This window comes from Falco biarmicus, chromosome W (genome assembly GCF_023638135.1).
Source record: "Falco biarmicus isolate bFalBia1 chromosome W, bFalBia1.pri, whole genome shotgun sequence".
In the NCBI taxonomy this organism is placed as follows: Eukaryota; Metazoa; Chordata; class Aves; order Falconiformes; family Falconidae; genus Falco; species Falco biarmicus.
The window spans coordinates 17,058,503-17,202,681 of record NC_079310.1 but is presented as its reverse complement, the minus strand read 5'-3'; the positions used below and the strand labels follow the sequence as shown (position 1 = coordinate 17,202,681).

The 144,179-nt window shown below is 41.2% G+C and overlaps 1 protein-coding gene across 5 annotated transcripts; it reads left to right on the top strand.

Annotated features, from left to right (window-relative positions):
- The first annotated feature begins 47,335 nt into the window (after positions 1-47,335).
- Positions 47,336-134,839, top strand: LOC130141970 (kinesin-like protein KIF2A). Of its 5 annotated transcripts, none has more exons than XM_056323335.1 (21): positions 47,337-48,113; positions 82,444-82,538; positions 83,832-83,951; positions 84,392-84,446; positions 86,477-86,599; positions 87,180-87,280; positions 89,681-89,776; positions 92,909-92,963; positions 96,503-96,665; positions 99,815-99,905; positions 100,053-100,116; positions 100,511-100,602; positions 100,847-100,989; positions 101,675-101,879; positions 106,333-106,443; positions 119,061-119,128; positions 120,697-120,810; positions 121,921-122,071; positions 124,313-124,414; positions 126,769-126,904; positions 133,072-134,839. In XM_056323335.1, the coding sequence occupies exons 1-21, from the start codon at positions 48,050-48,052 to the stop codon at positions 133,155-133,157; spliced, it is 2,235 nt and encodes a 744-aa protein (XP_056179310.1). In that variant the 5' UTR covers positions 47,337-48,049; the 3' UTR covers positions 133,158-134,839. The 5 variants fall into 5 exon arrangements, 4 of the variants coding, with proteins under 4 accessions (XP_056179310.1, XP_056179307.1, XP_056179308.1 ...); XM_056323332.1 differs by lacking the exon at positions 120,697-120,810 and adding an exon at positions 102,449-102,483 and having other exon boundaries at positions 47,340-48,113; positions 101,675-101,844; XM_056323333.1 differs by lacking the exon at positions 120,697-120,810 and adding an exon at positions 66,577-66,689 and having other exon boundaries at positions 47,344-48,113.
- Positions 134,840-144,179: the final 9,340 nt, after the last annotated feature.

Genomic DNA, 144,179 nt, shown 5'->3' with positions numbered 1-144,179 from the left:
TACTTCCCAGTGACTGTCTGCATTTTTACCTAAAATAATTGAAGAAATGTAAAAAAAAATAATCCCTTTTCCGATAGCATTATTTTTCCCAAATGCAGACATGAGGAAAAAATAATGCTTAGAAGTTGGATACCATAAAATTTAAAGGGTGGGGGGAGTCATACATGAGAAACATTCATAGATACATTGACCACTACAAAGCATGAAGGATTAGTTCTTTAAAAAAAGGTAGCAAGCTTTAATTCTCCCAGATGTTAGGAATTTCTTTTTTTCCTGAAAAAAAGTTCTTTTTGCATTTGAAGAACCAAGTCCTGCTCTCTACTTAAATGTCCATACAAGCAGCATTTAATTTACCTCAGTTTATATATATTCAGAGAGTTTAGTGCCATGAAAACCAATTAGAAATATAAAACTGACTCAAATTCTTAGTCACTGAATCAGTAACGATTTGTAGAAATGAAGGACTACAGGCCTGGGGCACAAAATTCTATAAAATTTATAACAAATAATTCTTTTATTATGTAAAGACTCATCTTAAATTCACTCCTTCTGGTGGCCCTTCTGGTAATCCACAGATAATCTCATAAATATGAAGGTACTATTGTAGTCTTGTTCATACCGTTGTTGAACTTTGATTTTTATCTGCCATGAATCATATAACTGTGCAATTTAGTGTGCTCTTCACTCTATCTGTGTAATAAGAATACATGCTGAAATTATGGGATGCACCTAACTACACACCATTGCAACCTACATCCATGAATGGCTCATAGTCTTTTTTAGCTGAGACAGTGTTATAAATTGAGACCACAACGGATCATAATCCAATTAAAATTTTATTAATTATAGCAAGTAGAATATGAGCAAAAACAGCGCTGGACGACAGGGGAGTCTGCGCTCCACCAACTGCCGTCCTGAGCAGTTCAAACAGTCCCTTTTTATACATCTTTACTCCCATGTTCATGAGGTAGTGGAGGTACTCTGCGCATGCTTCAGTTGTTGTTAGGGGGTCGTTTTCTGCCTTCTGGTGGTCGTTGAGGCCGAAGTAAGAAGTCTTCCTCCTTTGTCCCATAGTTGACCCCTCACTCATATGTCCTTATATGGGGTAGTTTGTCCTGTTTCTGTCGGTTCCTGGACATCTGGTGGTTATCTTATCTTGCACAAGCGGTATCTTGTGGCTGTTTATATCTTTTGCTGTCTGACCTTTACATTGGGCCTAACATAAATCTTTATAAACAATACCCTAGTCCATAGTTTCTCACACTGTCTGACCTTTACATTGGGCTTAACATAAATCTTAATAAACAATACCCTAGTCCATAGTTTCTCACAACAGCAAGGCTCATACATTTTTATTTTCTAAGTTGTCTGTGGGTTTCTAGAAAAACAAAAATAATAATTTCTAATGCTTATACAAAAAAAAAAAGCATAGAGTATTTCTATCTTTCTAGGCTGTTAATATTTTCTTGGAATAGTAATCAATATAACCTTGGAACAGCAGCAATGATTCATATGTTATTTATTTTAAAAATCCACTTTTTTTGGCAGTCAACAATAAAATACATAACTTGGTTCACTGAGCTTAGTTTCTTTCCTGTGTTGCTTTTGCCCAGCAAGATACAATGTCTGCAAGGATGGATCAGGATATTATCCGTGGCATGGCAAGTTACCCCAGCTGTTAACCATTAGGGTTGTAATACTACCAGTACAACATTACTATTTCAGGTAGAATTACCTGCAGTTGGAGACGTTGTGTGTCTATTAAAAAAAAATTACATATTACCAAGAATGCTGGAAAAGCATAAAAAGGTCAGTGAAAACCATTCCCTTTTCTTAGCATACTAACCACCAAAGATGGCCTGACACGAGATGTAGCAGATGATCCCCCCTTTTGCAAGATGGGCACTTAATGCACAATGGCTCATGGATTTCTGCTATGTTGAGGTTACTCTATAGTATTTGTATATTCTGAAAGTATCTTATAGACAAGCAGCTTATTCATATATATTTCACTTAAATGAAGGAATATATTTACAGCACAGCCAGCTATTTTGGCCTTCAGTAAAGCTATATTATGACAGTGCAGCTACACTATATTCTAGTCTATATATTCTAGCTTCAAGATGATCATTAAAAATTTAGAGTATATACAGATACACTGAGACAATCCTGATATGTGGTATTTATCCTGTAGCTCTGTGAGTAATTTTGCCTCCTTTCCAGCATATGAGTGAATAGTTTACAATACAATCCATGACAGAAAGAAAGCAGAGTTTCTTCCTGGCAAATCCCTGTCAAATTTATGCCACTGGTTGTTATTAACACCAAATTATGTAAAAGACATATCAAACAGTAGTAGAAGTCAGGTCAGACAACACCCTCAAAAGCTGTAATCACAAATAACATCATGAAAAGACTGCAGCTAAAAGTAATTAAACTCTAAATTGTTAGGGTTTAAAGGCTTGCAACAGAAGCTCCACATGCACCTCAGAAACCAGTAGTTTTCACATGTTATTTCCCTCAGATACAACTTCAACAGAAATCACAACTGCAATTTAACAAAGGTAAATCATGCAGTTGGGCATGAATCCATCATTCTTAATGCCTCCTTGTTAATCCAGTTTATAATCAGCAACAGAATTAATCTCCTAATTACAAAAGTCACCATGTAGTAACAATAGTTACAACTAAAGCAAAAGCAAAGATAGACAACCTTTGGCTCAGAAGCTCCTCATATCTAAGATTTCTCCCCTCCATGTATTAGCTAGTTAAATAAAGATATTGCCTCTGTCTTGTAATCACATAGCCCTGTAATGCAGTATTGCCACTGCTAGGAACAGTCACAAGCTTTGTACTGAACTTGCAAGGCCTCAGGGCTGAGGCTTGTCAGGCTTGCTCCAGCTGAACTTTCCTTGCCCTGCCTGCTTTACTAAATTTAGCTGTGACAGCAATTTCTCTAACTGACCAGATGTCTCTGTCTAATTTGTTTTACTTTCATTATCTTTGTATGGTACAACCAGATAGCAGTTATTTAATGTAGAAAGAGGTATTTACAACTCTAATATAATGATGTAGTGTAATGAAACACAGGCCTTGAGAAGTGGAGACCCAGGATGCAACACAGAGGAGTACAGGCATGGGATTACATGAGATGGGGCACTGGCTTGACACTGGAGACCCCAGCAGCTATGAACAACTCCCCAGAGGTCTGTTAAAGAAATGCAGGCTTGGGCCTGGACAAAGTTGGTTTTAAGGGTAACAAACAGAACAAAGAAAATGTATCTTACATACATAAAAGGCACCACATAGAGTTAATTCAGATGTAGCATGAAGCTGAAGGATTGCAACAGACAAGCATATATATTTCCCAATGGGCAGGTGCACAGCAGTGGCAGCATGGTGACCACCTGGCAAAAAGCAGTGTTCTCTGCTTCTCCTGAGCTTTTAGTACCTGGTAGAACCAATGCAACCACACAGACAGAGCTCCTGTTCAAGCATGAGACCACCCAGGTTTCTGGCTGTGGGATATGTGAAGGGATATTCCTAGAGGTGGACAGCAACTGCAAGCAAACCTGTAGGACATGACCAGATAGATGAACTGCTCTGCTTGGTGGTCAATCTGCAGGAGGAGGTGAGCAGACTGAGGAATACTCGAGAGTCTGAGAGGGAGACTGATCAATGGAGCCATACTCTGCCATCTCTGATGCATGCAAGCCAACTCAGCATGGCCACTACAGAGGCAGGTCCAGGATCTGTTTTGTGCCAGGAGGAAGGCAGTGTCACAAGGGATAAGAAGGGATGTAAGAAGATTACAGCATGGAGCAGTAAAAGAAACCCCTTCTTACCCTCTAAGATAGTGTTACAGAATAGGTACAAGGCCCTGGGTATGGTAGATGAAGCACATGAGATAGAGGAGGAACCTGCACAAGCAGTCTTGCCAAGGTCATAGAGACCAACTGCTAACAACAAAACATGCATCAAGACCAGTGACGAGAAGAACCAATGGTGAGTTATGGTTACTGGTGTTTCCCTCCTGTGTGGAATGGAAGCACCCATTTGCAAACCAGATCCTTTTTTCAGCGAAGTTTGCTGCCTCCCTGGGGCCCGAATTAGGGACATCACCACAAGACCGAAGAGTCTAGTACAACTTTCAAACTACTATCCATTCCTACTCTTTCACGTGGGTACTAATGATGTTGCAACAAAAAGTCTGAGATTAATTAAAAGAGATTTCAGAGCCCTGGGAAGAAAGCTAAAAAATTCAGGAGCACAGGTAGTGTTTTCCTCAGTCCTCCCAGTAATGGGGGAGACTTTGGAAGAAACAGACGAGCCCAGGATATCAATACCTGGCTCCAGGACTGGTGCCTCCACCAAAACTTTGGTTTTTTAAACCATGGAAGAGCCTTTGAGATACAAGGTATACTGGGGCCTGATGGGATCCACCTGTCCCAATGGGGAAAACATGTCTTTGGGCATAAGCTGGTGGAACTGATTGAGAGAGCTTTAAACTAGAATTGATAAGGGAAGGGGATACCAACAGGACTGCAGTAAATAAGCAAAGGGTTGGCATGGAATTGCCTGAGGGTTCCTAGTGGGAACATTTACACTGCTCCTGGGAGCACGGAGGGCTTAGGAGTGTATCTGAAATGCTTGTACACCAATGCACACAGTATGAGAAACAAACAGGATGAACTGGAAGTGATGGTCATTTCCCAGACCTATGATGTCATTGCTATTAGTGAGACTTGATGTAATGTCCCACAACTGGAGTGCTGGAATGGAGGGCTACAGACTGCTCAGGAGAGATAGGCAGGGCAGGCAAGATGGAGGTGTCACAGTTAGTGATGATGTGTCTGAGAGCCTTTGGGTGAGGATTAGGGGGATGGAAAACAAAGGAGATGTTGTAGTGGGTGTCTACTACTGGTTGCCCAACCAGGATGTAAGCACCAATGAGTTATTCTATAGGCAATTAGGAGAAATCTCAGGAGCAGTAGCCCTTGTCCCCATGGGAGATTTCAACTTCCCAGACATCAACTGGGAATACCATACTGCTGTGACGAGCAGGTCATGGAAATTCTTGAAGTTTGTAGGAGATAACTTCTTGTCACAAGTACTCAGTGAGCCAACTAGGAAAAATGCCCTCCTAGACTTGCTCTTTGTGAATAGAGGACTAGTGGGAGATGTGATGGTAGGTGGCTGTCTTGGCTACAGCTACCTTGAAATGGTTGAGTTTAAACTTTTCAGTATAATGAGAAAAAAGGACAGCAGAGTTCCTACCTTGGACATCAAGAGAGCAAACCTTAAGCTATTCAGGCAGCTACTTAGCAGAGTACCCTGGGAATCCACTTTTGAGGGCTTAGGAGTCTACAAGTGCTGGTCAGTCTTTAAGAACCACCTTTTAGAAGCACAGGAACAGGCAATTCCACTGTGTCATATGTTGGGGTCTGCAGCGGGTCTGCAGACAAGTTAGTTGACTTCAAAGACTTAGCCGTGTACATTTAAGACAGCCACAAATTGTCAGGTATGTAAACAGGATGTGAAGAATAGGAACTTAGAACCACAGCATACGGGCACCTACAGCAACAGCAAATAGCAAGCAAGAAGAAGGACACAAAACCTATCAGGGCCTGACACATGTACTGTCTAATATATATAGATAATTTGTATAAACAATAAAGGCCATTTTGTCCGAACCCAGCCATGCAGACAGTGTTTTTTCAGTCTGCCTCGACCTGCGTCACCACATTTGGTGACCCCGATGTACCTATATGATCCCAGTAAAGGGTATCAAAAAGAGACCCTGAGACTGTGCCGATGTGACCCCGGTAAGGGGTGTCAGGAGCAGATCCTGAGACTGACCAGAGGGTTGCTGGGGAGGCGGAGCCTGGTGAAGCGGAGTAGCGCAGCTAGCGGCTGCCAGATCCTGGGAGAACTGACACCGGTAAGGTGAGACACCAGGGACAGTATGGGGAGTAAGTTATCTAAAGAAGATACCATGGTGCTATCAATGTGGAAATTAGTATTAGAAAAGCGTGGAATTACTTTAGATGGGCTCCGGTTAAAAAATATGTTATTGTGGGCCAGAACACATGGAGTGGAAGCGTCCCCCGCGACTGCTCTTAGTGTGTGGACCTGGGACAATTTAGGATCAACACTGTCAGAAGCTCTGGAGAAAGGGGACAAAAAGGCGCCGGGGCTTTTGCTTACCTAGGGACTGCTTAGACATGCTGTAGGGGGCTTCAAAAATCATCAAGGCGCAAGTGGGAGCTTGTAAAATCAGCAAAACGCGAGTGGGGGCTTGCAAAATCAGCAAAATGCGAGTGAGGGCTTGAAAAGTCAGCAAAATGCGAGTGGGGGCTTGAAAAGTCAGCACAATGCGAATGAGGGTACATCGTTCAAACCTCCCCTGTATCCCCCTCCAGAATACAGACAAGAGGATGAGGGGGTGGGGGAGGGGGAGAGTCTGTGTCCCTTACCAGACGCCACTCCCCAATGCCCCGAATCCCCTAAATCTCTCTAACTGCATCAACTTATACTCGATACCGATTCCAAGGACGACAAGCAGAAATCTTGGCGGACCGAACCCCACCCCCCCTGACACCCCCAACATTTGTGCCAGCCCACACTCCTTCCTCCTCAGGCTGCTCCGCCCGTGCTCCGGCTCCGGCCCTGCCTGCGCAGGATGGAAATGCCAAAAATCCGGATTCGGATCCAGCTACCACAACGTTATCAGTCACAGGCAATGAAGAAGGTGGAGGTGGTAAAAATCCAGTTTCCAGTGGTACAGTAATGACGCGCGACCCTCGGCGATTTTGGCAGGCTGTAAGAGATGGGGCATTAAAAGAGGGAAACTGGGATTTAGTAGAACAGATAGGCAGACCACTCCTTGATTCTACTACTCCTTCCACCGATGCACCGCACGCATATCCTATTGTATTGGGAGATGCGGCTGCTGGTAATCCTCACGTTCATACACCATTTGCTTGGAAAGTAGTGCAGGACTTGCAAAAAACTGTTTCTCAATACGAGGTGAATTCGCCACCTACAATGCAGTTGCTGCGTTTGCTAACCATGGATGCTTTGACTCCTTTTGATATTTCTCAGCTGGCGCAGATTATGTTCCAACCTGTGCAACTAGCCGTCTTCCACGCCACCTGGCGGACACCTGCGGAACACCAGGGTCTGCAGAATATAAAACTTCCACAAGATGATCCCCGGTTTCGTAATGGGCCTGATATGTTGATGGGTCTTGGGCAGTATGCCAACCCTCAAGATCAGGCTCAGTGGCCCACCGTAGTATTAGATAAAGTAAAAAATACAGGCATGCAAGCAATATTGAAAACTGCACAATTAGCAGAGCCAAAACAGCATTAAGTAAGGTCCAAAAGAACCATTTTTGCCATTTGTGGAAAACTTGCAACATGCTATTGCCTCTCAAGTGTTTGACCCTCACCTGCGTGACATGCTAGTAAGGCAATTAGCCAAAGATAATGCTAATGCTGATTGTCAAAAAATAATAGAAAGATTGCCAGGTGAACCCAATTTAGAAGCTATGATATCAGCCTGTGCCAAGATAGGCACCTTGGAACACAAACTAGCAGTAATGGCTGCTATGCAAATGAAATGTTATTCTTGTGGTAAGTCAGGACACCGTAAACAGGACTGCCCCTCCAAAAAACAACAAGCGCCACAACCTAAACTGTCCTCGGCGATAATTCCGTGTTTCCGCTGTGGAAAGAAAGGGCATTTTGCAAAACAATGTCATTCTCATTATGATAAAGAAAGATTTCACCTACCGCTCCAGGGAAACGCTCACAAGAGCGTGAGGAGGCGCATGATGACACAAGTACCTCAGGTTGTTATACCAACCGGCCAGCCTTATGTGACCAATTATCAGGGAGGACCCAGGGATCAGCAGGGATGGATGTATACACTAGTGAATCAGTAACTCTAACCAACCATGGAGTGTTTAAGGTCCCTTTGAATGCTCAGGGGCCAATAGGTAAGGGCCTTAGTGCCTTACTAATAGGTCAATCTAGTACTACTTTGCAAAATAACCAAGTACATGTCGGTGTTATTGATGCAGACTTTACAGGTCAAATATGTGCCTTAGTTTCTACAACTGTGTCTCCTGTTACAATTCCAAAAAATACACGCCTTGCTCAACTTGTGCCTTTTGTGAGTTGTGTTCCCAGAACAGAGCCTAGGTGGCGGGGTGATGAAGGATTCAGCTCCACAGGAATACCTCAAGTGTGTTGGACACAAGAACTATCTTCACAACGACCTAACCTGACTTGCACCTTGGCGTTATCGGGAGGCACTCCTGCACAAGTGAGATTGAGTGGTCTTCTGGATACCGGAGCAGACGTAACTGTCATATCGAGCAAAGACTGGGCACCTCAATGGCCTTTGGTAAATAATGCAGCAGGAGTTGTAGGTCTGGGGGGCATGACTACTAGCTACTTGTCTGTAAAACCTATACAGATCAAAACACAAGAAGGACAGACTGCCACCGTCCGGCCATACGTTGCCACTGCACCATTCACTTTGTGGAGACGAGATTGTTTAGGACAATGGGGAGTTCGTATCACCACGGATTTTTAACTGGGGCCACTGTACTGCAGGGAGTGAAACAGCCTACCCTTGGTCTCACTTGGTTAACTGACAAACCAGTATGGGTAGATCAGTGCCCCCTGCCCCAAGAAAAGCTGTGTGCCCTGCATGAATTATTTAAGGAACAGTTAGACGCGGGCCACATTGAAGAATCACATAGCCCATGGAACACCCCTGTATTTGTGATAAAAAAAAAGTCTGGTAAATGGCGATTATTGCATGACCTGCGTAAAGTCAATGCAGTGATGGCCCCTATGGGGGCCTTACAGCCAGGATTGCCATCTGCCACCATGATACCAATGGACTGGGACATTTTAGTTATTGATCTGAAAGACTGTTTTTTTACCATTTCTTTAGATCCAAAAGAAAAAGCAAAGTTTGCTTTTACAGTACCAAATAGAAATAATTCTGAGCCCACAAAACGGTACCACTGGACCGTGCTGCCTCAGGGCATGAGAAACTCGCCAACCATTTGTCAATGGTTTGTGGCCCAAGCCCTGAGCTCTGTGAGAGACAAATACAAGGACGTTTACTGTTATCATTACATGGATGACATTCTGCTGGCAGCACCGTCAACAGAACTGCTGGGCGTAGTTGGAAAAGCTGCCAGACATAGCTTAGCAGAGTTTGGATTGGTTGTATCTCCTGAAAAATTTCAGAGACAAAAGCCTTGGAAATATCTGGGCGTGAATGTGCTGAAGAGAACTGTGTCTCCACAACCTATCAAATTGAAACTGGTCATAAAAACTTTGAATGGTGTCCAAAAACTTGCAGGAATGCTAAATTGGCTACGGCCTTATTTAGGCCTTACTAATGAACAAATGCAACCTCTTTTGCAACCTTTAAAAGGAGACACAGATCTTTTAGCCCCAAGGTATTTAACACCTGCAGCCTTGGCACTTGTGAAAGAAGTCGAACAGTTAATCTTTTCACTACGTGTGGCGTGTAGATATCACACTTCCTTTAAGTGGTTTTATTTTAATGGACCAATCTTCCCCTTATGCTATGTTGGCCCCGTGGAACCAGGCTTGGGAAGATCCACTGCATGTACTTGAATGGTTGTTTTTGCCTTTGCAGCCTAAGAAAACTGCTGTTGAATGGTATGAACCTGTTGCCAATTTGATCATAAAAATCCGAAAAAGATGTTTAGAGTTGACTGGAGCTGATCCAGCAGTTGTAATTATCCCTGTACAACAATTCCATGTTGAATGGGCGCTATTAAACTCTACTGCCCTTCAAGTGGCTCTTGCCAATTTTTAAGGGCAAGTTCAGTACCATCATTCACCTCATCCACTTCTGAAAATGACTGTAAATATAACTTTGCAGCCATGGTAACTAAGTCAGAGACGACCAGTCAAAGGTGACACAGTATTTACAAACGGCTCAGGAAAAATGGGAAAACTGCAGTCGCTTGGAAAAAAAATGAGCAATGGCATTCCCAAATTGTATATCAGGAAAGATCCCCACAAGTCGTAGAGTTACAGGCTGTGGCTTTGGCATTTCAATATTTTCCAGGCTCTCTTAATCTTGTTACTGATTCGGCATATGTGGCATCCCTCCTTCCCAAGTTAGACAGGGCTGTCCTTGGCCATGTCAACAATCCCAAGCTTTTTGCAATTTTGACTTTAGTTTGGGAAGAGATTCAGAAATGCCATTCTCCATATTATGTTATGCATGTTAATAGCCATACTTCCCTACCTGGTTTTATAATTGAAGGCAATGCTAGAGTTGATGCTCTAGTTTCTGTGGCTCTGTCAGTGCCTGTTCCTGATGTCCATCAGCAAGCCGTGTTAGCCCACCAATTCTATCATCAGATTGGTGATCCTTATATCACCAGTTTGGCCAAAAGGGTCTCTCTCAGGCTGCTGCACGCAGTATTATTGCAGCCTGTCCAGACTGTCAAAATGTTACTTCTGTGCCAAATTATGGAGTTAATCCTGGAGGCCTTCAAGCTTTACAACTTTGGCAAACAGATGTAACTCATTACAATTAGTTTGGCAGACAAAAATATGTCCATTTTAAAATATATACATATTCTACTGCAATGATTGCTACTGCCCACACAGGTGAGAGGAGTCGTGACGTCATTCGGCACTGGCAACGTGCTTTTTCTGTGCTCGGTGTCCCTTTTGAAATCAAAACAGACCGTGGACCTGCCTATAGTTCCAGGCCCATCAGTCAGTTCCTTTCTCAATGGGGGATCTCCCACAAATTTGGTATTCCCCAGTCCCCTATGGGCCAAGCCATCGTTGAACGCATGAATGGTACTCTTAAACACCAGCTTGAAAAATAAAGAGAGGGAATGAAGGGAATGACCCCAGAGGCACGATTAAAGAAAGCATGCTATGTTTTGAACTTTCTGAAAATCTCTGCCGACCATGCGGTGCCTCCCATTGTGCAGCATTTTGGTCAATTGGTGACAAGCAGCAAAAGCACAAAGGCATCTTAGTATGCATGAAAGACCCTCGTACCGGGCACTGATCGGGACCGCATGAATTGTTAACTTGGGGGAGAGCTTATGCTTGTGTTTCTACAGATGAAGGTCCGCGATGGATACCTGCTTGCTGTGTGCAGCCTGAGCTTAGCGTGCCAGACCGTGGGAGCACTGCTGCCGCCAGTCAACCCAACAACTAATGTGTGGCCTCCTTACTGAACCAGTCCTTGTTTGGTGTGCCCTTCCTGACTTGCAGACATTGTTGCAAAAAAGTGAATGTATGTGGGGAATAAAGAATCTTACTGAAAGCCTTGATATTTGGGATAATTGATTACCTCTGTATAATGTTAACCCAAAAGAAGTCAATATTGTTTGCACTTTGAATGTCGATAGTTGTCTTTATGTAGATGCTAATGTAGTAGGAAGCTATGATGGGACCATGACACCCATATAAATCAACACGTGAACATGCTGATAAGCATAATGCCCTTAAACGCAATATAACTTTGGATGAAGCATGTAATGATGTAGATGATTTATGGAACTGATGGGAACGTATTGCAGTGGTTCTTCTCTTATCCGGAGCAGCAGCAGGGAAAGCATTAAAGAGTTAAATCACCTTGTTTGTTAGGCAGTTAAGAATGTGAGTCAAATTTGCCACTATTACATATGAAACAGAGCAACTATTGGCATTTTGTTGTTGGCTCAAGGATATGGCTGTGAGGATTTTGATGGTATGTGCTGCGTGGATTTTAGGCGCCCCATTGCAGCAACATGTTACCAAAATCTGAGAAAATGTCAGCCTTTTTGGCATCAATTCACTCAATTGGCAGTATTGTTTGTTTGCTATTGCCTTGGTTGCTGTCATGTTTGCAAGGGCCCTACAGAACATGGCAAACCTGGTACTAGCTGTTCAAAAAACAAAAAGGGGGAATTGTTGGGGTCTGCAGCGGGTCTGCAGACAAGTTAGTTGACTTCAAAGACTTAGCCATGTACCTTTAAGACAGCCACAAATTGTCAGGTATGTAAACAGGATGTGAAGAACCGGAACTTAGAACTGCAGCATACGGGCACCTACAGCAACAGCAAATAGCAAGCAAGAAGGACACAAAACCTATCAGGGCCTGACACATGTACTGTCTAATATATATAAATAATTTGTATAAACAATAAAGGCCATTTTGTTTGAACCCAGCCATGCAGACGTAGTATTTTTTCAGTCTGCCTTGACCTGCGTCACCACAGTCATAAGTTAAGCAAACGTAGCAGAAGAAAAACTTGGCTGAACAGGGAACTCCTCATAGAACTCAAGAGGAAAAAGAAATTGTATGATCTCTGGAAGTGAGGTCAGGCTTTACAGGAAGATCACAGAGTTGTGGTTTGTATATGCAGGGAGAAGACATGAAAGGCCAAAGCTCAATTAGAGTTGAAACTGGACAGTTTTGTGTCAGATAACAAGAAGGGCTTTTTTTTTTTAAAGTACGTTAATAGCAAAAGGAGGTCTAAAGAAAACACTGGAGTTATACTTGATGCTGGTCACCTGACTAATAGGGACGAAAAAAAAGCAGAGGCATTCAATGCATTTTTTACCTCAGTCTTTAATAATACTGACAGACCTTGGGCTGCCCAGTCCCCTGAGTCAGAGGACCAAGAGTGTGGAAACAATGACTTTCCATTAGTGGACACTGAAATTGTAAGGGACCAGCTGTATCAGCTGAATGTTCACAAGTCCATGGGGCCTGATGGGATTCATCCCAGAGTTCTGAAGGAGCTAGCAGATGTTATTGCAGGACCCTTCTCAATCATCTACCAAAGGTCTTGGGAGTCTGGGGAGGCCCCTGCTGACTGCAAGCTAGCCAATGTTATTCACAAATGGGCGTGAGGGAAGGCCCAGGGAACTACAGACCTGTTAGTTTAACCTCAGTTCCTGGAAAAATTATGGACAAGATTATACTGGGTACTATAGAAAAGGTATTTAAAGAACAACACAATCATCAGGCACAGTCAACGTGTTCACAAAGGGAAAGTCCTGTTTAAATAATTTGATATCTTTCTATGATAAGGTCACCTGCCTAGTGGATGAGGGAAAGGCAGTGGAGGTAGTTTTTCTGGATTTTAGTAAGGCTTTTGATACTGACCCTCACAGCATCCTTCTGGACAAGTTGTCCAACTGTGGGATGAGCAGGTTCACAGTATGCTGGGTGAAGAACTGGCTGAACAGCAGGGTTCAAAGGGTTGTAGTGAATGTGGCTACATCTGGCTGGCGACCAGTCACCAGCGGTGTTCCGCTGGGCTCAGTTCTAGAGCCAGTTCTGTTCAATATATTTATCAATGATCTGGATGCAGGAGTTGAATGCACCATTAGCAAGTCTGCTGATGATACCCAACTTGGAGGTGCTGTTGACTCTCTTGAGGGACAAGAGGCCTTGCAGAGGCATCTAGATAAATTGGAGCATTGGGCTATGATTAATGGGATGAAATTTAACAAGTCCAAATGCCAAATTCAACACCTAGGATGGAGTAATGCCAGAAACAAGTATAAACTGGGAGAAGAGTGGCTGGAGAGCAGCCCTGCAGAAAGGGATCTGGGGGTGCTGGTTGACAGCAGGCTCAATATGAGTCAGCAGTGTGCCCTGGCAGCCAAGAGGGCAAACCGCATCCTGAGGTGCATCAAGCACAGTATAACCAGCCAGTCAAAAGAGGTGATTATCCTTCTATTCATCATTGGCGTGGCCTCACCTTGAGTACTGTGTGCAGTTCTGGGCCCCACAATTTAAGAAGGATGTTAAGGGACTCAAATGCATCCAGAGGAGGGCAACAAAGCTGGTGAAAGGGCTGGAAGGCATTTCCTATGAGGAGCAGCTAAGGACTCTGGGGTTATCTAGTTTGGAGAAAAGGAGGCTGAGGGGTGACCTCATTGCTCTCTGCAGCTTCCTGAGGAGGGGAAGTGGAGAGGGAGGTGCTGATCTCTTCTCCCTGGTGTCCACTGATAGGATGCATGGGAATGGTTCATAGATTGCCAATGAAGGTTTAGACTGGCCATTAGGAAGCATTTATGTACCAAGGGGGTGGTCAAGCACTGGAACAGGCTTCCTAGAGAGGTGGTCAATGCCCCAAGCCTGTCAGTGTTTAAGAGACATTTGGACAATGCCCTTAATAAAATGCTTTAACTTTTGGTCAGCCCTGAATTGGTCAGGCAGTTGGACTAGATGATCATTCTAAGTCCCTTCCACTGAAATATTCTAATTCTATTCTATTCTATTCTATTCTATTCTATTCTATTCTATTCTATTCTATTCTATTCCAAAGTTAAGAAAGAGCAGAGGTGTAAAAGTGTGTTACCAAACAAATAAAAATTACTCCAAGTAGATCCTGGAATAAAGAAAAAGAAACCATCAACATGAACATCATATTCTTCCCAGTGAAGGGCTCCATATACTGGCAACTTGCAGTAACCCGCTGTGCTGGTTTTGGCTGGGGTAGAGTTCATTCTCTTCATAGTAGCTAGTATGGGACTATGTTTTGGATTTTTGCTGGCGTTGTGAAATTGCTTGGAGGGGGGGAATTACAGATCTAATATTATAACAACCCTTTAGGGAAAAATACAATTGCCACTTTTTAATGGTTGGCATGCACAGAATCTACATCACCACAGTTCCCTAAAATCATACAAAATGCTATCCTAGAGGAGTAGTGGAGGGTGGAGTGGAGACACTGCAGCCAGTACTCTCTGCAGTACTGGGAAATTGATGGTACCATACAGCCAATAAGCTGCACAGTGGCTGCAAAATATATGAGATGTCTGTTGCTGGGCAAATAACTGTGGCGAAGACCAAGCAAGAGGCTCATTATCTGTGAGAGAGGGTGTCCTGGTTTCAGTTGAGATAGAGTTAATTTTCTTCTTAGTAGCTAGTACAGTGCTGTGTTTTGGCTCTGATGTGAGAACAATGTTGATAGGACACTGATGTTTTTAGTTGTTGCTTGGTAATGTTTATACTAAATCAAGGACTTTTCAGTTCCTTGGGCCCTGCTAGCCAGAGGGCTGGAGGGGCACAGGAAATCGGGAGGGGACACAGCCAGGACAGCTGACCTGAACTAGCCAAAGAGGTATTCCATACCATATGTTGTCATGTTGAGTATATAAACTGGGGGAAGAAGAAGGAAGGGGGGGACATCTGGCATTATGGTGTTTGTCTTCCCGAGTGACCGTTACGCATGATGGAGCCATGATGTCCAGGGAGTGGCCGGACACCTATCTGCCCATGGGAAGTGGTGAATGAATTCCTTGCTTTGCTTTGCTTGCATGCACAGCTTTTGCTTTACCCTTTCTCCCCACCTTTCCATTTTGTTATTATTATTGTTATTATTGTCGTTCTTACCTCTTCATTCTGTTTAAATTATTAAATTGTTCTTATCTCAACCCTTGACTTTTACATTCCTTTCTGATTCTCCTCCCCATCCCTTTGAGTGAGGGATGCTGCGTGGTGCTTGGCTGCTAGAAACATTGCTTTAAGTCTGAGACAGGTAGAGAACAAGTAGCATGAATTAGACAGACACCATTGGTGAACATGTGCAAAAAGCAAAATATTTCACAAGGATCACTTTCTCAAGAGGAGGGGAAAAAAAAGTTTGTATTCACTGTTCTGTAGCTATGCTGATGTACGGAATTAAACTCTATAACTTGAAAGTTATAAAGTAGGTATGTTTATTGTGTGCAGATGAATGGGGGATCACTCCACCACAAGCGTGCAGGCCTGAAGTGACAAACCATCTCATATTTATACAATAAAACAAATGAATGTTCAGTTGACACCTATACATATTCGTTACGTAAAACCACACTCTCACTTCCTATGTTGATTAGCTTATCAGTCCTTTTCCTGGAATGTGGTGGTCTTGCAAGTTTGCAGCTAATTCATGTCCTTGTCGATCATCTGGTTTTCTTTAGCAAGGAGATCTCTAGATAACATCGGAATGTTTCTCATCCTTTTTATAAATAGCCCCTTTGTTAGAGGAAGAAGAGTAGGCATTTCATTAAAACTATATGGTTATGTGACCAATCACCACACCTATACTCCTTGAGCAGGTATTTCCTTAAAACTATATGGTTACGTGACCAATCACCACACCTACACTCTGTTATAGTTGAAATTGAAATAACTAGAGTCCGAAATAAATTCACTAAGTATTTATTAAGGCAGGAAAGCAAAACCAGCGCTGGACGGCCGGGGAGTCGCAGCTCCATCCAGGCTCGCAAATTCCGACAAGTAACACAGCCCTTTTATTCTCAACTTCAAGGCCGGTTTAAGCAAACAGTTATGCTCTCAGTCCCGTAGCAAGAAGCTGTGTGTTACAAAACTAAACTCTTTTTACACTAAAGTCTAGACGAAGGCAAATGTTGTCATAGTAACATGAGATTATGGTTTAACATTGGCCTTGAGAAGGTACATCTTGCAACCTCTTGGTTAACAGCTAATTATTTTCTTGCCAGACAGAACGTTCTCAAATCTGTTGCAGCAAGATCATTCCTTTTGTTAAAAGCCCATTTGATCAGCAAATTACCCTTAGTTACTTATTACAATTCCCCCCCTTCTTTTATTTATAAGTGATTTGCTGATTAAATCTAGACAATACCTCACAAGCCGCATCTAATTCAGGACTTTCATTTGTTATAATTTTCATTTCCATTTCTGATTGTTTCATTACCATTAGCTGCACTTTTTCCAACCTGCTTTTAACAAAAGTTACAAATTTATTGATGATACAGGGTCCAAAAGTCAGAGTCAATAACAACATTATAAGGAAAATTACAATAACTTTTTCCTGGGTTTGAGTTTGGACAAAAGTAATGAGCCCTCTGGTTAAGACATGGTTGTGTGGGCACTAAATCACAGAGATATACTAAGAAACTTGGAGCACCGGCCGTAACATTAGTTTTCAATATAACAGGACCTTCCCATCGACCTAAGGTCCAATTGAAGGGTTGATGTTCATTTTCTAAAGTCGTGGTAATTAATATCATTATCAGGATAACAGCCTTCATTTTCCCCACTGTTAGTACCTCTCTGCCTTTCCTCATCTACTCTTTTGCAGAGAGCAACGGGATATCAATATCTTCTCAGCAGCAGCAGGTAGTCTTCAGGGGAATTTGCTGTTATCCTGTCAATAATTTTCAAGATCTAAAGAGTTAGTTATCTCTCAAATATATTTCCACCTGTTTGGTTGTTGTGCCCATTTCCAGGATCTTATAGTACACTGTCCTAAAACTCTATACCAGTCTGTTTCATATACTTCCCAAAGTTCAGGTATTGACAGTTCCCATCCACAAAATAATTTACAAATTTCTGTTTGAGCCCGTTGTTCCCTGGTAGGTGTCAGATTATTGCAACATTTCATACAATAAGGTTGTCTCTTAATTGAAACACAAGACCACTTCTTATCACAATTTAAATACTGGCAAACAACCCAACATAAGTGTCCGGAAGTAGGGTGTTTTAAACAGGGTATTCCACGGATGTCTCCTGTACCGGGTGATTCAGGTATATCTGTCTCTGTCTCACAGCAAAAGGGAAAAACCTGAGGAGTTCCTGTCAATTTGTATAGTCCAGCTCCCCCCGTTTGGTCAGGTATTTGTTCTTCACTCCAGGGTGCAAAATGTACCTTTCATAGGGTAATTCCAGGTGGTATTTAGAACCATTGATATCTCTGGGAAGATAGGTCCCTTAATTCTGCTGGCGTGAGTCCATCTTTTTTCCACTGTTCGTACAGCTGTATCTGTGGTAAGTAAAACAACAAAAGGTCCTTCCCGATGGGGTGTTAGAGAAGTTTCTTTCCAAGTTTTTATCAATACCTGGTCTCCAGGTTGAATTCGGTGTATGGAAGTATCCAAAGGAGGTCTTTGTACTACCAAACCCTTCTTTCTTAATTCCTGTCTCCTTTTTGTGAGTTCTAAAATATATTCTGTTACACTTCATGCTGAGGACTCCATTTTAATTTTATCAAGGGCTCGGAAACCTTAGGGGTCCCCAGCAAATAGAGCCCCTGACCCTCCTCATCTTCTTTAAAGACTTTTTCATCCATTATCCTTTTTTGACAATTTCTTTGCAAATGCCCACCTCTTGTGGCAATAGAAACACTCTACATCTTGTGAGCCAAATCCCTTTCTTTTAGGATTTTCAGGGCCCTTCCGGGGCCTTTCTCCTCTCCTGTCCTGACTTTGTCCTTCTCTTAGAGCTGCCACCAAGATTATAGCCTGTCTCTTCTGACTCTCTAACTTTTTCCTTATATCGATCCAAGATTTAGCCACAAACTGAGTTTTCAGCAGGGCTTGACCCACTTGACTATCAGGGTCTAGTCCAGAATATATCTGTAAACTCTTTCTCAGCCTTTCTAGCCATTCGGTGGGGGTTTCATTTTTTTTCTGTTGTTCATTGAAGGCTTTATTAATATTTTGTCCTCTGGGTACAGAGTCCCTAATTCCCTGAATTATCATATCCCAGAGATCGACCATATTATTTCTATGTGCGGGATCTTGATTGTCCCAATTGGGCCACTGTAAGGGCCATTTTAAATCTCCAGCTGGGCCATGTTGATGTCTCTGATTCCAACGTCTCATGCCTGCCGTTCTGATCATCCCTCGTTCTTCATTTGTAAACAAAATCGTTAAAATAGCCTCCATCTCTTCCCAAGTATAAATGTTAGGGCCGAGGAATTGATCAAAAAGTTCTGCTACCCCTAATGGGTCTTCTAACAAGCGTCCCATTTCTTTCTTAAATTCTCTCACATCCCCAGAGTTGAGGGGTACAGATACAAATCCAACTCCGGGTTGTGGTCCCCCCATAGCAGTCTCCCTTAATGGATACAATAGATTTTCCTCCCTTCTTTCTCTAGTTTGACTTCTAGTCATTCTTTGATTGGGAGGGGCCTCTTCCTCAGATTGGGGGGGTGCTGTTGGAGGAGGATCAGGACGCTGTGGTGGCAGAGGAGGGGGAATATAGGGTGGGGGAGATACTGGAAGTTCGTCTTCCTCCCGCCTTTTCTTCCTATCCTTTTTCTTTTCTTTTAATGGGAACAAATTAGCGGTCTGGGCTGTACCCAGGATCCATGAAAAGGCATATTCACTCTCCTCCTTGTTAAATGGCTGTTTATTGTTAACGTATATATTCAGTTGTTGACATATCCAATCTTCAAGGGATCCAAAAATAGGCCAATATAAATCCTTTCTTATTTGTTTTCCTCCCGATACTTCCATACAATAATAGATCATTTTTTCCCTGGACTTCCCCTTTCGAGAAGGGGAGGCGTCCCAATATTGAATCATTAGGCCTAACGGGCTATCTTGGGGTATATCAGGGAGCCCACCTCTGCCCCGTACCTCCTGCATGGAACCAGAAGCCTTACTGTTCTTCTGGCCCATCTTCCGAGAATGCCTTCTTTCACACAAAATTCACTCGCTTCCCTCCATTCATGGCCCACGCCCTCGCGGACAATGGGAACTGCACTACAAGGAGGTCCACACTCGCTTCGCCCAGTGGACTACTAAGTCTGGTGGACGTCTCAGTCACTCGCACTCTGGGTACCCAATCCCCGACCGAATGGAATCGCAATATACTCACTCACTCCCGAGTCTTCGTCCGGCTCTTCGTGCACAAAAATTACAGGGAACTCACCGAGAACTGCAGTATCTCCTTTCTCTTTTCCTTTTGCTTTCCTATCTCAGTTTGGAAAATCCAGGTGAGCTAAGTCAGAATCTCCTCTGGGACCATCCGAAGATGGGGCGCCCTCCCAGAGTTGAAGTCCGAGTCGGCTGTCTGAATCTGAGTCACGGCACCAAATTTGTTACAGATGAATTGAAATAATTAAAGTCCAAAATAAATTCACTAAGTATTTATTAAGGCAGGAAAGCAAAACCAGCGCTGGACGGCCGGGGAGTCGCAGCTCCATCCAGGCTCGCAAATTCCGACAAGTAACACAGCCCTTTTATTCTCAACTTCAAGGCCGGTTTAAGCAAACAGTTATGCTCTCAGTCCCGTAGCAAGAAGCTGTATGTTACAAAACTAAACTCTTTTTACACTAAAGTCTAGACGAAGGCAAATGTTGTCATAGTAACATGAGATTATGGTTTAACATTGGCCTTGAGAAGGTACATCTTGCAACCTCTTGGTTAACAGCTAATTATTTTCTTGCCAGACAGAACGTTCTCAAATCTGTTGCAGCAAGATCATTCCTTTTGTTAAAAGCCCATTTGATCAGCAAATTACCCTTAGTTACTTATTACACACTCCTTGAGCAGACATATACAATCACAATCGATGTTTATTGTCCCTATTTCACACTATTTCTTCATATCAATCCCCCCTTTTCTATCAAACTAAATAAATTCTTTTACTTAAGTAGTCTTCCTGAATTATATAAAGCATCATACATAAGCGTTACCCTTTTAAACATTCTCCAAACCAACAAATAATACGTGAGGAAATTCCTAAACTGATTAATAAGATCACAATGGGGTGTACCATAGTGTTAAGAATTCCTGTTGCAGAAGGTGACCAGCCAAAGAGAGTATCCCACCACTTATGGTTTCCATCCTGTTCTACCTTTTTAAAACTTTCTTGATCCCCTCTACATCATGATGGATCATAAGAAGAGTTTCGTGTCCCTTTTCTTTGGTTTCTTCCAGTATACATTGTAAATCTGCATGTTTTAATAGTTCTTTTATACTACTTATATTTAGTCCTATGGGGGTAGGAATTATCATCTGTGATAGGGTAAAGTTGGATTTTAAGAATTGATGAGACACTACTGGGGCTGAGTAACTAAAATCGCATCCCGTGATAGTAGTAAAATTACAGATACAGTAATTTTAATATTGTGCAGTTTCCTTTACCTCCCCACCTACGGTTATTGTGTTACACTTAGTTCTTAAACACGCACAACCCTTCCCTGCATATATGATTACTGTTTTCAAGTTTGCATTTGGTCGAGACTCGAAATGACATATTTTCTGATCCGTACCTAAACAAGTATCCTGAGCTATTATGGTATTGCTTTCACAGAGGAAGTCTTGCTGTTCTCACATAATAACAGATCCTAAATCTACTGTTTGCCACTTATTGCCTGTCTTCCTGGCCCATGTTCTATGTTCAAAAGGATATAGGAACACCCCATTATGGTTAATTCCAAGGGCTACAATGGGGTGTATGGTAACTGTTACTACATTATGTATGGTTAATACAAAAGCTGTGATGGTGTGTGTGTTGGGGTCGTAGGTAAAGTTCACCATATTCCACCATGACTGGAGTTTTCTTTCTACCTCTGTAGCATTGTCCCAAACCATCTTTCAAATTTCCGTAGGAAACATGCCTTCCTCTCCTTCTCTTATTATGGATGCAGCTATTGATTGCATCCACATTTGGGCTTGGATACAACTTAGAGCCAGGGCGACGTCATCCTGTAAACCACCGAACACCTTAGTGATAAGTTGATGATCTTCCATGTTTATTTGTTCCCACCTGGGTAGTACCTTCGATATCAACCATTGGTGTGCCCCTAATGCTAATAATGAGGATCTTAGCAGTTGTTGTAGCTTTGATAGATCAGCTGTGGTGGCTGCCAGTTTATTCATTATCACCTCTGAGTCTATGGAATTTAATACTCCGAGTCCTGTTCCCAACATTCCAGTTACATCTCTCACTATTCTGTTCCGATAAATATTTCCCCTTTTTCTTAACCAAGTTGTCCATCCCTCGTAAGAGGTCTGTAAGAAGGGGGAACAAGATGGCTTAACATCAGAAACATTGACTTGTATCTGTAACTCTATTCTTTTGAGAGACCATTCTGGGTTAAACAACATTTGTTGCTGACCTGTATTTCTGATTACATATGGGCCAATTTAAAAAATTTTTTGATTGGGTTTAGTTAATTTAAGATCAAGTGTTAATGGGGTTGTTGTAACTGTGGTGGTGGTAGGAACAGTGGTTAGCATGATTGTTACTTTAATCTTATAAGTCAGAGCTGTTCTTGGGGATTCCTTTCCTAGGCATATTATAAAGATGGGCTCGGTTAAGGTAAAATTGTGCCAACATTCCCGTGAATTAAAGCACATGGTTGTATTTAGAAGGGTAAATTCCTTATCTACCTTTCTGACATTAATCAGGGTGTCTCCCGAAATCTTGGTGTTATCCTTTTCATTATATGTTTGACACCCTACTTTTATCCTATCTGCTAATTTTCCCCATAATCGGTCGACTTTGTATACATCCTCCCGATCCCATTGATTCCTTTGGTACACGTCATTTTCAGAAAAAAACACCATAGCTAGTTTTGTCTTTGAGTCCACCTTTCCCATTATTCCAGTGTGTTTTTTCTGGGCATGATTCCAAGGCCAGTTATCAGGCACTTGGTTGTAGGCAAGAGAGAGGGTACAAAAAAACACAAATGGTTTAAACCCACTATTGATCATTTTAAGAATCTAAACGTTCCTCATATATACATATAAAATCTGTTTTGATCAAAAATATCTTTGTTTGAGTTGGGGCTTACTGATAACAAGTTGGGCAAGACTGGCCACTGGCTCAGTCCCAGACTCTTTTGTTCTATATTGTTTGTTGTGGTGCCCTTCCCATATGGTGGATCCGCAACCGCTCAGGTTCACTTACTTGCCACCCACATTGTTCCCATTTGTCCGAGTAAATTTGAGTTTCAGTTCTTTTTTATCTGGGGTTACTTTCCACAAAGTTGCAGGGGCTTTCTTAATCCGGGTATGGTGAATCCAAGAATTCTGTCCCTCAACCTTGATTGCAGTGTAGGTGGTGAGTAGGACTTGAAAAGGTCCGGTCCACTGTGGTTCCAGGGTTTTATCTGCAAAGCACTTAACATATACATAGTCTCCTTGTTGTATATCGTGAACAGGTCCATCCAGACCCCTACTGCGTGTTCCCATCACATGCTTCTCAATTCTTATTAATTTTTTGTTTAGTGCCACCATATAGGAAGTCATTGTTTCTTCACCAATCTGTGAAGACGTCCCCTTTTGTACCCCATAGGGTCGTCCATATAAAATTTCAAATGGGCTAAGCCCCTCTTTTGCTCTTGGTCTAGTTCGAATTCATGTAAGAGCTAATGGCAAAGACTGGGGCCAAGTTAGATTTGTTTCTTGGCCTAACTTGACAATCTGTTGTTTGATTAGATGATTCATCTTTTCTACCTGGCCACTCGATTGTGGTCAGTATGGGGTATGTAACTGCCAATCTATTCCTAGATGGTGGCTGATCTGTTGTACTATTCTGGACACAAAATGTGGTCCTCTATCCGAGGACATTACCGCTGGGACTCCAAACCTAGGTATTATCTCTTGGAGTAGTATTTTGGTCACTTCCCGGGCTTTAGCAGTTCTGCACGGGAAGGCTTCTGGCCAACCTGAAAAGGTATCTGTTAGTACCAATAAATATAGATACCCCCCTTTTCTAGGAAGTTCCAAAAAATCGATCTGCCAATGTTGCCCTAGAACATTCCCTCTACTAATGTTCCCTAGTTTTATTTTATTTGCTGTATTGGGATTATTGCGTAAAGACATTTCACATTGCTGAGTCACCTGTTTTATTACAGTATACAAGTTTCGCCCTTTCAATTTCTGATTTAGACTTTTATATAAAGTATCAGCTCCCCAATGCGTCTCATTAATAATAGGGCTGTGGTCCATATTAAATTGGATGGTACCACTATACAACCATCCCTTAAATAAATCCACTTATTTATTTTTATTTTATCATTCATGTCCTGAATTACCTTTAAGTTTTCTTTAGAATAGTTTGGCTCTTACAGTTTGGATTTTATCATCTGGTATTAAGGATAATTCCTCCTTTCCTACCTCCTCTGTTACTCGTCTGGCCTCATGGTCGGCCAGGCAGTTTCCAATTTCCAAATCAGTGCCTCAGAGTGGGCCATGCCTCACATCAAGGTCTGGCATGGCATATGTTCCCACCGCTCAACGCCTACTGGGTTGCAGCCAACAGCAGAGCTCAAGATTCTTCTTGGTGGCAAACACAGAGGCCAACCCAGTCTTGCCCTTGACTATGGTAGGAGGCACCTGACCAACCTTATTCCTTGTACTTTGTTGTCAATGCAGAGTTTCATCTGCACATCCCATAAGAAGTCACTGTCATGGCAAAACACACAGATTTACATCAGTAGAACTACTACAGAGTGTATTTTATTTCACTTTTTCTGCCAATATCCCCACAGCCTTGCTGACCAAGGAATATTGTTTTTATCTGAACTGAGCAAGCCTCCCCCTTATCATTTTACTGTAACAGGTAAAGCATTTTTCACCTTTCCTGGAATTTATTTTCAGATACACCTGGTTAAAAATTTCTTTTACTTCAGGGAGGTCCTCTTCTCCTCTTTTCTGTTGAATTAAAGATAAGCTCAGTATTTCAATTACTTGATCATATTTAGCTTTTACTTTCATTTCCCCTTCTTTAAACGTCTAGATGTTCTAATAAATCTCATCCCAACAAACATTTTAGTGAATTTGGCATTCTTATTTGTTTTTTTTAGTTTGTACTTTAAAGGTTTCAGGATGTTTTCCTGGTGGCCAGCAGCTCCCACACCTGTAACAAATTTATTTATTTATTTATTTTTTACTGAAGTTTAACAAATAAGTTGGTTTTGTATTCACTAAAATTCCACCTCATACCCATTCCCTGCCCTAAAGGGGCCGTTACCGGTCCTGTTGTACTGCAAATGCTGCAGCAATTGGGGTGACATTGTCAGGTCCTTCTGCTCAATTGTCAGCAACAGCAACCCCCTCCTCCTTACCATCAGAAGGGTTCGGGGCAGGAGATGCTCTTCCTGCTCTGCAGGTTACACAAGCCTGCCTCTGCAGCAGCACTTCTGTTTTAACTCTTTCTTACCCTGAATGCAAATCTGCTACTTGTTGCTTTAAGTCTGTGTTATTACATATCATGCCTTTGCAGGCAAACAGAAAACATCCTGCCATGCATCCCAGCATGATTCAGTCGCACCTTGGAGGGGGTACTAATCCACAGTCCTTTTGCCACTCAGGTTTGTCCTGGAGGGCGAAGAACATGTCTGCATACGATACTTCGTCCCATTTTCCTTCTCTTCTCAGACACAACATTAATTACAGGAGAGTGTTATAATCAAACATTCCTCCCTCCTGAGGCCATTTCGCATCACTCCAATTTATACAAAGGCCACCACTGATTACAATATTTAATCCATTTCCTTCTATTTTCGGTACCACCATGTCCTGCGATATCCCTCCAGTGTTTTAATATACAACCCAAGGGCGATTTTTCACAGGGCTTACTCCTTCCATTTCCCATTTTGCAATTTTAATTACTTTGTTTTTCTCCAGCCGCCTTAGCCACCCAAGGTCGGAAACACGGATAGAGCTTCTTACTCATTTTGCACTCAAACGCCTGTCTCAAGCACTCTTGCACTCACACTTAGTCAAAATAATTAAGCTATACACGGAAAATCAAAATTCCTGGAATTTATTTTCGGATACACCTGGTTAAAAGTTCCTTTTACTTCAGGGAGGTCCTCTTTTCTATTTAATTAAAGATAAGCTCAAGATTTCAATTACTTGATCATTTTTAACTTTTAGTTTCATTTCTCCTTCTTTAAAGATCCAGATGTTCTAATAAATCTCATCCCAACAAAGATTTTGGTGAATTTGGCATTCTTATTTGTTTTCTTAGTTTGTACTTTAAAGGTTTCAGGACGTTTTCCTGTGGCCAGCAGCTCCCACAACTGTAACAATTTTTTTTTTTTTTAACTGAAGTTTAACATCAAATAAGTTGGTTTTGTATTCACTAAAATTCCACCTCATTTTTCCTAGTCCCTAGTTCACCAGAACCCTTTGATGGTTCTTTAGCTTAGGGCAATCTCGCTTTCAGTGTCCACTTTCCCTACAATATGCACAGTGATCTGATCATATATGACTTGAGCAGTCATATAGAATCACTATCGATGTCCATTGTCCCCATTTCACACTATTTCTCCATATCAAGGTGATGGTGAAAGATGGCCACCTGAAGGAAGTCATGTATTACAACACAATTTTACAGCTTATCCTGTTACTTCGTAGAGAACAAAAGTGGGATGAAGTAATGTGTGCAGATATGTTTGTGTGGCAGAAAGAGTGTGGGATTAACACCACCTGATCTTTGAGTATGGCTCCAGAAAAGGATAGGGAAAAAAAAACCTGAGACCTAGACTAGAAAGATGTTCTTGTTCAAATTTTTGTGTTAAAAAGAACCATCAAAGGGTTCTGGTGAACTAATTCTGGTGAGTCTAATTCCGTACGTCATTTTGGCGAGCCAGGCAGGATTTCTGCTCAGCTGAGGGACCAGCTGCGGAGCGGATGCTCCTAGGCGCACCCCGGGAGATTTCCTCATGTTATAAACGATAACAATTAAAACATTTTTATTTTGTGTTCAATCAATTTAGGTTGAGAAACAATAAGCAAAACCAGCGCTGGGTGCACAGAGAGCTCAATTAGTTCCACCACACGCACACCTGAGTCCTAAAAGCAGCGTCTTTTATGCCTGAATCTTGACCAATCTCTTCTCACTGGATGTTCATCCTGCTCTTTCCCCATTGGGTCGTTAGGGTACACCTTCTCCTCCTATTGGCTCTCCTTTGGCGCGCTTTTTCAAATCTCAAGGCCTTTGTCTCCTTCAGCAGGCTTTCCCTGGCGTGCTTTCACTTTCTTTATCTCCTTGGCGGGCTTTTCCAAGCAGCGATTGCCTCAGGGGCAGGGGAAGCCATCACATTGTCTCTAAAGGAGAACCGCATGCGCCCAATCACCACAACTGCGATACAGGTCCCAGATTTACACAGGGTACAACAATTACACTTATCACAGTACATCCTATTTTTGACATGAATCATGACTGCGTTTATCACACACGGAGGAGCCTCCTCTTCTCAGCTGTTCATCCGGGAGTAGAAGAGAAACCCCTGGATCCACGGATAAAATGGTATGTTTATAAACAGGGTGGCTGGTAAGACGCACGGAGACGTCTCATGCGCAGCGTAGTCCCCAGGAGGAAAAGGTACCTTGGGAAGGGGGTTTGCTGACCAAAGGGTGGCCGCTAGCAATCTTGAGGGCAGATCGAGCAAACCAGAGGTTACTGCCAAATCCTATTACAAGCCCAGAGGCCTCACAACGGAAAGTGGGGGGTGGGATGGAATGAGGCAGAATCTCACAGTAATAAGTTAAAAACAGAGGGACCTCATAGCAAAAGTAAGGGAAATTTTTGCGTTCGGAAAAAGGAAAACAGGGGAGTAACAAAATCTTAAATAATTCATAACCAATAATCGTTTTTATTATCTGTTACATATTCTGCAGAAACTTTGGAGCGTCTGATTTACCGTGTATAGCTTAATTATCCTAAGTGTGAATGTGTGTGAATGCAAGGGTGTGATTGAGATGCGCATTTTGATTTTCCGTGTATAGCTTAATTATCCTGACTAAGTGTGAGTGCAAGGGTTTTTGAGACTCACATTTGAAACGAGTGAGGAGCTCTATCTGAGTTTCCAACCTTGGGCGACTAAGGCGGATGGAGAAAAGCGAAGCGACTGAAATTGTGAAATGGGAAATGGAAGGAGTAAGCCCTGTGAAAAATCGCCTTTGGGTTGTATATTAAAACATTGGAGGGATATTGTAGGACAGGGTGGTACCGAAAATAAGAGGAAATTGATTAAGTATTGTAATCAATGGTGGCCTCTGTATAAATTGGAGGGTGACGCGAAATGGCCTCAGGAGGGAGGAACGTTAGATTATGACACTCTCCTGCAATTAATGTTGTTTCTGAGAAGAGAGGGAAAGTGGGGTGAAGTATCATATGCAGACATGATCTTTGTCCTCTGGGACAAACCTGAATGGCAAAGGGACTGCGGATTAGTACCCCCTCAGGATCCTATGGTACTAGCACTAGAAAGAGAGGATAGGAGGGAGCGTAAAGGAAAGTTGAAAATATGCTGCTCAGCATGTAGTATTGGACAAAGGTGTACTAAATTAAATGGAGAACAAGAGCCCGAATTGGATGATTTATTCAACCCACCTTATAGAGTGGAGAGACAAGGCTCGGCCGGGGCTCCCAGTCCACCCCCAGACGAACAATAAATCCCACAAGTTATTTATAAAGAAAGTCAAATACCCGCTCCCACACAAGGAAACACAAAAACCGCCATTACGGCTCCAAATAGTCTGGTGTCTTCACACACCAGACAGAAGTCTATCTTACAGGCATCCCTCCAAGAAGCCGTAAATCCGGACAGAGGAACAATGAAAATAAAAGTTCCGTTCACGGGCGCTGCTCTGAGAGAATAGAAAGAGGTTGCCCGAGAATACCATAATGATCCGATAAATACGGCACAAAATTTTAAATTTATAATAAAACAGCACAATCCTGGCTGGAGTGATATACAATTATTATTAGATTGTTTGACTGAAACTGAAAAGCAACTAGTCATAAAAACAGCGAGGGATCTCGCAAAGGAACACTATGATATAAAGGGAGATAATTATAGAGAATGGTTTCCTTTGTTGGACCCGGAATGGAACCCAAACCACGCCGCTGAAATGGAAAGATTACAAGCATACCAGGAATGGATATTCAGAGGAATGGAGAAAGCGATTCCTAGAACAATAAATTGGGCAGTGTTATATGAGGTTAGACAGGGTCCCTCTGAAACACCTTCAGAATTCCTAGACAGAATAAGAGATGCGAAGCGCCGGCACACATCTCTGGACCCAAATTCGGAGGTAGGCGCACAGCAAGTAATATTCCTCTTTTTGGGACAATCACAGGGGGATATTAGGCGCAAGTTGCAAAAATTGAGACCTCCGGAAAATAGAGACTTGGAAAATTAGTAGAGGAAGCATGGAGAATATTCAGTAATCGAGAAGAAGGTTACAAGCAGGACCAAATGAAAATATTAGCAGTAGTAAGAGAGAATGAGAAACGGAAATCTAAAGTTAAATCAATGCGTGGGCTGACACCCCTGGGTAGGAATCAGTGTGCAATATGCAAAAGGACAGGACACTGGAAAAACGAATGCCTGAACGCCGACATCAAGAAAACACTAAATGGCGCAATGGTCAAGGGAAGACAATAGCTCACGTAAAAGAAGAATAATAGACTAGCCAACCCATTAGTAAAAATTAAATTAGGAGAAGAACAGGAGGAGGTGGAATTTTTAGTAGACACGTGAGCTACCTATTCGGTTTTGAACCAAGCTTTAATGCCTTTGGGAAATGATTATGTTTCGGTAAAAGGTTCAACGGGCCAAACTGAAAAGGCTTATTTTTGCAAACCTTTAAAATATAAGTTGGGAAAACAGATAGGGATCCATAAATTCCTATATATGCCAAACTCCCCAAAGTCCCTTCTTGGTAGGGACTTATTAGAACAATTAGAGGCAACAATCACATTTTTAAGTCACTCTGGAGGTGAATGATCACCAATACATGCAGGTTATGAGCCTATCTTTGGCCAGTACTCCTATAAAAAGGGAAATTGATACCAGAATTATTGATCAGGTATATCCCGGAGTATGGGCAATTGACATACTGGGATGTGCCAAGAATGCATCACCCATAATAGTAAAACTAAAAGAAGGGCAGAGTGCAGTAAAAATTAAACAATGCCCACTTAAAAGGGAAGATAGGGAAGGAATTTGTCCAAACACAGAGCGATTCATAGAACTGAAACTACTAAAAGAATGTGAGTCAGAATTTAGCACACCTATCCTCCCAGTTAAAAAACCTGATGGGTCCTATAGGATAGTTCAAGACTTAAGGGCCATTAACAAAATAACAGAGGATCTGTATCCTGTAGTAACTAACCCCTACACCTTACTAACCACCCTGACACCCGACCTAGCTTGGTTCAGAGTGCAGAAGGATTTTTAAAGGACCAAGGACATATGTTACCATTGTCCGGGTTGGACAACCCAGGCCTGTTAGTTGAAGCTGCAGAGCAGCTTTAAATTGTCCTGGGAACAAGCAGGGTGAGAAAGAAAACAAGCTATGCACAAACAAGAAGCCAGGTGCAGAGCAAGTCCTGGGAACCACGGAATCAACACACTCTCATCGGCACACTCTGATCAGGCGCCAGCAGCATGCTCACCAATCAGCGACATGGACCCCACATAGCCAGAGACTTTTATCCAATCATCTGTGTGTAAAGTCGGGTGAGCGGTCAGTTTAAGGTATAAATATGACCTGTTTGTTTAATAAAGTGAGCACGGCATGTAGCCATATTGGTGTCATTGTCTTGACTTGGCTGACTCTCCACGGTGGACCCTCTTCATCACAGTTCTAGATTTAAAAGATGCCTTCTTTTGCCTCCCTCTCCACGAAGCCAGCCAAAGAATTTTTGCTTTTGAATGGGAAAATCCCAAAAGTGGTCAAAAGACCCAGCTCACATGGACAGTGCTGCCACAGGGGTTTAAAAATAGCCCCACAATTTTTGGAAACCAATTAGCAAAGGATTTGGAGTTATGGGAACCACCGTCAGGAGAAGGGAAAGTGTTACAATATGTAGACGATCTTCTTATTGCAACCATTACCGAAGAATCTTGTATTATTTGGACTGTGAGTCTGCTGAACTTTCTGGGACTACAAGGATATCAGGTTTCTAAGAAGAAGGCACAGGTGGTGTTACAACAGGTCACATACCTGGGGTACGAGATCAGTGCCGGACAACGGGTCCTAGGGAAGGCCCGGAAAGAAGCCATATGCCAAACCCCCTGAACCACGAACTGTAAAGGAACTGCGGACATTCCTGGGAATGACAGGGTGGTGCCAGCTTTGGATATGTGATTATGGCTTGCTTGTTAAACCATTATATTCCCTGATAGCAGCTAATCAGAAGGATCTACAGTGGGATGCTGAATCAGACAGAGCTTTCCATGAACTGAAGAAAGCCTTGATGTCGGCACCAGCACTAGGACTTCCTGATGTGAGTAAGCCATTTTTCCTATTTTCCCATGAGAAACAGGGAATGGCATTAGGAATATTGGCACAAGATTTGGGACCATACAGATGGGCAGTGGCATACTTCTCTAAACAGCTGGATGCCACTGCAAAAGGATGGCCTGGTTGCCTGAGAGCAGTAGCAGCCGTCATCCTAAACATCCAGGAGGCCCGGAAGTTTACCCTGGGCCAGAAAATGACTGTCTTAGTATCCCACACAGTGTCTGCAGTCCTAGAAGCAAAAGGGGGACATTGGCTTTCCCCACAGAGATTCCTAAAATACCAAGCCATAATGGTAGAATAAGACGATGTTGAGATCGTGACTACAAACATCGTCAATCCGGCCTCGTTTCTCAATGGGAATGTTGGAAAATTGGTTGATCATGACTGTCTAGAAACGAAGCCACTTATTCTAGTCGGACAGATCTCAAGGATGTTCCTATTGATGGAGCTGAACATTGGTTCACGGATGGGAGCAGCTATATGCTGAATGGAAAGCGACATTCTGGATATGCTGTTACAACCTCTGAAGAAGTGATAGAATCAGGGCCGCTACCAGCTGACACTTCGTCGCAGAAGGCTGAAATCATAGCCCTTACTTGAACTCTGGAGAAAGCTCGAGGAAAGACTATAAATATTTGGACTGATTCTAAATATGCCTTTGGAGTGGTACATGCTCATGGAGCAATATGGAAAGAAAGGGGACTGTTAAACTCCCAAGGAAAAATCATCAAACATGCAGAAGAGATTTTGAAACTCCTAAATGCGGTCCAGCTTCCTGAAAGGGTGGCAATTATGCACATTAAAGCACACCAGAAAGTGAGCACAGAATTGGAAAGAGGAAATGATCTGGCAGACAGGGAAGCAAAACAGGCAGCCAGAAAAAACAATCAAGGTAGTGGGTGCGCTAATACCTGATGGACAAATATCTCTAGAAGGTAAACCAGACTATACAAAAGAAGATCGCAAACTGATTTCTGACCTAGAGGGATCATATAATAAGGAAGGGTGGGCTTATAACCTCACATGGCAGAAGAGTGATTCCTTCCTACATGGTATGGTCAGTAGTCCGGGAAGAACATAGAAAAAGGCACTGGGGGGCAGAAGCTCTATACAAAGATCTCACTAAAAACATGATAGCATGAAATTTGTATACTACTGTTAGACGAGTAACCCAGCAATGTGATCTTTGTCTGCAGACTAAACCTAAGATTACCAAGAGGCCAAAATTTGGAAAAACTGGGAGAGGAAATGTTCCAGGGCAACATTGGCAGATCGATTTCTCGGAACTTCCTAGAAAAGGGGGGTATCGATATTTATTGGTACTAACAGACACCTTAATTATCCAAAGTTGGGAGGTGTTCAAGGACCCTAATTGTCAACATGATGAATACACCAAGACTCTTAGTGTCAGCACCACGGATCTACTAGACACAAGGTCCTTGGATTCGTTATCTTTATAAGGGCCATATGGTCCTAAGTTTCTGTTGTGTATATAACGTGGCCAAAACAAGGACTTTGAATCATGCTCATTAGTCTATCGAGGAACAGAGTCTGCACAGAAACAAGAAGGTAAAAAAGGTTCACTGGAGGAAGACTCCTGATCTTCATCCTGAAGACCCCCAGACGACCACTCCTCAAGGACATTGCGCAGGAGCGAAATATGTAGATGAATTCCAAGAATAGTAATGAATATGTAAATGATTTCCTGATGGAAACCATAATTGGTGGGATACTCTCTTTGGCTGGTCACCTTCTGCAACAGGAATTCTTAACACTATGGTACACCCCATTGTGATCTTATTGATCAGTTTAGGAATTTCCTTAATACTAACCATTATGTTATATTTGTGGGTTTGGAGAATGTTTAAAAGGGTAACACTTATGTATGATGCTTTATATCATTCGGGAAGACTGCTTAAGTGAAAGAATTTACTTAGTTTGATAGAAAAGGGGGGATTGATATGGAGAAATAGTGTGAAAAGGGGACAATGGACATCGATCATGATTGTATATGACTGCTCAAGGAATATGGGTATGGTGACTAGTCATGGGTGTGGTGTCTGGTCACATAGGCACACAGCTTTGAGGAGACACTTACCCTTCTTCCTCTAACAAAGGGGCTATTTAAAAAAGGATGAGAAAAGGATGAGAGCCATTTCAATGTTATCTAGAGGGAGGGAGTGCTAAGTCTTCTTGCTGGAGAAGATCAGATGGTCACAAGGACATGAATCACCTACAAACCTGCAAGACCACCACATTCCAGGCAAAGGACTGATAAGCTAATTAACATATGAAGCGAGAGTAAGCAGGGTTTAGGTAACGAATATGTATAGGCGTTAATTGAATATTCATTTGTTTTATTGTATAAATGTGAGATGGTTCGTCACTTTGGGCATGCATGCTTGTGGAGGAGCGATCCCCGATGCATCCGCGCGCAATAAACATACCTACTTTATAACTTTCGAGTTATAGAATCTAATTCCGTACGTCAACCTAATGTATACAAAGGCCACCAATTCTTACAATATTTTAAAAATCTCTTTTTGTTCAAATTTTCTCCGGGAATTCCGCCAAATATTTTCAAATTCTTAAAAATACATCCCAGGGGTATTTCAGTATTTATTTCTTGGCTCGTTTTGCCCCCCCCCCCCCCCATCTTCCTAATAAGTCTGGTATTTGTCTACGATGTATTAGTTATTGCTGGAGGCACTAACGTCAGAACAAACACACACCACAGTTCAAGACCTCTATTTAGCCTTATTTCTTGGTCTCATTTTATTTTTTTTGCGAGGAGATAATTTATCTTAGACTCTGACACTTGCCACCCTTTGTTCGAGTATACGGACAGCCCCTACGACATTAAGGGCAGAGGTTAATTCGTGCTTTTTCCAAATGGTGTTATATCTAATGTTTTGTCCACAGTCTCCTGCTCTAATTTCTAATTATGCATTCCAACACTTCATAAACTGATTTCAATCGCTCTGTCCGTCTCCGGCTGGCCCCTCGCGGGGAACACGGACTCGCAGATCGGGACTCCCCATTGGCTTCGCAGTTACACTCACACACTTCACACTCTGCGGGCAGCCCTCAGTCACACAGGCAGTATGTTACAAGGTACCGTGCGCTTACATACAGCTCTAGGAACGCTGACAGTTCACGTTATCACACAAAGTACGCATTTCAATGAACAATTGCCAAAAAACAGATTCTAATTTTATCTGGCCTTAGGCAGAGTGTTAAGTTTTCCGCTATTTGCCTAGAATTACCAGAATATTATTTTTTTTTAACATACATTTCATAACTCCAAGTTTGAACATGTAACAAGACAACACATAGAACAAACAAGACACAGAGCGCTATTTCAATCGTTAAATTCTAGGAATTCCCCAAATCTTAAGACAACCTAAAAGAAGTTTTTAGCTGCCCAAATCTTTATGAATTATTTAAGATTTTGTTACTCCCATGTTTTCCTTTTTTTTTTTTTTTTCCGACGCAAAAATTTCCCTCTTACTTTTGCTATGAGGTCCCTCTTAACTTGTTACTGTGAGATTCCGCCTTATTCCGGCCTGCCCCCCGCTTTCCGTCACGAGGCCTCCGGGCTTTTAGGATCTGGCAGTAACCTCCGGTTTGCTCGGTCTGCCCTCAAGATCGCTAGCGGTCACCCCTTGGTCAGCAACCCCCCTCCCAAGGTACCTTTTCCTCCTGGTGACTACGCTGCACGCTGGACGTCTCCGTGTGTCCTACCCGCCACCCTGTTTATAAACATATGGTTTTATCCGTGTATCCAGGGGTTTCTCTTCTGCTACCTGGTGAACAGCTGAGAAGAGGAGGCTCCTCCAAGGAAATCCGGGCGTACCTAGGAGCATCCACTCCGCAGCTGGTCCCTCAGCCGAGCAGAAATCCTCCTGCCTGGCTCGCCAAAATGACGTGCGGAATTAAACTCTATAACTCGAAAGTTATAAAGTAGGTATGTTTATTGCGCGCAGATGCACGGGGGATCGTTCCACCACAAGCGTGCATGCCTGAAGTGATGAACCATCTCATATTTATACAATAAAACAAATGAATGTTCAATTGACACCTATACATATTCGTTACCTAAAACCACATACTCTCACTTCCTATGTTAATTAGCTTATCAGTCCTTTTCCTGGAATGTGGTGGTCTTGCAAGTTAGCAGCTAATTCATGTCCTTGTCGATCATCTGGTTTTCTTTAGCAAGGAGATCTCTAGATAACATTGGAATGTTTCTCATCCTTTTTATAAATAGCCCCTTTGTTAGGGGAAGAAGAGTAGGTAATCACAATCGATGTTTATTGTCCCTATTTTGCACTATTTCTCCATATCAAGCCAAGGAACATTATTTGCCCTACAACAGGTTTGCAAGTGCAAAGGGGAGAGCAAGAGAGCAAGAGAAAGGAAGGAAAGAAGGAAAGAGTTCACAGCAATAGCTACCAGCCTGGAGCTGCAGCATCCCAACAGTCCGATTCGTTTCCAAGTCCAGTGGGGGAACGTTCCGTCTGATGTTGATTGGTTCTGTTCTTTTATAGGATTGTCACAAGCTGTTCTGCTTAACTACAGCTTCTACCCGGCAGTGGTGTGCGTGTGCAATACCATCAGGTGGTCCTCAGAGGTCTCCAGGCCCCTCAACCCCCCCAACCCCAGGTCTGGGCACATGTACAGGGGTTTGGTTAAGTTTCTCAGGATTAGCTCCCCCTGTTGCTCCATGGTGTCAGTCGGTGGGTTTCCTGCCTTAACAATGTTGAGATAAACCCCTGCTATGGCAATGGTGTGAGTTTCCTGCCATAGAAATCTTGAGACAAATATATGCTGTAGCAATGGTGGTTCTCACTGACACAGTCTCTTATACCTGCCCTGTTGCATGGGGTAGGAGACTTCGTCCCCCTCCGTTAGGGCTATGTGATACAGGTGCAATGGTGCCATATGAAGATTTTGATGCATGACCTGTAGGATCAAGATGTAGGTGTTAAATTTAAGTGATTTAAGAACCTAGGTCTTGTTGACCATGTTTATCATCAGTTTAAATTGTATGCCCAGATATAACCTTTCTGTCAGTTTATGCCCCATTCAGTGCACAGGAAGGACATACAGACAGGGGTTTTTAAAGATCTTGATGTTCTGAAAGCTGATGCCTCTTGTTTAACTTTTTAAACAAAGCAAAGGGCACATAAGTGTAGAATAGGTGTGATGATAGTTTTCCTAGTAACCACAGGCTGCACCTTGCTTAGTGATATGGAGAAATAGTGTGAAATGGGGATAATGGACATCAATTGTGATTGTATGTGTCTGCTCAAGGAATGTGGGTATGGTGACTAGTCATGGGTGCGGTGTCTGGTCACATAGGCACACAGTTCTGAGGAGACAACTACAGTTTTGAGGAGTCGCCTGCCCCTCTTCCTCTAACAAAGGGGAGACGGGGAGACGCCTGCCCTTCCTTCTCTAACAAAGGGGCTATTTAAAAGAGAATGAGAAAAGGATGAGAGACATTCAAATGCTATCTAGAGGAAGGGAGTGCTAAGTCTCCTTGCTGGAGAAGATTGGATGGTCACAAGGACATGAATCACCTGAAGAAGATCAGATGGTCACGAGAACATGAATCACCTACAAACCTGCAAGACCACCACATTCCAGGAAACGGACTGATAAGCTAATTAACATACGAAGCGGGGTTTAGGTAACGAATATGTATAGGCGTTAATTAAATATTCATTTGTTTCATTGTATAAATGTGAGATGGTTTGTCACTTCGGGTATGCACGCTTGTGGAGGAGCGATCCCCCGTGCATCTGCGCGCAATAAACATACCTACTTTATAACTTTCGAGTTATAGAGTCTAATTCCGCACGTCATTTTGGCGAGCCAGGCAGGAGGATTTCTGCTTGGCTGAGGGACCAGCTGCGGAGCGGACGCTCCTAGGCGCGCCCCGGGAGATTTCCTCGGAGGAGCCTCCTCTTCTCAGCTGTTCACCCGGGAGCAGAAGAGAAACCCCTGGATCCACGGATAAAACGGTATGTTTAGTAATGGGGTGGCTGGTGAGACGCATGGAGACGTCCGGCGCGCAGCGTAGTCCCCAGGAGGAAAGGTACCTTGGGAGGGGGTTTGCTGACCAAGGGGTGACTGCTAGCGATCTTGAGGATAGATCGAGCAAACCAGAGGTTACTGCCATTCCTAAAAGCCCGGAGGCCTCGTGACGGAAAGCGGGGGGCAGGACGGAATAAGGCGGAATCTCACAGGAACAAGAGGGACCTCATAGCAAAAGTAAAAGGGAAACTTTTGCGTAGGAAAAAGAGGAAGCTAAAAACTTCCTTTAGGTTGTCTTAAGAATTGGGGAATTCCTGGAATGTAACAACTGAAATAGCGCTCTGTGTCTTGTTTGTTCTATGTGTTGTCTTGTTATATGTTCAAAACTCGGAGTTAGAAATGTATGTTGAAAAATATTAACATTCTGGTAATTCGTGGCAAATAGCGGAAAACTTAACACTCTGCTTAAGACTAGGAAAACTGGTTTTTGTTTGTTGTTTCTTTTTGGCAATTGTTCATTGAAATGCATACATTGTGAACTGTTAGTGTTCCTAAAAGTTGTACATAAGTGCACGTATAACATACTGCTTGTGTGACTGAGGGCTGCCCGGAGAGTGTGAATGGTGTGATTGAGATGCGCATTTTGATTTTCCGTGTATAGCTTAATTATTTTGACTGAGTGTGAGTGCAAGAGTGCTTGAGACACGCGTTTGAGTGCAATACGAGTAAGGAGCTCTATCCGTGTTTCCGACCTTGGGTGGCTAAGGCAGCCGGAGAAAAACAAAGTAATTAAAATTGCAAAATGAGAAAAGGAAGGAGTAAGCCCTGTGAAAAATCGCCTTTGGGTTGTATATTAAAACACTGGAGGGATATCGCAGGACATGGTGGTACTGAAAATAGAAGGAAATTGGTTAAATATTGTAATCAGTGGTGGCCTTTGTATAAATTGGAGAGTGATGCGAAATGGCCTCAGGAGGGAGGAACGTTAGATTATAACACTCTCCTGCAATTAATGTTGTGTCTGAGAAGGAAAATGGGACGAAGTATCGTATGCAGACATGTTCTTCGTCCTCCAGGACAAACCTGAGTGGCAAAAGGACTGTGGATTAGTACCCCCTCGGGATCCTATGGTACTAGCACTAGAAAGAGTGCAGGATTAACATCACCTGATCTTTGATTGTGGCTCTAGAAAAGGATAGGAAAAAACTGAGACCTAAACTAGAAAGATGTTCTTGTTGAAATTTTTGTGTTTAAAAGCTCAGGCTGCGGTTCCTTCTGTGGAGCAACCAGAATGAAACACGTTGTAAGATATAAAAACTTGTACTGATGTATGTAAAACCTGAGGGGTGTGTGTGTGTGTGTGTGAAGAATCAAAGACCTTGTGAAAGTGTTGGGGTGAGTTTGTACAAACCCCCGTACCCCCTCCAAGGTGCGACTGAGTCATGCTGGGATGCATGGCAGGGTGTTTTCTGTTTGCCTGCAAAGGCATGATATGTAAGAACACAGACTTAAAGCAACAAGTAGCAGATTTGCATTCAGGGTAAGAAAGGGTTAAAACAGAAGTGCTGCTGCAGAGCCAGGCTTGTGTAACCTGCAGAGCAGGAAGAGCATCTCCTGCCCCGAACCCTTCTGATGGTAAGGAGGAGGGGGTTGCTGTTGCTGACAATTGAGCAGAAGGACCTGACAATGTCACCTCAATTGCTGCAGCATTTGCAGTACAACAGGACCGGTAACGGCCCCTTTAGGGCAGGGAATGGGTATGAGGTGGAATTTTAATGAATACAAAACCAACTTATTTGTTAAACTTCAGTAAAAAATAAATAAATAAATAAATTTGTTACGGTTGTGGGAGCTGCTGGCCACCAGGAAAACATCCTGAAACCTTTAAAGTACAAACTAAAAAAACAAATAAGAATGCCAAATTCACTAAAATGTTTGTTGGGATGAGATTTATTAGAACATCTAGACGTTTAAAGAAGGGGAAATGAAATTAAAAGTTAAATATGATCAAGTAATTGAAATATTGAGCTTATCTTTAATTCAGCAGTAAAGAGGAATAGAGGACCTCCCTGAAGTAAGAGAAATTTTTAACCAGGTGTATCTGGAAATAAATTCCAGGAAAGGTGAAAAATGCTTTACCTGTTACAGTAAAATGATAAGGGGGAGGCTTGCTCAGTTCAGATAAATACAATATTCCTTGGTCAGCAAGGCTGTGGGGATATTGGCAGAAAAAGTGAAATAAAATACACTCTGTAGTAGTTCTACTAATGTAAATCTGTTGCAGAATGGCTGTGTGATCATGGCCATGACTCCCTTAAAGATCTTTGTGAAACAAAGTTAGCGTAAGTTAGCTGAAGCAGGCCTTGCAGCTATGCTGAGGCATGCTGATAAGGAAGCTGAGAAAAACACTGACCTTGTGCCTAATGTTGTAAATAACTTTGAGGAATTCGTGTAGACAAGAGAGGGAAAAAAAATATGTAGCTAGCTATCCGCAGAAACCGCAAGTAGGAGGACCTATGAAAATGTAACCCTTTAGAGCTTAGCCAATCAGCAGATGATTTGTAGGCATAATTAACTGGAACTGTATATAAGACATAATCGTGCCGTAATAAATCGAAGCTTGCTCTATCACTCATATTGAGTCGGCCGCGTGCTTCCCCTCGCTCGTCGCATAAATCTGTGTGTTTTGCCATGACAGTGACTTCTTATGGGATGTGCAGATGAAACTCTGCATTGACAACGAAGTACAAGGAATAAGGTTGGTCAGGTGCCTCCTACCATAGTCAAGGGCAAGACTGGGTTGGCCTCTGTGTTTGCCACCAAGAAGAATCTTGAGCTCCGCTGTTGGCTGCAACCCAGTAGGCGTTGAGCGGTGGGAACAAATGCCATGCCAGACCTTGATGTGAGGAATGGCCCCCTCTGTTATAAGAGGGTCATCCAGGAAGGAAGAACATAAGATGGCCCATTGAGGCACTGATTTGGAAATTGGAAACCGCCTGGCTGACCATGAGGCCAGATGAGTAACAGAGGAGGTCAGAAAGGAGGAATTATCCTTAATACCAGATGATAAAATCCAAACTGTAAGTACAGAACAGGAGCCAAACTATTCTAAAGAAAACTTAAAGGTAATTCAGGTCATGAATGATAAAATAAAATTAAGTAAGTGGACTTATTTAAGTGATGGTCGTATAGTGGTACCATCCAATTTAATATGGACCACAGCCCTATTATTAATAAGACGCATTGGGGAGCTGATGCTTTATATAAAAGTCTAAATCAGAAATTGATAGGGCGAAACTTGTATACTGTAATAAAACAGGTGACTCAGCAATGTGAAATGTCTTTACGCAATAATCCCAATACAGCAAATAAAATAAAACTAGGGAACATTAGTAGAGGAAATGTTCCAGGGCAACATTGGCAGATCGATTTCTCGGAACTTCCTGGAAAAGGGGGGTATCGATATTGGTACTAACAGATACCTTTTCAGGTTGGCCAGAAGCCTTCCCGTGCAGAACTGCTAAAGCCCGGGAAGTGACCAAAATACTACTCCAAGAGATAATACCTAGGTTTGGAGTCCCAGCGGTAATGTCCTCGGATAGAGGACCACATTTTGTGTCCAGAATAGTACAACAGATCAGCCACCATCTAGGAATAGATTGGCAATTACATACCCAATACCAACCACAATCTGTAGGACAAGGCCTCAAGGAAAATAGTCCAAGTACTCATAGCCTGATGAATAGAGACTTGTTAGAACTTGTAGGGCACAAGCCCTGGGAGCAAAGGAACAAGCTAACTTCAGACCCCTGAGCCGTCACAGTTGAGGAGGCAACCAGACGGACAGAGAAACAAGTAGCCAGATAAGGGAACGGATGGCGTCAATATGTAATCAAGAAAGCCGCGTAGAAAGAAACTCCCTAACCTTGGAATAGAAATTATTGCTATGTCAAGATAAACTAGTAAGTTCCTATTGTTCTAACAGTGTGCCTTAAATATCAACCAATCAGTGTTTTTTACGCTTAAGATTTAACCAATCAGTGTGTAATATGTAGAAGGTAGAAACGTATATAATTGTAAGAAAATCACTAATAAATGGACAACTTGCTTGCATCAAGCTGCGTCCCGTCTCTTCATTCGCCGCAACAATCGAGTGGCCAGGTGGAAAAGATGAATCATCTAATCAAACAACAGATTGTCAAGTTAGGTCAAGAAACAAATCTAACTTGGCCCCAATCTTTGCCATTAGCTCTTACACGAATTCGAAGTAGACCAAGAGCAAAAGAGGGGCTTAGCCCATTTGAAATTTTATATGGACGACCCTATGGGGTACAAAAGGGGACGTCTTCACAGATTGGTGAAGAAACAATGACTTCCTATATGGTGGCACTAAACAAACAATTTGTTGCAGAATGGCTGTGTGATCATGGCCATGACTCCCTTAAAGATCTTTGTGAAACAAAGTTAGCCTAAGTTAGCTGAAGCAGGCCTTGCAGCTATGCTGAGGCATGCTGATAAGGAAGCTGAGAAAAACACAGACCTTGTGCCTAATGTTGTAAATAACTTTGAGGAATTCACGTAGACAAGAGAGGAAAAAAAAATATGTAGCTAGCTATCCGCAGAAACCGCAAGTAGGAGGACGTATGAAAATGTAACCCTTTAGAGCTTAGCCAATCAGCAGATGACTAGTAGGCATAATTAACTGGAACTGTATATAAGACATAATCGCGCCGTAATAAATCGAAGCTTGCTTTATCACTCATATTGAGTTGGCCGCGTGCTTCCCCTCGCTCGTCAACAATTAATAAGAATTGAGAAGCATGTGATGGGAACACGCAGTAGGGGTCTGGATGGACCTGTTCACGATATACGACCAGGGGACTATGTATACGTTAAGTGTTTTACAGATAAAACCCTGGAACCACAGTGGAACGGACCTTTTCAAGTCCTACTCACCACCTACACTGCAATCAAGGTTGAGGGACAGAATTCTTGGATTCACCATACCCGGATTAAGAAAGCCCCTGCAACTTTGTGGAAAGTAACCCCAGATAAAAAAGAACTGAAACTCAAATTTACTCGGACAAATGGGAACAATGTGGGTGGCAAGTAAGTGAACCTGAGCGGTTGCGGATCCACCATATGGGAAGGGCACCACAACAAACAATATAGAACAAAAGAGTCTGGGACTGAGCCAGTGGCCAGTCTTGCCCAACTTGTTATCAGTAAGCCCCAACTCAAACAAAGATATTTTTGATCAAAACAGATTTTATATGTATATATGAGGAACGTTTAGATTCTTAAAATGATCAATAGTGGGTTTAAACCACTTGTGTTTTTTTGTACCCTCTCTCTTGCCTACAACCAAGTGCCTGATAACTGGCCTTGGAATCATGCCCAGAAAAAACACACTGGAATAATGGGAAAGGTGGACTCAAAGACAAAACTAGCTATGGTGGTTTTTTCTGAAAATGACGTGTACCAAAGGAATCAATGGGATCGGGAGGATGTACACAAAGTCGACCGATTATGGGGAAAATTAGCAGATAAGATAAAAGTAGGATGTCAAACATATAATGAAAAGGATAACACCAAGATTTCGGGAGACACCCAGATTAATGTCAGAAAGGTAGATAAGGAATTTACCCTTCTAAATACAACCGTGTGCTTTAATTCACGGGAATGTTGGCACAATTTTACCTTAACCGAGCCCATCTTTATAATATGCCTAGGAAAGGAATCCCCAAGAACAGCTCTGACTTATAAGATCAAAATAACAATCATGCTAACCACTGTTCCTACCACCACCACAGTTACAACAACCCCATTAACACTTGATCTTAAATTAACTAAACCAGATCCAAAGATTTATACAATTGGACCATATGTAATCAGAAATACAGGTCAGCAACAAATGTTGTTTAACCCAGAATGGTCTCTTAAAAGAATAGAGTTAAAAATACAAGTCAATGTTTCTGATGTTAAGCCATCCTGTTCCCCCTTCTTACAGACCTCTTACGAGGGATGGACAACTTGGTTAAGAAAAAGGGGAAATATTTATCGAAACAGAATAGTGAGAGATGTAACTGGAATGTTGGGAACAGGACTCGGAGTATTAAATTCCATAGACTCAGAGGTAATAATGAATAAACTAGCCGCCACCACGGCCGATCTATCAAAACTACAACAACCACTAAAATCTTCATTATTGGCATTAGGGGCACATCAATGGTTGATATCGAAGGTACTCCCCAGGTGGGAACAAATAAACATGGAAGATCATCAACTCATCACTAAGGCATTAGGTGGTTTACAGGATGACGTCGCCCTGGCTCTAAGTTGCATCCAAGCCCAAATGTGGATGCAATCAATAGCTGCATCCATAATAAGAGAAGGAGAGGAAGGCATATTTCCTACAGAAATTCGAAAGATGGTTTGGGACAGTGCTACGGAGGTAGAAAGAAAACTCCAGTCATGGTGGAATATGGTGAACTTTACCTATGACCCCAACACACACACCATCACAGCTTTTGTGTTGACCATACATAATGCAGTAATAATTACCATACACCCCATTGTAGCCCTTGGAATTAACCATAATGGGGTGCTCCTATACCCTTTTGAACATAGAACATGGGCCAGAAAGACAGGCGACAAGTGGCAAACAGTAGATTTAGAATCTTGTATTATGCGAGAGCAGCAGGGCTTCCTCTGTGAAAGCAATACTATAATGGCTCAGGATACTTGTTTAGATACAGATCAGAAAATATGTCATTTCGAGGCCCGACCAAATGCAAACTTGAAAACAGTAATTATATATGCAGGGAAGGGATGTGCGTGTTTGAGAACTAAGTGTAACACAATAACCATAAATGGGGAGGTAAAAGAGACTGCACAGTATTCAAATTATTGTATTTGTAATTTTACTACTATCACAGGATGCGATTTTAGTTACTCAGCCCCAGTAGTGTCTCATCAATTCTTAAAATCCAATTTTACCCTATCACAGATAATAATTCCTACCCCCATAGGACTAAATATAAGCAGTATAAAAGAACTATTAAAACATGCAGATTTACAATGTATACTGGAAGAAACCAAAGAAAAGGGACATGAAACTCTTCTTATGGTCCATCATGATGTAGAGGGGATCAAGAAAGTTTTAAAAAAGGTAGAACAGGATGGAAACCATAATTGGTGGGATACTCTCTTTGGCTGGTCACCCTCTGCAACAGGAATTCTTAACACTATGGTACACCCCATTGTGATCTTATTGATCAGTTTAGGAATTTCCTTAATACTAACCATTATGTTATATTTGTGGTTTTGGAGAATGTTTAAAAGAGTAACACTTATGTATGATGCTTTATATCATTCGGGAAGGCTGCTTAAGTAAAAGAATTTACTTAATTTAATAGAAAAGGGGGGATTGATATGGAGAAATAATGTGAAATGGGGATAATGGACATGGATTGTGATTGTATGTGTCTGCTTAAGGAATGTGGGTATGGTGACTAGTCATGGGTGCGGTGACAACCACAGTTTTGAGGAGACGCCTGCCCCTCTTCCTCTAACAAAGGGGAGACGCCTGCCCTTCTTCCTCTAACAAAGGGGCTATTTAAAAGAGAATAAGAAAAGATGAGAGACATTCAAATGCTATCTAGAGGGAGGGAGTGCTAAGTCTCCTTGCTGGAGAAGATTGGGTGGTCACAATCACCTGAAGAAGATCGGGTGGTCACAAGGTCACAATCACCTGAAGAAGATCGGGTGGTCACAAGAACATGAATCACCTACAAACCTGCAAGACCACCACATTCCAGGAAACGGACTGATAAGCTAATTAACATACGAAGCGGGGTTTAGGTAACGAATATGTATAGGTGTTAATTGAATATTCATTTGTTCATTGTATAAATGTGAGATGGTTCCTCACTTCGGGTATGCACGCTTGTGGAGGAGCGATCCCCCGTGCATCTGCGCGCAATAAACATACCTACTTTATAACTTTCGAGTTATAGAGTCTAATTCCGCACGTCAATATAATTCCAACTCCCCTGCCATGAGCAGGGATGCCTTCCACTAGAACAGGTTGCTCAAAGCCCCATCCAACCTGACCTTCAATGCCTCCAGGGAGGGGGCATCCACAACTTCTCTGGGCAACCTGTTCCAGTGTCTCACCACCCTCACAGTAAAGAAGTTCTTCCTAATATCTAATCTAAATCTACCGTCTTTCAGCTTAAAGCCATTCCCCCTTGTCCTATCGCTACATGCCCTTGTAAAAAGTCCCTCTCCAGCTGTCTTGTAGTCCCCATTTAGGTACTGGAAGGCCGCTATAGGGTCTATCTGGAGCCTTCTCTTCTCCAGGCTGAAAAACTCTCTCAGCCTGTCTTCATAGGAGAGGTGCTCCAGCTCTGTGATCGTCTTTGTGGCCCTCCTCTGGACTTGCTTGAGCAGGTCCATGTCCTTCTTATGTTGGGGACCCCAGAGCTGAACGCAGTACTGCAGGTGGGCTCTCACGAGAGCCAAGTAGAGGGGCAGAATCACCTCTCTCGAGGTGATTCTTTTGAATCACTTCTTTTGATGCAGCCCAGGACGGAACTGGGTTTCTGGGCTGTGAACACACATTGACAGCTCATTTCTAAATTTTTAATCCACCAGTATCCCCCAAGTCCTTCTCTGCAGGGCTGCTCTCTCTATATATACACATAAATATAGATATAGAAAGCTTGTAGTGATATGGAGAAATAGTGTGAAATGGGGACAATGGACACCGACTGTGATTGTATATGTCTACTCAGGAATGTGGGTATGGTGACTAGTCATGGGTGCGGTGTCTGGTCACACAGGCACACAGCTCTGAGGAGACAACTACAGTTTTGAGGAGACGCCTGCCCTTCTTTCTCTAACAAAGGGGCTATTTAAAAAAGAATGAGAAAAGGATGAAAGATATTCCAATGCTATCTAGAGGGAGGGAGTGCTAAGTCTTCTTGCTGGAGAAGATCAGATGGTCACAAGGACATGAATCACCTACAAACCTGCAAGACCACCACATTCCAGGCAAAGGACTGATAAGCTAATTAACATATGAAGCGAGAGTAAGCGGGTTTAGGTAACGAATATGTATAGGCGTTAATTGAATATTCATTTGTTTTATTGTATAAATGTGAGATGGTTCGTCACTTCGGGTATTCATGCTTGTGGAGGAGTGATCCCCCGTGCATCTGCGCGCAATAAACATACCTACTTTATAACTTTCGAGTTATAGAGTCTAATTCCGCACGTCAGTAGGAATTGGGACCCATAATTTCTTGACTCTGACTTGTCAGGTGTCATATTGATTTCAGTATGAAACTGAAAGTGGAGGCAAGATGTGAGGCAAGGAGGGTGACAGGCTAGGTTGGAGCATGCAGCTCTTAGGTGTGCTGGCACAGTGTCAGTTGTCATGATGTATTAGCAGTTGAAGTGTGGATTGCAGGATTATTTTTAATAAGTCTGGCTTTGCTGAGCAAGACGAGGTTGTATGTTGACGTGCGGAATCAAACTCTACAACTCGAGGAGAGTTATAAAGCAGGTATGTTTATTACAGCGCCGGGTGCAAGGGGGATCGCTCCTCCTAACTTGCACACTTAGTTTTACTCACAATGCACATTTATACAGTGCAGTTGGTTAGTTCTGCCCAAAGTCTACGCCTCCTAACTAATTATTGGTTAGTTTCTTTCTCACTTCAGTTAAAAGGTACAGTTCCTTTTAAATTTACTACGCATGCTCCCCGAGTGGGGGATCCACACCCTTCGGGGTGACCATTTGAGTAGGAGGTCGAGATCTTCCACTACCACAATTACTTTTTACCCTAGTATCCTTGAGTCTTACTTCTTCAGCAGTTTGTTTTCTTTTAGCAGTTAGCAGGTCCTTGTCAGAAGGCTCCTTATTTACATTCTTGTTGAGCTCATCTACATCTGTGCTAACTGTCCCTTCTTGGAATGCTGAGAGGGTCGAGCTCCAAACCTTCTTTCTCAGACAATGAGGCTCCTGCTTGCATGTTGATGGTTCCTGTTATCTATGCAGCTCCTGCTTGCAGCAGAGTTTTAGGTTTCTTACTATATTTTCTCGTATCAGTGTATAGGCTTATTTAAAGGTGACTTATTTAAAGGTGAATAGGAAACTGTACAGGAAGGACAATTTTAAACCTGTGTTGGCTTCATCATGTTAGTAACTGCCCTCAGAGGAGAAACCCAAGGGACAATGTTTAACCAAGTGGCTTGCCTGAGGTACAGGAATCATTATAGGGAAATGAGGAACATGAAGTGTGGTTTGGTTTTTATTTAAGTTGTATAAAGGCAGTCATGAGGTGAGGATGGATGAATGCTGTTGACAGTATGGACTGAAGAGCTGCTGGCAGGTTGGGGAGCGAGTATGAAGCATGCCTCTAAGCTGCTCTACTTGGCACACGGGAGGCTTATGAGTAGATATTAGGTAGATAAAGCTATTACATTAGAACTTCAAGGCAGCTCGGTCACCATCTGATGCCAAATAGGAGCATATGTGTGTTTGTAAGTCGGGGACAGGGCCAAGAGGAGAGGCGCAGGGAGGTGGCCCCAGGGTAGCAGGGGCGCCCATCTTGTGCCAGCCCCGCCGAGGTGCCGCGAAGGGCAGAGGACGAGGACTACCCTGGCAGCGCTTCAGCCCCCGCCTCCCCCGTGAGCCGTTCCTGCCGTGACGCCGCGGCGAGCCGCACAGGCGCAGCAGTATCCAGCCAGCGCCTTTTTTCTCTTCTCCCCTCCTCCCTCTCCCCGTCCGCCCTTCCTTCCTCCCTTCCCTTCCGCCCTGCCGGAGCCGTCGCGGTCGGTGCTGCCACCGCCGCCGCTGCTGCTGTGCGCGCTCTCCTTGCCTCCTGTGCGCCCAGCCGGCAGCGCCTCCGATCTCCCTGGCTGCCCCATGAAGATATGGCAACGGCCAACTTCGGCAAGATCCAGATAGGGATCTACGTGGAGATCAAGCGCAGCGATGGTCAGTGGGGCAGGGGCGGTGGGAGGGGCCAGCCCGGCGGAGCGGCCGCAGCCCCTGGCCGGGCGCCGCTGCCGCCACCCAGGTTCGCGGCGCGGGGGGGCGGGGGCTGTGCGCGGGGCCCATTGTGTGCGCGGGGCCGGGGAGGGGCCGGGCCTGGCGCGCGCTGCGGTTGTCAGTGGAACGCTCGCGCTTGGCGGCGGAGAGCGGTTGCGCGGGGCGCGAGCGGCGGCGGCCGCCGCTGGGGACGGGGAGGCTGCAGCAGGGCGGGGCGGCGAAGGGTGGGAGGCTGAAATGGGGGGGGGGAGAAGGGCGAGTTGGGTGCGAGGGGAATGAAGCAGGGATGGGATGGGTTCATGGGTGAGGGGAAAACGGGACGAGTGTGGGGTGAGCAATGAGACGTGCGGGGTGGTTGTGGATGGGGTTGATGAGGTGATTTGGGGGGGAGAGGGATGAGGGTGGGGAGGAAAGCCTGGGGAGGTTTTCGCGGGAAGGTGGGAGGGGCATAGGGGAGGGGATGAGGTGATGGAAGGAGGAAAAGCCTTCAATGCAAAGTAATTACTTCTTGTTTGCTCTGGTGTATGAGCCATGTTCTGAAAAAATGACACAACAGTATGCTCTGACAGAAATGCCTTTGGACACTAACATCATTTCACATAAAAGCTTGATGTTATTATTTCAGATGTTCCTTATGGTTAAAATATAAGAAGAGTTGTTATTTCTCCGTTGGGGATCCAGTGTTTCTCATCTTGCCCAGCATCTCTTGATGGGAGGATGTATGGTGCTGTCTAGATATACATGTGAATAAAGGAAACATGTGTGTTTGGTTTAGGGTAATAACTCTTCATATTTGTATGGAAAGAGAGAACTGAAATGGGAAGTTCACTCACTGAATCAATGGCAAGTCACTCATGACTTCAGCTCTTCAATTTGAGTAGGAATATGTCATCTGCTCTTGGCCTCTATGAGATCTGTGAAGCCTACTAAACAGGGGTGGGGTTCTGATAGGATTTTCTGGAAAGTCTTTTTTTTTGTTTGTTTTTCTCCAGGGTTCAGGAGCTTGCTAAAGAATAATCAGATTTTTTAGGGGAAGAAACACCTGGAGGTCAAAGGCACTGAAGTTAGCATGGTTTTGTCATGAGGCAGGAAACAAACAGCCAGCAAGCTTTATGCAGCTTGCCTTCTCATGTCCCATACTGCAGTTCAACCCTGTAATAAAATAATGGTTAGTGTTGGCTGGACACTATATTAAACCTAACTCCTCATTTTGTGCTTAATGGCTTGTGTGTCACATGAAGAATCTGATAGGTTATTTGCATAAGTCCTGCAGATCTCTGTCTGAGGTTTCAAGAAAACTTCACTGTAGTAACTTGTAAAACTGTTTTTTTTCTGAGGCCCTATGTGAACTTCTAATAATTGTTACTGTTTGTTTTGTATGCCTTTGGAAAATAAAGCATGAGAATGCTTTGCTTCCCTCCCCCCCCCCCCCCCCCCCCCCAGTTCTGTTCACTTCTAATGTCAGAAGTGAGGACAGTAACTCTTGAACATAACAATACTTATTTTCATTACTGTTAATGGTTTACGTATTTTGCTGTATCACATATGTAATGCAGAACATTAATATATATTACTCATCAGTAATATACTAGGGGAATGCCTTCACAGCAGTTGCTCAAACAATAGGGTTTTGAGCATTTTTGTTAACTTTGGTCCTTGTGCGAGCATCCACACTGCAGTGTCATACCAGGGTTAGTGGGTCCTGGTTATTGTGAGGTTTGCTTGTTTTTCATTGGGACTGGAGAGGAGATGCCACGTTATGGCTCAGGTCTAACTGCAGTGTTCTGTCATTCTCTTCCCAATAAACTGTTGGAGGAACTGTCCTAGGTATGTGGAAGGGAGCATTTTGAGAAAGATATTGAAGGACAGCCAGCACTAGATTGCATTTAGATTGCATTGCCTTTCAGAAGGTAAGTTTCCAACCTGAGCTGTGGTTGCACAGGCAATCGAGATTGATCTAGCTGCTTCTAACAAGGGGAGGTCTTGCTTCCTGTGCCTGTCAGCTGTGTTGTTCCTATAAACTGTCCCATCAGTGTGCCCAATGATTTTTTTTCTCTCTGTTGATTTAATACATTCATTGATGATTTGATTCTCTAAAGAGTAGAAAACTTTTGGATGTACTAGTTGTCTGCAGGATTAGTGAGTTCAAATGACTCAGAGTGATCCATGACCCCAACAGTATCAGTGTGTAGGAAATGCATGGCCAGGACAAAGTGGAGGTGAGAAGCATGATGTTCTGGTTCAGTCACAGTGAGCTATCTGGATCTGCTCTACTCAGAACTATATTCTAGGTAGAATCAGGGCTGTGTATCATACCAGCTACCCTAGGCTGAAAGCATGATTAAAACCGTTTAAGAAACTTTTTGGAGAAAGTGGTGTGTTGGTCTGGGCTTTTTGTTACATTTTGTCTTGTCTGTAGTAAGTCCTTTTTTAAAACTAAATATTGTTTTGAGAGGTAAGTATAATAATTATTTAAATATTCCTTATTTACCTGTTTATTTGTTGAATCCAGAGAAGAATAAACTTTTAGTTTGTTAATCGGGCCATTTGAAAAAGTATGCATTTTTTCCCATCTGTACACCAGTTATGTTAAACACTTCCCAGAATACAGAGCTTTATTAATTCCAGATAAGTCTATTTTCCTTTAAATAAAAATAAAAACTAACAATAGCAATTTTTTTTGTGAAATATCACTGTTAAAAGTCATACTTGTTCATTACAAAAAAATTACAAAGACATGTAGAACACAATAAATGTAATAATGTGACCAGAATATTCTGGAAAGAAGTTACATATTTTGTCAAGTTTGACAAAGTTCTAATTAGTGTTTCATGAGAGATTTCTTATAGAACTGAACAGAATATAGATGTACAAATGAAAGGCATTATGAGATCTCGTGGCCAAAAACACATGAAAAACAGTGTTTGGATAAAGCCCAACATTTTCAAGGACTGGATACATTGAGAATATCCATCTATGTATATTTGATCTCCTCAGGGTGTGCATAATCTGCTAAGTCCTCTCGGACTCTAGTTTGATAGTTAATCAGTTCCATACAATCGTGTATTAACTCCTCCTTTGGTTCCCCATATAAGAACTGAGCAGGGTTTAAAATCTTGCTGGTCACCAATGTCAAATCCTACTGATTGAGTAAGATGGCTTCATATTTTAACATCCTACTATCAGTAAGCCATTTTTCCGCCTTTTGATTAAGTATATTTCTGATAGAATGCAGAGTATGTACCATCAATTTTCCCCCGAATGTAAGTTTTCGACTTTCCTCTACTAAAATTGAGGTGGCAGCTACTGCTTGAATGCATATCGGCCAACCTCTACCGACGGGATCCAACATTTTGGATAAGAAGGCCACAGGCTTTTTAATCCCTCCCCAGTCCTGAGCCAGTACCCCATGTGCAACACCACCTTCCACATTTACATATAAATAGAAAGGGTTATCCAAGGAAGGGAGATTCAACACAGGTACTTGTGTCAATTTGGTCTTTAGTTGTTCCAAACTAGCCTTGTCTTCCTTTGTCAATGTAGGACTTTCCTCAATGAGTTTGTCATACAAGAATCTTATTACCTGCGTGTATCCCTCAATCCACAACCTACAATATCCCAATAGCCCCAAAAGTTTCCTTACCTCAGTCTTATTTTGGGGGGTGGGGGTGGGGGGGAAGTATGCCATTTATTCTTTCTGGGTTCAGTCTACGGCTTCCCTAACTAACGATGTGCCCTAAATATTTGACCTCAGGTTCCACAAACTGAAGTTTCTGCTTGGATACTCTCAGTTCCTCCTGTCCTAAAAAGTTCAACAGTTGTATGGTCGCTTCCTGTACATTTTCCTCTTCCATCCCTGAAACTAATAGGTCATCCACATATTGTATTAGCTGCGTTCCTTTGGGGGTTTGGAATTGCTGGAGGACTTGCTCCAAAGCTTGTCCAAATAAGTTTGGGGATTTGGTAAACCCCTGGGGTAATTTTGTCCATCTATATTGTTGTCTACGTCCGTTGTAGGGATCTTCCCATTCAAAGGCAAAGACATTTCTGCTCCGCTCATCCAGTGGGCAAGCCCAAAATGCATCCTTGAGATCAATTACACTAAAAGCACTTATGTTGGGGTGATACTTTGCTTAAAAGGGTTTATGGGTTGTGTACTACAGGATATCGAGTTATGGTTCTTTTATTTACTTCTTGAAGGTCCTGGACCAGCTGGTACATTCCGTTGGATTTCTTAACAGGCAGGATGGGAGTACTGTGAGGAGACATACAGGGTTCCAGAGTGCCCTCTTTTACCAGAGCATCAGTTATTGGTTGGAGCCCTTTTCGTCCTTCTAGTGATATGGGATATTGCCGAACCCTTATCAGACGCCCTTCATCCTGGATAGAAATGACAATGGGTTCTATACCCAGGCTTCCTCGGTTTCCATCCCCAGCCCACACTTTAGGGTCTATTCTCAACTCATCCTCCTGAGTCAACCTCAAAAATTTTACCACCATTCTCCCTTCACCAAGAACAACTCCTATCCCTAGTTGAACTTGTAGGTCTCTTCCCAGTAAATTGCATCCTGCCCCTGGGACAAATAAAATGTCTCCTTTCTCCCTTCAGTTATTCCCTTTCATCTCTATTTGTCTAAATATTGGAGCACTAAACCCCTCCCCTTTTGCTCTGATTATTTTTATGGTATCTTTGCTTACTTCACACCCCAGAGGTACTTGACACACACATGTTCATTCCGCTCCAGTGTCCACTACAAATTCTCATGTTTCCTCCTGGGGTCCTACTTGTGGATTTATCAAGGGCTCTAGGTGGGATCCTTCCCCCCAGGAGGAAGAGCCCCTGACACCCCTAGTCCTCTGCAATTTCTTCCTGGGTCATTTTAAAGACCTTAAGATCTTTATTTCATTTTGGACATTCTCTTTTAAAGTGTCCTTTCCCACAGTAAAAGCAGCTGCTCCTCTCCCCCCCCCCCCTTTTTTTTAGGAATCCCTCTATTTCTCTGAAGATCCCCATTCCTCATGGTGGCAATCATTATCTTTGCTTCAACTTTAGCCTTTTCCTCATCCCATCTCACATACACAGTTTGTGCTTCCCTTAGTAGCTCATTTAGTCCTTTTTCTTCTAACTTTTCCAGCTTCCTATGGATGTCTGGCCAGTCATGGGTAACAAAGCGTACTTTCAAAAGGGTCTGCCCTGCTGTACTCTCGAGATCTACTCCCGAATATTGTTGCATGTTTTTCCAGAGCCTGGTTAACCATTCGGTAGGAGTTTTATCCTTATCCTGTTGCCCATCAAAAGCCTTTGCAACATTCTGTCCCCGGGAAGTAGCCTCCTTTAATACCTTTAATGATCAGGCTACGGTAATCTGACATATTTCTCTTGTTAGCCATACTATTATGAACCCAGTTGGGATTTGTTAGGGGCATCTTCTGATCTCCAGGTGGTCCTTGTTGATTTTCCCTTTCCCAAACTCTCATGCCTGCTACCCTAATCATTTGCCTTTCTTCTGGGGAAAAGATAATGTTCAGTGTGGACTGCATTTCTTCCCACGTGTAGATACCGGGCCCCAGAAACTGATCAAATTGTTTGGCAATCCCCAGAGGATCCTCTAATAAGCCCTTAAGCTCCTTCTTAAAGTTCCTGATTTCGGTAGAAGTCAAAGGGGTGTTCACAAACCCAGTACCTCCCTGTGCCCCTCCCAATGGTACTTCTCTAAGTGGAAAAACTCCAACTGCCTGCTCTTCACCTGGTGCTATCACTTTAACAGTTTGTCTCAGTTCCTGGTCTTTGCCTGGTGCTATCACTTTAACAGTTTGCTGGTCTTCACCTGGTGCTATCGCTTTAAGAGTTTGCCTCTGTCTAGTTCTGGGAGTCCTGTTGGGTCAGGGTATACTTCCTCTTTCATCAGGCCCTTCGGTGCCCTCACTTGAAGGGGCATTAGAAATCACCAGGTATGGAGGGGGCAAGGACTCAAGGGGGTCCCATTTACAAGGTGATTCCTCTACCTCCTTTGCTCTGAACACTCCCACTGATCCTGGCTAAATTTTCCCTTTCCAGCAAGCAGCGTATTCATTCTCCTCTGGATTAGGGGATTCTCGGGCATTCACATAGAGGTTTAATGCTTGACAAAGCCAACCCTCAAATGACCCATAAAGGGGCCAATACACATGATCTGGTCTAATCTCTTCCTTGGTCTACTCTAACATACAATATTTTATCATTTTTGTTTTATCTTTATCCTTAGTTCTCTCAGTACTTTCCCAATTTGCTAACATCAGCCCCAGTGGACTGTCTGGGGGTATTTAATTTGGTATTCTCTGGCTCCCCTTTTTCCTGGGACTCGTTTTACTACTTCCCTGTCCCATATTTTCCCTGGGGCTGTCTTCCACACGGCTTTCCACTCACTTCGTCTCTTCACCAGCCAAGTCCCTCACGGGATATTGGAACCGCGGTTAAAAAGACTCCACACTCGCTTCCTGGAATGGGGCTACCCCGTCAGGTCTCACTCAGTCATGCAGTCAAGCCCCCACTTCCTGCCCAACCGAGTAATACTTACAGTCCTTCTTCTTACTTGGGTCTTCGTGTACGTGAATTTCAGGCGACCGTGGTTTTACTTCCCGGGGAGCTCCAAGTGGTTTTTGCTCTAAGAACCTCTCTCACTCTCTCTCGGGCATTCAGCCAACAGTCCCAGTGGTCAGAGGCGTGCCGTCAGAGTTCACTGAAATCAGTGAGGTGCGCTTCCTATCTGACAGTCACCAAAGATCCTGGGGCCAGGAGAACTAGTTCGCCCAGACGAGCTCCCAGATTTGTTATAAATAGCTGACCTGTCAAAGGTAGGTTCGGAAATCTTTTATTTTAAGGCAAAGTCAAAGAGCAAAAACCACAGCACTGGGTGCGTGACTCTAGTCAGAGGCGTGCCAAACAAGTTCAAATATGATCTACTTATACCATTGAGGTTGCATCAGCCATATACATATTCCTTGAAATGATTTAAATAACTCCACCCCCACTGCGCTTGTGCTTTTTAGTCATTGGGGTCCTCTGGTGGTTGTGCAGGGATGGTCAGATATCTTCCTCGAGGTGAACTTTGGACCTGAGGAGGGCAGCTTATCTGTCTAGCACAGCACTTAGTGAAAAGCCAATCTCTGTTTGTTCGTTTCTCACATGGATGTGGATGGTAGGAATATCAAATTTTACAGTAAAAATTAAAAAAATACACCAGCAACTGTAAAAGGTAGTTTAAATAACCTCTAACTAACAGAAGGTAGGAAGAAAACTTGCCTGTGGCTGTGTTATTTTGAAATTGCCTACTTAAGAATTTTCTTCACTTGTCTCTGAGGCAGCTGGAACTGGTCATGGTCAAAGATAATCCATCTAGTCCAAAATCCTACTGGCAGCTCCTCTCTCCTTAGGCTTGCCAAAACATCATTGTAATTGTCTCACCTTCAAACACAAACAAGTCTAAATTTTTGTAATGGTAAGGCCTTAATTTTTTTCTTTAAAGCCAAACTTCCATAAAATTGGTGTTTCTCAGAGTTGAGAGGTCTGTACTATCCTCTGTCTTCTGGGTGATGATCTTGATCTTTACGTACAACTCCCAATAGCAACAATGATTTTATAGCAAGGTAGAAGGTAGAATGACCCTATAAAAATTCTGTTCAGGTTTAGGTAGTCACCCTATTTTACAAACTCTTGAGGATAGATTTAAATGGTACTATGCTTTTAAAAACTCTTTCCTTTTATGGCATACATCTATTCCTTCCCTGTGATTAAGACTTTTTTTTTTACCACATTTTAGTCATTTGACTCATTTACCTAATCCCTATGTAAGCCATACGGACACAATGTGTCTTTGTCCTTCCATAATGGCCAGATCACACACAGGGTTGGCAGGATTTCAAGTCTGCTGTTGTTGGTTGAGCTAATGGGTCTGACATTTAGGCTTACTTATCCACTGTAGGTTCTCATATTGTTACATCCAGAGTTTCTGGGGATTGTTGATCAACACAGAAGTGTTGAACAGGAGGCTGTGTTAAATTTTCTGTGTCCTCTTTCAAATCAGTTTTTAAGTGTTCAACTTTTGTTATGCAGTAAGTGTATTTTCACTGTAACTTGCAGATTCTCAGATATTTATGTAGGCCTTCTGTATTTTGTATAAATAGCTTTTGAATGACAAAAATCTTTGTTCCATAAATGTATTTAATACAGCATTACATACTGGCAATAACATCTTTAGAGCTGTATATGACTACTAGGATTACACAGCTTGTATTGCATGTTTTTTCTCCTCTCATCATGTTATGGGGGAATCTATCCTTTATTTATGTTCATTAGGTAAAGTTATTGCTCTTTCCACCCACTCTCTATAATGACCTGTTGCCTGGGCTCAGTTTTACTTGTGTTTTCTTCTTATGGCTTTATGAAGACTTTGCCATGATGCTGCTTGGCAGCATGGCACCAAGCATGGCTTCCTACCTTGCTGAGGTGGGAAGAGACAATAAATCATTGGAAAGAGGTCATGCCTGACTGAAGAGTAATGTAATTGCAAAAGTATCTCTTTCTGTTTGCTCTAGAAGATAAATTAGCTATTTGAGTTCTTTTAATACATCCACTTACTGTAGGACATTGTAGAGAAATGAGTGAACAGTATGAAGTATTTAGCAGGTGAGCTCCTTTCCTGGAGCACAAAATATGTAGCATTTTTGTTGGCTTGACCTGTGTAATGTGCCACTGTGATTTTTTGTGCTTGAGAAATAAGTAACAGAATGGAGTAATTTCACTTAATTGCAATGTTCTTGTTTAAGTTCTTCCTTTGTAAACATTTACTGCTTATAAAGTTTGATTTTTCTTTTTAAACTTTTTTCCTGTCTTATTGTTTGTTGAGTTGTCTTCCTCACCATACTGTATAGCTGGACTGTTGGGATCAGGAAGAGAATGCTGTGGTCATCCCATTGTGAACACTAAAATATGGTGTTCACTATAAATATTCACAATATGTTTAGTCATAGAAGAAAAGAATTCAATTACTTTTGATAAATTAAAGGTTTATGTTAACTTTTCAGACTTGAGTTAAGTTAAATTTCTGACATAATGCAAGAAGTAAGATACAGAAGTCCACATTAAGGATTCCCAAGCAGTCTTAACTTTGTCCAGTAATGAGAATGCATAGTAAACAAAATATATGGTCAAGCATTATGGTGTTTTTAATTTTAAATTAAAGAGTTTTTAAGAAGACATTGGCTTTAAATAATCAGTTTCTCATAATGCCTCTGTAGCATAATTAGAGTTATTTGGAAGACTAGATGCTTTCAGTGTGTATTTCCAGATGTAGGGTAGAAGGTTTTTATGGAGCTGTAAAACATTTTTTGTTATTTCTGTTCATCTATTTCAAAAATATGAACAAGCTTTCAGGTATATAAGAATTCTTTTTGCTTGCTTTAAAGCTTATCTATGTTTTCCAGTTTTACCACTTGAGTCTTTTCAGAAGTGAATGTTTCCTTGCATTTCTTTTTAGTTTTTTGGAGGGAATAGTTACAGTTCCTTCTAAAGTATTTTTTTTAAACTTGCTTGCAGTTGTATATTCCAAACCTTTGAGGTTTATTGTGACATGTTATTTGGGGTTTTATTTAAATTGTTCTCAATACTGAACTGAATATAGACACTAAGACAAATGTTCCTAGCTACAGCATTTGGACCAATTTTTCCTGGGTTTTGGTAGAGATTTTGATACTTAAGACTGTTAGACGCTCATCATAACTAAGTTAGCTACAGTTAATTTTGACTACTGGTGTGATTCCACAGCTGTTTAAGATGTTTAATTCTGGGCTGGTTTTGTCTGTCCACTGCATCAGTGTTTGTTTTTAGTTAAATGTGTTGGAGGGAAGTGAGGGAGGAAGGGTAGAGAACTAAAACTATGGTAATCCAGATGTAGATTGTCTTAAACTGCTGTTAGTTGTATTTGTGAACCTGTTAATATTGTATAGGTACAGGCACATGCACGGTTTCTTCTTTTTCTGTCCTCATTCCTCTCCTTAAAATGTTCACAGTTGTTATATTGCTGTTTAAGTACTATTTTTTATTTTCACTTGAAGAGTTACAAAGCCTATAGCTCGCTACAGTGTTCCCAATAGAGAGATAGATAGGTAGCTGACATGATTTTCCTACAACTTTGACCTCTGTAAAGGGACACTTTGAATTCTGTTGTGTTTAGCTATGAGACAGTACTGACTGTGTCTGATACCCTGGAAATGCATTTTGTGCATATCCCCAGAAAGTATCATGATAAACAGGTAAGTTGTGGCTTAGAACATCCATAAACCATTGTTTTACTAGAAGATGGTGAAGTATGCTTGCCATGTTAAATGCTTTTCTCAAGTGGAACCACTGTTGGAAGCAGAATACAGGGCTTGGTCTTCTTGTCTTGTGCCACTCTTCTCTGTGCCTTGTAATTGCTCCTGGGAAACAAAGCAACCCCAGGTAGTTCTCTGGGAGGGTGTTACGAAGATGACATTGCAATTTTCTTGTTGAAGAGTGTTCTGTTGAGTTAATTTTGCTGTCTTTGAATTTGGTCATTGCTAAATATGTAAAACTAGATTTTACATCTGTTAGACAAAAGGTAATAAAGCTGTGTGAAAAATTACATTAGAATTACCTTTCCTGGAAAAGGGAATGAATTTATCACACTTGGTTTGGGTTTTTTTGAATGTCTGTAGTACGCTGAATCATTTACATGAGCAGAACATACCTAGAAGATACTTGATAACTCTACTGTTACAGTCTAAATTTAATTATTCTTTTAATTTGTTAGGAACTCAAGCAAATTTTAGAATTGCATAGTTAAAACAAGTAAGCAGAGGTTCTTGAAGATGACTGTATAACTGTGTGTTATAACCAAATCTTCATGACATTTAAAAAAATGTGTTATCCATTAGATTTAGTAATTAAGCCACTTGATCAGGTTTTTTTTTTTTAATTTGGAATGGGATCTTGTTCAGCAACACTGAATCTGATCTTATATTTGACTCTTGAAAAAGAATGAAGGATTTTGCTGCTTAAAGGCTGACATGTGGTAGTGGAGAGTTTTATTTTGCTTTATTCAAATAATACTGCTTTCAGTATTGCTTATTGTTTTTACCTAGTGGCAGTTCTGGTTGCATCAGGCATAAGTTGTTTTCAAGTTTCCCAGACTTGTAAAGGCACAAGTCTGCTGCATTCCTTCTGCAGCGTCAACTCTGTAAAACATAATTGTCTAATTCCAAGCAGTAACAAAGTGACTTCAAGTAACTTGCATGTAACAATAAATCTTTGACTTTGGTTGCATTTTTATCATTAGGTGGTCATGCTTTTCATGTAGGGGAATGTTATTTGCTTTCAAGTTCTCAATAATCCCATTGAAGCTTTGTCAAGTGCAAGTTTGAGTTTCTCAGGGCTCCCATCAGGCACTGAAAGCTCTGTGTAATCCCAGGTATCAGAAGTGTATTTTCAGTCTCTTCTGTTACTTATGGGATAGTATGTTAAGAGTTGCCTTCAATGGATGAACACACTGAATGAATGTGTATGTGAATAGAAGAAGGTAGAGCACGAGCTTTGTTTAAAGCTTTCTCTTTAGAAGCAAGGTAGGTAGCATACTTGTGGCCTTTGCAGAGTTTGGATCTAAAATTTTTGTTGCAGTGTTGCACATCTTGCAATCACTAAAATGTGTTACTTTCTCCATGTGGTTGAAGTGCATAAGGAGTTTGAGGTGTATAAAAGTGTTTGCTAGAGATGCAGGCATGCATAATGATGTGATGATGAGGATCTCTGGCTCTAGGAAGAGGGCAGTGGAAATGAATTAAGTTTGAAATCACATGTACACTTAGATTTTGGAATACTTAGATTTTGGAAACTGTGTGCAGTTCTGGGCCCCAGAATTTAAGAAGGATGTTAATGTACTCAAATGTGTCCAGAGGAGGGCAACAAAGCTGGTGAAAGGGCTGGAAGGCATGTCCTATGAGGAGCGGCTAAGGACTTTGGGCTTGTCTAGTTTGGAGAAAAGGAAGCTGAGGGGTGACCTCATTGCTCTCTACAGATTCCTGAGGAGGTGTCATGGTTTAACCCTGGCCAGCAACCAAGCACCACTCAGCTGCTTGCTCACTCCCCTCACAGGGGGATGGGGAAGAGGATTGGAAGAATCAAAGTGAGAAAACTCGTGGGTTGAGATAAAGACAGTTTAATAGGTAAAGCAAAAGCCGTGCATGCAAACAAAACAAAGCAAGGAATTCATTCACTACTTCCCATGGGCAGGCAGGTGTTCAGGCATCCCCAGGAAAGCAGGGCTCCATCACATAATGGTTACTTGGGAAGACAAATGCCATAATGCTGAACATCCCCCCCTTCCTTCTTCTTCCCCCAGCTTATATACTCGGCATCATGTCACATGGTAGGGAATATACCTTTGGTCAGTTGGGATCAGCTGTCCTGGCTGTGTCCCCTCCCAATTTCCCATGCTCCACCAGCCCTCTCTCTGGCAGGGCTCAAGAAACCAAAAAGTCCTTGACAGTACAGACATTACCTAGCAACAACTAAAAACATCAGTGTCCTATCAACATTGTTTTCACACCAAATCCAAAACACAGCACTGCACCAATTACTAGGAAGAAAATTAACTATCCCAGCTGAAACCAGGACAGGAGGGGAAGTAGAGAGGGAAGTGCTGATCTCCCTGGTATCCAGTGACAGGATGATGCATGGGAATGGTTCATGGCTGTGCCAGAGGAGGTTCAGACTGTACATTAGGAAGCATTTCTTTACCAAGAGGCTGGTCAAACACTACAACAGGCTTCCTAGAGAGGTGGTTGATGCCCCAAGTCTGTCAGTGTTTAAGAGACATTTGAACAATGCCCTTTAATAACATGCTTTAACTTTTGGTCAGCCCTGAATTGGTCAGGCAGTTGGACTAGATAATTATTGTAGGTCCCTTCCAACTGAAATAGTCTATTCTATTCTAATACTCCATGTTTCTGATTCAATTTTGGTTTATGTTTGCATGTTGTCCTATACTGCATTTATGAATTGAACTTCCCAGTTCATCTTGACATTTTAATAGGATAGGAATTCAGGTTGTGATGAATGAGATAAATATAAATCACAACCTGATGATTTTTAAGTTACAATAAGCTTTCATCAGACCACATAGATGAACTCTGACAGTGATTGGTGGTTGTCTTGGTCACAGTGACCACAAAATAGTTGAGTTCCAATTTGCTGGTGATAGGAGAAAAACTGCCAGCGAAATTTTGTTCCTGGATATGGGGAGAGCAGACATTGGGCTGCTGAAGGAGCTAGTTGACTCACTTAGTGGATGAGGGAAAGGCTGTGGATATTGTTTACCTGGACTATTGTAAAGCCTTTGACACCATTTCCCACACATTGTCTTGGAGAAACTGGATGCTCATGGATTGGACAGGCATACTATTCACTGGGTAAAAACTGGTTGGATGGTTGGGCCCAAAGAGTTGTGGCGAATGAAGTTAAATCCAGTTGGTAGCTGGTCACAAGTGGTGTTCCCCAGGGCTCAGTATTGGTGCCAGTCCTGTTTAATATCTTTATCAACAATCTGGACAAGGGGATTGGGTGCACCCTCAGTAAGTTTGCAGATGACACCAAGTTGAGTGGGAATGTTGATCTGCTTGAGGGTAGGAAGGCTCTACAGAGGGATCTGGACAGGTTGAACCCGTGGGCTGAGGACAATTGTATGAGTTTCAACAAGGAGAAGTGCCGGGTCCTACACTTGGGTCACCAGAACCCCATGCAACACTACAGGCTTGGGGAAGAGTGGCTGGAAAGCTGCCTGGTGGAAAAAGACCTGGGGGTGTTGGTCGACAGCCGGCTGAACATGAGGCAGCAGTGTGCCCAAGGCAGCCAACATCATCCTGGCTTGTATCCAAATAGTGTGGCCAGCAGGACAAGGGAAATGATCGTCCCCCTGTACTCGCCACTGGTGTGTTCAGTTTTGGGCCCCTCACTACAAGAAAGATATTGAGGTGCTAGAACGTGTCCACAGAAGATCAATGAAGCTGGTGAAGGGTCTAAAGTACAAGTCCTATGAGGACCAGCTGTGGGAACTGGGATTGTCTAGTCTGGAGAAAAGGATGCTGAGGGAAGACCTTATCACTCTACAACTACCTGAAATGAGGTTGTAGGTAGGTGGGTGTTGGTCTCTTTTCCCAAGTACCAAGCGATAGGATGAGAGGAAGAGGCCTCAAGTTGAGCCAAGGGAGGTTTAGATTCAATATTAGGAAAAATTTCTTCACTGAAAGAGTGGTCAAGCACTGGAACAGGCTGCCCAGGGAAGTGGTTGAGTCACCACTCATGGAGCTATTTAAAAGCTGCGTAGGCATGGTGCTTCAGGACATGGTTTAGTGGTGGACTTGGCAGTGTTAGGTTAATGGTTGGACTCTATGATCTTAAAGATCTTTTCTAACCTACATGATTCTATGATTCTAGTTAGTTATGTCCCCTGGGAGTCTGCCTTTGAAGGTATTGACATCCATGAATGCTGCTCACTTTTTAAGAGCCATCTCTTAAGAGCGCAGGAGCTGGCAATTCCAAAGTGTCTGAAATAAAGCAAGCGGGGCAGAAGGCTGGCTTGGCTGAGCAGGCCTCTTGTTCTAGAAATTAGGTGAAAAAGGAAAGTATATGGACAGTGAAAGCAACTACAGGTGACATGGGAGGACCACAGAGATGCTGTTTGCCATTGTAGGGAGAAAATTTGTGTGGCCAAAGCTCTATTAGAGTTCAAGCTGGCCAGCACTGTGATGGACAACAAAAAGGGCTTTTTAAAATTTGTTAACAGCAAAAGAAGGATCAGAGATAACATTGGTCCGTTACTTGATGAGGTCCGTCATCTCACAAATAGGGATGTAGACAAAGCAGAGACATTTATTTAATGCCGCCTTCACCTCTGTCTTTTAACAGTGATGATGGGCCCTGGGACTCCCAGAGCCCTGTGTTGGAAGACTGTGATTGGGGGGATTATAAACTCCCACCTGACTCTGAACTTGTTCGAGACTTGCTGCTCCAGCTGGATGCACATAAGTCTAGGGGGCCTGATGAGATTCATCCCAGAGTCCTGAAAGAGCTGGCTGATGTTATTGCAGAGCCTCTCTCCATTATTTTTCAACAGTCTTGGGAGTCTGGAGAGGTCCCAGTTGACTGGAAGCTGGCAAATGTCCCAATTTTCAAGAAGGGTAAGAAGGAAGTCCCTGGTAATTACAAACCTGTCAGTCTCACTTCAGTGCCTGGTAAAATTATGGAGAAGGTTGTTCTGAGAGTTATTGCAAAACACTTGAGAGACAATGCAGCCATTGGTCATAGCCAGCATGGGTTCACAAGGGGAAAGTCCTGCTTAAGTAACTTATTTTCCTTTTATGACAAGGTTGCCCATCTAGTTGACCAAGGGAAGCCAGTAGATTTGGTGGGTTTGGATTTTAGCAAAGCTTTTGATACTGTTCACAGTATCCTTCTGGACAAAATGTCCAGCATACAGCTAGACAAGTCCATAATATGTTGGGTGAGCAATTGGCTGGTGGGTTGGGCTCAAAGAGTTATAGTAAATGGGGTTACCTCAGGCTGGTAGCCAGTCACCAGTGGGGTTCCCCAGGGCTCAGATTTAGGGCCAGTGCTCTTTAATGTTTTTAGAAATCATTTGGATGCAGGAGTCAAATGTACATTAAGTGAGTTTGCCCATGATACTAAACTAGGAGGAGCTGTGGACTCCCTTGAGGGTAGAGAGGCCTTACAGAGTAATCTGGATAGACTGGAGAGCTGGGCAATCACCAACTGTATGAAATTTAATAAGAGCAAGATTCTGCATCTGGGATGGGGTAATCCTGGTTATACCTACAAATTGGGAGATGAGAGGCTGGAGAACAGCTCTGCGGAAAGAGATCTGCGAGGTTGGGTTGATGGCAAGGTGAATATGAGTCATCAGTGTGCCCTGGCAGCCAAAAGGGCCAACCGGGTCCTGGGGGTGCATCAAACACAGCATAGCTAGCTGGTCGAGGGAGGTGATTGTCCCACTCTACACTGCACTGGTATGGCCCCACCTTGAGTACTGTGTGCAGTTCTGGGTGCCTCAGTATAAGAGGGACATCAAACTATTAAGAGTGTATCCAGAGGAGGGTGACCAAGATGGTGGAAGGCCTCGAGGACAAGACTTATGAGGAGCAACTGAGATCACTTGGCTTGTTCAGCTTGGAGAAGAGAAGGTTCAGGGGTGACCTCATTGCAGTCTACAACTTCCTCAAGGGGGGCAGTGGAGGGGGAGGTGCTGATCTCCTTTCTCTGGTGCCCAGTGATAGGACATGTGAAAATGGTATGAAGCTGCATCAGAGGAAGTTCAGATTGGACATTAGGAAAAAGTTCTTCACTGAGAGGGTGTTCAGTTGCTGGAACAGGATCCCCAGGGAAGTGGTCACAGCACCAAGCTTGTCAGAGTTCAAGGAGTGTCTGGATGATGCTCTTAGTTGTATGATTTATTTTTAGGTAGTCCTGCTAGGAGTAAGGAGTTGGACTTGATGATCCTTATGGGTTCCTTCCAACTCAGGATATTCTATGATTGTAACTAAAATATTACTCTTAAGTTTACTTCTTGGTTTGAGCTTGAGCTTTTAGAACCTTGTTAAGATAAGGGAAAAATACAGGCTTTAAATTTGTATGAAACTAAAGGCTTCTGACTTTTAACCAGGAACAATAGTTGGCAACTCTGTAATAAAGTAAAAGTAATGGGAAATATTCTTACTGAATGTAATTTTGTAAAGTATGGGAAATAAAAAAACCAACCAAACAAAAAACCCCTATTTGACAAGATGGGTCATAAAAGGCAAATGGTACCAGTCAAAAATATCTTTAAAAGGGGCTGGTAGAAATTTTCTATGTGATGCAAGAAGCTATTGTTTCTAGGCAGCTACTGTCAGCTTCAGAGAAAGCAGAAAAAATCATGAAAAGGTGGTCTCTACCATTTATTCAAGCAACAAAGTGAGAAAGGGGGAAGAGAGGGAGAAGATTGGCCAAGTCATCTCAGTCTTTTAGCAGAATGTATTCACCACACTATTTGAATCCACCACAATCTTAAATTCTGTTGTGGATAAGCTAAAAATACTTCAACAACCACTAAACCCCAATGCTGTTTGAAAGAGATACTTGACTGAATCTCCCTTTGCTTCTACATACCATAACTGTATTGAAATTTATACTGAACACAGAGGATTTTGAACTCTAAAAATATATAACAAAGGATTCTGGAGAGGAACTTTCAGAAATGGTTTTAAAAGATTTTAAAGAAGCTGCCTGCAAAATTGTTTTAAAGGACTCCAAGGAACTGCTGATTAAATGTGCAAGAAGATGTCAAATTATGTTCATTTTGATGAAATTAAAAAATACATATTGAACTATTCCTATAACTTGTGTACAAGCTCTCAACTTATAAGAAAGATGTTAATGTCATTACCAGCAATTGAATGAAAACCTTCGCTTATGCAGCGGCAGTAAAAGAAAAATGTGATAGAGGACAGAAAATACTATCATGGCATACATTAATTAACATCTGTTCTCATTTAAATAAAGTTTGCAGCTCTAATTGCTTAATCTTCCTCAAATCCGAGAACTGCAAGGGTTCATATAGGCCATAGAAGGGACCTGTAGGTATTGGAAAACCTCACAGGAATGTTGAAAATGGGTGGATTTTGTGGTTTTTTTTTTGTTTTGGGCTTTCTTTACACTTTGGAAGGGAGATTGCCTTGTGAATATATGACAAAATGAAGATTACTTTTTGAAAAGTGAATGAAAACTTTTGTTTTTATCTCTAAGACTTTTACTGAAAACAGAGAATGTGATTTTTTTTTAAAGCTTATGAAGTGTTTCTGCTTTTTTGGAGGTTCCTCCCTCTCCTTAAAGTAAGCTCACCACTACCATAAGAAGTGCCCTAGTTGTTCAGACTGATGGTTCATCTAGCTCAATGGTGATAGGAGAGGCTATTTAGGGGAAGCAGGTCAGCCTTGTCACTGTCTGCAGTCTCATGCCTTTGTCTTCTCCCAGTATCCAAAACTTTGCCTAGTCCTATTAAATATCTACTTACAGACCTATTGTCTGTGAATTTATTGAATACCTTTCTGACTGCAGAAAATTAATGGAAGACTGGTGTGGAGGATTGTAAATATGCTCAAGTGACTTGCAGCTGGGGTGTAGAAAATCACATATATCATACTAATCATTGCTTAGCCTTGTGTGTTTGACAAGTGGAACATCTGTGTTCAGATAACATAGGCCTGTGATAGACTTAGAGGCATGCTTGAGATTCCTGCCCTGCTGTGGGAAAGATCAAAGCACTGTGGTAAATGATGCCTGTGTGAATCTCTGATATATATACAGGTGAAAACAGCAGGTTCGGTGATCCTCTAGCGTGGACCAATATCTGTGGTGCCTGTGTCCCCACTTGTGTACCTCCACCCGGGTGCTGCTTCAGGGGTCCCCCAGTTGGCGAGGTAATGAAAATAAATTTACTCTTTGCATTTCATCTGTGATTTTGTGGTTTTCCCTGTGTCCTGCCTGTGCCGGCTCACACACTGACCCAATTTACACTGTCTGCCTCCAAAATCTCTTGTGGAAGCAAGACTGGGAAGCTCCCTGCTTGCTGCATAGAGAAGTACATTACTAATTTTATTTACCTGAAACCAGTCTGCCTTAAGAGACTGCTCCTAGTTTTAGTGTTGCAGGATTCGGTGAATAACAGTTTCCACTCATTTTGTCCTTTATGGTTGTAAAGCTCAACTAAATCCACCTGCAGCCTTTTCCTCAAAAGTGAGTAATCTCGCCTGCCTTAATCTCTACTTGCTTCATTCTCTTTGTCTTCTTCATTGACCTTCTCTTTACCTCCTCTAATTCTGCTACATCTTTTTTGAGGTGTGAAGACTAGTGCACACAGTACTTGAGATGTGCGGGCACTAAAGTTTTATTTATAGTTTTAAAAAGACACTTGCTTTTATTCTCTAGGTTACTGATGATGGGCAATGTTCCATTGGCTCCTTTTTGTTGTAGTTGCATATTGAGTTGGTGATTTTAGAGAACTGTTGGTGTTAACTTAAGGATCTGTTACTTGAGTTGTAACTTCTAGTTCTAGTTTCAGCATTATGTACCCATAAATTAGATTATTTTTCTCTGGTTGACTTATCTTTCTTTTGTCTATATTGAAGCTTATCTGCCACCTTTATTTTTGAGAGGCCCTTTTGAGGTTTATCACAATTGTCATGGCATCTGACTAACCAAAAAGCTGTCTTGCCAAAGGATCAGACCCCAAACTTTGTGTTATTGAGAGTGTAACAACATTAGGCTGAAAGATGACATGTAAGTTTCTAGCTAGTGTTTTGAAAGGCCTGCATCATAAAAGAAAACAGTGTTTCACTTTCCCAATCCCCTCCTTCATTACCACTTATTTGCATATAATCTTGTAGAAAGAATTCAGGTATTTCATGGCTTGGACTGTTTTGATTGTGAATTTATCTTGCACCTCATTTTAGTCTAGTGTCCTGGTACCATGATAATTCTCATCGCACATGTGCTAGTTGACTTCCAGGCTCCCATCTGGAGTGAACCAGATGACCTACCTTCTGTAGGAAACCTAAACTTCCTTGATTGGTTGATGAGAAGACGCCTGAACTGCATTGTTTTGGCTATCACTGCTTGGACAGTCCTGCATTTTAGTGGGCATAGCACTTTCAAATTCTTTTCAACATCCCAGGACATGCAGCACATGCTCCTGTTCATGCTCTGAAAGCATCACAGTGGGAGGCTGCAATGTAGTTTTCTCACTTTTGCATAGGTCAAAGTGAATAACCATAAAAAATTAAGAGGTCTTAGTGGTCTAAGCATGCCTTTTGGGACCACAGGGGTATGCCTGTACAAGCATTTCAGTTCAGATCAGGAATGAGCTTTGGACATGTATCTTCTGATCATTCCTTTATGTCCTCATGCTATGCTTTAGTTTGCTTTGAAAGTGGCCTCGGAGCACACTAAATTCCTTTTTGATGAAATTTAATTGGAGGGTCCACTCCAGAAACGTATGTGATGCACTCCAACAAGGGGTGTTCAGTCTGTGGCACTAGACCTCCCCAGTCCTGTCCAAAACATGTGGTGTGAATGTCAGATCCTCAGCACCACCTGATTTGCTCTGCAAAAGTGGAGTTCAAGATCCTTAGGACAGTGAGGAGGGTGCACATGCTACCCTGAACTTCACGAGAGCTGACTTTGGCCTCTTCAGGGATTTGCTTGGTAGATCACCATGGGATAAAGCCCTGGAGGGAAGAGGGGACCAAGAAAGTTGGTTAATATTCAGGGTTCATTTCCTCCAAGCTCAGGAGCGATGCGTCCCAACAAAGAGGAAGTCAGGCAAAAATGCCAGGAGGCCTGCATGGATGAACAAGTTGCTCCTGGACAAACTCAAACACAAAAAGGAAGCCTACAGAGTGTGGAAGCTAGGACAGGTAGCCTGGGAGGAATACAAAAAAAATTGTCGGAGCAGCCAGGGACCAGGTTAGGAAAGCCCTGAGAGAATTACAGCTGGCCAGGGATGTCAAGGGCAACAAGAAAGGCTTCCATAGGTATGTCAGTGGTTAAAGGAAGACTAGAGAAAACATGGGCCCTCTCTGGAAGGAAATGGGAGACCTGGTCACCTTGGACATGGAGAAGGCTGAGTTACTCAATGACTTTTTTTGCCTTGGTCTTCACTGGCAAGTACTATAGCCACGCTGCCCAACTCACACAATCCAAAGGCAGGGACTGGGAGAATGAAGTACTGCCCACTGTAGGAGAAGACCAGGTTTGAAACCATCTAAGGAACCTGAAGGTGCACAGGTCCATGGGATCTGATGAGGTATGTTCGCGGGTCCCGAGGGAACTGGTGGATGAAGTGGCTGAGCCACTATCCATCATATTTGAGCAGTCGTGGCAGTCCAGTGAAGCTCCCACTGACTGGAAAAGGGGAAACATAACCCCCATTTGTAAAAAGGGAAAAAAGGAAGACCCGGGGAACTATAGGCCGGTCAGTCTCACCTCTGTGCCTGGCAGCATCATGGAGAAGATCCTCCTGGAAACTATGCTAAGGCACATGGAAAATAAGGAGGTGATTGGTGACAGCCAACATGGCTTCACGAAGGGGAAATCATGCCTGACAAATTTGGTGGCCTTCTACGACAGGGTTACAGCATTGGTGGATAAGGGAAGAGCAACTGCTGTCATCTACCTGGACTTGTGCAAATCATTTGACTCTGTCCAACATGACATCCGTGTCTCTAAACTGGAGAGGCATGGATTTGACAGATGCACCACCCAGTGGATAAGGAATTGGCTGAATGGTCGCACTCAAAGACTTGCAGTCAATGGCTCAATGTCCAAGTGGAGACCAGTGACGAGTGGTGTTCCTCAGGGGTCAATATTGGGACCGGCACTGTTTAACATCTTTGTCATTGATATGGACAGTGGGATTGAGTGCACCCTCAGTAACGTGCAAATGATAGATCCTCATATGAGTTGCCTCCCCTTCCCATCAATAAAGACAACTCATGCGGTATCCCAATGACAAAAACAGCATAACTTAATAAAAGAATTGTAGGTTATGGAGCAATCAGCCATTACATTAAAATCAGTTTTGGAACTGTTTTTAGCTCATCCTACTTGAATTTACAGTAGTACAGAGGGGATAGGGGGAATTACAAATCTAATTGAAGCACTCTAGGAACTTGAGTGCCTCTAACTAAAAGCTGTAGCAAACAGTGGAGGACAGATGCTGAAGCGCTTCTAGTCTCTGTGTCCCAAACTAGTATCCTAGTGGCAGAGGGGGTAAATGCAGTGCTGAATTCTGGAGCTGAGTACATGACCTGAGCTTGGCCCCGCCAGTACGCGTTAGTGTGGGAGAGGCTTTGCACAGCATTACTGGTATCAACCCATTATGAAGGTCAGTCATAAGTTTCTCATAATTTCAGTAAAATATTTTGTAGAGCATTAAAATTTTTTCAGATGAAGTTTAATACAGGAATGGTAATGTTATTTAAGACAGGTGATGACAGTGTACCTAATAATTTCTACCTAATAGCGTGCCTTCTGGGATCACTTGGGACTGACATTATAGTTATTAATTCCTGGTTATAACACAGAAAGTAACATTGTTCTCAGGAAGCTTCATTACTGTGCTAGAGTGGAAGTATCATCTCTGTGGAGATTTATATCATTCGGGAAGATTAGGAATATGGAATGAAACAACTGGGGTAAAACACTGCACAAAGTAAATGTGCTTTTGCTATAAATTGGGAGATCATAAACTGTAAATGACAGATAAGTGTGGACTACCAGGGTGAAGTGACAAGGGGAAAAGTGAGTACAATTTTAGAATTACTGTAATTTGGTAGTGAGCTTTCCTGTGGAAAGCAGTCTGGAGCCCATGTGGGATATTGCACCTTGTCCTGGTTGCCAGTGTTGAAAAAGGAGATACTCAGACTGAAAGAGGTACAGATAGGCTCTCCGTTCTTTTACAGGTGTCTTTATACAAGCCATAAAAGAAAGCACAGAGTACTAAATGGCTGTGAACACGTAATCTGGAAAAAAGTTTGTATATGTTGACAGTGAGGTGCTAGTGCAACTTTCTGGGGTGAATAGCAGAGGCAGACCACTTACCAACATAAAGATGAAATGTGTTCAGCTTATAGGTGATTTATGGTTGAATGTATTAGATAAGATTGGACAGGTGCTTCCTTCTAAATATCTTTTTTTTGTGACCAAGTTACATGTGGAGAACTTCTCCACATAGCATGGAGCTTCTGAAATAACTTGCTGATAGATATCTAAATATCAGTGCATCTGTTGCCTGTTGTGATGTGATACTTCTTTATGAACTGAGCTGCTTTAGAAACAAGTCTCTCTCACTCTTAACACTGACACCTACAGAAGCAATATGTAGCTGTAGCTTCCAAATGCTACTGCGGTGAGATACTCTTAACATTTTATGAAGCCAGTGGGCTGACTGCCATTGATTTCACTGGTAATTGAAGCTTCTGAAAACAAATAAAGGGAAGCTGTTTTAGGAGGAACTCACTAATGTTAAATAATGCACTCTGAAATGTGCTTAAAAGAATTAGCTCCCCGCCCCCAAAAGAAATGACCTACTTTGAAGGGAAGTAAAACCCAAAGTGTTCCTCTAACTGGGGAAACCACAGGAAACTTGTTTTGAATATAAAGGGAAATTTCAGAGATTGGCTTGGAAAATGAAAGGTCAGCAAAAAAACCCAGTGAATTGCAATGTGAAAAGATTGGAGATTTAACAATTATTAGAGAAGCAAAAACTGTGACGGCAGTGCTGGGATGCAGCTCTAGGTAAATTCTTTAGAGAAGGTGCATCAGTACAGACACTAACAAGTTCAGCTAGATTAAGCACATCAAATTATAATTTAGTGGTTTGGGATGGGGGATGGAGGGTGTTCTTGGTACTGAATGCAAGGAGGACTGAAAAGTTGCTTGTGCCCTATTCGCTGTATGAAGGACATTAAATATGCTCTTTGTATTTAGAAGCTAAATATTATACACAGTTCAGTGGCATGCGTGGGCTTTCCTCCCCCCCCTCCCCCCCCATTTGTTAGTGGATTGTCAGTAAGATCTGTGAACATGTGTTACATTTCAGGTTTGGATACCAACTCCAAGAAATGCACCTGAAATCAGGGACATTACCTTCAACCACTCTCTGCAGATTGATTTGGCTCTTATGCTTTAGCATTTGCAGCTTGGTCTTGTTTTATATGCTAGACAACCTAATTGGTTGCTGGCATTCCCAAATTTCACAACTGCTGTATTCATCTGTGTACTAGAAAAATATAACAGAATACTGTTTGTGGAGAGCAAGAGGCAATTATAAAGATGAATATGTGCTTTCTGGCAGTTCAACAACATGTAAACTTTTAGTAACACAAAGAACAAATTGTATAGGTATATTGCCAGTTTAAACATGGTATAAATTTTCTATTTAAACTAATAATATTTGGGAGATGGACATAAGTTTTTTCTTTTTTTTTATTATTGTTCAGTCCTGACTTTCTTGGCTAGGGAGTGGATAAAGTCTGGCACAGATGGAAGATTTTTTGTGATTCTTTTGTTATGGCATGCTGGCTTACCATATTTGTGAGAGCATTCAGTATTTTCTATTCATTCATCAGCCTGCTTTGATCTCCTTTCACTTGTTATGGCAAAGATTAAACCTTTTATAAATTATTTTTTTTTCTGCCAAAAGTAATAGAGCACAAGAACAGGTAATAGGACTTATATGATGGCTCTGTGACTAATACAGCATCACAGGCTGCGACTAGTGCTTTTCTTCAAAATTTATAAAGTCTGTTAACATGTAAATCTAGAGAAACATATGTTATACAACACTATGATCTTTTACATTTTTCATATATCAGTTTTCTCTTGATTCCAGATTGACAGCTGGGCCAAGCCTCAAAACAGTAGCAGAAGATTATACCAACATAAGCTTGAAAAGTCTTCCATTTCCCACAGTGCTGAAAAGTTTGTGTCCTTGCATCCTAGCATGCTGTTTGTAGAAATGGCAGAAGCAGCACTGCTACAGGAAGAAAGTGGCTTCTGTTGCTACTTTGCTAACAGACCAAATAGACAATTGAAACAGCTCTATAACAGTGTTCTTGCACCAAATTAAGTCACTAGAGGTTATTAAATACAGAAAAATTAATGGAAAGGTCTATTGAGAATCTTGAACTAAGAAAACTTAGACAAAAATGCTTGTCCAAGGAAATAAGGTGTGGAAATGTCATGCTCAGTGAGTCTGCTTCAGCCCAGCCACTAGCAGAAATTGGGCACAGTCCCTGTTATGATTGTGTTACAGCAATCAGGAAATAACACAACACAAATAAACCAGAAAGCAGGAAAAAAAAACTTTTACCATTGGTCAAACTCTACTGTCCATACTATTCCTACATCCTCCAAAGGCCAAACCACACTCCTTGTCTCTGCTTCATCCAGGTTTCTCCCACATGCCTCAGAGCTATTTAACCACTTTGCTGTAGGATCACAGCTGCACATTGTCAAAGCAAGGTCACAACTGCATATTATCAATGTCAATCAACCCACTGTCTTCATTCCCCTACAATTCCCCCTTTTTGTTTTTTCAAAAGGTTGCTTCTTCATTACAAACATTCGACACATGGTGGGGTTGCAATTGCAGAAGGGCTGCAATGCCCACTTGCAATCTTCATTGGCAATTAAATGCAGCAAAGAAGCACGCCTTTATTTGTTTCTCCAGGTTTATATACCCTTTCCCCAGCTTCTCTGATTGATTATCCTTACACCTAACCTACTCAGCAACAACTATTGATTGGCTAAGATGTGTGGGTTTCAAGTTCTCAGCCAGCAGCTGACGTGTCACCCCATATCTGGCTCTAGTCTTGCTTCATATCCTGTTTTCTCTCCAAGTTTACTCTGTCAAGGTTGTGGCTCACTCTCTTTAAAGACACAGCTCTATTCCATCGTTGAAGCCTGAGCCGCCAGCAACCCAGTCTAATCCCTCTTTTCCCCCTTTTTGTTTTTCAACCAAAAAGGCCATGTTTATCATCTGTTGCAGGGCCCTTTGCAAACAACAAAACAAATATGGTATCATGAGCAAGATGGCACAGATTACAAACAGTCCTATGAGTCACATCTCAATCAATCCCATGAACCAAGACCCTAACCCCAAGTGACTTAACCGATCATCTAGAAACCCATAACTCTCCTGTAAATTCTTTGTTGCTTCCATTATTTCCTTGATCTATTTGTGAATCTATTTTGAATTTGTTTTTCAATCCATGCAACACATACCATCAAAGTCTTGACAGCCATGACCATGTGTTAGCAATAAATGGTTATGGTTTAATATAATGTTCTGTGAAGGCGCTAACAAACTTAATTTACCTATGGTATATTGCAGGAGCGGTCTGGAAACTAGGACCATGCGTGGCAATCAGTTAGCTGAGGGGAATGTGCTCGAGCTTGTCTAGACAACAATTAACATGATGAGGCATGTTTGCAGAGCACAGGGGAGTGGGAGACGGATGGCGCCAAGGAAAGGCAACACCTTGCTGTTAATTGCTGGTAGTTAACCACCAATCAGGGATTGCCTAGTATGCAATGCTTAGCTTCAAGAACCAATCTGTTTAAAACGCGCAGCTTCTGAAAGTGTATAAAAACGCGTGCTTCTGTACAATAAATTGACATTTGCTTGCATCACGCTGCGTCCCGTCTCTTCATTCGCCGCAAATTGGTGACCCCGACATGATGCGTTTAAGGATCTAACGTGAAGGGCTCTCGAATCGCCTATCTGAGCGACATGCAGCGAATCCCACAGAACTTTGAATGATCTGCTGAAAGGAAGCAGGAGCCGGCCAGAAATCCCTCCGGAGTTGAGAGGTGAGCTGTGGGAAATCCGTAATGGGGAATCAGGCTTCGTCCCCAGAAAGAGACGTATATGGACTCATAAAGGGTCTTCTAGTCAGATCAGGGAGTCCGTGCCTCAGTCTCCTCAAATGGTGACCCCTATGGTGGTGTTCCGAAGCCTTGGAAGAATAAGGACGGAAAAAAGACAGCTCGTGGAAGAGGGCTGCGTTCCGGAGGAGACGGCTTGGCTGAACGATCGTCTTGCTGTCTGGACCAGGCGGACAACCTAAACCCCCAGGATAACACCTGTATGCATCGAGACAGGTGAGCAGCCAAGAAACCTTAGAGACTTTGAAAGAATGAAAGTGTGTACATACAGCAGCCAATTGTATGATGCTGCCGCGGAGGGGAACTCCGTGTCGGGAATGCATTTAACATCTTGGTGGCAAATTCTGACTACTCTTTGCCAAGTGTGGACTAATTCTACTATCGGTGCTAAACCAGAGGAAGCTGTAAATTCCACCGACAGCGCGACTCTTCTCAAGACACCGTCAGCGATGGCGATTCCATCCACACCTCCTCTGCCCCCAAAGCTTCTGTCACTGATTGCAGCGACCCTCACAACACAGGACCAAGCACGGGAACAGGACAACTCGGACAATGATTTTATTGACACTGATAAACCTTTTGATCCAGGTCCTATAGATCTGGAAAAGGAGCTAGACCTTTTCCCCACCCCCTCGTCTCTCCTGATGCATTGATTGTATTTTTGGGGAGGGTGAAAGGGAGTCTGAGGGATTGGTGGCAGGAATGCAAGTGGGAAACACTTCAGTGATGGGTTTTGGGAGTCGCTAGGGCATGTTTAGTATTTTGTCAGACAAATCAACCTGCAGAGTGGCAGCCTGTGCAATACGAGGCTGTTAAAGGGTTAAGCAAAGCAGTGCGGGAAGGGAGGATTCATAATACATTTGCTATGTCCCTTCCTGAAGTGATGGCAGAGCCTTATAGCTCACACTGCATGATTGGAAGTTACTGCTTTGTATGGTACTAACTGATACAGTATATGATGTGGTTATCTGATTTTTGTGAGCTATGTGTTGTGGCCTTGACTGAAAACCTTAATCGGGGAATTTCTGTTAACTATGAGCAGTTAGCTGGAGCAACTAACTGTGCCGATTCTGTGACTCAGGCAAGGTATGCCAGGGACAACTGTTTGCAAATGAATGAGATGGCTATTAAGGCAGTCAGGATGTGGGAGTCTTGCCACAGTCTTGCAGGGTCCTAGAGAGTCACTAACTTTAATACTAACTTGATTGATTGGCTTCAGAATATTTTGCAACAAGTCGAACATCAGGAAGCTCAAGGGTTGCTTTTAAAACAACTGGCTGTGATAATGCCAATGAAAATTGTAAACGGGCAACTTTCACAATCGCAACCCCAACATGTGTCAAATGATTGTAATGCAGAACTCACAGCAGACTGTAATTCTCAGGCTGAGTTGTGGAATGCAGCATAACAGATTTTTGCTTCTCTAATCTCTTCTGTAAGAATAGTACACGCTTTTAACTTGCTTAGTAAATTAGGCTGCTAGCTTGCTAAACAAAGTAATACTACAAATACTGTTCTTTTTTTTTCCCGGCTTATTAACAGATGTTGATTCTGTCCATCACATGTTGCTACAGAACCGAGTTGCTATTGATTTTTATTATTAGCACAGGGACACAAGTGTGAAGACTTTGATAGGATGTGTTACGTGAATCTGAGTGACCACTCTGAATCAATCCACAAAAGTATACAAAACTCAAAAGCCTTAAAAGAAAGATCTGCAACAGAGCCAGGGGCGGGATGCCTTTGGTCTCTTCTCACGGCTGGGAAACTTTGGGCCATGACTCAAAAGTATTACAGGTTTTATTATAATTATCTTTAACCACCTTATTGATGTTTGCCTTATGTCTCCCATACCTTTTTTTCCTGTATTCAGTGTTAAGTTGATTGTAACATAAATCAGGTCATGGTCACCCAGCTACACACAACCTTTGCCTTGTCGCAATTAACAAGCAAAAAAGAGGAGGTTACAGAATGTCTGAAGAGAGATGTAGGAGAGGAAACTGGAGAATATTTGACCTAACAAGAGATGAGAGAACAGCTGGGTATTGTGAAGGAGAGTAGGAAAGATAAACATGGTTATCTAGTGTTTAATAGGTGTCTGCATGCTTGTAGAGATATATAGCTATGTAACTGCATGAATGATTTCTGCCCCGAGCCTGGTGGAGCATACAGCTGCGGTTTGTCCGGGCTCAGAGATGTAAATAGGGGCTTCTCTGTTATGGTAAAAGTGTTTCTCTTTGCATAAAAAAGAGAGGGAATGAAGGGAATGACCCCAGAGGTATGTTCAGAGAAGGCATGCGATGTTTGGAACTTTTTGACTGAACCAGTTCTTGTTTGGTGTGCCCTTCCATCTATGTATAATGTTAATCCAAAAGAAGCTGATATTGTTCACACTTTGTCGATAATTGTCTTTCTGTAGATACTAATGTAGTAGGAGGCTATGATGGGAACGTGTCGCAGCGGTTCTTCTCTTATCCAGAGTAACAGCAGGGAAAGCATTAAAGAGTTAAATCACCTTGTTTGGTAGGCAGTTCAGAATGTGAGTCAAAATTGCCACTGCTTTTTGTCCTTGGTTCAAGGACATGGCTGTGAGGATTTGGATGGTATGTGCTGCGTGGATTTTAGGCGCCCCATTGCAGCAACATGTTATCAAAATCTGAGAAAATTTCAGCCTTTTTGGCATCCATTCACTCAATTGGCAGTATTGTTTGTTTGCTATTGCCTTGGTTGCTGTCATGTTTGCAAGGGCCCTGCAGAACATGGCAAACCTGGTACTAGCTGTTCAAAAACAAAAAAGGGAAATTGTAAAACTGTACGGAACAAGGACAGTGGGTTATTTTGACATTGATAATATGTCTTAGTTGGTTTTTTATTTGTTCTATTACTTGTGCCTTGTTTTTGCTCGGTTTCAGGGGTTCTTTTGTGCAACAGGAAGGGGGAGATGCAGGAGCAGGCTGGAAACTAGGACCATGCGTGGCAATCAGCTGAGGGGAATGTGCTCGAGCTTGTCTAGACAACAATTAACATGATGAGGCATGTTTACAGAGCACAGGGGAGTGGGAGACTGATGGCGCCAAGGAAAGGCAACACCTTGCTGTTAATTGCTGGTAGTTAACCACCAATCAGGGATTGCCTAGTATGCAAGGCTTAGCTTCAAGAACCAATCTGTTTAAAACGCGCAGCTTCTGAAAGTGTATAAAAACGCGTGCTTCTGTACAATAAATTGACATTTGCTTGCATCAAGCTGCGTCCCATCTCTTCATTCACCGCAGTATATGGTCCTCCCACTTTCCTGCTGGGTAGCCCTGGCCAAGCCCTATCTCCACAAATTAGAAATAAACTTTTTGGTAGTTGCCTAGGCAGGGCCACATCTGGGGCAGGTTGTGTACAATTATGCCCTACAGACACACACCAGTTTGATTCATTTCTCCACAAGTGATTGTCAAGTGTGACATTTTTCACTCCCACCCCATTGTGCCAATGAATAGCTGCTTTATGTGTGAAATTAAAAAAACCCGCAGAATTCCACCCCTAAAGTCCCTAGAATATCAAGTTCTTAGGTTTCCAGAGGACTGACAAACTATCATCCCAGACATCCCACCACTGGGCACATTGTCATAGTTTTACACTTGTTCTATCTCAATGTTGACGGTTTTTCCATTATCCACTGACTCTCTACCCGTTTGATGGAACCCCAATTCCTGCACTGCTTTTCCACTGATCCGCCAGACCCCCTTTCACCCTCCCCCAAAATACAATCAAGTCATCGGGGGGGGGGGATGTCTGGTTCCTTTTTCAGATCTATAGGACATAGTTCTGTGGGAAGCTAAAAATCCCTCCACTTATAGCAGGTAGAGCTATGGAGCTATGATTGTATGTTTCAGCTAGTTGTAGACTTTTCTTCACTGTCTTTCTTAATACAAACACACACTTCTCTGCTTCATCTTTCCTCCACCTGTATTACTGTTTTCTTGCTGTTCTTTCAGCCATTCTGAGTGCTCTTCCAGCCTGATTAGATACTTAAAGTCTCATTTTTTACTGGCAGCAAAAAAGGGTTCTCATTCTTTGAAATATGACTCTGCTCCTGGTTTTCTAATTACCACATGATTATAATGCAGGCCAGACAGAATTTGCTCAACTAATGTGACTCCCTCCAGCACTTCTCAGCCCACTGTACTTTCACACCTTTGTTCTGTAAACCACCCCAAACGTTGGCCTTCTCTTTCTCAAAAAAAGATTATGACCCCCATGGGCTTTCCTCCAATGACCTTTTGTACTTGCATGTTTTCATCTACAAAGCTATAAAGTTCTTCAAAAGTTTTTGCTGCTGCTTGAGAACATATGCAAACCCACAACAATTAGTCCTCAATGGTTCACCTCTCCCAATGTCTGTTACATGACCCAGATCACAGGCTCTCCCCATCTATCTCAGCTACATTGGGCACCACCATTACTGCTCATTACTTGTGGCCTCATATAAACTTCAAATGTCCAAATCAGTTTGCCCCACATTGGGCACCAATTGTTGCAATTGAGCTACAGCAGTCAGGAAATAATACAACACAAATAAATCAGAAAGCAGTAAAAAGCTTTACCATTGGTCAAGCTCTACTGTCCATGCTGTTTCTACATCCTCCAGAGACCAGACCACACTCCTCCTTGTCTCTGCTTCATCAAGGTTTTTCTCCCACCCTCCTCAGAGCTATTTAACCACTTTGCTGTAGGATCACAGCTGCACATTGTCAAAGCAAGGCCACAACTGCATATTATCAATGTCAATCAACCCACTGTCTTCATTCCTCTACAAGTCCCAAGGGAAGGATGTGTGCCTACACAATGTCATTTGGATGAGGGGAAATGGAGGAAGCTTGTGTGCAGAGAGGAGGACACAGTTGTGATTCCTGCCTGCACATCTCCCCCTGGCTGTACCTCAGTGAGGAATCCACACTGTCCCTGCAGCACACACCGCTGGGGCGCCTGGGAGAGTGATACTTGGGAAGCACAAATGGAAGGGTTTATTCAGACAAAATACAGGTCAGGGAAATAAAAACTAGTAAATGCTAGAGGAAAGGAACCAAGTGAAGCAGAGGGAAGTTTGGTTGTTTGGTTTTTTTAAAGTAAAACTTGATCTTCTTTACTGGTAGACTGAATCTTATGCTTTAGGCAAGGAGAAGTGCAGAGGTTAGAAATGTGCGTGTAATGTACTGTTGCTGGTAAGGAAAGCACCACAGATGCAAAAGCAGTGCTGCCCAGCAGTGCCAACAGCTCTGCAAGTCCCCCCCATGTGCTATGCTTTGCCTGAGTTTCAACTAGTCTCTTCCTCTGCATGTTGTATTAGAGTACATAGATTTGCTGTTACCTTCCATGATGCTTCCCTGTAGCCTCTCTTTTTGCTTCATTTTAACTAGATATGAATGTTTAGGCAGACTTTGCAATAAAAGATATATTAACAATATACATCTGTTGCTTGCACTGTTAGGTGAGGGAATTTGGAATACCAGTTAATGTTTTAGTTCCTTTCTCTCCCTCAGCAGGTCCTAAGAGGCTTAGGCTATATAAAAACATTAACTTTTGATAACTGTCAAATTGTGACTGAAATGGCTGAAACCGAAGTTTGAAACAATCGATGGAGGAGAAAACTGGGGTGGATTAGGGAGATTGGGAGATTTAGGAAAGGAAAAGGTAGAAACCCAGACAAGAGCAGATGTATAAGGACCATGCTGCATTTCACTCCTAAGCAAGTGCCTAGCAGCAGCAGTGCATTCATGGACTACTCCAGGACAATTGGCTTGTGCTTTTGGAGCTGTATATAGCCCTTGGGCTCCTGTGGGGTGGCTCAGGGAGGGTGCTTGTCATGGTTTAACCCTGGCTGGTAATTAAATACCATGCAGCCACTCACTCGCTCCCTCCTCACCCAGAGGGATAGGGAGGAGAGTTGGAAAGGAATGTAAAACTCAAGGGTTCAGATAAGAACAATTTAATAATTGAAATAGAATAAAAATGAAAGAACAATAATAACAACAATGACAACAACAGTTATAATGGAAAGGGAAAGAATAACATCCCGAAGGAAAGGAAGAAAGGAACAGTTGGTACACAATACAACTGCTCACCACCTACCACCCAACCAATGCCCAGACAGTCCCCCAGAAAATGATCTGCCTGCTCCAGCCAACCACCCAGGTTTATATACCAGGCATGACATCCCATGGTATGGAATACCTCTTTGGCTAGTTTGGGTCAGCTGACCTGGCTGTGTCCCATTCCTTGTGCCCCTCCAGCCTTCTTGCTAACAAGGCCTGAGGAACTGAAAAGTATCACATCAAAACCAAAACATAGCACCATACTAGCTCCTAAGAAGATAATTAACTCCATCCCAGTTGAAACCAGGATAGTGCTGAAGTGCAGTCTCTGGGGGGGTGACTCAGAGGTAGCAGGTGGGACATGCTGGTGTTGGAGGAGTGGATTTGTCTAATGGTGCTACAGGAGGAGGCATGTACTGTGGTATGTGGATGTGAGAATGTACTCGTTCTACAGAGCTGCTGGGGAGCTGTATTGGTGCACAGGTGTGTGCACAGGTGAGCTTGGTGAGACTGAGGATGGCCTGGTAGAGACACCTGCAGGAGCTGCTGTGGGTGTGTGTGGGCTGCAGGCTACAAACAAGTTAAAATTGTGTGGTGTTCAGGGAGTTTATGGAAAGATTAAGTACAGTTGTAATGAAAATACTTTTTGCTGGGTGTATAAAGCTTTTTATTTCCATTTTTTTTTCCTTTGGGGAGATAACAAATTATTATTTAAGTTTCCTTTTTTACCGTATTGCTTGTGTTTTCCTCTCAAATGCAATGGAGTAAGGGGTTGCTTGTTTGTGCTATGGCTCATTAAGGGAGGGTGTTGGGGAGCAGTTGCATTGGATTAGTGTTCTTTAGAAACCCCAATTCTTGGTACTCTTAGGACAAAGTATAGATGTGAAATCAGTGTGAACATGCACTTTTATATCGGTGCATGGCTGCTCTTCTGATTGCTTCTTGCATGTGTAGGAAATATGATAAAGTATGATAGATTACATTTTAAAATACACTATATTTGAGAGGGAAAATTCTTATTCCTACTGAAATGTTATTGGTTTTATTGTAGTTTATGGGGGCTTGCTGGCTTTGGATCTTTCACTAGAGAAGTCAGAGCAAGGGCAACTCCAGCTTAACAGTCTGTGTTAGCAATTGGTTTTAAAATGATGGTTTGTATTAAACTGCAGGCAATTTAATTTTACTTGAATTACCAACTGGTTGAATGACCATAAGAAGTGGCTATCAGAATACAATTTTAGGGGGCTTCCCTCCTATGTTGTGACACTTAATGTTGTATCAGCCTAGAAGGGAGACAAGTCTTTGTGGAGTGCACCTCAGGAAACATTCCCACCTGTGGTAGACTCTCTTAAGTGGTGTAGTTTTTTTTATGGTATTTTATTTACTTACCATTTAGTTTTCTGTTCATTGAGGTTTTTAACTTATGCACTGACTGTCCTGTTAGAGCCTTTGCTAGTGGATCAAATCTGAGCTAGTTTATGGTATGTGGCCAGGAATGATCTTCTATTTTTTTTTTATTATTTTTTTTAACCCCTCTTCTTCTTGCCTCTATCTGCATTTCTCAGTGCAGGCATTAAAATAACTTCGTAACTTCTGGAAAATTTTCCCATCTGTTAATTGATCTTTTGTGTTTCCTTTTTAGGCCGAATTCACCAAGCTATGGTAACGTCCCTAAATGAAGATAATGAAAGTGTAACTGTTGAATGGATTGAGAATGGAGATACTAAAGGCAAAGAGGTAAACATAATTATTTTAGAACTTTTCTCTTTTAAAAAATATGTAGTTTATATGGATATTTGGATTTTGCACTGGAAACAAAGAGAAAATATAAATCTTAATTTACTTGATGATTCTTTGGTTACAGACTGTTTTGAATAGGAGATACTGGGCAAATGCTGGTATCTGTTGTATTAAATTTGACTTCCTGAGCTCTGTGTCATAGCTTTCAAATAGTGCTTTTCATCTTTTAATTTTGAACCAGATTACAAAGGTTGACCTTGTTACTCCTTTTTACAAGTAGAAAAATCAAGTTTTTGAGAGGGAGAATGACTTGCAGTTCAGACAAGAAACCAGTGGTAGCTGGATTAGAAATCTTTTTGTGTTTGTATTATTGAAGGATTGAACTGCTAGTTTGTTTGTTTATTTTAGGCAGCAACTTTTCAGCCTTGCTTTCCTTAAGGAATTGTGTCTGTGTGTGTGACCCAGTTATACTTTGCTATCCCCTCTTCCTGTAAATTTTGGAACACGTTAGCCAGTTTCAGCTGAGATTTGGAGAAGCAGCTCAGAAATAATTACACTTCACCAGTTTTGTCAAATAACAGGGGGGAAAAAAATTGTGAGAATGTCCTGGTGATCTCATCAGCTGACCTCATCCCTCTGGACACAGAACCTGTACGGTAGTGAGGCCTTTGAAAGGCCTAGCCAGAGGAAATGGCAGTTTATAGAGACCAAATCTATTTAAGATTTTTAGGAAACCAAGTTTCAATAGATCTGAAACCAGCTATTTTTAAGATCCTACCCCTCCCCCCCCCTTACATTTTACAGCATTTTGAATGAGGAACACTTACGGGGGGGGAAGCAGGATAAATTCAACATGGCTTCAACTGCACTTTTATTTTTTGAGTGGTTGTAATTCATCTGTTTCTTTTGCACTGTCTGGGAAATTTCAAATAATTGAGATCTCTTTCTTTTTATGTTACAGAATGTCTTTTATATTCTGCAGTAATTGTCAAATTACCACAGTAATACTAGCTACTTCTGTATGAATTTAATCACTTTAAAAAATTATGAATATCTATTGGTCATTTTTAATTAATCCCTTTTCTGAAGGGTGTGTTTGCACCTAATAAAAAGACCAAAGTTTATACTGTTTTTAGTGAACATAAAATAAGATCATTCAGGTTATAGAATTAACAAATTGTGGGGTAAAGCCACTAAATATATTTTTTTAGTTTAAAACATAACACAAGAAATGGAGAGGGTGAATATTTTTCTAAGACTCATAAATGCGTTATATATTCTTTTACACAGATTGACTTGGAGAGCATATTTTCACTTAACCCAGATCTTGCACCTGATGAAGATATTGAACCTAGTCCAGAGATGCCACCACTACCTATTCCAGCAGCCAAAGTAAACAAAACTGTGAAGGTTGGTAATACCTATGCAACATGCTCAAATTAAACTTATAGTACTCCTATACATGTTTGTATGTTTGAATTTTTAAATCTAACTTTTGTGTCTGTGTAGCTATTTGATAACTGTGTTCCTTTCTTTTTCCTATGGTGAATAGGGGTTTCTAAAAAATTTTCTGAGAACAGGTTTGGCAGAGAGGGAGTTGGGGATTAATATTTATATAACTAAATATATCTCAAGGAAAAAATATAGAAAAGGTTTTGCAGGTTGTTTTGAAACAGTACTCATAGTTCAAGCAGTCTTCACCCTAGGATCTTCAGGGAAGGATTTGGCAGCAATCACTTCTCTATTGCTGATGTTGTGTTATTTTTATTCACTGGAAAGAAGCACAGGTGGGGCTGCAGTTTGTTTTCAATAATAAGGTGATCAAATAATAGAGATTTCTTTCTTTATAGAGTCGACGAACTGTGGCACCTATTAAGAATGACACTCCTGCCAGAGATAACAGAGGTAAATATTATCTCTTTCCATTTCAAGGAAGTAAAAAATATGGGAACGTTTTAATCTCATGCTCATCTAACATTCCTTAATAGTTCTTCATTTCTAATTTGGTATGTATGCATGTGACATGTAAAAGACATGGTACATCATTCCTGGATTACTCCTATGTATATTTAGGAATGCATACTGTATGAATAGTATTTATATTTAAATTTAAGCAATGTAGCATTAGGAAAATTAAGCTGAAAGAACTGAAGATGCAAAAATTCAAAGTTAATTAATTATACTACATTATATGTGGACTTTTCCAAGTTAAAGCATCCTCAGTTTGCTTCAGCTTGAGTGTTTCAATATATGTTAAGTAGTGCACTTAAAATTCTTATGCCTTCAATTTTTTAGTTTTGTTTTCTAACAGTCTGTGTGTAAACATTAATTCAAAGAGTACTTAAACCCTACAGGTTATTTCTTGCTCTATGGTTAATAGTGAAAAATCTACAAAAATGCTGAAGTATCACAGGAGGACAAGTGAAAAGTGTGTATTGGATGAATACAGATGTAATACATCTAATAACATGAGAAAAAATAGTTATTGCTTATTGTTTTCATTTTCTCTCCTGCATTAAAGTTAACTTGTACTGATGATGTTGATGATTCTTCTTCCAAACATTAATCTACTGTAATTAATTCAGACTAGATTCCATTCTGTCTGTTTAAACCTGAAACACAAGTGGGTTTGCATATCTTTACAAATGTTTAGATTCTTCTGATGGACAATTGGGATCACTTCCTCTTCTGCCATTTGCCTCTGGGGATGTTAAATCAGAAATCTCATGAGAGGATAATTTTTTTTCAAACTAATATGGTTTAAATTTGAGACATCTTATTGATGGGCTCTCCTCACATCTATACATGTTGTCATTTGTAGTAAATGGTCTGTTTGGTATGAAATAACCCTGTAGCTTGTATTTTAATAGGTCCTGTGCATCTTACTCTTTACAGTCAGCCTAAGTATTTGTTCTTTGTTGGCCTTGTAATTAAAGTTTTCTCAGCACACTGTCTTGTTTCGTGTAGTTAATTCATGCTGTAAACTAGATCTCCTATCATATTTGGAATGATCTGGGGATTTGTCTTGTTTATCCCATTTGATACCTGTTTCCATAGTTGTCTCCGTGTTGCACAGCGTGCTGGCTTTCATTTGGAATGTCATCTCTAGGCTACCAAATAAAGTTGTTACCTTCACTTTCATACTCCTCTGGCAGACCTTATTAGGAACATGCATAGGAAACTGGCCAGCTGAAGCAGAGCTGCTTGAAGCAACTCTTTAAAAAACAACTTAAAACATTCAGCTCTACCAAAGAGGCTTGCATGCATGCCACTCCCACTGCATTTACTGGGAACAGACATCAATCTGCATCTTGAGAAGTTGGCATCCTTATCACATATCGAATGAATAAGTTTAGGTAGACATACTGATTGTATCTGTATCCCTTTCAGCATAGTGACAAAAAGGTTTGTTTCTTCCACTCATAGGTTGAGTTGCACTTTGCTGCCTTTTATTTGTATCCCTCTACTTGTCCACAGGTTGTTACAGAATGGTCCCACCCCATTGAATCTACATCTAGAGAATATGAAACAATGGGTCCATTTTTTTCTTACTGGGTTTTTGGGTATAATTACAATATAAATAAAATTTCAACACTTTAAACTTCAAAACTGCATATCTCCAAGTACATACTTCATTCTATGCACATCAATTCTACTAATTCTGTAGTAGAGTATTTAAAAATATGCATGTGCAGCATTGGTACTTAATAATTATGTTTTGTTGTTGTATAACACTAGGATAAAAAAGCTGCATACCTAATGTCTTCATTAATAGACTTTCTATATGTATGGCTCCCCCTTTCCCCAATAAATTGTTGTATCTTGAAAGGGGCCTCATTTTATCTTGCCATAATAAAGTATTTCAGAATCGGAATTGTTACTCTTCTATATCTAGATGAACTTTGATTTTTTTTTTTTTTTTTTTTTTTTTGCAGTGGTTGGTTCTGCACGCATGCGTCTTACTCAGCTTCCTGAACAGTCTTCCTCCTCACAACAGAATGGTAGTGTTTCAGATATATCTCCGGTTCAAGCTGCAAAAAAGGAATTTGGACCTCCTTGTATGTAAACTGTGTATCAAGGATTCATTCATTCTGGGCATTACATGTACATTCTTTTGGATTATATTGTTGTCCATAAATGAGAAATGGTCTATATATGCAGTTGCCTGTAGGCTTCCTCATGAACTTTTTCAGAGTGCTGTGGCTAAACAGATGTTCACTTTTATCATAGTTATTCTAATATTTGGAATTTGGTTTTCCTCTAACTTTTTTTTAACCATGGTGGTGTGTGTGTTTTATGTTTTTGTTTTTTTTTTTTAATTTGACTGGGCTTTCTTTTAATTCAGACCAAGAGATCACATGTATCCAAATATCATCACATGTCCAAATATATTTTGGGGGTCATTGTCCTTATATTTTCAGTTGTGCAATTATTGTCCCATTTCCATGATTTTTTCTAATTTATTTATTCTATAATTTTTTTAAATTACTGTAATTATTCTGTACTAATACTGATTTGCTTTAAAAGACAGTTGATATAAATAAATGCATTCTAATTATTCATAAATTAGTAGAAATGTTATAGTGTAAATACTAAATTCATGCAACAATATTTTTAAATTACATCGTTTTCTTTAAGCACGTAGAAAATCTAACTGTGTAAAAGAGGTTGAAAAATTGCAAGAGAAACGTGAAAAGAGAAGGTTACAGCAGCAGGAACTTAGAGAAAAAAGAGCTCAGGTTAGTATTTTTAGCTCGGATGGAAAACATGTCAGGAAGATAAGATGTTTGCAAAATTATTGTGCTTTTTTTAAGTCTCCCATATTTTTAATGAACTTTAATCTTGAAATTAAATGTTTTCATCCTGTATATAATTTTGATAAATATTTTGGCGCGTGGTTGCATTGCTCTGATAACAATTTCTTTAGACAGTTTTTCCCCTTTTTCTTCCTACAGAAATAATTGCTTATCTTTCTGTATGTTATTTAAAAATCAAGTACTGACGATGGCTATTTCTTAAGGAAAATATATTGATGAAAATAATCAAATCTTTGGCTTTAAGATAGGGCTGTTATTCTGCAGGAAGTATTGCAACATTATGATAAATTGTTCTTTATTATCTTTGATGTTTCATAGGAGATCTTTCTGAGGCCCATGTTTGAACAGTGATACTTTTTTCTCCCTTTACACCTATCTATGCATTTCTAATTTAGTTTTGCATCATGCAAACAGCTTGGCAGCAAGTTGTTAGATGCTTGTGTGAAAGAAATGAAGTTAATCATTTGAGAAAATCTTTTAATATTAAATGACTTTCTGTCACAGTAGTGTAAAAGCTTTTACACTACTAGTAACGTAATCTTGTTGGCAGGCCTATGTGTATGTGTTAGTCTATCGAAAGAGATACTACCAATTTGCTGTTGACATGAGAAGTACCACCACCAAATAAATAATGCAGACAATTTACTTAATGGTTTAATGATGCTTCTAAGTTGACCTAAAATCACTTATATTGAATTCATGTTCTCTAATTTCCATACACTTAAACAAATGCAAAATACTACTGTGGCTTTGTGTGAGGAGCAAATATATTTTGTTTTATATATTTATATTTATATATATATTTTATATATATATATTTATATATTAAAATTCTTTGATGTGGTACTATACCTAAAATTTTCTTTTTATCACTTCTGTGATGACTCCCTTTGCATCTGAGTCAAACTTCTGTATGAGAAAGCTCTGTTTTTCTTGGTGACTTGTATGTATCTATGCTTCATGTTTCTTTGTGTATTCTGTTGCTGTAAAACGCAGCAATAATTAGCCAAACACTGGCTTCTGGTGGGCAAGACCTTTAATATTCTACAAACTCTGTATAGGCAAATACCTCTTCCATAATAAGCAATACCCCTTTCAGAATGTTAGAAGAAAATGTTTTAGCAGGAATACACTTTGTATGGACTTACTGTAAGTAGATTTTAGTTCACTGTAGTTAGGGTGAAAAACTTAAAGGTACGGTCAACTTCTGATTGCCGTGGCACAGTTTTGTCTGAGGTGTGGATCAGCTGTGTCATGGGTGTAGAGACACGAGCTGGCTCCATTTCAGCTTAACCCCAATGCAGTGCTTTCTGAAAGTGCCTATGCTATTTCCACAGCTAGATATGATCCAGGAGTTTTAGCTCATTTGTGGGAAGCCATGCAAAGCTTAATAAGGTCTGAGTACCAGAGCTGGCTATGCATGGCATCAGCAGCATGTCCTGAAATGGGGTAAAAACTGACAGTCACAGGGAGAAGTGACAAGAAGGACATTTGAGCAATTCTGCAGAGAACCAGCTCAGCTGACAGTAGGCTCAGTAGCTCAGGCTTTGTGAGGTTAGAGGGTCTCCATGCATGGTCTCTTACATGTCTGTTTGCTCTGATACTGATGGTTCCAGGTTTAGGGACAGGAGGTCTTGTGAGCCTAGATGTAGCCTATTGTGTATCATTGGGATTGCTTCTGCTTTTTTGGGGGTGAGATGGGGTGGTCTAGGATTGTTAGAAGAGTTTCCAATGCATCCAAGTAACTGTAGAAGTTAACTCAGAACCAGCAAGTAGGATCAGTCTCCTTTAACCAACTCTGATCCAGCACAGTTGTGTTTAGAGCAGCTGGGGCACCTGCACTGTCCTCTGCAGTGTGTTTTGTACCTGTATAATAGAGTGTATCCATTTGTCTGTTGGACTGCCTTATTTCAGATTAAGAAGTGTTGACTATATGTGCCATGTGTTGTGCAATTGTTCTGCTGTGTTTCTTTAATGTGAAAATTCTGGCAAAAGGCAGGATTCATTACTTTCTTGAGTAGATTTTTAATGAGTCATCACTTAGAAATATATATAAAATAGAAAATACTTTTTACTATATACTTCTATTATACCAACCAAAAATATGTAATAGAAAGCATGTAATTGTTTTGTTTTATGATCAGTAAGTTAGCTACACCAGAATGGAAAAAAAACTTGCAGTTGAAATATTTATGGTGTTTTGTAGAAAAATTAACATTTCAGTTAGTGTTGGTTTTTTAACAAGTAAATTTAGAAGATATTGAAATTAGTTCATTTCAGGAAAAAAAAGTATATTAGAAATTCTGTTGCTTACTTCCCTAGGAGGTTGATGCTACAAACCCAAATTATGAAATTATGTGTATGATAAGAGATTTCAGGGGAAGTTTGGATTATAGACCACTGACAACTACAGATCCTGTAAGTACCCCAGTGATGTGGAAATTTTTTATCATTCTGAGTTTTACTGTGTTTCCAATTTTTTCAATGTATGAATATCCTTCTGCCTGTAAACATAAAAAATGAATAACTTAAAATTTATTAGTATTCTTTATAACGGGGGGTTCAATCATTTTTTATGTCACTTAAATATATTTTGACAATAATACCAACATGTACTAATTAGCCTCCATATTGTAGATTTTCCTGGGGTGCTAAGGGATGTGCACACAAAACCATTAAGCTATTCTGAAAATCCCTGTTGAGTATAAAAATTAATATTTGATCTTTGAAGGTGATGAGGGCCTTTGATTTGCAGAGAAGTCAGAGGAGCAGAATCCTTAAATTATGAAGATTATCAGATCTCTGTGGAAATCATAGAATGGTTTGGGTTGGAAGGGACCTTAAATATCATCTAGTTCCAAACCCCCTGCTATGGGCAGGGACACCTTCCATTAGAACAGGTTGCTTAAAGCTCCATCCAACCTGACCTTGAACACTTCTCCAGGAAACCTGTTCCAGTGTCTCACCACCCTCACAGTAAAGTTCTTCCTAATACCTAATCTAAATCTACCGTCTTTCAGCTTAAAGCCATCCCTCTCATCCTATCACCACATACCCTGGAGCCTTCTCTTCTCCAGGCTGAAAAACTCTCTCAGCCTGTCTTCATAGGAGAGGTGCTCCAGCTCTGTGATCGTCTTTGTGGCCCTCCTCTGGACTTGCTTGAGCAGGTCCATGTCCTTCTTATGTTGGGGACCCCAGAGCTGAACGCAGTACTGCAGGTGGGCTCTCACGAGAGCCAAGTAGAGGGGCAGAATCACCTCCCTTGACCTGCTGGCTACACATCTTTTGATGCAGCCCAGGATGCAATTGGCTTTCTGGGCTGCAAGTGCGCATTGCCGGGCCATTTTGAGCTTCTCTACCAACACTCCCAAGTCCTTCTCCCCAGGGCTGCTCTCAATCCATTCTCCGCCCAGCCTGTATTTGTGCTTGGGATTGCTCTGATCCACGTGCAGGACCACAATTGCACTTGGCCTTGTTGAACTTCATGAGGTTTGCATGGGCCCACCTCTCAAGCCTGTCAAGGTCCCTCTGGGTGGCATTCCTTTCCTCCAGTGTTTTGTAGAAGGCCACCAAATTTGTCAGGCATGATTTCCCCTTCGTGAAGCCATGTTGGCTGTCACCAATCACCTCCTTATTTTCCATGTGCCTTAGCATAGTTTCCAGGAGGATCTTCTCCATGATGCTGCCAGGCACAGAGGTGAGACTGACCGGCCTATAGTTCCACGGGTCTTCCTTTTTTCCCTTTTTACAAATGGGGGTTATGTTTCCCCTTTTCCAGTCAGTGGGAGCTTCACTGGACTGCCACGACTGCTCAAATATGATGGATAGTGGCTCAGCCACTTCATCCACCAGTTCCCTCGGGACCCGCGAACATACCTCATCAGGTCCCATGGACCTGTGCACCTTCAGGTTCCTTAGATGGTTTCAAACCTGGTCTTCTCCTACAGTGGGCAGTACTTCATTCTCCCAGTCCCTGCCTTTGGATTGTGTGAGTTGGGCAGCGTGGCTATAGTACTTGCCAGTGAAGACCAAGGCAAAAAAAGTCATTGAGTAACTCAGCCTTCTCCATGTTGGTTTTAGCCATGTCTCCTGTTGTTCATTGGAGGGTACAAGTTCTTTCATCTTCCTTTGTTGTCCAATGTGCCTGAAGAAACCCTTTTTGCTATTTTTCACATCCCTAGCTCAGCTCCAGCTGTGCTTTGGCTTTCCTGATCCCCTCTGTGGACTCCTGGGCCATATCCCTATAATGTCCCCAGGATTTGTATCCCTGCCTCCATTGCCGATGGATTTTGTTATTTTGTTTTAGTTTGGCTAAGAGATCTTGACTTAGCCAAGCTGGCCTCCTGCCTATCTTTTTGCACATTGGGATTGAGAACTCCTGCGCCCTAAGAAAATATTTTCTAGCTCTCATTTACTCCTTTACCTTTGAGGGCAGTTTCCCAAGGGATTCCATGCACCAGTACAGCCAAAAGTTTACTGTTCTGAGTGTTACCAAGATCTCGGAATGAAGAACTTATCAACACCAATGTGATGTAGATAAGCAGACACTTCTTTATTGATGGCCAGGTGCGTGAGTGAGTCTTCTCACGATCAACACACACCAAGTTTCAAAATCAGACACCATATATAAACTTATTCATGCATATTCATTAAGTATTCATGCATAATCATAATATTTCCCGTAAATCATTAACATATTCTCCTCCTATATCCGATTCTGCACAGTAGAGCTTAGAAAGGTCCAGAAATGGGTCTGGGGTACGATTTGGGTAGGTGGTATATGAGTCGGTGGTCGCGATCTCCCCCTGCCGGAATTACCTTTTACTAAAGTTCACGGTTTCTTGGCAGGTAACTACAAGTTGTTCCAGTCTACTCTCCCCAGTTCCCATTAATTCTATATTCTGACATTTCAATACACTTTCTACATACAGAAGTCTAGTCAAATACAACGAAATCTGTAAAATCCCAAATTTTTTACCTAAGTTTTAAACAATGATTCTAGCCCATTCTTCTGGCCTTGCTACAGGGCTGTACAAAGGATTTTCTAGCAGCTTTTGCTGTGCAACTACAAGTTTCATTAAAATATATTTCTTATTCCAAATGATTTTTTTAAAATCAAATAAAGTCAATTAATTCTAATTTATTAGCAGATCTGTAACATGAGGTTTAGGATCTTGACTCTACTTTTTACCTGTCCTGTACCTCTGAAGATTGAGAATTCTACCAGTGCATGATCAAAGAGATTGTGACAATTTCTGACAATAACATATCTACCCTGATACAGCTAGATTTGCTTGCAGTGTTCCAAGATGTGGAATCTTCATCTGCATGATCAGATCACTGTCTGCAGGGGGGTTTATTGATGTATGGTTCTCCCTTTTGGGTTCTTGGTTATTGTTCAGACACAAGGGGCTTTTACACGTTCGTATGACTCGCTGTCTTGGAAATTTCTCTTTGTTTAAGCAATTGGTTAATTAATTCAAGAATAGAAGTAACATATCATATAACAGGAATTGGGGTATATTTTACTTTATATTGTTTTCTTTATAGATTGATGAGCACAGGATATGTGTTTGTGTACGAAAACGTCCACTCAATAAAAAAGGTATGGCCATTTAAGATTTTGCCAATTTTTTTTGGCTGAAAAGCTTCTTCTGATAGTAATGTTATTTGTATTAAAGAGATCTAGAAATACTGATCAAAAGTGAAATTGTTATGCTAGACAATATGTGTGAGGGACCCAGAAAATTCATAACTTGTCATAATCCGGATAAAGATGGGGAGAAAAGTTGTTTAACTGTCACCATTTTATGTACTGGGAGCTGAGGCACAGAGAGACTGTAATGTTTTCCCAAGGTCATCTAGGATGTATTTAGTTCATCTGGGAATTAATTCTATTGTAATTTCTTCAGTATTCTTACATTGTGTTAGGATGTCGTGGTTTAACCCCAACTGGCAACTAAGTACCACACAGCCACTCTCGTTCCCCCCTGCCCTCCGGTGGGATGAGGATGGGGATTGGAAAATGGTAAAACTTGTGGGTTCAGATAAGGAAAATTTAATAATTGAAATAAAGTAAGTATTATTTTAATTATAGCAGCAACAATTGTAAAGAAAAAGAGAGGAATTAAACCCAGAGGAATAAAAACCCTCAAAAACCCCAAACAAGATGCACAATACAGTTGCTCACCACTCGTTGACTGATGCCCAGCCAGTCCCCGAGCAGTGAACAGCGGCCCCCAGCCAACTCCCCCCATTTTATATACTGAGCATGATGTCCTACGGTATGGAATATCCCTTTGGCTAGTTCAGGTCAGCTGTCCTGGCTCTGCTCCCTCCCAGCTTCTTGTGCACCTGCTCACTGGCAGAGCATGGGAAACTTGAAAAGTCCTTGTCTTAGGGTAAGCACTTCTTAGCAACAACTAAAACCATCAGTGTGTTATCAACATTATTCTCATACTAAATTCAAAATCACAGCACTCTGCCAGCTACTAGGAAGAAAATTAACACTATCCCAGCTGAAACCAGGACATAAGATCACCATTCTTTTAAACTATTCTTGAAGTGATCTCCTGATCAGTGAGCTGCCCAATGAAAACTTTATGGTTTTTTTTTTTAATATATGTATATTTATACTTTCAAGTGGTCTCAAATCAGACATCAAGGGAACAATTCAGGTGCCTGAATGGTGGTATTTTCTGACATGTAAGGTGCCCAACGGTGTCTAAGAGATCCTTGCAGGGCTAGTGGGTTACAGACAAACTGGGGACTTGTATCTCCTGGAGTTTCTGCTCAGGGCTGGGCAGGATACAGGCATATGAAATGGCACTAAATAATTTTAGGTGCTGGAACCACTCCCTAGGGACTTCTTTTTATGTATGATTACTATTACAACTTTTTTTCTTACTGCCTGCTGATCAGACTGGAGAAGTTTAGATGTTCAACTCCAGTTAAATCCCAATCTATGAATTTCTTTACTTCCAGCGGGAAATTAAGAATCACAAATGCTTCTGGATTGCAGCCTGTCTGAATCTAGCACTAAAGCAAGCTGACTTTCATTTTGAAAGATGTTTCTTTCCTTCTCTTGTTGTCATATTTTGTTTAGCTAAAGGACTCGAAGAACATCACTCTGACTCTGAAACAACATGGGATGCATTTATTATTTTTGTAATGTGAGAACTACACATTGAGGATTATCCAGAGCATATCCAGAAGAAAATGGGAGAATTATATAGGAAAGGGAAAACATATGTTGATATCCGTATATAGTTAGTTTACTTTTGTGTTATTTTTTTTCTCCTCTCTGTTGGTGCTTCCTCTACCTTTTTCTTTTTCTTTATTTTTACTTTTACTGTGTATTGAGTCTGGCTGGGATGGAGCTAATTTTCCCCATAGCAGCCCTCATAGTGCTGTGCTTTGTATTGGTAGCTAGAAAGGTGCTGATACCACACCAGTGTTTTGGCTACTGCTGAGCAGTGCTCACACAGCATCAAGGCTGTCTCTCCAACATTCCCCCCTCGCCACTAGGCTGGGGGTGGCAAGATCCTGGGAAGGGACATAGCCAGGACAGCTGACCCAAACTAACCAAAGGGATATTCCATACCATATGATGTCTGTTCAGCAATAAAATTAAGAGAAAGGAGGAGGAAGGAGGTGGGGCATTCGTTATTTATGATGTTTGTCTTCTGGAGCAACTGCTATGCCTACTGAAGCCCTGCTTCCCAGGAAATGTCCAGACATTGCCTGCTGATGGGAAGTAGAGAATAACATCTTTTGTTTTCCTTTGCTTCTTTGTGCAGCCTTTGCTTTTCCTTTATTTAACTGCCTTTATCTTGACCCATGAGTTCTTTTCCATCTTATGTTCTGCTGAGGAGGGGAGTGATAGAGTGGTTTGGTGGGCACCTAGTGTTCAGCCAAGGTGAACACACTACATACTGCTTTTTTTTATTCCCCATATTTTTTCCTTTATTTATTTGAAAGGAATGCATAATCTCAAAAATTGGTTGACTGAATCTATTTTGCACAACCTATGTAAAAAGGGCACTCAATATACAAGTCTGGTAGCAGTTCAATTTCTGTTTTAGCATTGGAGGTTATCTTTCATAAAATATGACTTAGAAATGTGGTACGTTTGGGGGGAATGTTACCTTCTACCTGCACTGAAGGTGGACAAAGTGAAATTACATTAAATGACAGCAAGTTGTCATGAGGCATGAGTTGGGATTCAGAAGTGGGATTTGATTCTGTGCAAGTTGCATATCTTGGATATTAGTGGTTTGGAGGCTATTAAAAAGTAGTTCTGAGGTGTTGGTAGGAAGATGAATGTCAAAATAAAAATGTGGTATAAAGCCACATGAAATTTTTGAAGCCCATGTCTTAAGAAATTTTACATAGAAATTGAAGAATTACATATTAGTAGATCATAGTAGTAGAAGATCACATATTAGTGATCCTTACTGTACAGATAAAAGTTCTTTATTTTTGTGCATATCATAGATTGCTGGGTTCTCTGTTTTGCTGAGTCATATCATACAACAATTAGCAATAAATTGTAGTGCTGTGTAGTAATTATAACCTGGGAACTCACTATTGAAATCACATCTAGTTGGCTTTTGTTCATTCCCAGTGATAGGAAGCAGCATTAGCATTTTCAGCTTCTTCTGCTTATAAGATAATTTTTAGAAAGGATTTTACTTTAGAGAAATTCTATATTAAAGATGTATACTATACATTCCAGGAGGAATACACAATGAAAATGTGTGTAGAATGAAAACAATTTTTTTCTTTTTGAAAGCTGTGAACATATGACTGTAACTTTAAGGATTTAGGGAAAATAAAAAGACAACATTTTAAAATGAAGCTAAAAGGATAGCGCTATCATTAATGATCTTAGTTTTTCTAATCAACTTTGTACAACCTCTCTGTACTTTCTAGCACTTGGAAAGGATAGTGTGACTAGACTTCCAAAGTGAAATCTTTTACTTAGCAGATTACTATCTAGGTATCAGAAGCCCAAGTCCATTGCATTGTTGTTACTTGGAGGAGTTGTGTTATCTGAGATGTTATAAGAGTGTAAACAATGAAAAAATGTAAAAAATAGTCATGTGTTGCTATTTAAGCATATATATTTCATTTATTTTATAGAGACTTTAATGAAAGACCTTGATGTAATAACAATTCCTAGTAAAGATGTTGTGATGGTACATGAACCAAAACAAAAGGTGGATTTAACAAGGTACCTTGAAAACCAAACTTTTCGTTTTGACTATGCCTTTGATGACACAGCTCCTAATGAAATGGTTTACAGGTATGTGTATATGTGCTTTTTTTGTGAACCTTTTTTCTCATGTATCTCGCACGTCAATAACTGTGGACTTGCCTTGGTCATGGATTTCTGTTATCTGTGTTATCAGATATGTATATTGCTACCTCCATTCTTTTGCCTGTTTACTTTTGTTTTAGCTCTGTTTATCCTGAATTTTTCACGTGCAAATATCATCTCCACTTCTGTTGACCTCAGTCCTGTTCTCAGTCCTCCTCCAAGCCCTGCCTTTCCAGGCTCTAGTGTGTATTGTTTCCTCAGGAGGCAAACAAATCAGGAGAGGGTGGGAAAAGGGGCAGGGGGGAGAGGGTGATTGATTATATTTGCTCTATTGCTGAGATACCCGAGTTAGTTTGTCTGTTGGAAGCAATCTAGATGAAATGCTGAATCTTTCTGATTTAAAAAACAACAGCAACAAAGACACCCACCCACCCTCAGCCCCAAGGTATCTGGATCTCCATTTTCTCCTTTATTCTTCTGTTTCACTTCCACAGTTGGAAAAGAATAATGCACACAGCACTTTAAAAAACTTGTTTAGAAGTAGCTGTTTACCTTGTGCAAGTCGCTAAATATATTAGATACAGTAGCAGGCAAGGTTAGACACCATGACAGGTCATGATCTTGGTACACAGTCTAAATATTGTGAAGATTTTTGCAAGGAATATTGATATTAGAAAGGAATTTAATGAAGATAATTTTCCTTATGCTTAGAAAGTGCTTCCCTTAGCCTTAAGGAGTAGTGACAGAGAAATATCTTAATTCTTGGGTTTAATCCAAAAACTAGGAAGTGAAAGTTGGCATTGTATCCTGATTAATGTTGGATGCTAACACCCTGTTGGTGGATAAGAGAAAATTCATAGTAAAAGAATTATTAAAAGGCCTTGAAAATGAAAACTTGTGCCTTATGCTTGATATAAGTAAGAGGAGAAGGGTAGCAAAAGTAAAATCTTTTTAGTCTGTTAGTTTATACTAATGAAAGACTTCTAAACAGCAAAGCTGTGCCCTTGGAAATTTCTGTGTAATGATTATCTACTGGTAGCATGTTTTCTTTCTTGATACTGAAGAACTGTGGGAGTGATCTAGCTGGTGAGATGTGCCTCTTGCAACAGTTTTCCTCCTGCTTAAAACCCAGTTCTTGTAATCTCCCTCCTTCCTGTTATTTGTCTTTGTGAGCATAGTGTTTAAATGTGAGGGCTGGTTTTTGCATACATTATTATGTTTTTGTACTGAGTTTCTTCTGGACAATTTTTATTAGTTACATAATAAATGAATAGAAATATAGAAAAAACATTGAAAGATGCTTGTATTCATACTGAAACAGTAAATCTCTAGTCTATATAGCAGTACAGGCTTTTTCCTTCTCCCTCATATGGTACAATAATGATTATTATGTGAAGGATAATCTGCTTCAAGGCCTCCTGTAATAACACAATTAAGAGGATAGGTATCATTGTCTGCTCTCACCAGAACTACCAGGGTCACAGGTCACAGTGTGGGGGGGGAGATATGACAAGTTACTCCAGTTTTCTTCAGTATGCTAAAATTACTCACTATATTTCTGTACTGAAAAACATTCTTGAGAAATGTACTATTCTTATTTTTTTATTATTATTTTGCTTAAGCTGTATTTTATGTATTTTTGAATCCATGAGCCACAACACTGAGTTGTAAGCTTTCTTTAGTATTAAAAAAAATGCACTAGTGTGAATGGGTATACTTGTTGAATTTTAAAGGAGAATCCGTTTATATTTCTGAAAGATCAAGATTGCAAATAAAGATTCTACTAGAAGGAAAGTTGAACTGTTTTGGTGTGGTAACATTTGGAGTTGTATAATGATTTACAGAAACTGTTCTAGATATGTTTGTATTTTGCCTTATTTTAAAATACATATAAATAGGACCCTTTTTTATAAATCAGCAAAATAAATAATTTCAAATGCAATTAAACAGAGATAATGGAAAGTACTTCTTAGGTGGATAAGTTTCTTTAAATTTATATCTTCAACACAAAAAGAACAAACACTGAAATATGGGAATATCCTCTTGAGGACAAAAGAAGTATATGTTTGGAGGAAGCAAGAAAGACTAAGGCTGATCGGGAATTATCTGGTACATATTTGATGAAAACTGATGATTCAGTTAAACTTAGATTTTGTTGCATAACCCTTGGTTGCTGAATGGCTCAGTCTTATCCATATTATTTTTGTAAGTGATCTTGTGTTTGTTCCAAAGTGGAATGAAAGGAGGTTGTAACACCTTAGTGTTTCTGTAAACAATCATTCTTCTTTCTGTCACTAAACATACTTTATGTGTAAACACCTGGAAAAAGTTTAGAGAGACTGTTATAGAGAGACTCTTACTTCCATCACCTAGTGGAGGTAATTCTCCATAAGGTTGCCCTTTGATTTTGGAGTTTTTAATGAAATAATGGTAATAAGTAGCTGAAGTAGAAGCAATAAATCTACACTTTTAAAAGTAAAAATTAATTATCTAAAGTAGAAAAATTATACTTTGGAGAATATTTTTGACACATCAAATAATACTTAAGGGATAACTGGATTTTTCCATTCTGACATGCTTGGGTATATGTTTTCTTGAGCCTTTTCTCAGCATAACTATGTTCTCAAAATATTAAGATATGCAATGTTGTTTTGGCTACCTGTGTTCTAAACTTAATCTTAGAAGCTGATTTAGGAAAAAAACACCAAACCCCAAAACTATAGCAGACTTTTTTATATTGGCAAAATCTAATTATTTATCTGCTGCACTGTCCTACTTCCAAATCTTCTAATGCTATCTTTAGGGAGCTCCAAACTCCATGTAGAAATCTGTGCCATGTTGCATCATTAAAACAAGGAAATTTTTTTCTTCTCAAGGCGGTTTGAAGGAGGATAATATTGTTGTAAAATAAATGGGAGATACCTTGTAGCTTTTGTTTAATTGTTTAGGGTATTTTAATGCCTTAGAGCTGGTAGCCTCTTTAGTTCAGGAATTAACATGGAGACGTCCTTTAGTCTCTCAAAGTACAGAACCAGTTTTGTCTCTTTGGGCCTTAAAATATATAGTGTCCTTGTGGTAGTGTGGCATCTTAAAATAATTAGGTTTCTTAAGTACTGCTGGTTTTTGCATTTAAGGTTTACAGCTCGACCATTAGTGGAAACCATATTTGAAAGGGGAATGGCCACTTGTTTTGCATATGGACAAACAGGCAGTGGAAAAACCCATGTAAGTATTTCTTCTACATGTCAGCAATACACTTCTTTTTATGTGCAAAACACTTCAATAAATTCTAATAAGTAACAAATACATAAGTTACAGTTCTGTGACCTTTATAGTGTATTTTTGGTCTTGTTTGGTTTTTTTTTAATTTAGACTATGGGTGGTGACTTTTCAGGAAAGAACCAAGATTGTTCTAAAGGAATATATGCACTTGCAGGTGAGACTATTGTTCTGTTGGCTTTTTGCAGATTATTTGAGATCAATACATTTCTACTCTCTTTCATACAAACATAAGGGTCTACATATTTTGCATTACTGCTTTGTTGACATAAAAAATAGTTCCTAGGTGTGTAGTCTTTACACAGTAAATATATATCTAGATAGCTTAAAAAATGTATGAAATATAACTGATGATTAATTAAGTTTAATTTTGGGTTCTGTTGCATCTTCCAATGTAATGTGGCAATGCTTTTTACTTGATTGACTGACCCTACCTGTTACACTTGCAAAATATGAGAGATGCTGTAAAATAGACTGTTATGCATTAATGAGTCTTCACTAATTGAAAATACATAACTAGATTTCTTTATATTTTGGAAATGTATTCATAGCTCGAGATGTCTTTTTAATGCTAAAGAAGCCAAACTATAAGAAGTTAGAACTTCAAGTATATGCAACGTTTTTTGAGATCTACAGTGGTAAGGTAAGTACTTGATCTTTTTCTGAGGAAGGTGGAATTTCTCTTTCACAAATAAGATTGTGAGCTTGTCACATAAAAGATTTTTTTTTTCCTTTTTGTACTGAAAGCTTTATTTCAAGAAATTCTTTACACTTCCCTTCCAATCACATTTATGTATGGAATGCTTTGCATATTTTGATACAATATTTGAAGCAAAAATGTCTTTTAAAGCTCCTATTTAACTGTTCTGTTTCCCCACCCCTCCTAGGTTTTTGACTTGTTGAACAGGAAGACAAAGTTAAGAGTGTTAGAAGATGGTAAACAGCAAGTCCAGGTGGTGGGATTACAGGAACGGGAAGTCAAATGTGTTGAAGATGTTCTTAAGCTTATTGAAATAGGCAACAGCTGCAGGTATCTCCCATAGCTTCCACCACTTTTTCATTGTAAATTAAAGAATTGGAACAAGATTTTTTTGGTGTCTCTTCATAGTAACGGCTTTTTAATATGCAGTGGTATTTTTTATAATGTTGGCTGCAAGTAAGGAATCTGCCTGTCATTTGAATAAAAATAGTTTAGAGTTTCTCTCCTAGAGAGAAATATGAACTGATTTTTCTACAGGATGTGAATTGCATGCATTATATAACCAGTTTACTGACTTACATTCACATAATTTATAATTTGGAATACTGCCAGATTCTTCAGTTCTAAAAGGCCTTGATATGTAGTGACAGAAATATAAAAATTTTAATTTTTGTTAAGATCCAGCTTTATTGTTTTTAAAATTAGCCTTGTGCATAGACTGCTGCCTGATCAGATAAAAATGCCACATGCGGCATTTTACATGAAAGCTCTCTGATAGTCTGAAATCTTTGGAGATGTGATTATTCTTGTTTTTAAGAGGGAAGTAAAATGTTACTAATCTTCCATTTCTATTTGAAGAATTGGAAAAATAGGTATAATTATACTATGAACAACAAATTATTAGGGTAAATACAGGACTCTGCCCTGTAAAATCTTACGTTCTGAGGGTAGTGTGTTTAACATGTATGCTCCTTTGCCTGTTCATATGTCCTTCCTTTCTTTCCTTTTGTTAAAGGACATCTGGCCAGACATCTGCAAATGCACACTCATCTAGAAGCCATGCAGTGTTTCAGATTATTCTCAGAAGGAAAGGGAAATTGCATGGTAAATTTTCTTTGATTGATTTGGCTGGCAATGAAAGAGGAGCGGATACTTCCAGTGCAGATAGGCAGACGCGACTGGAAGGTGCGGAAATTAACAAGAGCCTTTTAGCACTTAAGGTAACCAAAATGTTTCCATTGCCTTTGAGTAGGTGGAAGCCTTCTACGTATAATAGCAATGACTACTAAAACAAGTGTTTTTGCAGGTTTTGCTTGTCTACATTGTCTACTGATGTGACAGGTAAAATAATGTATTGATTTTTCCTTTAAATGCCTGAAGAAACACTTGGTACCAAGTAGAAACATTGCAGAAACGTGCTATCAACTTTCATGTACTTTAAAAAAAAAACAAACAAAAATCCCCAGTAGTTGAATTTGAACACTTCTCTGATATACACCTAAAATGGGAGGAGAGATGACTGACTTTGGTACTCAAGGTCTGAAATACTAACTGGAAATATTCTTACTGATCTCAGTATATATTTTATTTTTTTTTAAGAAAAGATAAAAATTAAAGTTACCTTTACGACAGATTTACTTACCACTGATAATTAACTAACTAAAGAAGAAACAACACAACAGCATTATATCCAGAAAGAATTAACAAATCAATTAAAATAACCCTTGAAAGTTGGAATCCATTTTTTACTACTTTTTATAGCAAATTGTCTGATACACTCACTTTGCAGATTTTCATACATTAATCCAGAACACATCAAGAGAGGTAAGAAATATTATTTAAATATTCAAATGCTTTTTTTGTTTGTTTTAAAATGCTCAAAAGAGGTTCAGTCTAAATAGGGAAAGTATTTTTTTTTTGTCTCAGTTGGGGAAACAGTAGTTTTGAATGGCCCAGAACTTATCTCTGTTGTTGGTTAGCTTTGCTTAGGTTTACTACTCTCTGCACCAGCACTGTGGTTTTATATAAAGAATCTAAACCCAAAAATCACTGTGCTTACTTTTTTATCCCAGTATAAACTTGGGAGGAGACTTGTATCAGACTCTAAGCAGATCTTTAAAAATACCACAAAATTATAACGTGTAATCACAAAATTGTATATAGTGTTGAAAAATTGTGGCAGTTCCAAAACTGTGGCCTGTTTTGATTTAATATCAAAATAAATAATGCAAACAAAATTTTGTTGACATTATCACTTTTTTCCAAATGTAATTGAATAAAGCAGTTTTGTTTTGTTTTTTAGTTTACTTGCTGATTTTGTGCTGGCTAGTGCCTTCAGTGCAATACTCATACAACACAGTTCATTTTCATACAACTTGTCTTTTTAATTAAAAAGTGAAAGGCTCTGCTGCTGCTGTACTGGTGGATGTGATCTAAATTATATGGGGAAAGGGAAATAAAATAAGTGGAGTTCTTGCAGAGGACTAAACAAGCAGTACAAGAAGCTATAAATGTTTCTCAATTATATGTTAGTTTTCCATTTTTCATCTATCCCCAAAAACATTACACAGCTTTTTCCATTTGTATTCAAGACCCTTGAAGTTATTGTCAAGTCTGAATTAAACTACTATGTTCTGAGGAGTGTTTTTTGGTGCTAATCCAAGATCTGCTATTTGCATGTTGTGGTGGTTTGTTATTGGCTGGATGTCAGGTGAACACCAAAGCTGCACTATCACTCCCCTCCTCAGCTGGGACAGGGGAGAGAACATATGATGGAAGGCTCATGGGTTGAGATAAGGACAGGGAGAGATCACTCAGCAATTACCATCATGGGTGAAACAGACTTGACTTGGGGAAATTAGTTTTATTACCATTCAAATCAGAGTAGGATAATGAGAACTAAAAATCAAAATTTAAAAATACCTTCCCCTCACCCTTCCCTTCTTTCTGGGCTCAACTTCACTCCCAAATACCTCCTTCCCCTGAGTGGTGCAGGGGGACAGGGAATGGGGGTTGCATTCAGTTCATCACACATTGTCTTTGCTGCTCCTTCCTCCTCACGCTCTTTCACTTCTCCAGTGTGGGGTCCCACCCACGGTAGACAGTCCTCCACAAACTTCTCCAACATGAGTCCTTCCCACAGGCTATAGTTCTTCATGAACTGCTCCAGAATGGGTCCCTTCCACGGGGTGCAGTCCTTCAGGAACAGACTGCTCTAGTGTGGGTCCCCCATGGGGTCACAAGTCCTGACAGAAAATCTGTTTCAGCACAGGCTTCCCACAGGTCACAGCCTTCATTGAGTACATCCACCTGCTCTGGCATGGGGTTCTCTATGGGCTGAAGGTGGATATCTGCTCTACCATTAACCTCCACAGGCTGCAGGTGGGCAGCCTGCCTCACCATGGGCTGTGGGGGAATCTCTGCTCTGGTGCCTGGAGCACCTCCTTCACTGACCTTGGTGTCTGCAGAGTTGTTGCTCTCGCATATTCTCACTCATCTCTTCCAGCTGCTGTTGCGCAGCAGGTTTTTTTCCCCTTCTTAAATATGTTATCACAGAGGTGCTACCACTGTCACTGATTGGCTCAGCCTTGGCTGGCAGTAGGTCCGTCTTGTAGCCAGCTGGCATTGGTTCCATTGGATAGAGGGGAAGCTTCTGGTAGCTTCTCATAGAAGCCACCCCTGTAGTCCCACCACCACCAAAACCTTGCCATGCAAAACCACTACACATGTGGATATCAATCCTGTCTTAACCTGTTCAGATTTTTGGTACAAAAAATTATTTCCATAATGTCTCTACATGGAAGTAGCGTTGTTGTTTTGTTACTTGGTTTTCTGAGCTGTGATGAAAAGTAAAAGTAGTTAAAAACTTCATTAATTTAGAAGCTGGAAGTGTCCTCCTATAATCCTTTTACTATTAAGGAGACAGTTATAGAATCATAGAATGTTTCGAGTTTAATGGAACCTTATAGATCATCTAGTTCCACCCCCCTGCTGTGGGCAGGGACACCTTCCAATTCTAATTTTTCAAGAGTGAGCAAACTAAAAGTCATGATAGTAAATTAAAATATCTTAATTAAACATGTTGGTTGCCATGTCAGTAATCCAACATACACATTTGTTACTGGTTTTAGTTTGTAACATCACTTGTTGAAAATCTGTTGCCCTTCTTCCCATCTAATCTGCTTTTCTCCTTATGTAAGTATAGTAGTAAAGTACAAACAAAATAAAAACATTCAAAGAATGCACTGCCTTGCTCACCTATAAGTATTGAGTCCTTTTTAACATTTGCATGTGAAATTCACATTCAGCAAGCTTCAGTCTTTCTATTTATCTTAGCTGTGTCCATTCTATAAAATTCAACTAATGAGTTTTTAAATAATCACTTTAGTTAAAACCAATTTGCCCTTGTTCTGTTCTGTATCATGGCAGTTTTATTTTGAGCCTGTTTAGTTCTGTTTTATGCTGTTTCACAGTTGCAATGCTTTCTTGGATTATCATCCCAGAGTTTCTAGCTTGGCTTTTGGAAGAAGCTGTTTCTAGGAAATTTCAAAAGGCCACAAGGATATCGCTGTAGCTGAAGGATTAGCTGAACTACTGTAGAACTATTCATATAACACAAGAGCATTCCATCTGTTAGCCCTGCTAAAAGCAAAGCTATAATATGAAAACACTTTGATGTTTGTTTTTTTGAAGAAGTTCTGTGTGTAAACGTGTTAAAACTGTACCAAGGAAGCCCTGAATTTGAAGAGATGCCTGTACACAAAATATTAAGACAAATCCAGAAACTGGAATTAATGATCAAAATATTACAAAAACAACAAAACAGAAATTGAAATTTAAACTTTCTTTCTGTAAGAAGTAATTTATTAGCTGCTGTTAGAACTCTGAGTGGGCAAAAATGTTTAGATTAGCGTGGTCTTGGTTTGCACTGTTGTACTTAGTTGCTGCTGTAACTTCTATAGTAATTCTTTAATATTTACTTCTGTACAGTATTTCTGGAACTCTCCAACCAATTGAAAATATTAGTTTATCCCCATACCCTTCTTGTAAGTGAAAGGGGAGATGTTATCCCTGTTTTTTCACATGAAGAATATTTTAAAATGGGGAATGACTTACATTTTCAAGTGTCTTCCAATACTGAGTACATCGGTACAGAGCTATACTTACTAGGTTTGTGACCTGTGGAAGCTTTCAGAAAGTTTGGGCACTGGTGTTTTCTTGTGAACTGTAAAGAAAGTCAGTGGTAGAGCCTGAATCAAAGCTACTGGTATTAACTGATAGTTAACGTGACTCACTGTCCACACTTCTGCTGGCAGAGGCTGTAGATCATTCAGGCTGTAAAACTCATAATCAGAAACAGTTAGTTTGCACATTTAACATCAACACTGAATTTTTTGTTGGTGGTGGTGGATACAATATGTGTAAACGTTTTGGATGAGATTCAGAAAGCTTTTAGGCTACTTAAGTTCTTTTTAGTTCCTACCTCTCTACTGAACTTAATGAGAGGTAAAAGCATAACACTTCTTGAATTCAAGCTTGAATAGTAAATTTTAATGATACCTTAGAGGACAGCAACATAACTAAGTCATATATATTCTGATTTTGAATTGCTTTTGTATTACATATTTTTCTTTGACATGAATTGAATAAATATAAACCTGTTTGTTCTTTCAGGAGTGCATTAGAGCCTTAGGTCGAAATAAACCTCATACACCATTCAGAGCAAGTAAACTTACTCAGGTGCTAAGAGATTCATTTATAGGAGAAAACTCCCGTACCTGTATGGTAAGTTGGTTTAGTTAACTGTATGTTTTAACAATTACAAAGAAAAAAGAAGCTGGGAATTTAGGATTTTATGTTTAGAACTGATCACTTGCTACTAGTAATGTGTTAGACTTAAGTTTATACATTAACTAACACTACATTTGGAGTGAGTCTTTCAGCAGAGACATTTCAGATAACTTGCTCCCTTTCACTTTTTATTGGCTTTTCTTATTGCTTGTTCTAGTTTTCTAGCTAGGCACATCACATAGCTAGAAGAACTTCTAGCTTGAGGGTTTTTTTGTTTGATTGTTATATGAGAGTATTGTTTGTTGAATTAAAATTTTGGAAAAGGTGGTGTAGACTGGAAGCATAGTGGTAAGTTATGATCTTTAAATGACAAAGGAAAATTTAGAATTGGTATCAAAGGCATCAGAGTATGTTCTAAGTTGTTGAAGGGATAAGTATTTGGGATAGATAGGATGAATAGTTGTGTACTATATAAATGTGCATTTGCATCAATCTGAAAAACAGAATTCTTCTGTCAGATGGTGGAAAGGACAGATAAAAGCACAGATATCTAGTGATTTTGTTTGTCCATTATTAATGTTTCTCCTTATGGAAATGCAAACTCTCTGCAGTAGACACCAAATGTTAGACTTGTTTGCTGTGGTGGGTTGACCTTGGCTGGACGCCAGGTGCCCACTAAACCGCTCTGTCGCTCCCCCTCCTCAGCGGGGGGTGTGGTGTGGTGTTGGGAAATAAAATGGAAAGAACTCATGGGTCAAGATAAAGGCAGTTAAATAAAGGAAAAGCAAAGGTGCATGTGGCAAGCAAAGGAAAACAAAAGATGTTATTCTCTACTTCCCATCAGCAGGCAATGTCTGGACACTTCCTGGGAAGCAGGGCTTCAGTACACGCAATGGTTGCTCTGGAAGACAAACGTAATAATAATGAATGCCCTCTCCCCTTCTCTTAGCTTTATCACTGAGCAGATGTCATATGGTATGGAAAATCCCTTTGGTTAGTTTGGGTCAGCTGTCCTGGCTATGTCCCTTCCCAGGATCTTGCCACCCCCAGCCTAGTGGTGAGGGGGGAACGTTGGAGAGACAGCCTTGATGCTGTGGGAGCACTGCTCAGCAGTAGCCAAAACACTGGTGTGGTATCAGCACCTTTCTAGCTACCAATACAAAGCACAGCACTATGAGGGCTGCTATGGGGAAAATTAGCTCCATCCCAGCCAGACTCAATACATTTGTGTTAGTTACTTTTCACAGGCTCCTTGGAATTAGTCTAGAGGCCACAGAAGTCTGGTGTTAGGACAGCCTAGTCTTCTCTTTATATGTTAGGTATGGTTCTAATTTGAGAATGGTGGTAAAATAGCATTTTTGATTAATCTTTTCTTCTTCAGTTTTCTAATGAAAACACAGGATTGTTTTCTTTCCACTGAGACATAACTTCATAAATCCTATTCATATTCATTGGAAAGCTAAACTGTGCATATCTAGCCAATGTATCCACACTGCTAAAGAAGGTTTAGAAAGTTATCCTGTTGGGAATTGCGCTCTGTACATAGAAGGATTAACATTTGTGAATGTTTCATGAAGTTCTTACCATCACCCTTACCACTCCTTAAAGTGCTAACAAGCTGTCTTCATTTTGGTGAAGCTTTTTTAATTATTACTCTTCTTATAGAGTTGCTATAACATTTTTTCCTATTTAAATGTGTGAGAATGCCATCAAGAATAATCCATGATCTATGGGTGTTTAATTTCTGATAAAGCTTGCATTCCTTCCTTTTATATTCAATATAGTTCTAAATTAAGGAAAAAATCCCCTCTGAAAGTGAGTGGAAATATGCTTGAATTATTTTTTATTTTCTCATTCATATAACTACATTCACTTTATAATTAAGAATAAGAAAACCCTTTCATGATGAGATACTGCTTTCAAACTCATTCTTCCTCTTACTTTTTCATGTAATTTCTCAGTACTAGGACCATTTGTGACATTCTGGTTTTAGTGTTTATTTACATGTAACTTTTATCAAGAATTTAATCAGCAATGTTTTTTCTTAAGATACTGATGTGGGAAGAAGAGCACTTGGGTGGTTATGACTTATTCTGAATTACAGTTGAAAGGAAGGAGGGAAAGAAAAGAAACTTACAGTGCATCTTTATGATTGTTTGAATTGGGCTCTCACATTTGCAGAGCTTGTTCCTGCAATAACTAGACGGATGCAGAAAAAAGCTGCCTGTCTAGAGATCTGACAGGTTTTTGAACAGCATATATTGAATTGCGGGAGATCTAGGAGATACCTTAGTCTGGAATTACCTCCAGTACTCCCCAGTTCCCTGGAAAGAGAAGAGAGGATTTGCACTACAGTGGCCAAGTGGGAAGAAGAGTGGATAATGATTAGCTTTACCACTCTTCTAGGTCTTCCTTTGCCTCTTTTATCAAGAAAATGAATTCAGCCTTCCAGTGTGGTATTTACATTTGGCTCTTTGACAGAGTGTGCCTGGTTTGTAAGCACGTTCATGTTTAGGTTTTATATCATACACTGGCAAAATTTTACTGAATGAAATATACAGGGAAAGAAAAGAGCAAGTCATTACAGTTTATAATAGCTACAGTTGAACAATATTTTATTAAATTAAGAGAGTACTTATCCTGCAGGTACACTGACTGCTTGTTTGCAGCAGAGACATGTAATTAACTGTGGTGCTTTGAGCTTCTAAAAATTAATGCAAACAGTTTCATAATGAATAGCTTCATTTCAGGTTTCTACAGCTGACTGTAGAGATCACTGCTGTGTCCTCTAGAAGACTGCCTATGTCAAGTAAATTAAAGCACAGAATAACTTTTTAGGTACAATACTGTTATATACTGTTGTGGTGGGTTGACCCTGGCAGAATGCCAGGTACCCACCAAAAGTCGCTCTATCACTTCCCCTGCTCAACTGGACAGAGGAGAGAAAATATAACAAAAGGCTCGTGGGTCAAGATAAGAACAGGAAGATCACTCAGCAGTTACCATCACAGGCAAAACAGACTCAACTTGGGGAAAATGAAATTACTAACAATCAAGTCAGAGTAGGGTAATGAGAAAATAAAAACAAATCTTAAAATACCTTCCACCCACCCCTCCTTTCTTCTTGGGCTCAACTTGACTCCTGATTTCTCTACCTCCTTCCCCCAAGCAGTGCAGGGGGGCAGGGAATGGGGATTGCAGTCAGTTCATCACCCATTGTCTCTGCTGCTCCTTCCTCCTCACACTCTTTCCCTTCTCCAGTGTGGGGTCCCTCCCACAGGAGACAGTCCTCCACAAACTTCTCCAACATGAGTCCTTTCCACAGGCTGCAGTTCTTCATGAACTGCTCCAGAATGGGTCCCCCATGGGCTCACACGTCCCGTCAGTAAAACCTTCTCCAGCATGGTCTCTTCTCCAGCATGGTCTCTTCTCCAGCATGGTCTCTTCTCCAGCATGGTCTCTTCTCCAGCATGGTCTCTTCTCCAGCATGGTCTCTTCTCCAGCATGGTCTCTTCTCCAGCATGGTCTCTTCTCCAGCATGGTCTCTTCTCCAGCATGGTCTCTTCTCCAGCATGGTCTCTTCTCCAGCATGGTCTCTTCTCCAGCATGGTCTCTTCTCCAGCATGGTCTCTTCTCCAGCATGGTCTCTTCTCCAGCATGGTCTCTTCTCCAGCATGGTCTCTTCTCCAGCATGGTCTCTTCTCCAGCATGGTCTCTTCTCCAGCATGGTCTCTTCTCCAGCATGGTCTCTTCTCCAGCATGGTCTCTTCTCCAGCATGGTCTCTTCTCCAGCATGGTCTCTTCTCCAGCATGGTCTCTTCTCCAGCATGGTCTCTTCTCCAGCATGGTCTCTTCTCCAGCATGGTCTCTTCTCCAGCATGGTCTCTTCTCCAGCATGGTCTCTTCTCCAGCATGGTCTCTTCTCCAGCATGGTCTCTTCTCCAGCATGGTCTCTTCTCCAGCATGGTCTCTTCTCCAGCATGGTCTCTTCTCCAGCATGGTCTCTTCTCCAGCATGGTCTCTTCTCCAGCATGGTCTCTTCTCCAGCATGGTCTCTTCTCCAGCATGGTCTCTTCTCCAGCATGGTCTCTTCTCCAGCATGGTCTCTTCTCCAGCATGGTCTCTTCTCCAGCATGGTCTCTTCTCCAGCATGGTCTCTTCTCCAGCATGGTCTCTTCTCCAGCATGGTCTCTTCTCCAGCATGGTCTCTTCTCCAGCATGGTCTCTTCTCCAGCATGGTCTCTTCTCCAGCATGGTCTCTTCTCCAGCATGGTCTCTTCTCCAGCATGGTCTCTTCTCCAGCATGGTCTCTTCTCCAGCATGGTCTCTTCTCCAGCATGGTCTCTTCTCCAGCATGGTCTCTTCTCCAGCATGGTCTCTTCTCCAGCATGGTCTCTTCTCCAGCATGGTCTCTTCTCCAGCATGGTCTCTTCTCCAGCATGGTCTCTTCTCCAGCATGGTCTCTTCTCCAGCATGGTCTCTTCTCCAGCATGGTCTCTTCTCCAGCATGGTCTCTTCTCCAGCATGGTCTCTTCTCCAGCATGGTCTCTTCTCCAGCATGGTCTCTTCTCCAGCATGGTCTCTTCTCCAGCATGGTCTCTTCTCCAGCATGGTCTCTTCTCCAGCATGGTCTCTTCTCCAGCATGGTCTCTTCTCCAGCATGGTCTCTTCTCCAGCATGGTCTCTTCTCCAGCATGGTCTCTTCTCCAGCATGGTCTCTTCTCCAGCATGGTCTCTTCTCCAGCATGGTCTCTTCTCCAGCATGGTCTCTTCTCCAGCATGGTCTCTTCTCCAGCATGGTCTCTTCTCCAGCATGGTCTCTTCTCCAGCATGGTCTCTTCTCCAGCATGGTCTCTTCTCCAGCATGGTCTCTTCTCCAGCATGGTCTCTTCTCCAGCATGGTCTCTTCTCCAGCATGGTCTCTTCTCCAGCATGGTCTCTTCTCCAGCATGGTCTCTTCTCCAGCATGGTCTCTTCTCCAGCATGGTCTCTTCTCCAGCATGGTCTCTTCTCCAGCATGGTCTCTTCTCCAGCATGGTCTCTTCTCCAGCATGGTCTCTTCTCCAGCATGGTCTCTTCTCCAGCATGGTCTCTTCTCCAGCATGGTCTCTTCTCCAGCATGGTCTCTTCTCCAGCATGGTCTCTTCTCCAGCATGGTCTCTTCTCCAGCATGGTCTCTTCTCCAGCATGGTCTCTTCTCCAGCATGGTCTCTTCTCCAGCATGGTCTCTTCTCCAGCATGGTCTCTTCTCCAGCATGGTCTCTTCTCCAGCATGGTCTCTTCTCCAGCATGGTCTCTTCTCCAGCATGGTCTCTTCTCCAGCATGGTCTCTTCTCCAGCATGGTCTCTTCTCCAGCATGGTCTCTTCTCCAGCATGGTCTCTTCTCCAGCATGGTCTCTTCTCCAGCATGGTCTCTTCTCCAGCATGGTCTCTTCTCCAGCATGGTCTCTTCTCCAGCATGGTCTCTTCTCCAGCATGGTCTCTTCTCCAGCATGGTCTCTTCTCCAGCATGGTCTCTTCTCCAGCATGGTCTCTTCTCCAGCATGGTCTCTTCTCCAGCATGGTCTCTTCTCCAGCATGGTCTCTTCTCCAGCATGGTCTCTTCTCCAGCATGGTCTCTTCTCCAGCATGGTCTCTTCTCCAGCATGGTCTCTTCTCCAGCATGGTCTCTTCTCCAGCATGGTCTCTTCTCCAGCATGGTCTCTTCTCCAGCATGGTCTCTTCTCCAGCATGGTCTCTTCTCCAGCATGGTCTCTTCTCCAGCATGGTCTCTTCTCCAGCATGGTCTCTTCTCCAGCATGGTCTCTTCTCCAGCATGGTCTCTTCTCCAGCATGGTCTCTTCTCCAGCATGGTCTCTTCTCCAGCATGGTCTCTTCTCTCTATGGGTTCACAGGTCCTGTCAGGAGCCTGCTCCAGCATGGGTTCTCCATGGGGCCACAGCCTCCTTTGGGCACATCCACCTGTTTCAGCATGGGGTCCTTCATGGATTGCAGGTGGATATCTGTGCCACCGTGAACCTCCATGGGCTACAGGGGGACAACATGGTCTTCACGATGGGATGCAGGGGAATCTCTGCTCTTGGCACCTGGAGCACCTCCTCCCCCTCCTTCTTCATTGACCTTGGTGTCTGCAGAGTTGTTTCTTTCACATATTCTCACTCCTCTCTCCCAGCTGCTGTTGTGCAGCAGTTTTTCCTACCTTCTTAAATATGTTATCACAGAGGTGTTTGTCAATCAACTGTCACTGGTTTGGCTTTGGCCAGTAGCAGGTCTGTCTTGGAGCTGGCTGGCATTGGCTCTATAGTACATGCGAGAAGCTTCTAGCATCCTCTCACAGAAGCCACCCCTGTAGCCATCCCCCCCCTACAAAAACCTTGCCACACAAATCCAACACAACTGTACAATAATGTTATAACAAAGTAACATGTAGATAAGAATAGCATTTCCTCCAAAATATTTTTGCCTTTAAGAGGCAAAATAAAGAGATTGCAGCACAAGTATTATTCAATTGGAGAATATTATTTGTTGAACATGTAAGATAATTCATCAAAATTTGACCTCTTAAGATGCTGGTTTTGCTTGTCAGTGAGGATGCATTTATTGTAAAAGGATTCCTCAAAAATACAAAGATTTGATCCAATGTTCTAATGTGCTATTAGAAAGTAAGACATTTTGCAAATATATTTTTAATATAGAGAGCATATAAAATGATGTAGTAAAAACTTGTGATTTTAACTTTCTGAGAGATTCCTGAAACGTTGTGGTATAAAATACCTACTGGGCTTTTTCTATTTCCTTTCTGATATGCTAATATTTAAATGGGATGTATGAGTCAAATATCTTTTGGTAATTTCTACACTTAGTTTTTATTTGACTTTGCCTTTTATCATTTATGGAATTTCTTGTTGCAATTTTAAAAGTTACTTTGTTAGGGATGGAGCGTCTCATCTGTATAGAAGGTTAAAATATGATTTGGAAACTTATTCTTGTCAAATTTCAAAAAAAGTCAAAAAAATATTTTGAAAATAACTTCCCTGTGGATAGTTATGACTAGGATCTGTGTCATTCTAAAGAAAGCCAGAGACATACAGTCAGCATGAATAGGTTTTTTTGAAATTTATTAGTCATTGCAATTTTAATGAATTTCTTGTCCTTAAATAGTTTCAAAAACCATTTCATAGAATTACAGAATCATTTAGATTGGAAAAGACCCTTAAGACCATTAAGTCCAACTGTTAACCTAACTCTACCAAGTCCACCACTAAACCATGTCCCTAACCACCATGCCTCACATCTTTTAAATATGTCCAGAGATGGTGACTCAACCACTTCCCTGGGCAGCCTGTTCCAATGCTTGACAAGTTTTCCTAATATCCAATCTAAACCTCCCCTGGTGCAACTTGAGGCCTTTTCCTCTCATCCTATCACTTGGTACTTGGGAAAAGAGACTGACACCCATCTCATTACAACCTCATTTCAGGTAGTTGTAGAGAGTGATAAGGTCCCCCCTCAGCTTCCTCCAGGCTAAACAACCCCAGTTTCCTCAGCTGCTCCTCATAGGACTTGTTCTCTAGACCCTTCACCAGCTTCATTGCCCTACTTTGGACATGCTCCAGCACCTTAATATCTTTCTTGTAGCAAGGGGCCCAAAACTGAACACAGTTATTTTAAAGGTTTTTTTAAGAGTTACATAGTAGGATAATATACCATAATTTGAAATTTTCAAGGTAGCTACATAGAATAGTCTCACTTTTTAACCAGTACTGCATCCTTGACATGCTGCAGTCATAGCTGAAGTGCCAGAACCCCTCAGCTCTCCAGGGGAGGGAGTAGGAACTTGGCGGCTTCAGTATCCCAAAAGGGCCATTGATCCCACTGTAATGGCTTATAAGCAATGTATATACATTCAAAATAGAAAGAATGATAATTGCAGGTCTTAAGGATATTCCTGTCCATAAATAGTGCTGCTTTTTCCTTCCTCATTTGGAATTACAAATGAGGAAGTAAGTGATGGAGAGATCAGAGATCTCCTGTCTTTCCTGGTCTGAACTTGTTGAGGCATGAGGACATATGATGTAGTACACGTTTCTATTTAATAGACTGAATCTTATGCATGGGTTCTTGTACCCTGAAGGGGCTATCAGCATGGCTGACAGCACCTACAGTGGCACTTCCCTATAGCAGCTGTACCTTATACACTTCAAAAAGTTGGAGCAGTCCCCTGGTGTTATGACATTTGCCATGTGTGGTGTACTCTGAACATTAAACTGATTGAAGAGATGTGTGCACCTTTCACGTCAAATGACTTTGGAAGGATTTTAGGAACTTGTAGCTTTTTGTTAATTAGCACCAAGAATACTTTATAGAGAGGCATGCAATCATATGATCTACACTTGTAATAACTGATGCATACCAGCATTAGAGGTTTAAACTTTAGTCTATGTGGTAGCCATCTCTTTAGACTTTCTAACCCTCTCCCATCGCATATTTTTCCTTTCTCCCCAGTAGGAATAATTCCGCTCAGGATGACTATCTGTGCTTTTGTACAGTAATTTCAGCAGCAGGATGAAAGAGAAGACCAGAATTATCTAAACTTCATCATTTTCAGTCTCCTGATGTTGTGCTGCCACAAAAAATGTTACTATGTAGGATCATAGAGGTGTTTGTCCTGGGTACTGCCTTTATGGCTCTCCTGAAAGGAGCACAGATGAAAAAATCAGCCTAATGAGAGAAGCTAGGACAAATAATGATGCCAGTGTTGCCTGATCACAGTTATTACTTTTGCTGAGTGCTTAAAAGTAAGTGAGATCTTCATGGTATTTTATTTAACTGGGAAAGGAAAAACTTACAGATTCCAGATATGTTTGATAAGTTAGCAAGTATCATTTAGAGATAAAGTCCAGTTCACAAAAAAAATTATAAATCCTTACTTAGGAAAATAGTTAAACACATGCTTATCTTTAATATTAAGTACATTTTTGGACTGTGGTCAAAATATATCTCTCAAATAAATATACAGTCTGACTGAATGCAGAATAGCCTACAAATATATATATAAAGAATCATAGAATCATAGAATCATAGAATGGTTTGGGTTGGAAGGCACCTTAAAGATCATATAGTTCCAACTCCCCTGCCATGAGCAGGGATGCCTTCCACTAGAACAGGTTGCTCAAAGCCCCATCCAACCTGACCTTCAATGCCTCCAGGGAGGGGGATCCACAACTTCTCTGGGCAACCTGTTCCAGTGTCTCACCACCCTCACAGTAAAGAAGTTCTTCCTAATATCTAATCTAAATCTACCGTCTTTCAGCTTAAAGCCATTCCCCCTTGTCCTATCACTACATGCCCTTGTAAAAAGTCCCTCTCCAGCTGTCTTGTAGTCCCCATTTAGGTACTGGAAGGCCGCTATAGGGTCTATCTGGAGCCTTCTCTTCTCCAGGCTGAAAAACTCTCTCAGCCTGTCTTCATAGGAGAGGTGCTCCAGCTCTGTGATCGTCTTTGTGGCCCTCCTCTGGACTTGCTTGAGCAGGTCCATGTCCTTCTTATGTTGGGGACCCCAGAGCTGAACGCAGTACTGCAGGTGGGCTCTCACGAGAGCCAAGTAGAGGGGCAGAATCACCTCCCTTGACCTGCTGGCTACACATCTTTTGATGCAGCCCAGGATGCAATTGGCTTTCTGGGCTGCAAGTGCGCATTGCCGGGCCATTTTGAGCTTCTCTACCAACACTCCCAAGTCCTTCTCCCCAGGGCTGCTCTCAATCCATTCTCCGCCCAGCCTGTATTTGTGCTTGGGATTGCTCTGATCCACGTGCAGGACCACAATTGCACTTGGCCTTGTTGAACTTCATGAGGTTTGCATGGGCCCACCTCTCAAGCCTGTCAAGGTCCCTCTGGGTGGCATTCCTTTCCTCCAGTGTTTTGTAGAAGGCCACCAAATTTGTCAGGCATGATTTCCCCTTCGTGAAGCCATGTTGGCTGTCACCAATCACCTCCTTATTTTCCATGTGCCTTAGCATAGTTTCCAGGAGGATCTTCTCCATGATGCTGCCAGGCACAGAGGTGAGACTGACCGGCCTATAGTTCCACGGGTCTTCCTTTTTTCCCTTTTTACAAATGGGGGTTATGTTTCCCCTTTTCCAGTCAGTGGGAGCTTCACTGGACTGCCACGACTGCTCAAATATGATGGATAGTGGCTCAGCCACTTCATCCACCAGTTCCCTCGGGACCCGCGAACATACCTCATCAGGTCCCATGGACCTGTGCACCTTCAGGTTCCTTAGATGGTTTCAAACCTGGTCTTCTCCTACAGTGGGCAGTACTTCATTCTCCCAGTCCCTGCCTTTGGATTGTGTGAGTTGGGCAGCGTGGCTATAGTACTTGCCAGTGAAGACCAAGGCAAAAAAAGTCATTGAGTAACTCAGCCTTCTCCATGTCCAAGGTGACCAGGTCTCCCATTTCCTTCCAGAGAGGGCCCATGTTTTCTCTAGTCTTCCTTTAACCACTGACATACCTATGGAAGCCTTTCTTGTTGCCCTTGACATCCCTGGCCAGCTGTAATTCTCTCAGGGCTTTCCTAACCTGGTCCCTGGCTGCTCCGACAATTTTTTTTGTATTCCTCCCAGGCTACCTGTCCTAGCTTCCACACTCTGTAGGCTTCCTTTTTGTGTTTGAGTTTGTCCAGGAGCAACTTGTTCATCCATGCAGGCCTCCTGGCATTTTTGCCTGACTTCCTCTTTGTTGGGACGCATCGCTCCTGAGCTTGGAGGAAATGAACCCTGAATATTAACCAACTTTCTTGGTCCCCTCTTCCCTCCAGGGCTTTATCCCATGGTGATCTACCAAGTAAATCCCTGAAGAGGCCAAAGTCAGCTCTCGTGAAGTCCAGGGTAGCATGTGCACCCTCCTCACTGTCCTAAGGATCTTGAACTCCACCATTTCATGGTCACTGCATCCAATGCTACCCTTGAGCTTCACATTCCCCTCCAGGCCCTCCTTGTTGGTGAGAAAAATGTCCAGCATGGCATCTGTCCTCATTGATTCTTCTATCACTTGGAGAAGGAAATTATCATTAACACATTCCAGGAACCTCCTGGATTGCCCATGCCCTGCTGTGTTGTCCCTCCAACATATATGGGGGTGGTTGAAGTCCCCCATGAGGACCAGGGCTTGTGCATGTGAGGCTGCTCTTATCTGTCTATAGAGGGCTTCATCCACTCGGTCTTCCTGGTCAGATGGCCTGTAGCAGACCCCCATTATAATGTCACCTGTCCTTGCCCTCCCTTTAATCCTGACCCATAAGCTCTTATTTGGCTCCTCATCCATCCCCAGGAGGAGCTTCATGCACTCCAGCTGGTCATTGACATAGATGGCAACACCCCCTCCTCGTCTCCCCTGCCTGTCCTTCCTAAAGACCCTATATCCTTCCATCCCAACACTCCAGTCATAGGAGCCATCCCCCCACATCTCCATGATGTCAGTAAGATCATAGGCCTGCAGGTGTGTGCATGTCTCTAACTCCTCTTGTTTATTCCCCATGCTTCATGCATTTGCATAGAGGCATTTAAGTTGGGCCCCTGATGAAGCTGACTTATGGCTGGAGTGGCTGGAATTCCTTTGTGCTGCTCTTCAAGTGCTTTCCTGCTGACCTACAATCCCTCTCCAGCCTCTGGACATCTCTTGCTGACGCTGGCATCAAACCGGTAGGAGTGAGATGTATTGAGGATCCCCTCCCCTGGCAATTTCAGTTTAAAGCCCTCTTCACCAGCTTGGCAAGCCCATGACCAAAGATGCTCTTCCCCTTCTCTGACAGATGGACTCCATCAGCCCCTAGGAAGCCAGGTTTCTCAAAGTGAGTCCCATGGTCTAAGTAGCTGAACCCCCAGCTGCGGCACCAGTCCTCTAACCATTTGTTGGTTCACCAGATTCAACTGGCCCTTTCAAACCCCTTCCCTTTGACCAGGAGGATTGATGAAAAAGCTACCTGTGCTTCAGAGTCTCTTACCACCGCTCCCAGGGCTCTGTAATCCTTGATCCTACTCAGACTGCTCCCTGGCTGTATCACCAGTGCCCGTGTAAAATATCAGTAGCAGATAATAGTCAGTGGACTGTACAAGGCTTCATAGTATCTCAGTGACGTTCCTGATATGAGCCCCCAGTAAGCAGCACACCTCTCTAGAGAGCATGTCAGGTTGGCAAATGGGTGCCTTCATACCTCTCAGAAGAGTCTATAAAAATAATCTGGTAATTATTTGCAGGATACATTAGACTTACTTTTACAGAGTTTCATATTTCCCTTTTTGAGGAGTCTTATTTTTTCAATTAGAGTTTTGCATTTACATGTCATATTACAAAAACTGTGAGATGGGGGAATTTGAAATGTCTATGAATTCTTTATGTTTCAGGTATGGTTGAAAAAAATAAATTGAAGCTTTGACTTTACAGCTCTCTTCTTGAGATGTCATTCTATGAAGACAAGCTGTATACAGTAGACAAGTTTTGTAGAACATCTCAAATGAAAGTGGAGATTAAAAAAATAAAGTTGATTTGAATTAATCTACCCTTTCATCTGTACAAAGCAATTTATTAATGTGTGGCTTGTTTTCTCCAGATTGCTACAATTTCTCCAGGGATGGCATCTTGTGAAAACACTCTAAATACATTGAGATATGCAAATAGGTATGGAAAATGTTATTGCTTATAGCTATACTGGCTGTTGATCACTGATGTTTGGAATACTGTTGTTCCATGATATATAATTTTTTTAACTACTTGTATAATTTTAGTGTACTTGCATTTCTCAATAACATTAAAACCAAAATGCTGATTACTGCTTCAGGCTCACATTTAATTTAATTTGTCACTTTTTGCAACCATTACAAGAGAATCAATAGAAACTGCATTTAAGCCATTATCTAGAGATGGATATAGTATGGATTGCAAGGAATCTGGGAGATGCCCCTATTAATTTTGCCCCTGCTCTAGAGACATCACCTCTTGCATTAGGGATAGTCAGTTTTCATGATGATTCCCTGGGGTGTTAGCTGAAATACCTTTCTGCAATGTGATTTTTCATCCCCTTGGTAGAATTGCATTCAGCTGTCAGCCTGTTTCTTTTATATATATTCATCTCTTCAGTGAGTGTGAAAGAAGCCTTCCCCCACTGCAGTTCTCCTTAGTTTAATGTTTGTGAAATGGGGTCCTGCATGTGCCTGCAATTAGACCTTCGACTCAGAGACCCACCTCCTGCTTTGCTGCAAAGAACAAAGGAGGCAAAGAAGTTTCTGGGCCACCAGAAAGCCTGGTTTTGCCAGAAGAGGCTACCACTAAGTGGCCTGCTTCCCTCAGTGAAAGATAGGGCAGAACCACGTCTGCTTCTGCTTGGCTGGGCACCCCCTGACCAGTCACTAATTGGGCACAGAGAGCTGCTAGGGAAGCTTACTGCCTGCTCCTCTGTATCCAGATGTCTTTGTGTTTGGATCAAAGGAGTTAGTAACAAATCTGCCTGGCTTGGATGGGTCTATGTGATTTCCTTCCTGGTGAGAAGGGGACATCTATTCCCCTGCTTACAGTAACATAAACAAAGGATGTTGCACATTCATCAAGACTCGTTGGATCTTTCTATCCCTTATAGAATATGCATTGCTGAAGTGACTCCAGAAAAAGACACTGCAAAACAAATTAAATACCTATTTCTAGTATACTAAATTGTTGTGCTGAAAGTATTTCTTCCCCTTGATGTTACAATTCTATGTTGTTATGGAGTAACTGCCTATCACTGTAAAGTTGCTTCATGTGTTTTGTGTAGTATTTAAAATTTTTTCTAGCAATATATCATTTTCATAGTACAATTAGGTTTTAGGTGCTGAACACCAGTGTCTGCACAGTGTAAGATGGGGGGCAGTATAGAATTTAAAGTATTGTAGTGGTTTGATATGTTAAAAGGAGCAATTTAATGGAATATTGAATGTAGAATAAATTTTATTAACTGCATGAACTGAAATCTGGAATTACTCTTCTGAAAACATTTCTATTATAGTCTCCTGCAAATTAGCAGCACTAGTTTTGTTCAATTTTGTTAGTGATCTGTAACTATTTGCAGAAGGTTTAAATATGTCAGCACTCTTACTTGTGTTTTAATATAAAAATAACTCTATTAAAGAAGAATGCTAATCAAAGATTTGTCATTTTAACTGTGTTTATGAGAACATTTTCTTTTAATTTGCTGCTGTATCTTGCTGCTGCAGAGTAAAGGAATTTGGAATTAGTCCTTCGGACATTCCCTTCTCACAGGGTAGTGGCAGTCGCTCTGATCTCTCTCCTTCCTATGAGTATGATGACTTTTCTCCTTCAGTCACCAGGTCTACTTCATTCTATACATGGAATCTTTATTTTTAAGTTTTCTTTTTGGCAATGTAATTTTACAGACCAACCTTTCATTAGTCCCCTTGCCTTGAGTCACACATATTTGTTTTTATTTTGTTTGGCAGGTGATGGTTCTGCATGATCTGCAATCATCTTCCCACTATTTTGTTCACCCTCCTTAAACATCCACACTCTGTATCCAGGCTTGCTGGTTTCTTTCATACATTTAAAAAAAAATGGTGATGTCGATTTTGTACATTTAGTGGACCAAATATGACAAGTCTGTGTATAGGGTAATTTGAATATGTCTAATTAAAAAAGAAAACAATTTTATTATGTATACATTTTTAAAACTTTTCATCACTCTGAAGATGAATGAAATACAGTTTCCATTGTAGTAAATATGTGCTACTTGAGAAAAAAATCCCCTTAAAAAATGAATAATTTGTTGTAAAACTTGCTATATTTGCAGACTTTGATGTGTCTGTTTCATAAACGTTCTTTTAAATGAGCTTTTTTTGGACAGGATCATTATCAGTCTTTTAAACTATTTTCATGCTGCAAGAGCCTAACATTTTAAGATATCTTCACCTTTGAAAATATTTTAATTAAAAGAACTATTCATTCTCTGGTATACTTGTTTACAAATTATTTTCTTCAGAATTCTTGGTGGATTTGCTTATAACAGCTGGTGGGGTACTGATTGACTCATTTTTTTAAAGCATGTTTGTGTGCACAGAAAAAGAAAGATGGTCTGGTTTAGGGTGCTGAATGAACTTTTCTTTAAAATATTATTCAGTGTTAAGGAGTTAATATTGAGGGTTTGGAAAGTTTTGCCCTCTTAACAGTTAATGAATAGTATCAATCAAAAAATGCCTCTTGCTAGAAGATGGACTGTAATCCACCTACAAGTAGTTGAAATTCAATGTTACATGCTTTTTAGGAGCTGGACTAACATCTTTTTGTCACTGAAAGTACATTAAATTTGTGAAGCTGACATCATCATCCTAATTAAAAGTGCATAAACCCATAGGGCTTTATTTTTGGTGTTAACTTTTTTGTACAGGAAGTTACTAATCTACAAATGAAATATTTTCTGATTGTAGGGTGAAGGAGCTGATGGTTGATCCTAACACTGCAGGAGATATCCGTCCCATTATACACCATGCTCCAAATCAGATCAATGACTTAGAGACACAGTGGAGTGTGGGGAGCTCTCCTCAGAGAGATGATCTCAAACTGCTTTGTGAACAAAATGTGAGTGGTTTACAGCATTACATGGAAATAGATGTTGATAAATACAGTGGCAGAACAAATCCAGAGTAATGTGTATTTATAGCGTGTTAGCAATGTCATTAAGTAGATACAGCATGCCCCTTCACCTTTTCACTTTATGATATTATGTTCATTCCCATACACACAAAAAAAAAGGTTCCTTGAAGGGTGAGAGGAGAATGTTTTATTTTTCTTTATCTTCCTTGCTGATGATGCTGGAAAACCTTGGAATGAAGAAAATTGCTAAGAGACTTTTTGTACTTTTAGCAGCAAGGTATTTAATTTCTGCGCAGGGGAGGTGGTTTGCACCACAGAAACTCACTCCAAAGTACAGGTGTGAAACAGGCTAATTTATACATTTGACATACATGATTGCAACATCTTTTTATACATTATTCATGTAATTACAACATCTCATTGCATATTAATGATAGGCAGAGTCTAGATGGGGCCTGGGTGGAGTTTAGGTGGAGTCTTCTCTTGGCATCAATTTTTAGAGGGTTGTTCTGGCCTTTAGCCTTGTTCAGGTGGTCTTCCTCAGAGTTGCATTTTTCAACTTTCTTTCATACATGACCATGCCAGGATTTTGTACATGAATCTTGGCTTATTACCATTTCCTTCTATTAATGTCTAACTCTACATAATTTATGATTTCTAGTACCTGGTACAGCGATTTCCAACAATGGCTTAGGCCTGGGTACAGTGAGCAAGAACAGGGCGATTCAGCACTACATGCTATGGTTCCTCAGTAACCAAGTTGTGCAATCTTGTAAGGCAGGACAGAACTTTTACCTGAGACTTTTCTCCGGTGGATCTTTAGGTTTTTAGGCCTTTTTCCTTTTCACTGATTAGGACTTTTAATGTCTAGGCAGGGTCTGCTCTAGGCTTTTGTGGTTTTTAGTGTGCATTTTTTCCAGTATAGATTCATCCCTTTTATTAGGTAGTTAGAAGTAGCCTGGGGAATGCATCCATTTTATTTAACACTCCTGTGTTTTTTACCATTACGTTCCCTGTATGCAGCACCTGTTTCAAGCAAATTTGCCTTTCTCTGCATTTAGAAATCTGGCTACCCATCATTCCTCTTCTCAACAACCTGATTTTCATGGAGTGAAACCCTAGAGACATGTTTGGGAGAGTGCTACATCATGTTCCCAGGATGTCTCCCTGGGCTGCATGAGCTAGGGCTGAGAGGCATTTTCTAAAGGGCATTTTTCCCTCGCTGCTGATTAGCAGCTCTAGTCCTGGTTCCTTAAATGTTCAACAGGGATTAAAACCTGGTTTGTGAAAATGCTGATGAAAGATAGAAAGGAAAAATCCTTACTACCCTAACATTTTTCTCAAGACTCTGCATTCTCAAACACCTCTTCATGGTGTTTGCAGTATTTCTCATTTTAGTAACTGACTCTTCTTCCAGGACTCTATTTTATAAGGACGTGCTAGTGATTCCTAGAGCTTCCCACTGGACAGTCCTTCCAGCCAAATAGCCTTTCATATCATACTTTTCTGTTGTTCATGTGGAATTCAGTTAAGCTTTACAATGTGTTTTTAAAAAGATTTTAAATGTATGGTATAAGGAACCATACTGTCTTGCTAAAACATTAATTGCAGCTTACCTAGCACTTTCCCCTTTGATTGTTAACTATTTATGTCTAAAGAAGTCCTGTTTGTCCCAGTTTGTAAATCCATATTATGCATCCTTCTAATGTATTAATCACTACATACTTTTTCGATTTTTCACTTTACATTTATTCCACTTTTTTTCCCAAAGGATTAATTGAATTTTGATTCCCTGAAATGTATTGAACGTAATTGCTGTTCTCTTTTTTTAAAATTGTTGTCTGTCTATTGTGGTATGCACAACAAAAAGCCCTGATGGAAAATGAGTAAAACCTACTAGAAATTAGCATTCTTCCCTTGTGACTTCCTCCTCCCACGATTTTAACTTGGGGTTTTTTTCACATGAAATATCCTGTTTTCCAGTATTCACTAGGATTAGTGGCTGGAAATTTTTAATGAATATGAATTAAATTTAACTCTGTGAGCATTTTAAATGTATTGCCCTCTCCACTGATTTCTGAAGATTTTCTTGTTAGAAGTATTAAGTTCTATTTTTGATGGGTTCTGCTTTCTGCATATTTCTTTTTATGTTCTGGGATGGATCACATTCAATATTTTTCCTGTAGCCACAGTTCTTTCCAGACTAACAAGTTTTATTGTTTTTAGGAAGAGGAAGTTTCTCCACAGTTGTTTACTTTCCATGAAGCTGTGTCACAAATGGTAGAAATGGAAGAACAAGTAGTAGAAGACCACAGGGCTGTCTTCCAGGTAAAAGATGAAGCTCTACTTTGTTTTATTCTAATCCAGGCATTCAGGTTTTCCCAGTGAAAGTGCATACTCTTGAAGATGTAGGATATCATCTTGTCATTCCACTGCTGTCTGAGATTTCTAAATTGTTTTATTGCACTAAGCCCATTGTAGCAAAGAAATAGGAACAGATGTTTAGATCTCATAACCATTAATCTTTGTCCCCATGGTGAAAAAGAAGCATATTTTTCTACCATCCCAGAAATTTAATAAAATTTTCCTTTTCTTCTCAACAAACATTCCTAAATAGACTGTTCATTGTAAGAAAAGTTGCTATTTTCTTTTTAGTATTTTAACAATTTAATATATTTTCTGTTAGTTCTTTTCCAGCATTAGTGACTGTTTTTTCTAGTTGCAGGGAGCTTACTGAGATTGGTCTTGAAATTTTCAATTTCACTGTCTAATCTATGCCAATATTCCTATGCCAAAGCTGTCAATTAATAATAATGTCTCTATATAGTAATGTCTCTATCAGCACTGTTTGGTCACCTCCTTCTAAGATACTGCAATACTCCCTCCAAGTATCTCCTGTATCTCCTCTAAATATCCTTTTGTGACATCTTCATCCTAGATACTGAAGAAACAAATATATTTCTAACTGCCTGTTTACTTCCTTTTTACAGATACATAAAGGTTTCACTTGCTATTAGTCAGGGTCTTTGGAAGGAATACTGCCCACGCAGTGTAATGCTGGTCAGTGCCACAGAGCCTTTTACATTCACAAAATACACTGTAGTAATGAGTTACTAGTTGTCAGAAGGCAATATGAGTTGCTTCTGTTCATAACCTTAGAGTCTTTAGTTGGGCTGTCCATTTGGCACATCTGCTGCAAGAAAACAGCAAAACATTAAACCTGTAGGCAATACACACATCTCCTCAATTTAGGTATCTAACTTAGTGGAACATTGATGTGTGTTCATGTAATACAGTAGGATGCTAAATAACACATTTTAAAACAGATGTAAAGATTTAGTTATTATGAAGCATTAGCCCTGAAGTAAAACATGCAGAAGTGTGAAAGTCCTATGTCATATGTCATAGCCATGTCCTAATGCTTGCAACTTCTGGAGAGACAAGCTGCATTAGTTTAAGATGTTACTGCCTCTGTGTGTCCATCTGGCCTTATGCTGGAGATTACTGCTTCTCACAGCAGTCATTAGAAGGAAATGTGTCCAAGCCTCAGCTCCCTTCATTCACAGCATGGCTTGTTAGTTTATGCCATGAGTGGAATGGGCTACACCAATACAAAATCTACAAACTGTAACATGCAGAAGTTGTCTTCTGTGAGCTTTCTCCTGGAAGCTGTTGATTCTGGCATACAAAACATCCTATCCTAACAAAAATGTCTAAAATAGATCAACTGAATGAATTGTGCTCTAGTGGTGTTGGTCTTCCTTTGTTTCTTGGATATACGAGTTTACATGAAATGATATGAATCCTATCCTGATGTGAGCTCCATCTGTCTGAAAGCCAACAAAACATACATGGGGTATGGAATATGCTTTCAATATTACTTGGACTACTGAGAACAGAGGGAAAGACTTAATTTTAATATTTCAGGCCCACCATGCCTAGAACTGTCAGCTGCTTTCTTCTTTTTTTATATTCAAAGCATTTCCAATGGGATCGGTTTTCCTGATCACAGCTTTGCATGGTTCTGTAAGCTTTAAGCTCCTCGTTGCATTCTTCTTTGCTGCAAGACTTTTTCTTCCCCTCTCTTTTTTTTGTGTAATATTCAGAGTGCAAAGATGTCTAAGAGCTGCTTTAACCGACTTTTACAGTACTCTTATCAGTCTGGAGAGTTAGCTCATGCAATAGAAAGCTTAAAATAGCTCTTCTTTTATACAGCTTCTCTAAAACCTGGGTTTGAGTATGCACAGAATTATTTTGGCTCCTTGACTGTAGTAATGACACTGTGTTTATAGTCAGTGGCAACCAGCCCATACTTAAACTGAAGCCTGGATTCAAAGTTTGATACCTATCTAAGGGGACACAATCATGACATAAAGTTCTGAGTTTCTTAGCTTTACAACCACCTAATGTTCTGAATTTGAAGAGAACTGGGGTAGCTGGGGTTTATCTGTTGCTGGTATGACCACTGGAGTTAAGAAACTATGTAGAAAACATACCGTTTTCCTGAATTAGGAATAAGGATTCATTTTAGAATTGAAATCTTTTATAGTGAGGTGACTAGACAGTAAAAGTGTGGTCATCTTGAGAAAAGGAGTACTTCATTTCTTTGTCTTGAAACTTGTGTTGAAACTTTGCTAATGTATTTAGTTGTGGATTGTTTTTTTATTTTAACTTTTATCTAGGAATCTATTAGATGGCTAGAAGATGAAAAAGCTCTTCTTGAGATGACAGAAGAAGTAGACTATGATGTGGATTCTTACGCTACCCAACTTGAAGCAATTCTAGAGCAAAAAATTGATATTCTGGCTGAACTTAGAGGTAGATTGCTTTTAATCATGTTTTGTGTGCATTTTTATTTGCCATAGAGACTTGCAGTAATAATGAGGAGGAAAAAAAGAGTGTGGTTATGTTTTGAGGTTTTTTTTCACCTTATGCTGTCCTGTAATGTTCTGTGGAAGGAACATTTATTCTGCTGCCTAAGAACAAGTTCACATCTGTGTTCGGTTCATCCTAGTTTAAATGAAGAGTCTCTGCTTTACCCCCAGGAAGTATAAACTTGATCCTGCAACTTTGGTTGTTTTTTTTTCTTTGTTCCAAAACAATAAAGGAAGGAAAAAGAAAGTCCAAAAGAACTGTACAAAAAAAGAAGGTAATGCAATGAGGACGAAGTAGTAGGAACTCCCAGCTCCTGCTATACTGCACTCTATAGTGTAGCAGGGAGCCTACAGCTGTTTTTCAGTCTGTGCTTAAGAGTAGTATTGAGCTCTGAGTAGCTTGGCTGTTAGCCTACTTTTTTCCTCAGCAGCCTTTCTGTCGGAATTTTGTCAGCCTCTCTGTTGAAAAACAAACTGCTGATAATTCTTAGTTCCCAAAACTGACTCTTCCACTTGTCTTCTAAAATCAGTATGTCAGCTTGGTACCTCATGGAGATTAATTTTTCATTTTAGTTTCTGTATTTATTTGGATTCCAACAGACATGCTAAACTGGTAAAAATTCAAGGGTGGTTGTTTGGTTTTTTATCTGTGTTAGAAAACTCCTTATAAGATAAATCTTACTTTTTACTCAGTCTGAGTATCTGCTGTAAGTTAGAAGAATGCATCAAGCAAATCGGATGTGGCCTGCTTGCCTTGTAAACATGTATTGGCACCAGTATACTTTAGCAGATGTACATTCCTTTGCTTATTATGGATGATGGCTTCCTTTTCAGGAAAAGACAATTTGAGACACCAGCAGTGAAAAAACAGTTTAGGTGACTCCCTGTTCTTCCAAAACTTATTAGATACCACTTTTGAAACTAGATACTGGAGGTACAGGATATCTAAAAGATCCTTGCATCTTTACAGGCAGCATGATACATGTATAGCTTTACAGGAGGGAAGAACTGTTAAGTCAAAGATTCTTTCTACCAGTAACTTCTGTTATGCTCATGGCACATAATGGTCACTGAATATTTCAGCTTTTATTCCTGTCACATTGGGACTGACTTTTTAATGCTATCATTGTGGTTTCCTTCTTCCCATTCTTGAGCAATGTACTGGGGAAGGGGGGGGGGGGGAGGGGGGGCTAAAAATACAAAAGGATGCCATACATCCTTTCTCAGGCTTTTCCCATTGTTGTACTAGTTATTCTGAAACAAATGAATGATGAATTTATCTATTTACTTCCAAAATATAATCACAGATGTTTTTCACATTCATAGAAAAGTTGTCCTGCACAACATCCTTGTCTCTAAAATGGAGAGACATAGATTTGACAGGTAGACCACTCAGTGGATAAGGAACTGGCTGGATGGTCACACTCAAAGAGTTGCAGTCAATGGCTCGATGTCCAAGTGGAAGCCAGTGACGAGTGGTATCCTTCAGGGGTCCATATTGGGACCAGTATTATTTAACATCTTTGTTGTCAACATGGGCAGTAGGATTGAGTGCACCCTCAGCGAGTTTGTCAACAACACCAAGCTGAGTAGCATGGTTGATACTCTAGAGGGAAGGAATGCCACCCAGAGGGACCTTGACAGGCTTGAGAGGTGGGCCCATGCAAACCTCATGAAGTTCAACAAGGCCAAGTGCAATTGTGGTCCTGCACGTGGATCAGAGCAATCCCAAGCACAAATACAGGCTGGGCGGAGAATGGATTGAGAGCAGCCCTGGGGAGAAGGACTTGGGAGTGTTGGTAGAGAAGCTCAAAATGGCCCGGCAATGCGCACTTGCAGCCCAGAAAGCCAATTGCATCCTGGGCTGCATCAAAAGATGTGTAGCCAGCAGGTCAAGGGAGGTGATTCTGCCCCTCTACTTGGCTCTCGTGAGAGCCCACCTGCAGTACTGCGTTCAGCTCTGGGGTCCCCAACATAAGAAGGACATGGACCTGCTCAAGCAAGTCCAGAGGAGGGCCACAAAGATGATCACAGAGCTGGAGCACCTCTCCTATGAAGACAGGCTGAGAGAGTTTTTCAGCCAGAGAAGAGAAGGCTCCAGGGTATGTGGTGATAGGATGAGGGGGATGGCTTTAAGCTGAAAGACGGTAGATTTAGATTAGGTATTAGGAAGAGCTTTACTGTGAGGGTGGTGAGACACTGGAACAGGTTTCCTGGAGAAGTGTTCAAGGTCAGGTTGGATGGAGCTTTAAGCAACCTGTTCTAATGGAAGGTGTCCCTGCCCATAGCAGGGGGTTTGGAACTAGATGATATTTAAGGTCCCTTCCAACCCAAACCATTCTATGATTCTATGAAAAATTGGGGGGAGTAGAATTTACTCTGCTAGTTTTTCAAATGGACAGAAGTTACTGATTGCATGCTAATTACAATTTTGAACCTGTCTAAGGATGGTTTGGAAGCTACTGGGAAGGAAAAGGAAATATGTAGTATGTATCTCCCTATACTCTGTAAGTTAGAAGCAGAATTTAAGTGTGAACAGGTTACATTTGAGAATAGAATAGAATAGAACAGAACAGAACATAATAGAATAGTTGCAGTTGGAAGGGACCTACAACAATTATCTAGTCCAACTGCCTGACCTCTTCAAGGCTGATCAAAAGTTAAAGCATGTTATTCAGGGCACTATCCAAATGCCTCTTGGACACTGACAGGCTTGGGACATTGACCACCTCTCTATGAAGCCTGTTCCAGTGTTTGACCACCCTCTCAGTAAATAAATGCTTCCTAATGTCCAGTCTAAACCTCCTCTGACACAGCTTTGAACCATTCCCATGCATTATGTCACTGGATACCCGGGAGAAGAGATCAGCACCTCCCTCTCCACTTCCCCTCCTCAGAAAGCTGCAGAGAGCAATGAGGTCACCCCTCAGCCTCCTTTTCTCCAAACTAGATAAGCCCAGAGTCCTTGGCTGCTCCTCATAGGACATGCCTTCCAGCCCTTTCACCAGCTTTGTTGCCCCCCTCTGAATGCATTCAAGGACTGTCACATCCTTCTTAAATTGTGGGGCCCAGAACTGCACACAGTACTCAAGGTGAGGCCGCACCAATGATGAATACAGCAGGATAATCACCTCTTTTGACTGGCTGGTTATACTGTGTTTGATGCACCTCAGGATGTGGTTTGCCCTCTTGGCTGCCAGGGCACACTGCTGACTCATATTGAGCCTGTTGTCAACCAGCACCCCCAGATCCTTTTCTTCAGGGCTGCTTTCCAGCCACTCTTCTCCCAGTTTATACTTGTTTCTGGTTTTACTCCATCCCAGGTGCAGAATCTGGCATTTGTACTTCTTATATTTTATTCTATTGATGATTGCCCAATGCTCCAATCTATCTAGATCCCTCTGCAAGGCCTCTTGTCCCTCGAGAGAGTCAACAGCACCTCCCAGCTGGGTATCATCAACAAACTTGCTAATGGTGTATTCAACTTCTACATCTAGATCACTGATAAAAATAATGAACAGAACTGGCCCTTGAATCGATCCCTGAGGAACACCGCTGATGACCAGTCACCAGCCAGATGTAGCCCCATTCATTACAACACTGTGATCCCTGCCATTCAGGCAGTTCTTCACCCAGTACCTGCTCATCATTCCTCACTGCTGGAGAAAGTTATGGAGCAGATCATCTTGAGTGCCATCACACAGCACACAGGAAAACCCAGTCAGCATGGATTTATGAAAGGCAGGTCCTGCTTGACTAACCTGATCTCTCCTTCTATGACAAGACGGCCTGCCTAGTGGATGAGGGAAAGGCTGTGGATATTCTTTACCTAGACTTTAGTAAAGCCTTTGACACTATTTCCCACTGCATTCTCCTGGAGAAACTGGCTGCTCATGGCTTGGACAGGCATACTGTTTGCTGAGTAAAAAACTGACTGGATGGCCGGGCCCAAAGAGTTGTGGCAAATAGAGTTACATCCAGCTGTCACCTGGTCACAAGTGGTGTTCCCCAGGGCTCAGTATTGGTGCCAGTCCTGTTTAATATCTTTATCAACAATCTGGAAAAGGAGATTGGGTGCACCCTCAGTAAGTTTGCAGATGACACCACATTGGGGGGTGGTGGTGGTGATCTGCTTGAGGGTAAGAAGGCTCTGCAGAGGGATCTGGACAGGCTGGCTAGATGGGCTGAAGCCAATTGTATGAGGTTCAACAAGGCTCAGTGCCATGTCCTGCACTTGGGTCACAACAACCCCATGCAATGCTACAGGCTTGGGGAAGAGTGGCTGGAAAGCTGCCTGGCAGAAAAGGAGCTGGGGGTGTTGGTCGATAGCCAGCTGAATATGAGCCAGCAGTGTGCCCAGGTGGCCAAGGTGGCCAATAGCATCCTGGCTTGTATCAGAAATAGTGTGGCCAGCAGGACTAGGGAAGTGATCTTCCCTATTTACTTGGCACTGGTGAGGCCACACCTCAAATAGTGTGTTAAGTTTTGGGCCCCTCACTACAAGAAAGATATTGAGAGGCTGGAGCATGTCCAAAGAAGAGCAATGAAGCTGGTGGAGGGTCTAGAAAATAAGTCTTATGAGGAGCAGCTGAGGGAATTGGGGTTGGAGAAGAGGAGGCTGAGGGGAGACCTTATTGCTCTCTACGACTACTTGAAAGGAGGTTGTAGATAGGCGGGTGTCAGTCTCTTTTCCAAAGTACCAAGTGATAGGACGAGAGGAAACAGCCTTAAGTTGAGCCAAGGGAGGTTTAGATTCAATATTAGGAAAAATTTCACCAAAAAGGTTGTCAAGCACTGGAACAGGCTGCCCAGGGAAGTGATTGAGTCACCATCCCTGGAGGTATTTAAAAGACATGTAGATGTGGCACTTGGGGACATGATTTAGTGGTGGACTTGGCAGTGTTAGTTTAACAGTTGGACTTGATGATATTAAGGGTGTTTTCCAACCTAAATGATTCTATGATTCTGTTCTGTGATCTCACAGTTGGACAACTTGTCCAGAAGGATGCTGTGAGGGACAGTATCAAAAGCCTTACTAAAATCCAGAAAAACTACATCCACTGCCTTTCCTTCATCCACTAGGCAGGTGACCTTATCATAGAAAGATATCAAATTATTTAAATAGGACTTTCCCTTTGTGAACACGTTGACTGTGCCTGATGATTGCATTGTCCTTGAAATGCCTTTCAATAGCAGCCAGTATGTTCTCCATAATTTTTCCGGGAACTGAGGTTAGACTAATAGGTCTGTAGTTTCCTGGGTTTTCCCTCACGCCCTTCTTGTAAACTGTAATAACATTCCAGTCAACAGGGACCTCCCCAGACTCCCAAGACCTTTGGCAGATGATCGAGAGGGGTCCTGCAATAACATCTGCTAGCTCCTTCAGTACTCTGGGATGAATCCCATCAGGCCCCATGGACTTGTGAACATTTAGCTGGTACAGCTGGTCCCTTACAACTTCAGTGTCTACAAATGAAAAGTCACTGTTCCCACACTTGTGGTCTTCTGACTCAGAGGACTGGGCAGCCCAAGATCTGTCAGTATTATAAAACACTGAGTAAAAAAAAACAAAACATTGAATGCCTCTGCTTTGTCTTCATCCCTATTAGTCAGATGACCATCATCAACAAGTATCACTCCAATGTTTTCTTGAGACCTCCTCTTGCTATTAATGTACTTTAACAAGCCCTTACAATCAGACACAACACTGGACAATTTGAACTCTAATTGAGCTTTGGCCTTTCGTATCATCTCCTTGCATATATGAACCACAGCTCTGTAATCTTCCTGCAAAGTCTGACCTTGCTTCCAGAGATTGTACAATTTCTTTTTCCTCTTGAGCTGCACAATGCACTTGTGCAGTTTCCAAACCTATCCTGTCTAGAGACAGGGGTATCATCTAAGGGACTAAGTTGCTAAGCAACTTGCTTGTATGGTGAGTGTTGAATTTAAGCTTATCTCAATCCTCTTGTAGTTTGTAGTATCAGCTATTTTTGTGGAGGAATGTTCTTTGTTGTGCATTAGTGCCAGTATATGAAGTATCAGGGCTTAATTTCAAGATCTGTGTTGAGCACAGGCACATTAGTACTCATTCTCTCTTTTTCATTAAAGATAAAGTGAAATCTTTCCGGGCAGCTCTACAAGAGGAGGAACAGGCCAGTAAACAGATCAACCCGAAAAGACCACGTGCCCTTTGAAATGGGCCTCTGCTGCTAAAGGAATCTATGAACCCATACTGCTGTAGCACACATATGTTACAAAACCCAGTGGCTGTAAGAACTCAGCTACTTGAAAGTGTAAAAATGTTAGAAATGTCTGTGGAAATGTCCTGTTTCTTATTCACCTAAATGACATTTTCAGATTTGTGTGAAATGCTCCTACGATGTCTACAAAATGCTTCTAGGCCAGACAGTACAACCATGCAGGGTTCAGATCTGTGAAGCACTTTGTTTAAAATATTTCATTTATTCAAATTGTGAATTTTGCGTTTGGAAATATTTGTCATGTTTTTAATAATGAAGTAAAACTGTGGCCATTAAAAAGACACAGTATTTCCTTTTAACTATGTTCAGTTTTGTTACAAAGACCAGCTGTGCAGTTTGTGTTTGTATGGATGCATATCTCACTAGTGATTTTACATAACTTATGTTCTACAGACAGCTGTGCTTTTACCTCTTCCCATTCTGTGCCTTGATGAAGGCTTCTTAACCCTAAACATCCTCTTTCTGAAGCACAGCCTTAATAAACAATATTCCTTATTTGTCAATATAAATTACTTTTAGTGTGTGTACATTTCTAATGTGTTTTGAATTTTATTTTTTTTTTGGTGGCTAGTGCATTTCACAGCACTAACAAGAGCTGTTAGAGTGGACAAACAGCTGAACATTCCATGCTCCTTGTAAAAAATCTGGAGTCTAGGTTTATTTGAATATCATAACAAATAGCTATATAATTCTAACATTTTTCCTGTAATAAAAAAAACACAACAAAAAATCCAAAAAGTATAAATTATTTGATGTATAATAAAGGGTAATGTTTAAATACTGAGGAGAGTTGTATCTTAGGATAATGCAGATATACAGTATGCGGTATGGTGTGATACTGCTGTCAGAATAAAGGTACAACCTGACTTCTGCATATGGGATAGGATAACTGTCAAAATTCAAGGATCTGGCTAAAGAAATACATATTGGCCTTTCACATATTGTTAAAATTTGGCTTTTGATGCATGACAAGCTTACATGTACATTAACTGTAGTTTGCAGATAGTTTAAGTACCTCTGATGCTTCAAAAAAACTAGCTAATACCTATTTTTCCCTTTATACTATATAGTCCCAGCAACTGAAAAGTGAGGTGAAATTGCATCATTTGAGGATTTGCACAATACCTCTACCTAGTGCTAACAGAAATCCCACAAGTACCTGAATTCTCACAAATGGTACCATGTGTATCAGCACTTATTAGGTGGTGGCACTCAAGTTATTTTTGCAAGTCAGTATCCAAAACAGATTGACCTTTCATGTAAGAATTTGTCAAATTAAGAATTTTAGACCTCTCTATAAGTTCTCCCTGTTTTCAGGAGTTCATATCAGCAGACTTCCCCTTGGAACTGTTTAAAAATTACTTTTATAATACAAACCTGTTTGTTTGTGCCAGGCCTGGAGGGAAACAAAGGGAAGGCAAAGAGGGTTAAATGAGCCAGGAATTCTCGTAGTGTTTAATATTTGTATCTCACATAGGAAGGTAGGCTATAGGAAGCTCTTGTCGCATCATAGTTAAAAATTAAAAAAAAATATATATCGTCCTGTGTGTAAACATGAAAACTGAAACAATGTAGATTTTACATACTGTGTTTAATAAATTAAGCTATTAAGTGAATTACAGCTGAGAATTTACTTATATGAAAGTTCTGTTCTGCTTTGGGAAGGGTTTCATTTTGTAAACACATCTGAGTTACACTTTTTAAAAGGCCTCTGATTTCAGAATGAATATTTACTTCTGGAACTAACTATTCTGTACAAATTTGTCATATAGGAAGAAGCACCCCAGAGGACTGTCCTGACAAGTTTTGCAACAGGTCTTAAAAGAAACATCACACATCTTTCTGAACATTTAAGAATGTCTTCCATCACAGTTTAAAAAAAAACAACAAACAACAACAAAACCCCAATGAAATAGAAGGCAGCAGCTTTTTTTAGTAGGTGATAGTACAGGTTACTGTATAATACCAGAGGGTTTCTTTGAAGTTGCTCTAAAGAAATTTTACTTTCTAAAAAGCCTCTGAAGACTGAGACATCCCACACGAGAAACAGTTGCTTCCCTACTATTCCTCCATGTAAGCCTAGAGCCACAAGCAGGATGTGGTTTATAGGGGTACCAAAGAGGACAAGGACAGAGGCAGATTTCGACAACTTTTACTAAGCCTTGTAAATGACGTGCCCTGTCAGGTAGCAGATGCAAGTTGAAATTGCATCAACTGGGGTGTTGGGGGTGTGTGTGTTAAGAGACAGCCTTTGCAATAGAGCCTGCTGTAAAGATCAGATCTACACTGATACTGAATCCCTGAGAATCGAGATTAAAAAAAAAACTGATACAGCTGGTTATAGCATTTGAATTCCTGTAGCCCATTGCTATGGTGGACTGGAATTACTTGAATAAGACTCAGACAAGCTTATCTTGATTCCCATCCTGTAAAACAAAAGCATTTAAGCCCTGTGACACAAGTCTCCAACACTTGCTCCTTCTGTATTGGTCTGTGCATATTGCTGTGGCTATTCATACTCACTCATAAATTGGTTCTATATGCAGTGAAGCAGCACTAGAATAAAATAAATGAGCAATTCAGTTTTCCAAGACAATCTCTCAGGATGTCTGCAAATTCAAGTACATGTTTCTATACTTTTTTTTTCCCAATTACTTTTAAAGTATTGACACTGGACATGTATAAAATGAAGTTATATCTTGGGATTTTTTTTGCTAATTTGCCTCTTCTCCTCTTACTGTGGTCTGATGGAAAGAGATATGCTATACATGAAAAAATTACTTACGGTAGTTAATACACAGTCGGGCCTTCACCCCTACATGATGCTACAGAGTTAACAGTTACTGTTTTCCCGAATCATAAGACAGATCAAAGTGGATTTTTCTTTTGATAGTTGCTATGCAGAGTTAATGCAAACTTGGTAGAAAAACCTCTACCTTGTCCTTAATAACAAATATATATAATCCAAACTATACTAAGACACTTCAGTGAGTCTTTCTGTCAGAACCCAGACATGAATTGCTCTAAGACTCACTGAAAGCTTTGATCTATGCTAAAACTCCTCGTTGCCTTGAAGGGCAAAGTAGTTTTCTTATAAAAATAGCTGCCTGAATTTACAGCTGACAAAAAACAAAACAAAAACAAAATAAAAAGTATTTAAATACACTTTAAAACAAACAAACCAAAAATCCCAAACAAATGGAATGACTACAAATCTGGTTTTGTTGCCCAGACCAGACTTATGGGTTATACTGTTGGGTATTGCACAAGAATATACTGAGATGAAGTCCATGAACAGAGAACATAGATTTCAATTATGGGAGCATCAATCCATATGTCATTTGGTATATTTAAAAATATGCTGTCATATTAAAGTCCAGCACCTCACTTCAGTCCTGAAAGAATTTAATGCTTTTAAAATTCAGAGTGTCAACTTCTTGCCATTATCTGTGATAAAATTGCATGTTCTCATTAAGAACCAGAGTATGTATGCTGTATTCCATTCATTGCTTTTGCAAGAAGAGCATGTCCCACTAAAGTCACTCTCACTTAGGTAAGACTTAGGTGACAAAATACAGAACAACTTTCTTTTTTCCAGTAGAATCTATAAGAAATGGATGCCTTCTGAATTGAAGCCATGCAGCAGTCTGAAAAAGTGAAATATTCATGTTACAATTTCTACTAATTTATATTTCAGATTAAGTCATTTCCAAGACATGCGGGCTGGCAAAGAATATATAAAAATATCATGAAAACAGCCATCACTGTTCAACTGCCATAAAGAATTGTTACAAGTTTTACACTAGAAGTTATTAGCAAATGGGTTAGTTTAGAGATGCAGATATATTTCCAGTGCAGTTATTTCTATTGCATCCTACCAGATTTACTACATTTCTTTAAAGAGCAGTAGCTCTGTTAATTGTTACTCTGAGAAGCAGCTAGGAAATTTTATCTTAAATTAGGAGAGCATTCCTCTTGCCACTTAAATTAACTGACAAGAAGTAAGAGTAAGAATTACTAAAATTTTTGAATTATACTATAGATTAAGGCCTAATCCTCAAGACAGACAGACATGGAAGGGCTGTGTAAGTTTCCAGGGAAACTGTAATATCCAATTCTCTTAAGGGGAAAGGGGGAGGTGTGGACCCCACCCATAGGCCAACTCTGGGAAAACAAAGCCAAAGGTGCAGTTGTTGACATTCCCCCCCAGGGGCCATCTGACACACAGGGGTGACAACACCACAGAGTACACAGACTGGATTAGTTTCATAACCAGTGAGTCCATCATATCACCAACCAGTACTATATAGTACAACACTATAGTAACTTTAGCCCAGGTCCCAAATAAACAAGCAACACAATAGGGAACACATGCTGTAAGTAAATTAACCAATGCAACCCTGGGACTATGAGCAGCAACTTCAACAGCAGAGAAATCAGCATTGTAGTCAATGATTATTAATGTAATACAGTGAGCACTGACAACAATTTTTGTTCTAACGCAGTCTGATTAGACCTGTTGTTATCTCAACCCTTCGAGCCCCACATTGGGCACCAAAAAGGACCGTTCTGGTTTAACCCTGGCTGGTAATTAAGTACCACGCAGCCGCCCGCTCACTCACTCCCCTCTCACCCAGAGGGATGGGGAGGAGAGTTGGAAAGGAATGTAAAACTCAAGGTCAGATAAGAACAATTTAATAATTGAAATAGAATAAAAATGAAAGAACAATAATAACAACAATGACAACAACAGTTATAATGAAAAGAGGAAGGGAAAGAATAACATCCAGAGGGAAAGGAAGAAAAGAACAGTTGGTACACAAACCACCTGCTGAAAATGCCCAGGCAGTCCCCCAGAAAATGATCTGCCTGCCCCAGCAAACCCCCCAGTTTATATACCAGGCATGACGTCCCATGGTATGGAATACCTCTTTGGCTAGTTCAGGTCAGCTGACCTGCCTGTTTCCCCTCCCAATTCCTTGTGCCCCTCCAGCCTTTTTGCTAGCAAGGCCTGAGGAACTGAAAAGTCTCACATCAAAGCCAAAACACAGCACCGTCCCAGCTCCTAAGAAGATAATTAACTCCATCCCAGCTGAAACCAGGATACAGGCCTGTAGTTCCCCGGATCCTCCTTCTGGCCCATCTTGTAGATGGGTGTCGAAGAGGGTCCCCCGTGGAGAGTCGGCCAAGTCACGACAATCACACCAATATGGCTACATGCCGTGCTCACTTTATTAAACAAACAGGTTATATTTATAACTTAAACCGACCGCTCACCCGACTTTACACACAGGTGATTGGATAAAAGTCTCTGGCCATGTGGGGGTCCGTGTCGCTGATTGGTGAGCATGCTGCAGGTGTCTTATCAGAGTGTGCCGATGAGAGTGTGTTGATTCCGTGGTTCCCATGACTTGCTCTGCACCTGGCTTCTTGTTTGTGCATAGCTTGTTTTCTTTCTCACCCTGCTTGTTCCCAGGACAATTTAAAGCTGCTCTGCAGCTTCAACTAACAGGCCTGGGTTGTCCAACCCAGACAATGGTAACATATGTCCTTGGTCCTTTAAAAATCCCTCTACAGGGTGTCACATTGGCTGACCTCCAGTCAACTGGGACCTCTCCAATTTGCCAGGACTGTTGATAAGTGCTGGAGAATGGCTTGGCAAGCTCTTCCACCAGCTCCCTCAATACCCTCGAGTGGATCCCATCCAGTCCCATACACTTGTGCATGTCTAAGTGGAGCAGCAGGTCACTAACCATTTCTTCCTGGCCTGTGGGGACTTCATTCTGCAACTTATCCCTGTCTTCCAGTTCAGGGGGCTGGGTACCTGGAAAACAACTAGTCTAACTATGAAAGACTGAGGCAAATAAAGCATTAAGTACCTCAGCCTTTTCCTCACCCTTTGTTGCAGTGTTTGCCCCTGCATCCAATAAAGGATGGAGATTATCCTTGGCCCTCCTTTTGTTTCTAATGTATTTGTAAAAACATTTTTTTTTAATCTTTTACAGCAGTAGCCAGCTTAAGTTCTAGCTAGGCTTTCATCTTTCTAATTTTCCCCTGCATAACCTAATGACATCCTTGTAGTCCTCCTGAGTTGCCTGCCCCTTCTTCCAAAGGCGGTAAAATCTCTTTTCCCCTGAGTTCCAGCCAAAGCTCTCTGTTCAGCCAGGATGGTGGTCTTCCCCAATAGCGCATCTTTCAGCACATAGGGACAGCCTGCTCCTGCACCTTTAAAACTTCCTTCTTGAAGAATGTCCGGTCTTCCTGGGCCCTTTGGCCCTTCAGGACTGCCTCCCAAGGGACTCTCAACCAACCAGTCTCCTAAACAGGCCAAAATCTGTTCTCCGTAAATCCATGGTAGTGGTTTTGTTGAGCCCCCTTCCTTTACTTATCCGAGAATGAAAAACTATCGTTCCATGACTGCTATGCCCAAGATGTCCTCTGGCCACCACATCACCCACAAGTCCTTCTCTTTTCGTAAACAGTACGTCTAGTGGGGCATCTCCCCTGGTTGGATCACTTACCAGCTGTGTCAGGAAGTTATCTTCCACATAGTCTAGGAACCTCCTAGAGTGTTTCCTCTCTGGATTGACTACACAGAGCTGTTCTTTTTAAACAGCTGCCTAGTTTTCTTCTAAAAAGCTTCACTTCAGAAGATCTCGTGACCTCAGAATCAATTCTCCATCATGCCAGACTGTGCTGGCATGCATATAACATTGCTAGTTATATATATATATAACATAGCACACAAGCAAAGCAAAACAAGGAATTCATTCACTACTTTCCATCAGCAGGCAGGTGTTCAGCCATCCCCAGGAAAGCAGGGATCCATCATGCATAGTGGTTACTTGGGAAGACAAACACCATAGTGCCAGATGTCCCCACCTTCCTTCTTCTTCCCCAGTGTATATACTCAGCATGACACCATATGGTATGGAATACCTCTTTGGCTAGCTTGGGTCAGCTGTCCTGGCTGTGTTCCCTCCCAATTTCCTGTGCCCCTCCAGCCCTCTTGCTGGCAGGGCCCAAGGAACTGAAAGGTCCTTGATTTAGTATAAACATTACCCAGCAACAACTAAAAACATCAGTGTCCTATCAACATTGTTCTCACATCACAGCCAAAACACAGCACTGTACTAGCTACTAAGAAGAAAATTAACTCTATCCCAGCTGATACCAGGACACTAACCTTGGGCAAGGCTGAAATGATCTTGAAGTTCAAAGCATTTTTAAAAATAACTTTAAGAATACTATCCTGTAACATCTGTCTTCTGAGATTACACACTCATCTGAAGATAAGAGTTCTCATAGATACTCCTTTGATCATAAGCAACAGAGTCATCAGCCAGAAAGGTCTCTGGGAGATACAAAGTAGTGTGAAGGGGACATTATTACTAGCAAAATTCCAACTGGCACAAAGATGGTACCTCAGTCTTGTTGTCAGAAATACTGTAAACAAAGTAGCACCCAAATTGATGGTGGCATGTTCAGGTAATGTCCTAATGCAAACCCTGATCAATAAAGGAATATGCATTTTGGAATTCTGTAAATGCTAATGAATAGCTGGTACTTAGTAGTGAAAACAGCATATATAACTGAGTAACAAGTGAAAAGAAAAATGAAATTAAGTGTTATGACTAGTATGTTTTGTTGTTAAGTTGATAGGTGGTGGTGGGTTCTTTGGCTCTATTCTGACAACGCTGGATTCACCTTTAGGAGGAGGCCTGAAGTTGTTCTTTCTGACCTGTTAGTCAGGTGAAGTCAGACAGCTGTATGAATAAGCAGCAAATCCTCACATTCCTAGAAAGGTTCTTCTCTCTTTGATAGCTTTGTTCGCTAACACGGAATGACATGCCTTCATCAGATGGTCCACTTGAGCTAATAACTGAGTATTAATAGAGAGTACAGTATAGTTTAGTTCCTGGTTTTACAACCAAATGAAGTGAAAATTCCCTTTGAAACGTAAGTATTTTCACACCTGAGAATAACAGAAACAAAAAAAGGAATTCAAAGTCTAATCAGCTTTTAAGTCAAAAGCCAACTAACAGACTTGGAAAACATAAGCTTTCCCTCAGCACTTCGAAGCAATAGAAGTTGTCATAAACACTACCTTAATTATCTCAGAGTGCTTTATAAAAAGCCATGAAACACCACAAAATTTGGTGAAACTATGCAAATCTCCTTAAAGCTACAACAGAATGTAATTCTACTAATATCCATAGAGTAATTCTACTTATTTGAATCAGATAGCTGAAGATCCTTGTTTGCCATAGTCTAAGCCACAATGTAATTTGAGCTTGGTTGGGGAAATTCACACTTAATTTTTTAACTTTCTCCAACATCTTTACTGTCGGGTTACTGGTTCCCAGGCCTACTTTCAGAATGACATCTGTACATCGTAAGGCAGCCTAAGAACAAATGGCATTTCAGTATTTTTCTAGAAACAATTTCAAGTAATCATTTAATTTTAAAATGAAAGGTACTTGCAGCTCAAAAAAAAGTTGAAATCAACTAACAGGAGTGTGAATGTCATTTAGAAAGGGATGGGAGGAAAACAGTGAAAGCTAATTTATGAGAGATCCTTGGCTGATGTCGTGGTTTAACCCCAGCCAGCAACTAAGTACCATGCAACTGCTTACTCACTCCACCACCCCCACAGGATGGAGAAGAGATTCAAAAAAAAGGTAAAACTCATGGGTTGAGATAAGAATAATTTAATAACTAAATTAAAATATAATAACAATTGTAATGAGGAGAGAGGGGGAAAAAGGAATAAAATCCAAAAGGGGAAAAAACAACCCCAAGTGATGCACAATACAATTGCTCACCACCTGCTGAGCAATTCCCAGCCAGTCCCCAAGCAGTGATCAGCAGGCCCTGGCCAACTCTGCCCAGTTTATATACTCGGCATGATGTCATATGGTATGGAATATCCCTTTGGCTAGTTCAGGTCTTGCTGGCAGGGCCTAAGAAACTGAAATGTCCTTGACTTAGTATAAATATTACTTAGCAACAACTAAAAACATCAGTGTGTTATTAACATTATTCTCATGCTAAATCCAAAACACAGCAATGCACCAACTACTGAGAAGAAAATTAACTCTATCCCAGCTGAAACCAGGACAGCCAAGTGTGGAAAAGTAAGCAAGCACCCAGCTCAACCCTGAGAGCAGCTCTGGTTAATCACCTCCTTCACCTGGTTCCCTAATGGCATGTTCAAATAAACTCCCCAGCCCTGGGGGCAGCAGATGTCAGGTACCACAGGCACAGAGGGTGCAAGTTTTTCCCCATTTATAGGGAACCCATGTTAGCCTGTCTGAATGCCTCAGCACTATTTTCTAAGCTCAAAGCCTGATGTCAGGCAACACAGACTGAAAAGACTAACCATTTGGGTTCTTTAGTGCAAATGCTAGATGCTTGACTGTAAACCTGCATAGCAAATATACGAAATGAGTTAATCCTGAAGCTTGAAGATGCAGCTGAGACCACAGAGGAGCATTTACTCTAAAACCAAAGTGCAAAGCCATCTTGTTCTGTGGCTGCGGTCCATTAGGCAGCCATCACCCACCTTCTCAGTGATGCTACTGACAATGAGGAGGTCTTTTAAGATGCACTGGCCAGCTCCAGTATTGAACAGCATGCCAGTACAGTGCAGCCAGAGTAGCAAAGTTACTCAAAATGAAAATGTATCTCACAAAACACAACAAGAAACCTTTACCTAAGAAGAAGGTCTTTATATACAGCAGGCATTCACTCTTCTTTCAGATCAAACCATGTTCCCCACCAAGAGCAGCTCTCCCCTGAGCCTCCTACAGGGCCACTTCCAGCACCGAGGCATCCTCCAACCATGGGAAGTAGTGGGTAGGGGGAAGAACGCAGGCCATGCCCGGGCAGTAGGCTCCGGCCCCATACCCGCTCAGCCCAGCCCACACTCACCAGTAGTGTAACCCTCTCTGTGCTCCTGCCGCAGCTGCTTCCCCGCCCGCACCTTGGGCATGACGACGCCCAGCCCAGCTTGCTTCACAAGGAGACTACAAGTAACGCCGAGCACTGCAACTGGATCGTCGCGCATCACAGGAGGCGGGCGGGGTGTCACGGGGTGCAACATCCGTCAGGTCCGGCAGAATGTCGGGGCCACTCCGGTGCTTCTCGCTGAGGTTGAGTTTCCCCACACAAGGCAGGTCACTCATGGTGAGACCGTGCGGCAGCTGCACCGGCTCTCTCGCTGCTGCTGCAGGTTCTGCTGTTAGATTTAGCTTAAGATTCGCAGTTTTTGCGAGCAGAGCATGATCTTGTTACCAAAATCTCGGAATGAAGAACTTATCGACACCAATGTGATGCAGATAAGCAGACACTTCTTTATTGATGGCCGGGTGCGTGAGTGAGTCCTCTCACGATAAACGCACACCAAGTTTCAAAATCAGACACCATATATAGAACTTATTCATACATATTCATTAAATATTCATGCATAATCATAGTATTTCCCAAAAATCAACATACTCTCCTCCCATATCCGATTCTGCGCAGTAAAGGTTAGAAAGGTCCAGAAATGGGTCTGGGGTACGATTTGGGTAGGTGGTATATGAGTCGGTGGTCACGATATCCCCCTGCCGGAATTACCTTTTACTAAAGTTCACGGTTTCTTGGCAGATAACTACAAGTTGTTCCAGTTGACTCTTCCCCAGCTCCCATTAATTCTATATTCTGACATTTCAATACACTTTCTACATACAGAAGTCTAGTCAAATACAAAGAAATCTGTAAAATCCCAAATTTTTTACCTAAGTTTTAAACAATGATTCTAGCCCATTCTTCTGGCCTTGCTACAGGGCTGTACAAAGGATTTCCTAGCAGCTTTTGCTGTGCAACTACAAGTTTCATTAAAATATATTTCTTATTCCAAATGATTTTATAAAATCAAATAAAGTCAATTAATTCTAACTTATTAGCAGATCT

What these genes read in the sequence shown, in the direction of transcription:
- LOC130141970 (XM_056323335.1), top strand. Translation starts at nt 48,050, where the DNA reads ATGGCAACGGCCAACTTCGGCAAGATCCAGATAGGGATCTACGTGGAG. An exon ending in TTAGAGAAAAAAGAGCTCAG is followed by an intron (nt 87,281 to 89,680) that starts GTTAGTATTTTT and finishes TTACTTCCCTAG; the next exon opens with GAGGTTGATGCTACAAACCC. An exon ending in AGAGCCTTTTAGCACTTAAG is followed by an intron (nt 101,880 to 106,332) that starts GTAACCAAAATG and finishes TTGTTCTTTCAG; the next exon opens with GAGTGCATTAGAGCCTTAGG.